The following is a 123,286-nucleotide window of genomic DNA, read 5'->3' as shown; positions in this document are numbered from 1 at the left end:
CGGCCGGCGGAGCTCACGGGCACGTCACTGCAACTCCCCCTGGCTTCTGCTCCGCGGCTGCTGAGTGAACCCTCATCTGGGACTCTCCTCAGCTCTTACTGGAACAGTGGCGCGGCTGCCCCTCTGTGGGTCTTCCATGGTCTCTTGTGTTCTGGGGGCCTCTGGATGTCTGGAGTTTTGATCTCCTCCATACCTGCTTCACACCCTGGAGGACGGGGCTGTGGCCCCCCCACACTCCCTAGCAGATCGTTACATGGAGAAACCTTTGGAATACAAGCGCGCTGATCCACACAGGTATGCACACGGGTGTTCACTGCTCGTAGACCCAAATTACACCTTTCTTGGCTGCTACTTCGAAGCACATCTGTCCTGCGTGCTGCACAACAACATTGAATATTTAGTATTTACTGCTGTTTACACTTAGCTAGATTAATGCGATGGTGTTGTGTTTAGTATGTTGCTTTGTTTTGTTTTTTTGTCTTTTTTTGCTTGTTTTCTATTCTTCTCTCAACAGGTGATCCAGGAGATTTTTAATTTTTTTCTCCCCTTTCTTTCTCCCTTTCCTATCTCTCACTCATGTCTGTCCCGTCTGTAACATCTGAAAATAAAATATAATAAATAATAAAAACAAAGATCGACCAAATGGACCAATACGGCAATGCCACAATGATCCATTTGGCAAAGTAAATCCATTGGGTATCCTTGTTGGTCTTCAGACAACAATTCTGATGGCTAAAGAACCAAATGGGACAGGCGAGAAAAAAAAAAAAAAAAAAAAAAGGAATTGGACAACAGAAGATTGGAAAAATGTTGCTTGATCTTAAGAGTCTCAAGAATTTATTCCAAAACAGATAAAAGCATGGTTCCATCCTGCCTTGTATCAACAGTTCAGGCTGGTGGAGAGGGATGGGACAGCGTTTATGTGAGGGACTAGCATGGTGAACCTACTTTACCTAATTACCTAAAATAACTGTCAGGGTCCTGGGACTGGGCGACCCAGGATCCCTGAGCAGTTATGTATTATTATTATTATTATTATTATTATTATTATATGTATTTTGGTGTTGCTGCTGCTCTTCTCCATGCTTGTAGATGTGTGTGTGTGTGTGTGTGTGTGTGTGTGTGTGTGTGTGTGTGTGTGTGTGTGTGTGTGTGTGTGTACGTCTGCGGGTATGCTTGGAGGATGGAGCTCAGCCACCTGCAGGCCTGAGGGGTGTGGTCCTGTGGAAGGACTGGCCACACCCGAAGCCACACACCTGCCGCTGATCAGGGCTCGTCAGGGGAGCTACTTAGGAGAGTCTTGGAGCTCCCACCGACGCGGGATCATTGCATGAGACTCCACGTTAGTCGTCCTGTTATTGAGTTAGTGTGTGTGCATGCCCGCAGTTGTATGTGTCCTGACGGCTGCGTCTTTTGTTTCCCGCAGGAGCAGCGTGGAAGACACGAGAGCAGCGAGCACCGGGGGGTGCTGACACGGGAGCGGAGAGAGCACAGAAACACGGACTATTCACGGGGAGACACGACACGGGAGTCTGGGAGAACACGGGGATTTATTGTTACGTTGTTTCACTTTGTAAATAAACACTGTCCATACATAGAGCACCACGCCTGGGTCCTCCTTCCCCACTCCTTCCATGGTGTGCCATGCCATACCGTGACAATAACTGACAGATAACTGCCAAGTCAGGCTTATGTGCTTTTATAATTAGCAGCAAGTGACCAAGTATGCATGATTTCATCGTTCAACTAGAACTATCTTTCAATTAGAACACGTAATTCTTACTGAGAAGTGTCATTTTTGAAAGTTTATGTACTCTTGACAACAAATACTTCTACACTTTAGCAAAGTTTTGAATGTGCGAAAGGAAAAACGCCCTAATACATCCTGTGTTGCCTATATTTTATTGACACGAAACTCCCATCATCTCAAACGGGCTTCTTGAACATCACAGAGAGTCCTCCGTACCCCAATGGCCTCTACAGTCACCAGACCTCATGCTGTGTCAGTGAAGCTGCTGATGGTTTGGTACAAATCTTACCCCTTGACGATTCAAATTCTTTTTAGCGCACTAATTAATCTATTTCCCCGGGTATGTTGCATATATTTAGACTTGATGCATCATCCTTTTGATGCATAAGGGGTGAAAACAAAAAAAGAAGAAGAAATAGTTTTCATTTCTTGGGATAAACATTTCATGCAACACCCCGCTTCTCATATCACTGTTCAGCCTGTAAGAAGAAATTATTATTATTATAATGAAGATACAAATATAGAATGTACCAGCGTGCGCTGCGCCGAGCACACGCGCCTTTGAGTGTGTGTGCGTTTGAGTTTGTGTGTGTGTGTGCACTTGTGTGTTACATTAGAGATAGCAGGGTGTCATGCTGTGTCACACCCCATGATTAGTGGCATCAACCGTCGGAGAGGCCCCACTCTTTTTCACTCTGACAGCCAGCAGCCTACTGTATAATTAACATCTCTTTTGTCTCTCTTTCTGCCACTGTCTCCTTTTTTTTTCTGAGTGAGGTGTTTTCAGCAGTCACAGGATTTTTGCAGTTGGGTTTACCTCCTCTGACCTGGCAACTTTCTAAATTCTTGTTGTGACTTTGAAATAGGGCTGTTTGAAGAAACGTGTCTGACATCTCAGTATGATTTTCTGCGCCACGGGCCTGAACTAACCACCTGTATTCACTAGGTCTGATATGTGACTGTTAATGTCTAATAGGCATAAAGAGTCTGACAGCTCAAATTAACTTTATCTAAGGAGAATGAAATCATATCCCTAGGTTTCAAGAGCCCAAACAGTCAGACTTTATCTAAAATTAAATCTGGAGGTGCCACCTGTCCTGGATATTGGAGGACGGGTAAATAACATAATTTAGGCTGTCCTGTAAAGCTTCACTTTACTTTCTTCATGAGTGCACTATAAAAAAAAATGCCCTTCAACATCAAATTAATGAAGTTCTCAGAGAAAACTTGCAGATAAAAGAAAGCAGTCGTATTATGTACGGGTAAAGAAAAAAGTTTGATAAGAAAGAAGTAGGCATTCGAACGTAGGGGGCAGGGAGAATATCTTGTTCCAGCCTGGAGAGTCATTGAAAGTGAATGCTAGCTAATTGTGTCCAGGTGTAGATTCCCCACACTTTCTATCCCTCATTAGAGAACTGTTGATGAGCAGCAGCTGAATCAAACATACACAAGTGGACACACACGCACGCATACTCACACTAATAAGCATATTCACAGATTTTCTAATAGGGATGGTTGATTAGCAGTGGGGCCATTTGCCAAGAGACCAAGGCAAACACAGATGTGGACACACAAACACAGGCTCGCGAAATAGTTCAGCTTTGTAGATGAATGTGTCTGACACGTCACTCAAAGTATTTTTTTTCCTTGTAAGAGAATATTTACAGAAGCACTCAAATGCCTGAGGTTACTTTTTTAAAGAAATGTCCCAGGTTAAAAAGGACCAAAAAACTGAGGATATAGTACAGCAGGGTGTACAACTCTCAAATAAAAGGCACAAGCTGGTTGGAAAAGCACAAAGAAGTAGTTCACAAGGGATCAGAGGACAAAGTCTCTAGTTTGAGAAACAGATGCTTCAAAGATCCTCAGGTACCAGTAACAGCCTGATGTTCTGGTTTGTTAAGGGAGTAGTAAGCCTGCACATTACTGCTTTTTAAATGCACGTGTGTTAAACATAAGGCCTGGGAGGCCAGGATCGAGCCAGAAAAGACTCCAATCCAGCCCTCTGGATGGCTCTGGAAAACGTGAAAGAGTGCCCAGGTCTTGAACTTTTAACAGTGTAGTCATTAGTTTTACAGCTGATGATAAAGAATCCCTCCTCAATAGCTGTTCAGACTAGATCAAAGTAATGAAGTAATAAACAATTAAATGTCAGAATTTCACTACTATATTCATTTGATTTTTACTGTGGGTTTACAGAAAAAGGATTTTATTTTTTTATAACTTAAGTTATAAAAGTAACCTGTATGTGGCCCATGTTGTAAAATGAGTTTGACATCCCTGCTTTAGGACTGCATCCTTCAGTCCTTTACCTTACACTTCCCTGAAGTCCAGTCTTGGTGGCAGCAGACTAAGCAGTGTACTCCAAATGTCCTTCTTCCCAGCAACACTTTCTAGTTCCTTTTGGGGAATCCTGAGATGCTGCCAGGCAAGATGAGATATATACTGTAATCTCTCCAGCAGGTTTTTCTTTCTTCTTCAGTGTGTCATGATTTATGAGACGAATCATCATCAATTTGCAAAATCTAAATGCATTTTAATGACCAACTAAATCACTGTGGGTTTTAATTTCCACAATAATTAGTGAACACAACAAAGCACACATTTCAGCTTCTGTATTTTGAGACCAGGTTTTTGGAGACCTGGAATGTAATTGCACGTGTGTCTAAGGCGCTTCTGTTGTGTAATTGTGCTATTGGCTATAAATAAAATAGACCTCATAGTCAGCACAACACATGGTGCATGTTTGAGGTATATTCTCATGGTTCCTGGTTCCTCTGGATTGTTTGTCATTGTTTCTCCTTCGCTCCTCACCTGTGCACCCTACTCACCTGCCACTTATCACGAATTATTACTTACCCGCCATCCATCATCAGTGACTGCTCCCATGCTACTTAAGACCTCAGTGGAGGCTGATTACTCACTGGAAATCACCTAGCGATTTCCTTGTGTTCTCCTAGTGCTCCTCACCAATGTTCCCTCTAAGCTGCGCGCGAGCGCAATCGCGCACTGCTGGCACGGTCTCTGCGCAGAAAGAATCTGTGTTGCACACAAAAAAGAAAAATCTAACCTGAATTGAAATTTAAATAAATACGTTAACAATTCTGTTTTGCAGTGTGAGTCAGTAAGTGACTGGCTGCTCCAGCCAATGATGCGATTCACATTCGTATATACGCAGCTAATCAACGTCGTTGACAGGCTATGATGTGGAGTGAAGCCACGTTAATGACAACGTGTACAACCACTGGAGATGTGAGGACAGACGGAACAATTGACGGAAAAAGTGTGGACTTTGTACCAGTTTTTAAATTGTGTTGATCGGCCACATAAAACCAGAGGTATGATAAAAAATATATGCAGTGTTTGTTTTTTCTGAATACTATCGTTGTTTATATTTACTGCTGAAAGAAACGGTAAAAAACAGTGTTTTATAAGGAAAGGGCTCGAAAGCACTCTCCGCCTGTGAGCAAAACCAAAACCAAAAAACCCTACTGTTTCCTATTGGTGGAAAAATCTACCATGTCGACCAATCAAAAAATGATATGGCAACATGGCATTTAGTTGTTTAGGAAGGGGGGAAGTTTTAGCAGTGACGGTGGTGTTTTGAGATGTGAGAGATTTGCAACATTTAGCGTGTTTGGAGTCTAAAGTTAGTGCGTTGCCTTGTGTTGTTAGTGTGTAATGTAGTCAATAGTTTTGTTGTGTGTGTCAGAACAGTGAGGCGAATACTGAATGTTACAGGTGTTACAGGAGCAGTGTTGGTCAAGTTACTTGAAAAAAGTAATCAGTAACTAATTACTGATTACTTCCCCCAAAAAGTAATCCCGTTACTTTACTGATTACTTATTTTCAAAAGTAATTAATTACTTAGTTACTTAGTTACTTTTTAAAAACACGATTTACAACCTGAAGAGGTGATAAAGCGATAGATCTTTCAGCCCAATTCTACTTTTTCTGCATAATCCATCATAAAAAATGTAATCAAATGGAAAAGTCTCTTTTTAAAACTTGTTTTGTTAGTTTTAATCTTTTAACTTTATGCATCAAGCAAAAATGTAATTATATGCAACATTCTCTGACTTGAATAAATTAGTTTAACATTTAAACCTATTTTCTACACATTCCAGCACATAAAATATTTTTTTTGTGTGTTTACACTCACTCTTTCAAATAGATGCAAGTAAAACACAGCAGAAAATAAATAAAATCAAAGACTCAGCGGTCCTGTTGCTCTGTTTTCACCTGTAAAGCAGGACTGGGGTAGGTGGAGGTTTACCCTGGTGCAGGTGTACCGCAGCGGTCAGTGGAAGAATCCGCGAGTTTCTCTGTGAATTTCCCATTACGTGGTAGCGCTCTCGGTGCTTGCTTGGAAGTTTAGGGGGTTTTTTTCGCTGTAAAAAGAAGTTTTCTTCCCACGTACAACGGACACTAATGTTTTTGTCACTTTTTATGGAATCAAACTCAAAGTAAGGTCAGTACTTCCACGCTTTAAACGCTGCACGCTCATACTCTCTCCCACAATCGATATGTGATCCATTGTTGATCTGCACACAGCTGTTGCCACGAACATCGCACTTGCTTACGTCACTGTCATGAGACATTCTTGCAAAACAAAATCACGGTTTTAGTAACGCAGTAACGCAGCGTTCCTACGGGAAAGTAACGGTAATCTAATTACCGTTTTGCAACAGTAATCACTTACTTTACTTGTTACTTGAAAAAAGTAATCAAATTACAGTAACGCGTTACTGCCCATCTCTGTACAGGAGTGATACATCTTCTGCTGTCGGGCCTGCAGGTATCAGGCTGTTGTTCTCCTTTATCTCATAGTGGACAGAAATTATTTTTTTGGAGTGGCACAAATAATTTGTGTGGCATCAAATTTGATGCAGAACAGCTGATTGTTCTGTTAATAGTTTGAAATATTTATTTTAAAAAACGCAACGCCTAAGCTGCATTTTTAGGTAAACAGCTGCAAAAAACTTTGTTTGCAAAACTCAGTTACTTTTTTGAAGAAGTAACTATATAATTAATTGCCCAACACTGGTCATTACATACTATATTTTGCAGACAGAGAGTTACAGGACTCTCCCCCAGACCAAAGACTCATACTCATAATACAAGTCAGAGCTTTATAAAAAAAAAAAAAGAAAAGAAAAGAAGTTGTGTTTTCAAAATTGGAGTTCAAGTTATTTTTACTTTTACAAGATTTTTTTAAATTTCCCTTGTAAGTGGGCTAAAGCACTTAATTAAAAGTAGTCTAACATAAATGCTGTAATTTGATTATTTTAATAAACCATGTAACTTGGATGGATTCGATGCTGGCGTGACCGCAGTGCACATGTCTAATATTGCTCACAGAGGTCCAAGGGACCGCTCAGGGAGTTTGTGCGTTTGCTCAGACACACGAAAAATTAGAGGGAACATTGCTCCTCACTAATGTCAGCCTCTCTTCTTGTGTATAGATTTCCCTGGACCCTGGCCTATTTCCCTTCCCCGTGAATCCCGAGTGCATGAGCATGTGTGAGAGCGAGTTTGGACTGGATTAGTGTGCGGATTGTCGTGAGTCACAAACTGTGTGAAGAGGAGTTTGGACCTTCCTTTGTCACCTTGTGACACTTGTGTAAATAAACCACCTTTTGACTCTTCATTCAGTGTGATTCCTGCGTTTGAGTCCAGCACTCGTAATCATGACATACTTTTTTCATCTCTAAAATAAATAATGTATTTACCACAGTTCTATGGTCTACATAGTAAACTTGGAGGATAGAAGCAAAGTATCAGTCCAATACCAGCGTTGGTATCAATACTATCAAGTACTTGTTCTTGGAAAACCTCCAAAGAGAAGTGCCCAGAAGGAATTCTAACCAGATGCCTGAAACACCTCAATTGGCTCCTTTTGATATAAAAGAGCAGCAGGTCTAGTCTAAGAACTCCAAAACTCTCTAAAACTCCTTTTAGCTGCTTCTATTTGTGACCTTACTTTTTTGCTAATTATCCAGACTTCAGACTAAAAGTGAAGATTGGAATATAGGTGGGTTCATGAGTTCAATACCTGTGATAGTAAATATCAAATCCACTGACTTTTGCTCTTAGATTTATGGTTTTTGGAATTGTGCCGTTCCATTCTTCCAGGATATAGACACATCAAAATAGCTGTATAATAACTGTTTGGGGTACGGATTTAGCAAAGGGCCAATCAAATATTTTCTGTTTTATTTGTCAAAATCATTTGGGGGATTTGATTAAAAATACACAGGTGGGCTTGTGTCTTGTATATGGCCTAAAAATAATAGACTGTACAGCTACAATGACCGTAAAGGCATCAACATTTCAATAACCACCCTCTATACTCCTAGTAGATGCTACCTGTTCTTCTGCTCATGAGAATATTTTTAATTCAATCATAACTTATGTTGGTTGAATGTGCTGCATTTGTGTGTAACGTTGATACTGTGTGTGTTTTGTTTAAATCGGGTTTTATTCGGGCGTCTTCTCCTGCCGTGTGAGCCATGTTTTTCCAAATAGAAAAAGAAAGGAAATCAATAGCGGTGAAGACGATGCTGTCAGCCCATGTTGGAGGGACGGAGTAAAGTCTCGCAGCCATCGAGGAGGCAACGCTTGTTCCTCATTGGCGCAGCTTGAATAAACTGACTCTGTCTCTAATAAAAGGGCACCGTCACACACAGCTTCACGCCTGTTGCCTCTTCCACATTATCTTTACCTTTCATGTCACTTGTAATTCACCTGTTTCTCTTGGACCTGTCCATTGTTTCTTCGTGTGTGCTGTTTCTACACCCACAAGCAGCTGCGGGCAGTGACTGCACACATTTCTGTGTGGGAGTTCTCTCTCTCTGCTTTTATCCATGAGCAAAGACACACAGACACGGACACGGGTGCATATAAACCCGAGCAAGCGCACATGCACACACGCTACACCCACAAAGATGCTGCAAGACTGAAGCCCTGTTATAGCATGTAGCACCTCTCGTCTTTCATCCATCTAGCCCTCCGGCCCTTTCTTTCATTTGAGTGACTGACACTTACACCATGACGGAATCTGAAGGAAATCTGAAGAAAACATCTAATAACACGTTGACAATACAAAGAAACAGCCCTCGGGCAGACTTAGTTCTCCCTTGATTAACACGAACGTATAACGCATAAAAACGTGCATGCTTTCTTTTTATCGTTGCAATCACACATGCAATATTTTAGCCATTTTGGATCCTTTTTCTGATTAAATCCTTCAGTGGTTAGGTACACTTTACTTTTCACTTGCATCAGAAGAAGCTGCAAAATTTCAATGATTTCAGCTACTGCACAGATTTAGAAGACCATTATCTGCATGCCTAGGCAAGGCAAGGCAAGGCAAGTTTATTTGTATAGCACAATTCAACAACAAGGTGATTCAAAGTGCTTTACAGAGACATTAGAAACAAGAACAAATAAAAAGCATGATTTAAAATTGATTAAAACAAGCAAATAAACTAACTAACTAATTAACAAACAAACAAACAAACAAACAACAGTATATAAAATCAAAACAGATAAAATCAGAACAGATAAAATCAGTAGTTAAATGTAAGTTTTGAAATTTAAGCTTAAAGTGTGGATTTGGTGCTTTATTCAAATGCAGCTGAGAACAGGTGAGTCTTCAACCTGGATTTAAATAAACTGAGTGTTTCAGCTGATCTGAGGCTTTCTGGGAGTTTGTTCCAGATATAAGGAGCATAAAAGCTGAATGCAGCTTCTCCGTGTCTGGTTCTGACTCTGGGAACTGATAAAAGACCGGATCCAGATGACCTGAGGGATCTGGATGGTTCATACTGGGTCAGGAGGTCATTGATGTATTTTGGTCCTAAACTGAGATAATGTCTCAAAATCAAAGACTGTGCCAGTAATTGATTGATTGATCATTACAATTTCTGCAGCCACCAAAGTGGTGAATGTTTTTATATCTTTTGTGGAGGAAGACAGATTAATCAAAAAGCATGGAACATTAAGTAAGGAAATAGTTGATTTGGGTCCGCAGTAAGATTCTTGCTGCATTCATTAGATACAGTTTCAGCAATCTCAATTTAAGGAAGCAGGAAAAAAAGAAAAAATAGATACAGATAGATAGCTCTGTATATGTGTATAAAAATTTCCCTCTCACCCCTGCAGGTGGTCTATCCTTCAAGCTCGGGTCCTCTAGCAGAGGCCTATATATATATATATATATACATACATATATATAATTTTATATATAGAGAGAAGTCTTTTTTTAATTATCTAGCATACCTTATACACACAAACTCTCACACACACTACTATATGATGAAGAAAGTCTGAACCAGCAGTTTAAGATGATAAATCATACAGTGGGTATTCTTTGGCAGACTTACTGATAGCAATAATTTCACTCTTATTAAGATTCAAGTCATATCCAGAAATCTTGCAGAAATATTCAACAGACTCCGTGAAAGAGATGAGCTGGAGATAAGAAGGGTCACATACAAAAGGACTGCAAAAAAAGTCAAAAGAAAAAGATGGGTGTTCCATCAGAGTGGCAAATAGAATAGTTATTGTCGTTATACAAAGAAAATGTAGGTGCTCCACACCAACTGTGCCGGAATAAAATAACCCTGGACTCACGGGACATCCTTGTCTAGCCGAATGATGAAAGTGGAAACGATCTACAAGTATGCTGTTGGCCCTAACAAAGGCTAATTATTTCTTGGAATAAAGTCGTTTATTCCAAGAAATATTTTTCCCCCAAAGCCAAATTTCTCTAGAGTGAAGAAAAGATTTTCCACTCTATCAAATGCTTCGTCAGAGTCTAAAGATATCAAAGCCTCAGGAAATGTTGATGGGAGCTGTAAATGATGTTAAATACTCGCCTGAGATTTAAAAAAAAAAAAAAAAGTGCCTGCTATGAATAAACCCCATTTGATCCAGGGACATAACAGATAGAAGGATGATTTCAGGACTCTTGGCTAGTAGCTTCAACAATAATTTAAAATCAACATTTAAGAGGATTATAGGACGATATGAACCACACAGCAGGGGATCTTTGCCTTTCTTCAAAAGCAAAGAATTTGACATCTTGGCCAAAATCATAGGCATGAACAAATCCATCTGCCAATAACAGACAAACCGTTTTTCTTAAAGGTGCCAAACTTTTTACACTCTGTTGAGCTCAAGCTGCTGCTTTAAGTTCTGCAGCTATGATTGGATGCCCTAATTTCCTACCAGCATTTTGCTCGGTAATCAAATGATTGGTTATTAAGGTTTTCCACATCAGTTTTATTGGAAAAACATTCAGACCAAATTTAGCACTTATCTCCTAAAAGAATGTAGAGGGGTTGTAATGACCTGATTTAAGGCAATGATGTATATATGAGTCTTACATATTTAAGATGTGTTAACTTAAGATGTGCACACTTACTTTATAAGAAAACTACAATAAAGAAAGAAAGGACTCCAAGTAAAAGAATAAGGCCAAAACTTTAGAGCCAGGAAAACAGCAACAACAAAGGGAGTGGGTTTTTTTTATGGCAACATATGAGCAAACAAATGTGCTGGCCTGAGGGAGGATACCGTTAAATATTACTTAAGCACTTCAGTGGTCAGTACGCACATCAAGGCTAACAGTCTGAAGCTCCACTTATCCCATTAGCCTTTGATTTATTACTGGTAATGTGGTTATATTGCTCTGCAAATGAAAACGTATGAGGTTATGATGAGTTATTATCCAGTTGGAGTTTTATTGGTCCTCTCACATCTCTGTGGTGTTGAGGGTCACTCAGGGACTGGCTGCAAGGGACAGTCAATCACAACAGAGCCTGTTAGTCTGATGCTCTTAAGATTAACTGTCCCTGTTCGAGTCGTCTCTCATTGTTGTCGGAACAGGAAAGTTGCTCTGCTGCCGGACCCACTGAAGTTAGGAGGAAACTGACACCCTGGACCTTGTTTCTTGTACTGCCTTTCCCAACTGTCCATTTTTAACGGACAAAAGTAGACACTGGCCTTGTGGGGAAGATGGATGGCCGTAGTAAACAGGCACTGGAGATGGAAGGAACAGGAGTGCAAAGGGGAGGGAGTGAGGGAGAGATGTATGGTAGCCCACATCGCCTCAGACAGAATGACAGATGATAGGATTATGGAGCATGGCTACTTTCCACAGTGATCAAAGTTAGGTGGCCTCCCTTTACAACCAGGTATAGTCCGAGCCAATCGCTTTGGTGGATAGGGTCAAAAAAGAAGAGAAGCAGGAAATAACCCTCCCATTTCAATGTAATATTTCACTCCATAGTGCAAAATTCCCTGCTTAAGTCCCTGCACTGCAAAGCAACACTTCGATTGCTGTTTCCATTATTTGCAAAAGAACTGCTCTCCTGAAATACCAGGTATTTTTCATTCTCCCAGTCAGTGCATGGTGTAGCTGCTTGCTTCGAGTTGCAAGTGGGCAATCTCTTTCTCTTTTCATTCTCAATGTTAAAGTTCACTCTAAAGACACTCTTATAAACATTGCTAACTCTAAATTACAGTCTCCCCCCACCCCCGTCTTCCAAGCCCAATGCATATTTAGCAGGAGCACAAATGAAATTTTACCATAACAGTCACATTATCTAAAAAGCATTACTGTGGTAATGGCAAATTTCTTCTCATGCACTTATTTAAATAACTGCTTATATGAAACAGCTGCAGAGAGCATGTGTGTATACACGTATAGCCCACATATGTGAGTGCGTGTGCAGGTTAGCGCACATTGGCGTGTGAAGCAGGTGGGATTGTAATTTTGGTAAACACATGGTGTGAAGTAAAGCCTGAATAATGGATTCAGCCACGGTAAGAGTAATCAGTGAACCCTGAGCTCAGCCTATTGAAGTTTAATAACATTCTGAATGTCAGAACACATGACAGCAGAGAAACATAATCCCCTCTCCCTGTAGAGAGAGGCCCAAACGAACTCTACCTCTCTCTCTCTCTCTCTTTCTATCCCCTTCCCTACTCTCTCTCTCTTTCTGTCACACACCGCACACACACACACACACAAACACACACACACACACACACACACACCAAGGTTGGTAAAGCCTTTTCAGATTAGCTGGTGTGATTTAAACAGCATTTAAAGAGAAGTAAATAAGGGGAGAGTTCCAGTTCACCAGAGTTCACATATCCCCATCCCCGCAGAGTTCTGTCACCTTATCACACTCAGGTTCTCTCTGTTTGATCATTAGAATTAAAGTTACACAGTGCCCCGCATGGCTTCTTTTCTGTTTCCAGCTCATGTGACCCATTCTGTTTGCGGGGCTTTTCTGCTGTGAAATCACCACTTGTTGATACAGTAGCTGATACTTTGAAATGCTTCTCAGATTTTCATTAAGATCTCGAGTTAAGCGAAAAGAAAAGGGCTTTAGGCTTATTAGCTGGCCAGAAACAATGCCTAATGAATGATAATGCTACTCTGTCTGCTGGATGTGTAAATAAGCATCTATTTCCTTAAGTGTGCTTGACTTGAAGTCTATAGGATAATGATGTGCTTCCAGTTCCCTTTCCACTGGCCCAAGTTAGTGCTGTGCGATACTGTAAATTTTGGTATCGATCCTATGCCAATACTTTTAGTCAGGTTATGTAGAGCAGCGGTCCCCAACCTTTTTTGTGCCACGGTCTGGTTTATGCCTGACAATATTTTCACGGACCAGCCTTCAAGGTGTCGCGGATAAATACAACAAAATAAAACTAGTACCGGTACCGAAAAAAAGAAGATTTATTCATAAAACACGTGAAAAGACCCAGGAAAACCGAGTCAATGATAAAAACGATAACAAAATAACGCTGAAAACCGATAAAAACCCTGAAAACCATACATTTCACACCTGAGCCTCAACTCTCATGGCCCAGTACCAAACGACTCACGGACCGGTACCGGTCCGAGGCCCGGGGGTTGGGGACCACTGATGTAGAGGACAGCAGTGTGTCATGCTTTATGAGTTGAAGCATCATCAATTTTGAAATTCTGAACAAATTTTAATGACCACTAAATCAGTGTCATTTTTTTTTTACATAATAGTTAATAATAATTAGTTAATACATAAAAGCACACCTTTCAACTTTTCATGTATTTTGAAACTGTTTGGGGGGGGGGGGGGGGGTGTTGGCGACCTGGAATGTAAATGTGCCTGTCTTTAAAGGACATATTTATTTTGTTAAATGTGCTTTAAAAAAAATAGACATGACAGTCAACACATTTATAGTGCATGTCTGCGGTCTATGTTTTCATTTCCAAAAAAATTTTATCAATATTTAACACAATTCAGTGGGCTACATATTCAAGTTAATAGAAACAAAGTATCGATTCTATCGGGCTATTGGTCCAATACTAACACCAGCGTTCGTATCGTTACTGGATACTTGGATCGATCCAGCCACTTCTAGCCCAAGTGGCTGAAAAAACAAACCACTTAATGCGATTGTTCAGCAAGTGGATGTACAAACCTAAATGTCGCATTAACATACAGCAATTTTTAGGAAACCTAAATCAAAGGTTTTATGATATTTACCCCACCCACACTGCTGTTTTCTATAATGAAACTCAAGGCCAGTTGCTGATTGTCGATGTTAAATAGGGAGCATGCAAATAAAGTGTACACGGGAAGAAAGGGATTGTGAAATCATGATAGCTAATGATGTTGCTTGTATCTGAATGCCTCATTATCATTCATTAGCATGAATTCAGTACTTGAATGCCTCTTTATCTCTCTCCATTGCTCCCTCTGCCTCTCTCCATCCATCTCTTCCCTGTGCCCTCTCACTCTCTCTCTGGCATCTATCACATCGTCTCTCCACACAGTCCCCCCCCCACCCCAACCCCATCGTCACATTTTCTCACTGTCCCTCTGTAATCTGTAAAACCGCACATTTGGCTCGGTACAGAGAGCGATGAGAGGAAATGTCACATTCCAGCGCAAAGCAGCGGACCATCACGCTGGAATGTCAATTGGCCAAGTGGTGTTGGAGGTGGAGGGAAGAGGTGGTAGCGGTGGTGGGGGGACGGCTGGATGAATGGGCGGAGGAGTGGAGGATGACAGGAGCAGCCCCATTCTATTGTGCGTTTTTTAAAGACATGGCGGTTTTTTAATGATTATTCTAATCCCACCGAGGACCTCTCAGCCAGAACTGGGTGTCTTATCTGCCCTCCACAGTCATTCTCTCATTAAAACACAATCACAGGCCACCAACTCTAATAAACCTTCAACTTCCTCTTTGAAAGAGGGAAGGGTGGGGTGGTGGGGGGTGCAGATTACAGTAGGTCTGTCTGCCAGCGCCTCTGTACGTGACACGTGGAACAGGAATCCTGCTTCCAATCACTTCTTGTGCAAAAAAGGCTATTTTAAAAAAAATCATTGGATTTGGTGATATTTTTTTTTTATATCCACAATGAGAAAGGTCACTCTTTAATAAAGACTATAAGGATTATGGAGTGCCAAGTGGGATTTGGCTGGCGTGTACCTCGATTGTTTTTGATTGCCTTAGAGAAGTGACTTGGTGCACACTTTTCAAGTCACTGTTCTCTTGGAGTTGTCCAAAGTTAAAATCAAGCCAAACACTTCCAGGCATTGATGCTGCAGCCCACAATCCATTTTGACTACCATATCCCCCCTTTCACTCTCTCTCTCTCTTTTTCTCTCTCTGTGACAAACACACATGCACAAACACACACTCCAGACAGGGTTTTAAACCCTCTTTAATCATCAGCTCAAGTGAATATATCAACCTCTGCAGCTTGGCTTTAATTCAGACATGATGCAGTGAAGTGGGCCAGTTTTGTCAGCTGCTTAACAGCTTCAGTATTTAAGTATATATATAAAAATATGTGTGTGTAGGACTGGATAATAAATCAGATTTACTGACAATAAGAATCTCTAACCGATCTAAATGTACTTTTACAGTTTTCAGTAAAACTAAAGGCTTTTAACTGGCAATATAGCAAACACATTCAGATAAACAAAAGTAAGCCATATTTCATTTGTGTGACTCTATAAACTGTGCAAAGCTTTCAGGAACTTCAGATATTTGGCTTTATTGCCGTCATGGAGGGAGGCATTACCTGGCAAACAAAGGCCAATTCTTGGCACTATATTGAGAAGTGGTCTCATTTTATCTTTACTGTGCACTGTTGTAACTGCAACAATGTAAACCCTGGAAAAAATGAGGCACATGAAAGGATAGAAAAACTTTTGCTTAGCTTAGCATCTCCTAGTAAAGGACTGCTGCTGGCTTAATGATGACAGGATGAAGAAAAGAATGGGCATTGTTTCCCACTAGTGATGATTAAGCAAATGGAAATAATGATCCAGCATGAGAACAGAAAAAAAGATATTTTTTTCTCAATGACTGTGAAAAGGAAGACGCCACAGTAGCTGGGATAATATCTTCTCTATTAAAGGTTATATGCACAGCTGCTCCTATCTGACTCGTCCTGGACCTCTGCAATGCACCACCTTTTTGTTTCTGTTTCCTTCCTTCTCCCCTCCAACCCTTTCCGCTAAACCTTCCCTCTGAAACATTCTGATCACCACTAGCTATATCTGAGTGGAAAACAGAAAGAGACTGTCTGCCACTCTCAACAGAGTATTAGTGATCTAAGTCCGATTCTTCTGTAATGTTCCACTTTCATCTACATGAACACTGCTATGATATTTATTTCCAGTCCACCTCCCTCCCACGTCTTCCTGATACATTTTGACAAAAGGTAAACCGCTATGGAGTTTAAGTGCTTCAAGAAATCTTAAGGCCACTGCTTCCTTCGAATTCCAAGTACTTTGCTGACTTGTCCCTCAGGCCATAGCCCCTGCTTGCATGTCAGATTCGGCATTATGTCCTTTGCATCTGGACACAGCTTAGAGATGTAAGGGGAAGAATTTATGGAAATAATATGCATTAAAAAAGATGAGAGAGGAGCTAAAGTCAGAGCAGGCACCTGTCATTGGTAGTGATTCAGAGGTCTATGAGGCCTCTCACTTTGCTCCTAAATTATTCATGCAATCTGTCAATGCTGCTGTCTAGGCAGACTCCTCTCCTCATGTGTTCAATGATGACAGAAATCCTGCGCTATGTTCACTGCTATCTTCTGCAAATCCCTCACCGTAGACATCCACACTCGCAAAACTTCAGCACATGCTTTCGTGTGTATGCGCGTCTGCGTGTTTTGATGAGGGTGCATGTGCACATGTAGATATTAGTGGGCTCCCACTTGGTACTGATAAATATGGCTACACGTGTGCTTGGGTGTCTCCTCTTGAGAATTTCAGTAACTTTAGAATCATTTTTCATCTTTGTGCTCTTTGTGAATGTTGCCTTGTGTCTCTGTAATGATGCATTATGCATATTAGATGCAAAACGCACTGTGGAATATGAATCCAGGCACAAATGTGCACATGCAAGCGTCACAAACACATATGAAGAAGGAGCTCCTTTGTTCTTTCCCATCTTGGTGAGAAGTAGCTCTGCAGCACTTTACATCCCTTTGTGGGAGACTAAGAAAAAAAAGACAAACATCCCTCAGATCTTGCAAAGAGTATATTGTGGAAACACAAGCATCCCCAACATGGTAAAAGTCTTAATATCAAAAACAAAGGGTGCAGGATGCACCAATGATGAGCCTTGAATGATCTTTCACACTGCACTGCAGTTTTCTCTTTAAATTGTATGATCTTGTGAGCAAATGAAATAGAGCTTTAACGTGTTGCCAGTTTTTTTTAATCTGTCTTGGTTTCAACAGTGTGGCCCACACTGTTAAAACCAAGACAGACGCAGCCGTAGATCGTAGTGGTCCAGGCTACTGTCCCTCAGCATTAAGATGGATCATGTCTCATCTTTAAGGCATTACTACTTAGACTGATGACACTTTGGTTTTTAAAGCAGTCTTGGTGTCACATTGGACCTTTTTCTTTCATATTCTATTAAAGAAACTGCTTCTGTGTTCTTACACTATGTTTTGCCAGAAGCCTCAGAGATGATATAAGCAGCTGAATAAACAGACTAATAGAAGGATGCAGAGTTAGAGACACTAATATATTTGTATGAACACACTTTAAATATTGTGCCTGAATACACAGGATGTTTGCTTCCAGCAGTGATTTCTAATTAAGAAATACTCACTGAGAATATTATCAGTGTAACACAAACCATGGTTAACAGCTTTACCTCCATGGCAACTAAACATAAAATTCTCAGAAACTCCCTGCCTAACTGTCTGAGCAGTTAGCCATTGTTTCATGGTAACCTGTAGGTGCCAACTCTTTACTAAAACACTACTGTTTTTCCCCTTCATTTCCATTTCATCACATCTGACGTTTCACCTCGTTGTGCTGTTGCATATTGTCACAAGACTTGTTACGGGACTTACTGATAAGATAAGACCTGAAGGCTCAACAGTAAATACGTTCACATCGACTGAGGGCTTTGCCTTTTGCCATTCCTGTTTAGACGTTCCTTTATCTCCCAGAGACATCTCTCCTTTGCAACAAGCTTAACTTCCAAATTCTGCGGGGGTTGGGAATGCTTTCCTGTGATCACGTCATGGCGTCTTGTAGCTGGTTAAATTATGACCACGAGGTGATGGGATCAAATAGAATAATCAAATTGATCATGCGTGTATTTTTTGATAATATAAACCAATGTCTGTATCTGTTATATCAAAGTGGTTGCCAAATCACTTTTTCCCCCCACGGCTGTCTTTTCTAAGTCAGAAGTATAGCAACTTCTTTCTTCCTTTCCTCATCTTTATGGTGATCATTATCCCCTCCATTGTCTTGGACCTTGTTGTAGATATGATCTGTCACACTGTTTTTCATTATTCAGATGGTCGTTAGTCAAACGTTATCTCTCCCATAAGTCTCCTACCATCCTGACACTTCTTTAAGCAGAAATATCTGTCTTTTGCCTTCACTGAAAGCTAAGCCTTGTGATCCCAGTCTGACTTTTGTTCTGCTTCATAGTGCCTTTGGAACTTGTTTCTCAGAGGATTGTTTTTTAAATACGGTTTAAGTGCTGTTAATGCATGGGCTGTTATGGCGGAGACGCCGGAGGGAGAGGGTAGACCCAAAATGCAGAGTTAACGTGGCTTGGACATGAAAACTTTATTACACAGAACTCAATACTCAGTGATACTAAATATAACGAGAAAGCCGTGATTGGAATCCGGTGCTTGCAACTAAGAACAGATAAACAGGCAATGGGTCGTGGTTCCGGGAACAGAGACTGGAGAGCAATGAACCTAAGCTTCTCCTAATCCTACATTAGCAACCAGAACAACCAGAACACTGTCGAGCTTTCAGGACAGGAGAAAATATTGCTGTCTGGAACATGCAAGTCTGTCAGCAGATATCCTCATAGTAGGTGTCATATTTCACTTCTCTGAAGTCAAAATCCAAACAGATGAGATGGAGGATATGGATTCAAACGGTGAACGCTCCACATAAAGCTGAATCCATCAAAGATGAATAATAACTCCCTCATTTACCAGAATGTGAGATGCTACGTAAAGCTTTTAGCTCAGTTGTTAGCACTAGGTTAGCAGCAAAGAAGGACAGCTGAAAGCTGAATGTTAATTATAATGTAATGTAATATGAGAGCCGATATATGAATAAAAGGCAGCGGTGTAGCAGACTGGACTGCTTTAACTAAGCTGGAAAACTGGATAATTTAGCTTAAGTTTCCAATAGCTTAAAACCCAGTACTAATATTTAGCTGTCACCTGAGCACATATCAGAATTATGATTAAAAACCTCACACAAATGTTAAATAGAATAAAATATAAACAGAATGAAATAAATTTCACAAATAAATTTGGAACAGAAATTAAAGAAATTTGTGTTTGGTTGATTCTTTCTTTAAATGATGTCACATTTAAAGGGAAATACATTTATCAGTTGGGCAGCAGAGTTTAGTATGCGAGTTGTACCCATGAAAAACTTGCCAAATCTTCTCTCCCAATGCCAAACAGCTTGTTTTGCTATTGACTCTTGTTTGTTGTCATGTATTGGATTGAATCATTGAAGTCTGAAGAAACAATATACAGATATACTGGTAATTTAACAGTTTATTAATGTAACAAACTGGGGTCTCAGTAACATGTGGAAGAATCATACACATTCACAACAGCCAGGCATCTCCTCCTCATGCTGGTCACCACCTTGGTCACACACTGCCGGGCGATGGCATCCCATTCTTGAACCAGCGTTTGTCGCAAGACAGCCAGTGTGGTTATGTTGGTCACTCTGGAATGAACAGCACGACCAAGCTGATCTCACAAGTGTTCAGTGGGGTTTAGTTCAGGACTACAGGTAGGCCATTCTATCCTCTCAAGTCCCAAATTCTGGAAGTAGTGTCTGAGTTTTTTCCCCTCACTGTGGAGATATGGGATTGGTTGCAGAATCTCAGCTCAATATCTGCCAGCACTGAGATTGCCTCCAGTGATGACAAGTCTTGTTTTTCCAGTGAGAGCTATGCCATCCCACACCATCATACTGCCTCCAACAAAGGCTATTACCCTATCAGTACAGCAATCAGCATAGTGTTCTCCGCGTCTTCTCCACACTTTGACCCTACACTCATATTGCTGTAGGCAAAATCAGGACTACTTTATGAACATAAAGTTACCCCACACATTCAGCTTCCAGTGTGCATGAAGCACAATCAGTTCTGATGATAAAGGAAGTCATGGCAGGCCTCTTGGCAGTCATATGAAACCAGAGATTCGCTGTGTGCAGTCAATCTGGATTGTCTGTGTAGAGAGCCGTCGGCCATATCATGCCGCAAACCTTGACTTAGAAATCTGTAGAAGACTACCTACGCTTTACATGTGCTGGTAGGGTAAGGAAACAGTCTTTTGCTGGTGTCATCTTCTTGAGATCCCCACTTCGTAGCCTGTTTCTGATTTGCACCGTTATATGGAACTTGGCACTCCAACTTGGAGACTGTACTAGGCCTCACCCCAAATAAGTAGTGAAGTTGCTCTATGGCATGGGCACTATCCAGATCAATCAAACGTGTCATGCTTGGAGCAGACACCGACTGACCGCTGCAGCAGGGTCCATGCTCACAGGTGCAGCTAATCAAAATCCAATTGGGCACCTGATTATCAGCACCTGGTGTACCAGAAGCTCACAATAAGATTCAAGAACAGACTAAGCTGTTTGGCACTGGCAGAGAAGATCTGGCAAGTTTTTCATGGGTACAACTCACACACTAAACTCTGCTGTTCAACCCACAAATGTATTTTCCTTATAGATCTGACACCATTTAAGGGGACATAAAAGGGATTTCCAACTGTGTAAGATTTATTGCCAAGAAGCATTGTTGCAACAAAGAAATAATCGACCAAACACAAATGTCTTTACTGTACTATAATCAAGGTAGGGATATATCCAACTTCAATCTGTTTGAACTGAACACAGCCTTGAGTGCATGCCAGACTGAGATCATTGAAGTGGCTGAAACTTTGCATGTTCAGCACACACTTATTTAGTGACACTTGGATGTCCATCTATTACATTCCTTCAAAGTCCTCACAATAAACAATTTTGATATAATGCACATGGCTGTTTTGTGTATTTTAGGTTAACCAGATAATGGAAGAAAATATAAATATAAGCATGGAGTTCTTCAATCAAATAGGAATATTATGTTTCTTATGAATCATTTTTAAATCCAATCGTCATTCTATTGTATATATTAATCGCCATCTGTGGGTGGACAGCAAAGAAAGAATTTCATTGCACAGAGAAATGCCTTTTTCTCTTGTGACACATGAATCTCGAATCTGTTCCTATATTATTCTTTAATCTAATCTATAATATAAAGTAATGAGGGTTTGAACAGTGTCTGGCTATACATCGAAAGTTTGTACAGGCAAGGTTCAACTCTTTACCCCTTGAAAGCTGACCAAGAGTCACCACTGCAGCTCTTTTCTCTGCGGTTTTTGTCATATTTCAGGCCTGCTTATTAAATAAAATGACTGGATGTGCATCAGTTAGCGAGGGTGGTCTGTGCCTCTTTAAACTATTCTAATGGTCATCAAAAAAGAGGTTTATTGATATATACTTGGGTGTCAAAATTAATATTTAAATGTTAGTGGCCAGTTCATCAAATGCATTCTTTAAAGAGTCCAGGAATTTTAAACATCCACACAGCAGAGTAGTCAAGCTGGGCTGAACTTCCTCTGACATGCTCATGCTGGTATAGTAAAAACACAGTGTAGCCCAGCTTCCCAGTAGCTTCCACAAAAACAGTCATTAACCTTATCTTGGAGCAAGCAGCTGGCCTTTGACCCTCAAATACAATTCTGAACATCTATTCACATAATGCCGGTGGAAACTCAACCACGGACACATTCATATTCCTACTAATTCCTAGAACAACCTCTTGTTATTATATTCAGCTCTCCCTTTTCTTTGTTCTCGTACACCAGCAACGCGCCGTGCATGCAGACCATACAAAAGCAGCCCCACAGCCAGGTGTGTGACTCTGTGGGCATTAGCTCTACAAATCAGTGAGCCAGTTCCATGACATCACATCTCCTGTGGTGCCCCAACCATTTCCTGTTTCTCCTGTCCTTCATCTGCCAGCAGGTGATCCCAATCTGCTTCATTTGGATTGTATATTTTTTTCCCTGTGCAGTATGTAAAGAACACGTAACAATAAAACCAACTCAATCTGAGCCAGTGTTTCCTTAGAGATGTAGTGGCACCGAGGGGTACCTAATCCATCTTTATTTTTTTGACATGTTAGCATCCACACATACAACATCCAAAGTCAAATTCTCTCGTTCTTATCACAAATCACAAGTTTAGGCCTTGACTCATAAGGTGTCGTAGAAAGCAGAGTGTGGCTGGTTAACCTTATGACGTGATGCTCCTTTCCAGGCTGTCTCTCGCTTGTTCTTTTATTTTTTAAATCTTGTGTTTCTCTCCACCAAAGTATTTAATATGTGCCTTGGGGGAGGGTGGTAGCCAATATGTTTACCTTGGCTCTCGCAGCCACTGACACACAACAGCGTACTCATGGGTTTGTCATCGTGTAGACACTCAAGAGGATTATACAAAGACAGAAACAAGCTAGGTTTATCAGCTTCAGCCCGACAAGAGAGCATGAGTACACACACACACACACACTAAAAAAACTAATCTTACAGCAAGAAAACACAAACACACACAAATTTGAGCTCTTTTTCCTCTATCTCCCACTCCCCTTCAAGCTGCTTCAATTCACTGCACTTATATCTGAAGGAATTAGCTCCCTGCGTGTTGTCTTTCATGCTGTGTAAGGTACACAAAAATGCTTTTCTCTTCAAAGAGAAAGTTTCTTTACTTCCTAATTGATAATCCTGCTCTTGACATGTTGGTTTTCCAGGCTGGGTTTTGTTCCCAGGACAACAAAAGCATGCATGCGTTCTCTGATGCTCTTTTTCTGCTCTTGTTCCATATTGTCTGGCTATGTCTATTTTAGTAGAAGCCCCTGCGGGTTGTTCCACAATCATGGGGGCTAATTATTAAGTAATCGTGCGCATACAAACTTGTTTGTATCAATATTGTTTCTCGGGGCCTTAACTTTACCTCTATCTGTCGCCTTGCACCGAGACCCTTACCTAACAGAAAATTCCAACTTTTATATATTATAATTTAACCAAAATATCCAGGGGATTCTCTTTTCCCCGTCAAGAAATGTTGGTTCTCTTAACAGCAGAAATACTAGCACGCACAGAGTCACAGCGAGTTCTCCCCTTTGCGATAACTCCTACAAAACGCCTGTCATCCTTACTCAGTCATACACAAGCGGGGAGTCAGCGCAAGCCGATGGATCAATTTAGTAGAGAAAAGCTGTGGCATTCTTCAAATGTAATGGGCTTTGATGTCGACGCTGAGCTGCATTACAGAACCTCACTGAAGCCAGTGAAACCTCTTTTTATCTGTCTGTTTCCTATGCAGAGGACGTCGGCAGGAAATATACCTCACTTCTGCTGCACAGATGCTTTTTTCCCCCTTATTATTGTTCAAAGACATCTACATTCATCTTCTTGTATTAACGCCTCTGTATTGGAGAATCTCACGCTGACCCTATTTTCGTGGACGTGATCAGTTTGGGACTGAGATTATAATGAGAAAAATAAAATATAATAACAGTCTTGTGAAGCCTTCCTCGTTTATGAAGTGCCATGCCTTAGTCTTTAGCGGGTATAGACTGCCCCCTGGTGGAACCTTGATTCATTACGTATATGTAGGCTATTGCAGGTTTAGAGTTTATGTAAAACAACAACAACAAAAACATGTATTAACATATTTTTGATTGTGCTGCTGCAGTCACTTCCTCCAATTTAACACATAAGGTCTGGGTTGGATTAAAAATAACCAACTTTGAATTATGCACCATTAATAAAAGAAATGCCTGAAGGTTGTGAGTCATCATAACCCCTGCAATTTCTTTAGAGCTGGTGTAGTTAATCTAGAAATAGCTTCCAATTGGATATTCACAGGGAATACCCATTCAACCTCTTCTAATTTAAATTTCTATCCACAAGAGGAAATCATGGACTCCTTTCTCACTGCCGCAGCTGCAGCACTTCACAGTTCTCTCAGTAATTATAACAGTTTCCCTGCCAAAGTGTGTTATTATCAGTATGTGAGGCATGTTTCGCTCCCATCAATTCTTCCTATGTGTCGGTTTCTGTCATGCTGTGAATTGTAATAGACCCTGGCTCTCCCATTTGGCGTGAAATGTAGCCAGAAAAACTGGCAGCGTGACATTCAAATCACTCAGACACAAAATTAAAGGAAGATCACGCAGAATGTGAGAATTTTTTTTATTTATAACAACATTTAAAAAGTTCAATCTGGGAGGGAGGGGGTGGGGTGGGCAAGCAGGTAAGAAATATTCAGATCAAGATCATTCGCTGCTCTTGGCTTGAAGGGTGGGGGGATTTAAAAGCAAATCCGTCATCTGGCGCACATTGTTCTCGCTTTCGGCAGATTTGCATGCACCCATTGCTGACAGAGTGGTACTAAAACAGGCATGTCTTCAGTTCACACGCAGCCCACAGACCACTGACCGTCCAACCACAGCGGCCAACGTTTCCTGTAAGATCTGCAGCACATAGCAGGAACAAGTCGCCATGGTGCTTTTCACAGCCTTTTTATTTTTTCCTGAGCAGACAACTGTGCGGCTCATTCTCATGGGCAATCGCTGCCAAGAACAGGTTGCTGATTATGCCTCGTGTTCAGCATCGGAGACGGTGTGGATTCAGTGAAAACTGGTTTAACTGTGCTCGTGGGCATTTTTTTGACAGTCCGGTAGCACCGATGTCAATGAACAGCTGCCAGGGTGTAAAGGGGGGGGGCATGCATTAGCAGACGTTTGAACCTACACAATGAATGGACACCAGCTAAACACTAAGATGACAAAGAGTTAGACTGGGATGAGTTGTTCTGTAAAAAAAAACAAAAGCATTGTGAATTGTAATCTCACAGCGGCGCAGGGTAAACTAACGTGACATAGCTGACTATGATCGACACAGATCATTATTCTATTCATGGAAATCTCTTCAAACAATAACACTGACAAACGGAAACATGCAAGAGGTGTGAGGGACTGTAGGTGAGCATCAGAAAACAAAGCCCCACCAAAATGATTTTACTGTGCAAAAGTATTTGTCTTAGAAATTGAGTCAGAGAGGTGAAAAAAATCGCCTCTGTGGACATGGAATTAAATCCCTTTTCTGATTTGAGTTAGCTTTATTGTCTGGAAGCAGGAAACTGACTTTCGTGTTTTATTTTTGTAGCACATTCATTGTCATCTCTGATTCTACCCTCATCTTCAGATTACCTCAAATCTCTCAACCGTGCATGTGAAATTTTTCTTTTGAGCGTAAGCTATATCTAAGCGGTCTCTGTAGCAGGGTGTTGACTCGCTGTCATACAAACTGTATCTGTTAAGTGTGTTGCTGGTCTAATTCTTATTATTTAAAGTGATATGTTGGCCAAGAAATGTTAAAAAAAAAAAAAAAGTTTGCTGCCCACCATACAAAAGGCATAAAAGGAATCAAGGCTAGCTTCAGCATCCATGATATAGACAGACATAAACACAGTGACAAGTTGGCCAGCTATTTATATAAAGCAATTAATATAGAAATATCAATGGCACATGTATCAATTATTCTTTTTTAAAATCACCCAGTTAAGCCTATAGTGTTTAGTAAATTAGTTCTATGTTACTTTACAGCTTCAACATTCCACGGAATGTAGCACTATATCCACAAAAGATCACCCAGTTCATCATCAACGCCATGTAAAAACTAAGACTTGCAGGTCTGCTGGTGGGTCAGCCCAGGCACTCAAAGGCACCACGACTTTGGTGGTAGATGGGCCAGAGTTAGGTGTCACCACCTACACAGACTCAAACTTTACAGTAACTGTTATCAGTGCAGACAACACACCATATCTACTTTTGAAAAAAAAAAAGAAAAGAAAAAAGAAAGAAGTGGAAAAAATGGTTTGTGTCAAGAGTGACTTGTTATTTTACACCTGACACACGTACATGCAGTGCTGTGCTGCTACTTGACCATCAGCATGCATAATCGCAGGTTTGTAGCATAATGCAAACCTGCTGCTATCTCAATGCCATCATTTCACTGAAAAAGAAAAAAAACAGCAGCTTTTACTCTTTAAAAAGTGATACTCAAGTTGCTGCCATGTGATAGTATAAATTACTGGATTATTTGCCAGTGCTAAATAGGGATCTTAGAATATTCTTTAATAGTACAAACTTAGTCATAGTCAATAGCGTAGATGCAGTTAACATGCAGGCATTACAAATAGTGTTGTGCAGCACAAGACAATCACTGTGAATTTTCCCCAAAAAATATTTTGGCACATGAACTTTCACCCTCTGGAGGTTCATAGTCTTGCAAAAATATCTCTACAAATTAAGTGCCGATTGCTGTTTATGCTTATTTCAGCTCTCTTCCTTCTGAATGCAACAAGTGCAGCTGAAGTAGATCATATATGCACGTTTAACAGTTGGGCTGATGCTATTGCATGATTTTCTAAATGTAACAACTGGAGTAAAACAGTGACACCCAGTGTTAGTTTTCTGCAATGTTATCGATTTCCCCACAATTCATGATCAATCTTTGGTCAACCCTGTAGTTCTCACTGGTACAGCATGTACAGTGTGTGTGCGCAGAAGAATATTCTGGTGTAAGAAATACATAAAGCACTCAAAAGAGCAAAAACCTGACTCTGACCAACTGGATTGTGTGATAAAAATCACAAGCTTTTAGCTAGCAGCCAGGTGATCTGGCTTTCAGTTGTGACTCGAGCACAGTCCATAGAAACGATACAGGATAGTTACAAACCCAACCCTGAAACTCAAAATGTGTTGTGTGCGCATTTGTTTGATTTCACTTCTTTTTTAAATGTGCTGTGCATAATATTGGTGTCAGTTAGCCGTGGTCTCAGTACCACTGTGCTGGAGGGTTTAGCTCTGAGAGAAGTACTCAAGGACAAGGCGGAGGTGTCCCAGGCGATCTTTGAGAGAGTTCAGGGACAGGACGGTGGTCTGATAGGCGGGGTCCAGCTGGAGGACAGACAGCAGCCACCAGCACCATCCTGGACCATTAGGCGAAGCCTAAAAGAGAAAGTTTAGCCTCTGTAATCATGAAAATACATTAAGTGCCAAACCAGTCCAATAACCCTGTGATGGTAATGAAAACTTAAATTCTCTCAACCAACCAACAATCGTCAATCCAATAATTGAGGATGGGCGATACATTTGCGCCTGTGCAGACTTTTTGACAGGCGCAGCAATGTAATCAGGCACAGACGGATTTGCGCGTCTACAACTCAGAAGTCCAAACATGAACGAACTAATTTCCCCAAAAAATTAGGGCTGTCGGCGTTAATGCGGTCATCACAATTAACTCATTTGGAGCGCAGAATGAACAAACTTTGGACAAACTGCCCGAAATCCAGACATTTCAGGGATTTTGAGTCAGTCTGTGCTCCAGATGGGTTAATTGTTAATCATGTTAGTCGTGATGACGGCGCGTTAACGCTGACAGCCCATTTGGGACGAAAAAGGGTAAACCTAAGGATGTAACCAAAGCGGTGTGTGACTTGTGCAGACGTATAGTACGAGCAAAGTACTCAAACACGACTTGTACGTGTCCGCCATCCGGCTGAGTATGCTAGGCTAGGCTATCACCAGCTTCTGCAGCTCCATCAACAAGCATTTGGGCGCACTCTGAGGAGGGTGCATTTGCTCGCAGATGAAACAAGGTGCTGTTAAAACAACGCTATTACTTTTTTTTTCTGTTGACTTTTCTATTAGCTGCATCATTATTAGCAAACGTACCCACTGGCAAATAAATGAATAAATCGCCCTTGTAAAAACGATCGATATATTCGTCCAATCGCCCAAACCTAAGTGTAACTGAATAATACTCTGGATAATTCTCTGTTCCACTACCACAAAATCATTTAAAGAGACTGAAAGATAAAAGAAAAGCCATTCTTTAAAGAAACACTACTCAAAACCAACATCTGAATATAAAATTTGGACGTAGCTGCAATTACATAATCTCACTGGTCAATGACGTGCTGAGGCAAAACCTCAGTGTTTTTGCTATTGCTATTATAACTTAAACATTACTATTACATACTAATACGACGCATGAAAACATTGATCAGAATACTTAAGAAAAAAAATTAATCTTTTAGATTTTTTTTGCACTCATGATAACACTGGTCACTATTTGACATTTAAAAGGGTAAAAGCAGTGGCTACTGAGCAGAGTGAGGGAAATGAGTTTTACAAAGGTTATCAGAGCAAACGTCACACTTAAAGCACAAACCTGAATGTTGTCCTCCTTATCCGGCATAGCACCATACTGTCTGTTGATCTGTTCGCGGATGCGGCTGCCGAGTCGCTGGTACCAGTCCTGGGCCTGCTGGTACACGCTGTCGTGCAGACGCTGCAGAAGCTCCAACTCACTGCCATCAACCTAAGAGGACGCAACGATATTAACAATCACAAAGAGAGAGACAGAGAGAGAAATGCTGCTGTTTGTAATCTCAGAAACCCTCACCTTGATGTCCTCTAGGTACTCTATATCAGCGGTGTGGTAACCATCCCTTTGGCCTCTTTTCAGTACCTTGAATCTGCTCCCACCAATTGTTTCCACATAAGAACGTCCATCAGGCAAGAGCTCCAGATCGAGAATCTCCAGCATACAGCCATAGTCTGCGAATCTGACGCACAAGAGATAAAAAGCAGTCTTTAGGTTCAACATATTAAAATACATCTTAATGCAATAATTAGAAAATTATGCAGGAAGAATATGAGGGGGTTGGAGTAAAGCTTATTTTGCGATAGTAATGAATATAAACTAGTTTTGTTCTGTGCGTTTTCAAGGCATTATTAGCTTGAAGGAACACAAGAACGTAACTGGAAACCATGTCAACCTGTGACACAAAGATGAGGATAACTTAAAAATGATTAAGGTCATCAAAGTCCCACCATGACTGCTGTCTCCCTACAAGAACATGGTATACCCAGCACAGACTGTATATATACACATATCAGATGGATGAGATTAGTTAGATTAGATTAGTTTCTGGACCACATTTTAGAGCCTCAACATTAGTGTCTATGGTCTCTGGATACTGACTTGCTTTTTGGGGCCAAGAGTCCAGTGGCCACTCAAGGAACTACAGTTTTTTTTTTTTCCAGTCTGTGCTGGCTTTATTTTTCAGCCCTGGAGGTTGTAGTGTGATCTTTAAAGGCACGCTATTCAGAAGCAGATGAAAATGCACAGCAGATCTCATGGCAAACCTGTGACCATGTTGTTATTTTCCCATCCCCTCAGGGTCACAGATCAGTGATTTAAACTTTGCCCCTGCGCTGTCTACTTGCGGTGCCCTGCTGACATTCCCATCAGGTTCCACCTAGCCTGTTGTGAGCTTCACAGTCGGGAAAATGTCAAACCCAAAATCTCTCTACACACACAGACAGCCTAGAGAAAGTTATTTTAAATTTCTATACACATGCAATCATATAGGCCACTGTTCTCATCCCAACATCATCATCATAATTTGATGTACAGTATGCTACGTGTGGAAATAGGTAGAAGATTCTGTTGCATACCCTCTGCCATGCTCGTAGCTGCACATGCCAAACTTCTTGGTGCCGGTTTCCATGCAGCGGCGCATCATCAGCCGATAGCGAGGCTCAAACACATGCAGTGGACAGGGCACTCCAGGGTAGGCCACGGTGCAGATAAATATAGGGATGTCCTTAGTGAGACTAGAAGAAAGAGAAAAGACCACAACTGTAAGGACAACGGGCTATTTTGTGACAAAACAATCTATTAAAGTCGCGACAATAATTAGGTGTAGACTGTGTCGGTGAAGCGCCTACTTTGACAGTTCAGCCATCTCAGCATCGTGGACCTGTTTCCTCTCAGCCAACTGGGGGGCAAAAAGTCGGGTCATGATGTCCTGGAGCAGAACTGTGGGGTTGTACTTCCTGTTTCTGAAGTACTGGAAATGAGAAGAAAGAAAAGATACTACAGTACTGCAAAAAATAAACAAAAAAAAAACCCTGCAACCATTAAACAAAATTATACTTTGCACTGTTGTGCTCCATCATTAATGTGAGTGTCAGGGTGCTCATAGATATACATTTGTCTGTGACTGATTTGTCTGTGTTTGATTACGGATACTCCAGTGGCAGTAGTCCAGCAATGGAAGCATGAAATGCAGTGGTGCAAGTATGCATATAATATGCAAATACGCAAATTAGCAGCACAAGTAATTTCTACTGAAGCCACCCTTAAAATATTGATTTTTTTTTTTTAAATATAGTACATTTTTAAAGTCTTGTCTCAGCTGTATATACAGCTACTGTCGAAAAATATAACTGTGCTGATATAACTGTGTGATTACTTCATTTTGGCTATTTTACATGTCCTATAGGTATCATCCCATCATCCCATTCACTAAAATCAACTTGAATCCGTGCTGGATGTCTTCAGTTTCAGTGTTATTCCTCTGTAGTCCCGCATATAGCGACTGATATGAGTGTTGTTCAAAAATTCCCTGAAGTTTTTCATCTTGGGCTAACAGACCAGCTGCGCCATATCCTCTAAGTGTCTTATTCTTATGGTCTGTTAGTATTTTTTATGCTAAAACGTTCCTTTTTTTCTTCAGCCACAGTTAGCTTTATTAGGTTAAAATATATTCAGCAAAGCTGCTATTTATTTCAGCCCACTTTTAAAGCATGATCACCCCTGTGGAAAAACTTTGGAAAGTGTGCCTTTTCTTCCTTCCTCTTCAGATACTATTGTTTCAGTGTCTTCAGCCAGACCTTCTCTTTCCTTTGTTTGAATGGTACAGATTTAAATGTGTTTCCTTATAAACAGTGAAATGGGGATAAAAGAGTGTGATAGCATGTTGTATGTTGCAGATTGCAGGTAGCAAGCCAGAGCCCACTGGTTTAAAATGATTCAGATTGACTGACACACAGACAGTATTAAGAATTAAATTGGCCAACATAAATCCAACATTGATTTTGAGTGTGCTTAGTAACATTTCTATTAGAAAATGAGGCCCAGTATCTTTGCACACATTGTCACAAAAGTAGAGCATTGAAAAGATTCATGTCAGAGTGCCTGAGCTAAATCTGGCGCCTGAAGACCGCAATGTGGTAGCATTAACAAAGCTTATATAATAAAAAAAGTACTTTTTTATTTAAAGTGGAGCTGTTTGGCCTTCTTCCCATTGGGTTTAAATGCACTCAGTCTAGTTACCTCTTGCAGCGGCTGTTTGCAGAGTGGACAGCGGAGGTTGTGGTCTAGGCTCCTCTCGATGCAGTTTTTGCAGAATGTGTGCCCACAAGGAGTTGTGACTGGCTCAAAAAATAACCTTTAGAGGACAGACATAACACATTAGGCTGTTTATGCTATGTATGATTTAGCTGTTAAATCTGGTGAGTGCTGGCATGTGTGCTAAACACTAACCAGACAAAGCAAGGAAAGCGAGACCAGCCAGATATATGACCCCGTTACAAACAGCGGTGCATTATTGATTGCAGCGAGCAGTCCAACACACTCACCTAATGCAGAGAGGGCACTCAAAGTCTGACACGGTGAGAATAACCATGCCGTTCTCTCTCTCGTGATAACTTTCACCTAAGACTGAAAGAGAAAAGACACAAAAACAGATTCCCTTGAAACGTTTGCAGTGAGTTTGACCTTTTCGGAAAACAAGTCCCGATCATCGTGTAGTTTCAAACCATCTGCTGGGTGGCGGGGGTGGAGAAAGCTGTTTGCAGTTGCAAAAGACAAAAATGACTCCTACTGGGTACGCCGATGTTAAAGATGAGAGTCAAATCATAATGAATGCGAGCACCGATATATTGACTTACACTTGCCGTGCAAGTCTTCTTTCCTCGTCATCATCTCTTCATCCTCATCAGCAGCGGGGAGGAAGGAAACCGCTTGGCAGAGGCTGAGGCAGCATTCAGTACCCGTGTCATGCTTCACCTTGGAGAAAGCAGATATTAGGTTTTATCTGTTAAGATTTATTTTTAAGTGCATAAGCTTCCCCACACTCACCTCATGGGAGGACCTTAAAACAGAGGAAATTCCAGGACTACGGCCATCTATTTGCAAATTCTGACACGCCTCATGTTTGTTTTTTTCCTGTTTTTCTTAATCTTTAAAACTCATTTTCTAACTACATATGAAATGTTTACCTGATGTGTATCTCTCCTCCCTTTTCCTTCTCCCTTATCTCCATGAGGATGTTTGAAGCCTTCAGCATGAACCGGCCCCTGCGAGCTGCCGAGGGTTGTGATGGGACAGGGCTCTTTTAGGTACTCGGACACTGCCTGCAAAATGCAGGGCATCTCCTCTGGCACTTCCACTCCCTCTGCCTCCAGGATCTGCCATTGTAAGAATAAAATCAATATAAAAAGAAAATGTGCCATGATACCTCACTGTCATCACAGTGAAGTTAGGTTTTAGTGCAAGAAGACTGAACTAAGTGAAGAAATGCAAATAAAGCTAAAATGGGGGTGTGAACATTAATTTTAAGTATTAATTTTAATATTTTATGGTAGGTACACTAGAATAAAGGGGTAAAAAGGCTTTTTTTCAAAGAAATAATAACTCTTTAAGTAAATTTAAGTACTTCACCTGCACCATAATACAGCCCGTACAAGTGCCATATTCCTTACATTTCACAAAGTTTCTATGAAATGATGCCCAGCTTAACATGTATTTACAATATAATTATTTCTTTTTTTCTTGTAAAAAAATGACTACAAACTTATTCTATCGTGCATAACTTTAAGTATTTGTAGGTAAATACAACCATATTGTAATTTCAAATAAAAAATATTAAAGTTCCATTTAATTACAAGGGAATTATGCCTGTAATCATGGGTTATATTATACAGTGATATCATGTATATTTATATTTATTTATTTATTTATCTATTCATTCATTCAGTTGTTTGATTTAAACACACACACACACAGAGAGAAACAAACTAAATCTAAACTGATTTGGAAGTTCAAACTTTAAAATTAGCTCTCTAATAACTGATTGCATCTGTTATTAGAGGTATGTTTGCCTTCTGAACATATGACCCATGGTGTGACCTATAATTAAAAAAAAAAATCATACATTCACACATATCAAAAATTCAGGTCAGATCCTAAAACATCTCTTAAGATCACCTGTTCTTTAAATGATTTGCGCAACTCTGCGCAGAATGCTATTGCAGGTGCTGCTTTAACCTTCTATGACTCCAGCCTTTCATTTAGCAGTGTCTATGTCTGTGCTACATCCTGTTATACATAAGGAATCGCATGTGCTCTTCAACTTGAATTACATTACATTTCTCACTGATGAGTTCTTGGGAGGTTTAACAGACCTTCTTAATCTGGCTCTTTGCGGGAACAAAATCAGCTTGAAGTTTTAGGCAACGGTGGAAGTGGATGAGGGCTTCTTTCTGCTGACCCATTTCCAACAGTACATTCCCTTTATGAAAGGAGCCCTGCACAAACAGAATGATGCAATCAGCACATTGGTGTCTGTTTAAGCAAAGACCTCCAGAGCATTTAAACAAAAACTCTACATGAAGTATGTTGCAAAATTACAGATTTTTTTTTCTGCACTAGAGGCAGAGTCAGTCAAACTGTAAAATGATGGTGTTATGGAACATTTCCTGTAAAATAACATCTCTGGATATTCAGTTCAATTCAGTTTTAACTATATAAATATAACTATCACAATGACAAGGTGCTTTCTATTGTAAGGTAACGACCCTAATATTAGAAAGAAACGCCAGCAATAAGACAAGCACCAGCTTAGGCCTATTACAGGGTCAGCTGATCCAGCCCTAACTATATGCTTTATCAAAAAGGAAAGTTCTATGCCTAATGTGAAAAGCAGAGACCATGTATGTCTCTCAAATCCAAACTGGGAGCTGGTTCTACAGAAGATGGGTCTAAAAGCTGAAGGCTCTGCCTCCCAGTAATCCTAGGAAGTACAAGAAAGCCAGCAGTCTGAGAGCAAAGAGCTCTAATGGGTTGATATGGTACTAGGAGGTCGTTAAGATAAGATGGGACCTAATTATTCAACGTTTTGTAAGTGAGGAGAAGGATTTAATTAATTATATTTAATTATGAATTAACATTGATGCAATGAAAAGAACCTAATATGGGAGAAATATGCTCTCTTTCTAGTCCCCGTCAGTACTCAGAATTTTGAATCAACTGAAAACTTTTCAGGGAATTTTTAGAACAACCTGATACTAATAATGAATAGTGCAGCCTAGAAGTAATAAATGCATGAACTAGTTTTTCAGCAGAGGTGAGATAGGATGTTTCTAATTTTAGAGATATCGTGCAAATGAATGAAGACAGTCCTTGTTTAGTATGTGTGCTGAAGGACATATCCTGGTCATAAACAATTCCAAGGTTCCTCATGGTGCTACTAAAGGCCAAAGGTGATGCCACCCAGAGTAAGCATCTTGTTAGAAACCATGTTCCTAGGATTTCTAGGGCCGAGTACAATAACCTCCGCTTTGTCTAAATTTAGATATAAAAACAGAAACAATGCAATAATGGACTCTGTACAGTATGTTTTTCTGCATTAGCAGTGAGTCACCCACTGGCATGGAGTGATTAAATGACATTATGACATAAGTAGCTGTTTGCATAACATTGTGAATGACATAACATCAATAAAAGCAGGGGAATTGCTTCAAATGTATCAGGTCGACATGGTAAGGCAAATTATGAAATGAGGTAACACCTTCTTCCTGCAGTTACGGTTGTGCCGTAGCATGCATGTTACAAAACCAAGCCGACAGTGGGAGGGTGTGCAGGTTCAGATTCGGCTTTCCCACACCAGAGTGCAGTGAAATGCTATAAATGTGGCACTGTTAATGTTCCCTACAACAGATCAGCTTTTGTTGTCCGGACAAAAGAACCACACAGACAGCAAAGGCACACTGCGTCTGGCTGGCTCCGCTCCGTTCTCACCTCCGTCCAGCTGGGGCGAAGGCAGCAGAGGTAGTCGATGTCCGTCAGAGCGTCGGAGAAACGCCTCAGGCCCAAGTTCGCTTCGGCCCTGAACACCTTCAAACTCTGGTCGTCTGGGACTAGAGGAAGTGAGAAAAGGTGAGATAGGTGAGGGATGATGGTGTGTGGAGCTTTTGAGGAGAAGTGGCCAAAATTAAAACAATCCAAACATTCAAATGAGGAAACACGCATCAGGTAGTAACAGGCCCACATAACAAGTAATTCTGCTTTCTGGAGCATGGAGGAAATCGATCCAAGAACTTATGATGCGCCGTCTTAAGGAAATAATTGCTTTTGGCACCACTACTGACCATATAAAACAAAAAATGCAATTAAATGCCACTCCTCAATCACTGACATAACACACACATGGGCACGCTATATAAAGATAATTAATATTTGATCGAGCCCCTCCACCCCCCTGGCGCCGACAGCATCTGCACCTTCTGCTTCACATATGTGCACAGTCATCTCCTATTCCAGTCCATTCAAGACTTTCTAGCTTCAGCTGACACACTAGTGTGCATTCTAGGTTCCTGGTGACATTGTTACCTAAAGCTGCTTGACTAGTCATTACAAAAGAACCTGCAAGGTTATGCACATAAGCATTTGCAAACACAAAGTCAGTTCTTGGTAATGATCCTCTGAAACAACAAGTGAAAGTGAACAGGTGCCATGAGAAATCATCAAAAGAAAAGACAAAGAAGAAGAAGGGGAAAAAACTAGTTCACAAATCTGCAGGGAGCTCGTTACACAAGAGCCCGCAATGCTGGAGCAAGGTAGGTAGAAGTATTTAACTGGATTGGCAGAGGAGGCGAACATGAAGGTTAATTCAACTGATTCCCCATAGCACTAACACTCTCATGATCCCCTGGGCGCCTGCTGACTTGATCGACACATCTAAGGCAGGAGCAGACCCTTTTACTTCCTTGTGGCTGCATGAACCAAAAAAGAAAATAAAAAGAAAAAAAATCAACCGCACATGCAAAAGACGCCGAAGGTAAGCAGTTGCACAGATAACAGCTTGCAAGGCTGCAGTTGTTTAGTTTTTAAAATATTACAAAACATCTTTAAATTCCCCTCCTCCTGCAGAGGTGCATAAAAGAAGCACACACACCGACCGAGTCTGTGCCAGATACGTTTATCCAATCGACATCTCACCTTATGTCATAATGCTTAACTGCGTAATACAGCTGAATGAGACAGATGTTTCTTCCACTGCATCTTGCTTATTCAGCACAAATCACAAATTACTTTGTTGTTTCAATCAAATGGTTTAATATGTTTGATCATTTTGCATTCTCTATTAACCTTCTTAATAACCCGGGTACTTGGCTTTTAGGGGGGCTGCATCCATCACTGGACACCAGCAAAGAGTATGTGCAGTGCGTAAAAGTGGAAGAAAAGGAGGAAAAAAGTAATTTGATTCCACGGAAAATAATAATAGTATTTATAAATCAAACAAACACTTAAAAAGAAAGAAAGAAAACACACACGCACACTTATGTGTGCCTGCACTTGTCAAGACCTCTCACGTGTGTCACTTACCTAAGTTCAGCCCCTCGTTCGCTAAGCGTAACGCTTCCGCGAACTCGGTGGCTTTGAGTTTCTCCTGAATTTGGCACTTCATCCCCTTCTCTTCGGGCCAGCACTTTTCCACGACGCCGATGAGCAAGACGTTGTTCCTCGTGTTTTTCACCTCCTTTTGTTTTAGCCTCTCTTTGCACAGCGGACATTTGGAAGGCAGGTAGCCCCCGACGCACCTCCGGCAGAACGTGTGGCCGCACGACACGGTCACCGGCTCGCACATCAGACAGAGGCAAAGGGGGCACTCCAGCATTTCCATTGTATTTTATTTTTTTTTTACTGGTTATGTCACTAGTACAGTGTCCCACGGGAAGAACTGTCGCTTTGTTCGTCAAAGCACTGCAGATAGACGGTTTGGCGGTATTGTTACTGCAAGGACCCTTTAAATTACATGCTGGCAGCTGGCGATGCACTAATAATAGTGTCACACATCTGCCTAAAGCACACCGCTTTCCGTCCGGCTGCAAAACTGAGTCCTCATACGCTCACCTGGCAAATTTTCTTTTCGTGTTCAAAACATTCAGTGACATTGTTCGTTTTCAGCCCTAACTTAGTCTTTGTATTGGGACAAATGCCATGTTCCCTTTTCAAAAAAGACTCTCGGCTCCCAGTCCAATGCGCCGGTTTCCTCGACGCTCCAAAAATCCAAACACGCCGCACGATCGAGGTCGGTAAATCCGCACATTAATGTTATTTCTCTTTAGTAATCCGAGTCCGCTATTAACCCCTGTAGCCTACTTCTCCGCGGCCACGAAGCTAGGTGACTGTGTAACACCATTGCGTTACATAAATAAAGGTCACGTGACGCAGCAGCGAGCAACCCGATTGGGTGAAGTGAATGGCTTTCCACCCTGTTGTGAAACCCAACGATGCCGAGTTTCATAACATAATTCCTTCGACTACGCTTCCTATTATTTTCATCTGTACATTTAAACTACCCCAGGGCACGAGTTGATGGTATAGCGTGAGTAGGGGAAAAATGGTGGATATGATAAATCCAAGGGTGGAGAAAATTATGGAAACTACCTTGCCTCAAAGCAGGGAATTCCAGCTAAGGGTAATAACTTCCGAGGGGGTGCGGTGAAAGGATCAGTGCATATTACCTGGTTCTGTCCATCCTGTTTGTCGTTTAAAACAAAAGGTCAACACAAACACAGCTTAACGTCTATGCACAGCTAAAAATGTGCATACAGTTTGTGCCATTACATCATTACATAAAATGCAGTGTGCTGCAGAGCATTTACTCTAGGTCAATGAAATAAAGCTGGAATTTGCAACTGGCCAAATACACATACTCTTTATGTCTCAGAGCGACACACATCATGACTCCTGCCTGCTTCAAAAACAGCACACTTTTTGCACAGACATTAGAACAGAAATCCTTGATGAATTCTCAGAGAAACAACCTTGGGTTGTCTTTTCAAATAAAAGAAAAATTGGGCCAAAACACATCTTGTGTATCACGCACTGATTTATTGAACTTATGCAAGTTACATAGACACCTCAGCTAACATCACAGAAACGCAAGTAGTGAAATCTGCGCTGCAATCACCAGCCTGAGGTGTATTTTCAGTTTCAACAACCAAACATGTGCACTTGAATTGCTTTACAAGCAACCAGTTGAAAGGCTCACATTTCTTTCCCTGAACAGTTGTGTAAGAGCAATCTGCTGCAAGGCAACACAAAATTGGTTATACTGTTAGGTATGCTTATGAAAACCTATAAAAGAGGGAAGGGGGTCAGAATTATTTGACATTTTACATAATATACATGACGACTTTTTTGTGACGACTCTCCATGGATTACACAATCTGCAAATCAGTGACAAGAATCATGCATTGCAAACATAAAGGCAGTCCAGCATTTACATGAGTTTTCATGCAACTCTGCTCTGACGGGTCTAATAAAGCCCTCTATGTTTCTGTGAGATGACTGCACTCTGACTGCAAATTTGTTTATTGGGTTTATTACAATTATGCAAACTTAGCACCCCCACCTGATCTATGTTAAAAATTTCTATTCTGGGAATATGTTTTCCGGAATTAGTCAGAATTTCTACATTTTAAATAAAAACAACATTCAATGGGGCCCTTGAAAACACAGCTAGCACCCTCAAATGTCCATTTCTGACATTCACAGCTTCCCGTTAATGTGACAGCATTTATTGTCATAGTTTCAAGTTTCGTGGGTGAACGAGTACACTGGTCACTTCTAAATAAAGGTTTAGGCATCAGCCTTACTGTGTGGTACCTAGTAAAACAACACAAACGTGAATGATAAAGTCACATTAACTGACACACATGGACAAAAGCATGACTGTGCATTTCTCTTGCTGGAGTGCTCATCTTATTAGAGCAGCAGTTCTCACACTACCTGCATGGCGGGAAACACTGGTGCAGTATAATCAACAAGGTGAAGTGAAACTTGAGTGGATTTTTTCTTAATGTGACCTTTAAGTAAAACTTTTTTTCTTAGTGGTTGGATAAAAACTGTGGAGTTTGGGGATTTAAATTAAACGTACTAGAAAAACTTTGAGAACCGATGCAGTTGAGAAAGCCATAAACAGCAAAGATGAAATGAGATAAAATGTTGCGCCCAACATTTTATCTCACCAGCTGTTTCAAGCTAGCAGTAAGAAACATTCGTCGATGATGTGTTTTGAAAGTTCCCAAGTCAGAAGAGAGGTTACCGAGCATCACTGTTGTACAGTGTGGTTACACTTGATTTAATGTTGATAATTCTTGAGGCCCCAGGCACACATTTTTTATGTGTATGGCAAAAACCACAGGTATAACATGTTCACTCTCTAAATCACTCTCGTGCATGAAACCATGAGAACAGAGATGTATTACAACCATATACGTATAACTCAATAGCAGAATGCAGTCATGTTAAAGACTTGTGGAGCAAAGACCAGTGACATAACCAGTTATAAAATAAAAAGAACAAAAATATTCTGTGTATACCATGTACGAAAGTGCCATATTTACACAGAGTTCAGCAAAGAAACGACAAAAAAGAAAGAACATAATATTAAACTATGCTAGTTCATCAATAATGCTGCACATGGCAGCATCCTTGTCCCATTTGTCACTTCTTGAAGTAGGGATGCTCTTCTCCTGCTGACTCGTTGCCATGCAGCTGGCAGCTGCTTCCTCTATATCCATAGGTTCTGTTTTCAGCCTGGTGGCCTGCCCAGATGAACAGCCAACACTAGCTGCAGGAGGCGCACTCTTTGTCCCATCACAAGCACCATCCTGACCTTCCACTTGAGGCAAGTCATCAGGCAGGGAGGCAAGGCACCCCTGGATCATCTCCACCACCCTCTCCAGATGTTTCTGGAACCTCTCTGCTGTCTCTAGCCTCTGTCTTTTCTGGACCTCCATCATCACCCTTAGCGTCTCCCTGGCTTGATGCGGTCTGTACTCATTTATCAGATGGTGCATATGGACAAACAGAAGCTTTATGTCTTCCAGCTTTTCTTCACGCTTTATACTACCAGGGCTCTTGATAAGGATGTCCAGAAGGTCCAAAAAGTTCACAAGAATGGACATGTTCAGTTTCTTGAGCTCCCGTTTGTGGTCAAACTGCATAGGGTGAAGCCTCTCAATGCCTTGGCTTTCGAGAGGCCGGATGATGAGGTCATCACACTGGAAATGGTTGCCAAACATCATGTAATTATCTCTGATGGGTGGAGGTGGCTTAGGGGCCAGACCCTTGCGGATGTTTTCATCTGTGTACTCTTTGATGTACTGCATCGGTGGAGGAGGCAGGGCGCTGACCTGCTGTGGTTCACCCATGATACCGACCTGAAAGCACAAGAATCCGTGTCAATATATATAAAAAGGAAAGCAACATACATTAGGTTTTGCAATTTAGTATCTTAATTAAAAAAAAAGTGTTTACAGTTCACAGTAGTTGAACATAAACACATTAATTTAGGCTATGTGCCTAAATATAACAGAAGTGAAAAGGTGTCTCTCTCACTTCACTATTGGGGGCACAGGTAGACAAGAAGCAGGATGTTTGCCACAAAAAGACGGCATAGCTTTTTAATTGCAGAGACGTTAGCCGTGTCTAAATAGTTTGCTTGCACTAACTCCAAACAAATTCAGTGTTTGAGACCATCGCTTCGAAAGATGTGCTAAGAGGCCTATGCTAACACAAACTGCCCAGCCAGTTGTCTGTACGGTAAATATCTGCATATAACTTATGTTAAACGCTGTCTGCATGGGAATAGAGTTGAGTGAAGACTACCATTTACTGTCGCAAACCTTTGTTTGTTTTATCAACATGTTAGCCCTTTACTCTCCAACTAACTGCAGTCGTTAGCTTACCTGCTGACTGACTAACTGCTAACCTCCGCTAACGAGTTAAATCGCTACACCAAATATAATGCTAACCCACAATACCGTTAAAAGGGAGAAGACTTATGATATTTATACACACCTTTCAAATAACTCTTTAGTCGCTGAAGATATAAGACGCTAGATATAGACGTCCGTTAGTTCCGACCATTAGCTTGTAGCTAGTTTAGCTCCTTCCATTCCACACTAACAAGATTTTCGTTTCAGTCCCTAAGGCTCGACGTCATTGGTTTTTGTCCCGCGGATTGGACGATAGCAATGGAACAAACTAAACACCGATTGGGTGTGAGGATACCACGCTTGATCTTGTAGTTTTTGATACGAAAGTGCTTAATTTGAAGCTTATTTTGTACAGGACTGATGTCTTTTTACAATAGTGACCATCTCCAGCACCTGTTATCATTTGGTAATGTCAAATATTTTTCTAGTCAAAGCAAACCAGCAGTTTACAACGCCACCAATACTTTTAGAATAGAATAGAAAAGAATAGAATAGAATGCCTTTATTGTCACTATACAGTTGTACAATGAGATACAGAGCACCTCGTACTCAGTGTAAACATGCTCGGGGGGGTACAGTTCTGCAGCGCTATATACATATAGACAGTATTAACATAGGGAAAAAAAAAAAAAAAAAAAAAAAAAAATATATATATATATATATATATATATATATATATATATATATATATATATATATATATATATACATTTTGTACAAACATGTACGTTTTTAAAAAAAAAAGTAATATGTAAAAAATTGGGGGGAGGGGGGGGGCTGTGTTATCGGTGCATGTGTGAGTTCAGGGTGGTTATGGCTTTGGGGAAGAAACTGTATTTGAGTCTGTGGGTTTTTGTGCTGATGCACCTGTAGCGCTTCCCTGAGGGAAGCAGGCTGAACATGTTGAAACCAGGATGGGAGCTGTCCTTGATAATGTTTGCTGCTCTGCTGAGGCAGCGGGAGGAATAAATGTCCATCAGGGAGGGGAGAGGGCAGCCAATGATCTTTTGTGCTGTCTTGACCACACTCTGGAGCCTCACTCTATCCACCTTGGTGCAGCTGCCATACCATACCGTGATGCAGTAGGTTAGCAGGCTCTCAATGGACGAGCGGTAGAAGGTCAGCAGCAGGTAAGAGGTAAATAAAATGTGGAAGAAAATTACAATAGATATAAACTATTACGAATACAAGAGACAAAAGCTTAAAAATTCAAGGATCTATCCTTAACGTTGTGTCAGTATAAGACAATTTTCTAAACTTTCCTTTGTTTTTTTTCTTTTCCCCCAATTTATCACTTATATATGGCTTAAAACAACAAGAAGAATAAAATACAGTTGAATGCTTTTAAACACTATAGTGTATTGAGCATCTTAAGTTCACCCTTCTGATTCTGTCACATCTTTAAAACAAATGAAAACTTTCCACATTTTTAGTTTGGAGCTTTAGATTTAGAAAATAAATTATTTAGTGTCACACGGTCCTTCACATCTACTTTTACACTTATTTTATACTTATTTGCACTTATTTACATACAGCATGACAAATGTTCTCTTTTATTAAATACTCATATGGAACAAAATTGCTGAACATTTCCCATTCAACAGCACGTTAACTCCTAAAAATGTTAAATTCAGGTATTTTCTGGAAATGTTTTTAATTGACAAAAGAAGAAAGAGCCTTGAATTTTGACATTTACACAGTTCAAACTGTATAAAAATATACAGTCAAAGCCGATTTTGTAATTTTGGCTTTTTGGATCTGTTTTGTTGTTGTTGTTTTTTGACAATAATTAAATTAAATTAAATTAAATTAAATTAAATTAAATTAAATTAAATTAAATTAAATTAAATTAAATTAAATTAAATTAAATGGCAATCCCAACTCATTCAATCCACACCAATCTGTTGGAACTCTTTCCTGGTGGTGGTGCTGTAGTATCCTTTAAATCTTTCATTCGGTGTGACTGTAAAAATATTTTCAGATTTTAACTTTAACTACATTTTCTTCCATTGTAAGTTGACAGCACTACCTCAGCAGTTTGAAATTTTTCGGTCACTTTAAAATCATTAATGGAGCCCAACCATATTCTTATTACCATATCATTACTGTTACAATATTATTGTTACTATATTATAACCTGTATTATCATTATTAACCTTCTTTTCCTGCACAACCCCCCCCCCCCAAAACCAAGTAAAATATAAGGGAGAAAAAAGCAGTGATGGAGAAAAAACAGGGCAAATCCTAAAAGACATCATGAACACGTAACACCAAACTCTAAATGTATTAATTATGGCAGGGGAAAAAAACAGATTCTTTTGTGTGTGTGTTTCTTGCAATCTCACAATCTCAGTAAAAACTTTTGTTTTTTCCCCTATTACTTTCTTGTTTCAAGTTAAAATCATTTATGCCATTTTTTGCCCTCTTAGATTGAACCCCCCTTTGCCCAATGCTGACATTATAACCCAACCTCACTGTAGTAGTGGGACACATCCGTGACCTTTGAAGTGAATGTTGATGGAAAGCGTTGAAAAATGTAAAGGTTAACGAGTCATCCTTTTTCTGGGGATCGCACTACTCATAGTGGCTGACTGCAACGTGCACTAAGTGAGTGAAAGTGCCTGCGAGCACCCTGAACGGTGTGTATGTGCGCGCACGCGTGTATTTCGCTTGCACAACGCATTTGTTGCCGTAGGATGTGGTTTACTGTGCAACAACCCTATGCCGGAAACTCTACGACATCTATCAACTTATCATCCTCAATTTTTTTTTCTTGTACACTCACTGCTACTCTGTCTCTGCATGCTGTAGGCAATGCCGCCTCTCTTGGTATGACAAAACAAGGCAGTATTTCTCATTGCGCTTCTCATAGCTGGTAAAATGTTCCCCAGGGTGATTTTGAAGGGAACTCTGATCAAAAAATCTCAACAGAAGAAGCGAGTGTCACCCTGTAACTATAAAGAGCGATTTTTTGTGTTGGATACCCAAGACCTGAAGTATTCTGAACGTCGTCCCGGGGTAAGTACAGTATGTGCGGTTAATCTGTAGAGCTGTTTCAGGAATGCAGACTCTTGGCTGTTTGCTGTAATCTAAGCTGTTTTGTTGCAGAAAAAGCCTTTGCTGAAAGGTTGCATCGAGCTGTCCAGAATTAAATGCGTGGAGATTGTGTGTACTGATGTGCCCATACCATGCAGCTTTAAGTACCCTTTTCAGGTAAGATTCATCATTTCCTAGAGACCAACTCAATTGTCACCGCATTAAAATCTACTAAACACTGCGACATACACCCTATATACAGTGTATGGTGAAGTATGACTGAAAATGACAACGCATATAACCTTTCTTTAAAATCTCAATTCTTCTGCAGGTTTTTCATGAAAGTTATTACCTCTACATATTTGCACCAGACAATGACTGCCGTCAGAAATGGGTCAGAGCTCTTAAAGAGGGTAAGCCATTACCATATATCACCAGTCAAATAATAATAATAGTACTATGACAAGTCGATGATAAACCGCTGATTGTATGAACTGCAAACACATACGGATGGATATTTCAAACAATATTTCCCTTGTTCTGTCTGATGTAGAGACAAAGAATAACAACTTAGTTCCAAAATACCACCCAAACTTCTGGATGGATGGAAAATGGAGATGCTGCCAGCAAACAGAGAAACTGGCGACTGGGTGCAACGTGTACGACCCAGTGGGCTATGGTTTGTAGCATTTCTTTTTCCTTCTCTTCTACTTCGTGAATCCAATGATTTGTGGTAGAGATTCCATTTGAATTAAGATATTTGTATGGCTTTCGCACATATGGTTAGAGTAAACTTGAACTAAATGCTTTCGTTTTGCCTAATCCAGTTCATACCGTTGTTGCTTTGTGAGTTTAGATGGGCCAAATAGCTCTCCAATTTAACATTTCTGTTTCCCCTACAGCCTCTAAAAAGCCGCTTCCCAGCCTCCCGGAGCCAGAGGTACCACCATCTAAAACACAAACGACACAAGCTTTTGAAATGTTATTGTGGTTATTACTGATATTCCAATGAAGCGAGGGAGACCAAATCACTTTTTCAGTTTTAATGCCTGTCATGTTTGTCTGCAATACTTTTAAACACAGTTTCTCTCTACATATTTAATAATTAGGTCATGCATTGGTTTTTAACCACTGTTTCTGTGGTTTGATTTTGTGTGTTCAGGCAGCAGCTCTGTAGTTGTTTCAGCGCACATGTGTTTGAGTGTTTACTTAAATAGATAGATAGTAGAAGAAATAGAAGTACATTAAAGTTTGTCAAATGAAAATCCTTGTTGATACTTTTTCCTTTGGCACTATGAAAATGTAATTTTATTTGAAACCTCTGGATTTCGTATTTGTGTATGAACTTTTTGGGAAGAGTTCACTCAGACCTCTCAATAATTTGTACCAGGTTATTTCCACCACTTAAAAAACATTTTCCTGATTGGCAGAGCTAAATTCAAAATTTGGGGTTCTTATTGCAAAACTTCAGCTTCATGATTCTAAATCTCGAGTTATTTTCTCATCTCATCTCGGAAGTTTATGATAGTATGTCGAAATTTAGAGGTAATAACCCAAAATTTTGTACATACCTGTACAAATGGTTTTTAAATCAGATTTTTTCCTCCCTTTCCAGATGGAGCTGGAAGATTCGGGGCAACAGAAGGTCATCGCTTTGCAAAACTACACGCCACAGGGAGACAATGACTTACCTCTTCAGAAAGATCAGGAGTATCTCCTGGTTAAGAATTCCCATTCCACCTGGTGGCTTGTACAGGATGAGAGAGGGTAAAGCGCATTACAGCCAATGCCAAATTCATTTGAACTGTTTACATTAAAAAATAGCAGTACATTTCAAAAGAAGAACCATTAGCTAAATCCCTTTTCCTGTCACCCATTAGGAACTCGGGTTTTGTGCCCAGTACATACGTAGCTGAAAAATCCATCAACAACTTTGAAAGATTTGAGTGAGTTTGAATTCATTTCTTTTACTCGAGCTTTTAATTTGCAGTCTTTATTGCTGCTAATGAATTACCATGTTTTCCCTCCAAAACTGATTTAATTGTTGTGTTAAATGTTTAATGTGTTCTCAACAGATGGTACAACAAAAACATTAGCAGAGCGCAAGCAGAAGAATTGCTAATGAAAGAGGTAAAAACAAAAACTCAGTTCTGTTTGGCAATAAAATTTCAAATAATGATTTTGATATGATGATGACAGGCAAGATTTAGCCCCTGTATGACACAGTGCATTTTGATGCGACTGTGCCGCCAACAGCAATGTTGCATTTGCAAAATCGCTGCATATGCACCTGCACAACGACAATTCGACTTGACATAGAACATGAAAAAAAAATTTCTCACAACCACAAAGTTTCCTCCAATGTTGAATTTCCTGCTTTGCTAAGTTTTGCAAGCAGGAAGGGAAAATGGTTATCCATCGTCGTCTTTGAATTAAAACGGCCGCCAGACGTGTTACAGAATGCACCGCCGAACGTGGGAAATCTTATGTGATCTCGTTATTCTGTCTTTAGGGTAAGGAAGGTGCATTCATTGTGCGGGACTCAAGACAGGCGGGAGTGTACACAGTGTCTGTTTTCACCAAAGCACCAGGGTAAATGTTATTTATAGTGTTCTTATGAATTTACTTAAAAAATATCTATCAAACAACTCTATAATTAAAACAGTCATATATGGTTACTTATATCATGAAAAAAAATTGATGGCTCATAGGATTTCAATCATTTTAAGTGACCGTTAAAGATGTAACCAATGAGAATTAAGTATAAGATTAGTGTAATCTTGTGATATTTTTCTGATCTTCCAATGTTTATGTGTAATCATCTGCTCAGGCAAACATTTGCTTTAAAAATGTTTGTTAAGTTAAGCATATATTCTCATCAGGTCTAATGGGGAGAAGAATCCGAGAGTGAAGCATTACCAAATCAGACAAACCGAAACGAGCCCAGCTTCTTTTTACCTGGCAGAGAAGTACCTGTTTAGCACCATTCCTGAGCTCATATATTACCACCAGCACAATGCTGCAGGTAAGTGTGCCAGCTTTTCTCATGCAACAGCATTATTTCAAAACGTTCAAAGGATAAATGAAGTTCATCTTATGAAACGGCTAAATTCTTGGTCCTGCTTTTTAAATTTCCCGTTGTCTCTTTCTCTTTGTGCAGGGCTAATAACACGGCTGAGACACCCCGTCTCTCAAGGTCGATGCTGTTCCCAGGATTCTACTGATATCACAAAAGGTTTAAGTCTTTTTGTGATGCCCGAAGTTTGTTGAACTAAAGCTCCAAGCAGTCCTAATTTATTGCTGTGAATCTTGTTTTTGCTGACCTCTGGTGGGTTGCACAGAATTACACTTCAGGGCTGTTAAGTAACTCCACCCTTTTGTCTTTTAATATAAACCAATGTAATACAAATTAATCTTTGCTGAAAAAAAGCAAGTGAAAATGAGAAAAAAAAAGTCCTTTTTTATTTGTGAAACTTGCATGAAGAAGTTTAACTCTATGGTTATATAACTGAGCTATAGTGTGGATGCTTTGGTTCACTGCTGGTTTGCTGGTTAACAGATCAGTGGGAAGTGGACCCTGAGGAGCTGATACTGGGTCAGGAGATAGGCAGCGGCCAGTTTGGACTGGTGCTGGAAGGCAGCTGGAGGGATCTCAAGGTAGCGGTGAAGATGGTAAGAGAAGAGTGCATGTCAGACGACGAATTTAAAGAAGAGGCACGGATTATGATGTAAGTACAGTTCACGGTGGAGATCTGTAAAACGAGTTTGAAACCACTCAGTTTATCTGTGCATGTGTGTTTTAACAGGAGACTCTCTCACTCTAAGCTGGTACAGCTGTATGGCGTGTGCACACAACATTCTCCTATCTGCCTCGTGTTTGAGTACATGGAAAACGGCTGCCTGACGGACTACCTGCGAGAAAGGAAAGGCTCGTTGTCTCAGGATATATTGTTGGGGATGTGTCTGGATGTCAGCGAAGGGATGGCTTATCTAGAGATGTCCAACTTCATCCACAGAGATCTGGTAAATAAATAAAGTGCTCTTTCACGATACACTTTCATATCCCTGCTTTGTTAGAGGACTTTATCCTTCCTTTCTTCCTTCCAAAGGCTGCCAGGAACTGTCTCGTCTCAAAGAACAACGAGGTGAAGGTATCGGACTTTGGAATGACCAGGTATGTTCGTGAAGATCAGTTTTTTAAATTATTACATAACATTAATGTCACAGTGAGTCACAGCTTATGGTCTGTGTCCACTCTCCATACCCTAGATTTGTTCTTGATGATCAGTACACGAGCTCACAGTGCTCCAAGTTCCCTGTCAAGTGGTCAGCCCCAGAGGTCATCAGATACTGCAAATTCAGCACCAAGTCTGACGTCTGGTCATTTGGTGAGTTTGGGCGCTTGTCTGCCATTCAGCTGTTTGGTTTGCCTTTCTGATTCACTCGTCTGGCAAGTTTTGCAGGTTGGGTGAGAGCAGATTAAATCATATTTGTTTTCCTGATGGCACATGTGCTCAACTGTAGTTAAATAACACTGCAGTGGTTTAGACGTTATATATTAAACAATTCTTTTTATCCTGTGAAAAAAAAAACTGTGCTCAAACTGGAGCACAGTTTTCTTGGGCAGACTATTACTGCAGTTATCCGTGACAAAGCCATTTTTTTTGGTAAATTTTTATATAAAATAGTCTAAAAGCTAGCCATTTTCATGATTCAGTGACAATTAGTGGATGCACAATAAGCTCAGACAATTGCCGAGGTTTGAAAGGAGATTAAACAGACAGAAAGCTTTTAGCTTGACGTCATCTTTGGGGGAAAAAAAGATTCTGTATTATGAATCTATGATTTTCTTGTGTAAAACGGATGTGCTAAAACTAAGTAAAAATAAAACATATTATAACTTCTACAATAGGGGTTATTATTTCTATTTCTAAACAGATTTGAATTATGACCTATTCTAAAAAGGTCTGGATCCAATTACTGACGTCCCTTAGAAATCGTGAAAAACAAATGAACTGCAGTGACAGTTTAAGCAGGCTATTGCTTTTCATTGGTAACACAAGTGTTTTCAATCATGATTCTATGCATTGAAATGGTAAAAGAGTAATAATTCAGCTGTATAGTATCATTGTTACACTGATGATGGGCAGGAGAAAGAGGGGAAAAGTTTGTCTGAGGCGTCTTTCAAAAGATTCTTTATGTCAAGATTTTTACTTCCTGGTTAAATAACGGTTTAAAACTAAAAGAGACAGTCGGACCATCTACAGGCTGTGTGAAGTTCTTGAGACTGCAGCTGCTAAGAATATTAGGAAACTCTTTCATTGGATTCTTTCATGCCGGCTTCAGTGGATGAGGCTACCAGAGGAACATTAACTCCAGACTAAACAGAGCTGATTTAAAGGATCAAAGTGCAAAAGCGTCTGTCGACACCATACGTTGGTTTCTGAATGAAGGTTGAAAAAAGAGACCCCGCTTTTGAAAGAGGATTATAAAAAAAAACCCTTAAACTTGTGTTTGATAAAATACAAATAGACAAGTCAAAGTGGTTCTTGTTGGATGAAGTTTGGGATTTAAAACTAGTTTCCAAGTTTGCCGAAAAAAAGAAGCTTTTGAAGAAAAGAACGCTGGGGACGACGGATTTCATCAAGATAATCTGGAGTGAAATACATTTATGTACCTGTGCCAGAGCTCTGTGCCAGTCACAGGCCAACGCTGCTTCTTCCAACAGTATAAAGATCTGAAACATACTTCCAACAAGATGGACTGAAACAAAATCATTTGAGCCGAGTGTGGAAAAAGCTGAAACTCACAGTGGGGGGAAAACGTGTTCATCAAACCTGAATGAACCGCAGCGGTTTGAACATGAAGAGTCAAACAACCTACAGAGATGTGTGAGTGTGTGTGTGTAGGTGTGTGTGGGGGTAGGTAAGTGGGTGAAAGGGAGGTGGGCGTCCTCTTGTGAAGAATCACAAAAACTGCTCAGCTGCACAATATTACAATTAAGGATCAAATACTTTAGGCAGACGACTATATTTGTTGTATTGAATGAAAGCGAGATGAATTACTTTTAAAGTAAGAACTTACAGCAGAGCAAATTTTAGGTGTGTGTGTGTCTCATGTGTAGGTGTGTGTATTTTTTTTATTGGGTAGCAACAATTTTGGCCAATTCTGATCTGTAGTAAATTACTCTCAAATGAGGCTAAAAATAAATATGTTTCAGTTATATAAAAAAAATAAATAAATAAAAACACACTGCACTGGACTAGAGTAGCTCACTGTTAAACGAACGATACAATATGGACTAAAATGCTTCCATATTGTTTAACAAGTGCTGTCTCCGTGTCCCTCTTCAGGTGTGCTCATGTGGGAGGTGTACAACGAAGGCCGACTCCCCTATGAGAACCGCACTAATGCAGAAGTGGTGGACTCCCTGAACGCAGGCCTGAGGCTCCTGAAGCCACGCTTGGCCCCGGACTCTGTCCACCTACTCATGGAGTGGTGTTGGAAGGAGGTGAGGACATTACCCTTTTTTCAAGCAGAACTTCTGCTGATCATAAAATGAGCAAACGATTAACTGTCGTTTGTTTTCTGTTCTGTTCCCAGAAACCAGACGATCGCCCAACATTTGGGCTCCTCTTTCACGAGCTGGCCTCCCTTTCAGACGCCTGAACCAACATGTGATTTGTGATTTTTTTTATATATAATATTTATTTTATTTATTTACTGTAACCAGTTGCTTGTCATTTGTAAAGTTAGATTATTCCAAAGCAATTTTATATCCTGGATTTTGCACTTTATCTCTTTCGTAGCTTTGTAAGTATCCCCTGAGAGGGCTCACACAGTCCATTCACACAGCTACTGGTGCTTCCTGCAGAATCATGTAAAGGTCTGAGTAATTCTATAAGCCATATAAAAGTGAGATGTTTGCTTTTCAGTCAGCTGACTGTCATTAAACTGAATGTTTTACATCTTGTCACTTCTCACTGTCTTAGTTTCCTCCACTACAATAATGAAATCTTGGCATAAGAAATATTTTTGTTTCTATATGAAGAAATTATTGAAGTTGCCAGATGTTATATATATTTAGAAATTAGAAAGGCTTTCCTGTTTTATGGAGCTCACTGACATTAGCCACAACAGTCATATTTTTGATGATCATCCATATACTGTATATAAAAGATGGACATAGCTACAACAAAGTCATGAGTCATGTTTTGGTTTTTTTTTATGAATTAATTTTGGAGTCACAGGTGACCACATTTGGTCAAGATAGATTTATTACTCATTGCTCGGATACATCGTAATATGTGGTAAGTAATATGAGTCATTGAAACTGTGCTAAAGGTGGAGCACAGTCTTCTTGATTAGACTATTACTACAATTATCCAGAGATGAAGTCATGTTTTTGTGAAATTATATTTAACAAAAAAATGCTCCATATCGCACCCACACCATGAACAAGGTTGGTCGATTTCAACTGTGTGACTCTAACTTCTACAGCTGTCTATACCAGCAGCCCCCCACCCCCGGGCCACGGACCGGTCATTTGGTACCGGGCCACGAGAGTTGAGCCTCGGGTGTGAAATTTATGGTTTTCAGGGTTTGTATCGTTAACTCGGTTTCCCTGGGTCTTTTCCCGTGTTGTAGTTGCGTGTCTTTTTTTGAAAGAAATATTTACACATTACCATAGCGACCAGAGAGCATTAAGAGGCAGAGAGGAGGATGTTACTCTCAATGTTGTTGGTGCATTTCAGGAGGACGCTGCTAATTAACTTACACAATTACACAGTGAATTCACGTTTATTATTATATTTACAAAATACCACAGTTTTTGTCTTGGTCGTATCTTTTTTTTGTTGTTGTTGTTGTTGTATTTATCCGCAACACCTTAAAGGCTGGTCAGTTAAAATATTGTCTGACATTAAACCGGGTTGTGGCGTAAAAAAGGTTGAGGACCGCTGGTCTATACCCACATCAATTTTTCAGTCAAATAAGCCATACATTATTGGAATGACTCACTTTTGGAGCCAGACTCCAGTGGCCAGTCAAAGAACTGCAGTTTCTGGTACAGGCACAGTAACTTTTTTCCCATATCAAATGATCAATAATTCTCTTGTATCATGTAAGTAAGTAAGTAAGTAAAATTTATTTATATAGTGCTTTTCACAGATAAAAATCACAAAGTGCTTTACAACACAGAAAATGGGAATATAAAAACAATATAACAGTAAATAAAACAATGTAAAACAATAAAACTATAAAAACAGCATAAGAAGAAATTAATCAAATGCTTTTCTAAATAAAAATGTCGTCAGCTGTTTCTTAAAAGAATCAATGGAGTCCGTGCAGCGAAGAGACAGTGGGAGAGAATTCCACAACCGTGGTGCCACAGTCTGAAAGGCCCGATCACCACGAGTTTTAAAACGAGTGCGCGGTGCCACCAGCAGTCTCTGATCTAATGACCTTAAAGCCCGAGAAGATGTATGTGGTTTCAGCAGGTCAGATAAATATTGAGGAGCCTGACCATGTAGGGCCCTAAAGGTTAGAACTAAAATTTTAAAATGAAACCTAAAATTTACAGGCAACCAGTGAAGGGAGGCCAAGACTGGAGTGATATGCGATCTTCTCTTGGTGCCATGTCAGCCAACGCATTCTCTTCTGACAATAGTGGCAAGACGTGGAATTGCAGTTTCCTGCTGGGACATAGAGCAATGTGCAAAAGTCTTGAGCCACCGCTCATTTTTTAATATCCATTATAGGAAAATGGAAAAAAGGTGCAGAGAATGGAAATCCAGTGTAATTTGGCATACCTCAGCCTTTTCTTTCCATTTCCCTTCCCTAAGGATGTCTTCTTGACACCAAAGTAGATGGATCAGCTGAAGGGTCAGGCACATCTCTCAGGTTCTAAAGATACAATTTAAAACTGATTTGTTGCTAAATTGTGTGTTATTTGCAGATAGAATGAATGTTGGTTCATTGTTTGAGTGCCTTGGTGGCTTTTAAATGCTTGAAGTGTTAAAGCAGCCAATGTATAAAGAAAAACTTTGAAAGACCTTCAGAAAGCCTGAAGAACTATCACTCAAGATCACATTAAGAGGTTACAAGAAAGTCAAGAAATCAAGAATGACTAAAGACTCTGCACAGCATTTTTTTTCAAAGAAGGCCTCGCATATTTCATCAAGCCAATACTGAACACAACACAAGGCAACTCAATTACAACATATGGCTACATATGGTAGAGGAGTCCGGGTGCAGAACTGGCCAGTACAGACGTTTCTCCATATGAAAACATCTGGCGTCAAATGAAATGGAAAATACTACAAATCAAACCCAGGAATGTCGAGCAACTACAATCCTGTATCGTTCATTTTTTGTGATTTCTTTGCTTAAAATGAGCAATTTTCTCAAATTAAGCATGTTATATGTTTTCTATGTTGTTGTGTGAATAAAAAATAGGTTTATAAGATCTGCAAGTGAAAATGGGATTTCTGTGGTCTTTAAGCAGTTCACACAACATTCCAAGTTTTCTGGAATCAAGGTTATAGCATGTTGTCATTATAAAGTACTGTATTCAACACATACGTTTGAAATAATAAACGATAATATTTAACTACATGCTACTACATGCAACTTGAATTCATAATTATAAATAGTGGTACAAGGTGGGTGAAGTAGGGCCCTTTACTTTTTTCTATATCCTATTTATCATGTAATTAGAATTCATACAGAGAACTAAGAATTTACCACCGCCTCCTTTAAATGAGGTTACCCTCAGTTTCCCTATACATACAACATATACCCACAGCTTTTGATGTTGTCAATTTAAAAGCCTGAAACGCATTGTGTATTTATCCGTACCCAAAGTATTTTTAAGCAGAAAACTAGCTCAAATGAAGCGAATCAACATGTCGGGGCTCCTCTCATCATCGCCTGTGCTCCACTGTGACTGTCTCTTTAAGAAAATGCACTTGCAGCCATTTTCTGCTCTTTGTGTGGGGTGGATTAGCACCGGGTTGGTACTGGGCGAAACTAGAGCATCAGTCGACATAGAAGACGTGGAAAAAAAGAAAAGAAAAACCTAGGAAACATTGGCTCGCCGTCGCAGACCGCGACACGGTCCGCCCGATTTAGTTTGTCGCCGGACGGACATGCAATTTTCAGGTATGTGGCAAAAAGTAGCGATGGATGCAGACGCAGCGAAGAAGATGAACGGGGCTGGTGATGTGCTTTGGGTAGTGATGATGGCTGGAGACTGGAGTGCTGTTTTTCCCCCCCTTCTTTTTATTTTGCCTCCTTTTCGCATTTCACATCCTTTCCCTTTACTTATCTGTCCGTGCGCAAATGTAACAATAGGGGGATCCTTGTAAATAGGAGGGACTTGATTGGGATCGAGCGCCCCGCTTTATCGTGGATAATTGTGGCACATGAATGGGATCCCCGTTAGCTTACATCGGCATCGTAGCTCACGCTGAGATGGGTGGGGTGAGGAGAGGGTGCCTGTGTGGCAAGTGCACTGATGAATGATGGAGCACGTAAGGCTCCACGGTTTTCTGAGCTGATAACAACCGTTTCGCTGCACAGACATAGAAAGATGTCGAAAAATAACGTTTTGGTGTTTCAGATTGCTCGATTTCACGACGATGCTCTGGCTTTTTAATTTTTTTCCCCCTTAAAGGTCCTCTCCCCTCTTTCCAATCGACTAACAGGCCACAGCACGGCCAGATGCACAGGATTGTTTCACAGCTATCACACCAGCAGGCAGGCAGGGCCGTTACTTGTGCTCAAATGACAGGTTCACCCACTTCCGTCTCAGACAGGCTTAGTCTAAACCCAGATGTTTTTCCTTTCCATTTCTCTCCTACAGACGAACCTGCCAGTTTGGGTAGAAATGTAAGCCTGCCATTGCTGCAGACTCTCTGAGCTGTAAATCTGTATGCCAGACCCTCACCCACAAGCAGTGATGTAATGCTTGAATCTTGATGCTTTGCTTCTGCTAACACTAAGGATTGCAAAATTAAAACCACAATGAAAATGAAACCCGGTGCCATTAATAGTCAGGTAAAATTAGGATTGTTTTTTTTTTTTTTTTTTTTTTTTTAAAAAGAGTCTTCTTTAGGTTTGTGATAGTTTTACGGGAAAACTTCACATTTTTGACTGACTAAAACGAGTGTTTCTTGTTTCTCTGAAAGTGTAATTTGCTAAGATTGATAATAATAATAATTATTGTTGTCAGTAGTAGTAGAAGTAGTAGTATTAATAAGAATAATTTGTTGCAATTCGGGTATTATTGTTAATATTAGCTTGCTAACCTCGCTCATGTGTTAAAACACACACACACATATGTTAATTTATGATGTTTTTTTTTTTTAATTTTCATGATTGCACTGTATTCAGTCAAATGGCAAAAAGTATTGTTCATATACACTAAAATATAAATAGATAAATACATAGGTTTATTGTTTGTCTTCTTTGCAAAATCCATATTCATTGCATAAGATAAAGTAATCAATTACTGGCATTAGTAGCATCACTGCTTGATTGACATTTATTTACAGATATACATTCCAATGAACCCAGAGTACCACGGCACTAAAATCTGTTAAGCAAAATGTGTTTACAAAAACTACAACATGCATGTAACATACACATATGTCAACAACGTACATGTAGTGTACATCTAATGTCAACAACTAACAAGTACACGTAATGTCAGCCACATACACGTAACATACACGAAATGTCAACAACATACATATAATGTTGTTCATTTTTCAGGTCAGGTACTTCACCTACATTTATAATTTGTAAAGATTTGACTGGTATTAAAAAAAGTTCCCAAAAGCTACATAGATGTTAATAATCCTGGTAACATAGACAGTTTACATAGTAAGTTACAGATTCAATTGTGTCTAAGAGGGTTAATACGTACATATGCTACGATCATTATATAAGATAATAATTAGTTGCAACTCAAGTGCTAACATTACTGAAGTGAATTCAAGGTTGGTTTCTACGAAAGTTGGCTTACTGCCACCTGAAGTGAAAAACCATCAAATCATTTACTGTGAAGTCGGTCATGGTCATGTTTGTCATGCTTTAAAATTAGAAGAAAAAACACATCTAAACACCACCACAGCATCCCGCTATTATTGTCACAGAGAGATGTCTGAACTGCTAAGGCTAGTTACCAGCTGTATGCCAGGCTAATGTGGTCTAAACCAGTATACAGCTAGAAATGGAGCTGTCTAAAACATCCCTGTTTGAACCATCTGCTGAATCATGAGTGGTTAAAATTGACTCATAAACTCATCTCATCCCCGTTTCTCCTTTTAAGAGCTATGCTGTGAGTGCAACCAGGCAGTTCCCTTTAACGTAAAAGGGAAGATTGAATTATATCCTTTAGCTTATTATCTATTTTGCTTTTGGGTAGTGAGGGGGGCTGGAGCCTATCCCAGCTGTCATAGGGCAAGAAACAGGTTAAGGCTGATTCTTGACATGAGACACCTACAGTCATTTTAGAATCACCAATTAACCTAAACCCAAGCATGCCTTTGGGTTAGGGTTAGGTAGCTGGAGTAACTGGAGAGAACCAATCAGAAAAGCCCCAGATTGGAGTTCAAACCAGACATTCTGTCAGTGAGGCAATAGTGGAAACCACAATACCAATGTGCTGCTTTCATACCAGTTCCATTCTATTAAATTGGTAAAAAGTAATATTTAAACATCCTTATATCTCCAGAGTTCTTCAGAAAACAGTATATTAAGGAGCAACTGAGTAGTCCGTTGTGAAAGATGTGTTGGAAGCAGGAAACTGGTCAACAGTAAGAACTTGCAAATGCCAAATTGTGATAGCTAGAAGACTAATTAAGGGCACCTCCTAAACAGAGGGCTTTGTGGGGTATTCCTGGTGTGCAGTAGTTAGTGCCAACCAAAAACTTGGTGAAACGGCAGTTTCTTTGTCAGGTAACAAGGCTCGTTAATGCTTTTTTTTGGAAGGAAAGGCTTACTTGTGTGAAGAGCTGAAACACAAATTGCTGGAAACTTAATTCTGGCCATGATGTTGACCCCTGTTTGTGCTCACAGGAAGCATGTGAGCATTAAAGTGGCCAATGGTGGGCTGCTCTGATTAATCATCATGTGGTCGGCTATATGTGTGCAGTGTTTACCTGGGAAAGCTATATAGGTCCATAAGCTAGAATATTGGAATAAGTCAGTGTGATCATCAGGAAAGCATTCTGCTAGGAAACCTCGGGGTCATTATCACTCATGTGAGTTTCATTTTTCCACTTATCACCTACCTAAACATTGTGGCAGACAACAGCATTCAGCACATTTTCTCCTTTAGCAGAACAATTTGCTCTGCAAGAGTCCGATTTGTTGATTAGGCCTTCAGATTTCCGAGATCTAAATCCTGTGGGACGTATCCAAAGAGGAAAAAACAATATGTGCAGGTCCCACCTCACAACTGTTACTTGCCCGAAACAGCTCAGTGATTCAGGGTACAAGTACAACTATTTTGCAGTTGACTGATTTGAGAAACACAGCGAGACAATGAGTCTAGATATAAATAACGAACTAGACAAAGAAAAAGGAAGCAGCGCAAGCTGTTGTGGAACTGTAGCAGTCAGATGAAGTTATTATTATCACCACTTACAAATGTATTTTCATAAAGTTGCCAACATAAATACAACTAGATACACCTGGTTTACTTTTCGTTTGCTGTCTGTACTTTCCAAGCTTGCTGATGGTTATGCGAGGCATGCTCTTGTTCTTTCCCTAGTCTATATTCATCTCTGCAAGCATGACATCACAGAAATCATAAGATGAAAGCAGTTTTTTTTTTTCTTCTTCTTCTTCTTGTGCTGCTTTCAGAAATGACAACCAGCCTGTGAAATACCTCAGCCACACACCGTCCCCTGCACAGGATGCTCTGCACAGACGCTGCTGGGACGCACATTTAGCCGCAGAGTTAGTTGGTGTCGCTGAACGTTTTCTAAATGATCGCATGCGTGACTAAATGCTCGAGATCCGTATTGTGCCTGCCTTCAATGCTGATCACATATGGTCTTATTGCGTGTATTACAAAGCTAGCCTTGGGTGGGAGATCCCATGGAGTGGTGCGAGGCTGGAGTTGACACACTTTCTCTCACTTTGTCTTCCTCTCGGGCAAGATGTATTACACAAAGGCCTAGCAGCGCAGAGTGGTCATATTTTTTTTATTATTTTTTTCTGCCTGTTACATCATGCTCCATGTTCTGACTGCATCTCATTCCTTTCCTCTGCTTTATTCATGATATTCTGGGATCTTCTCACCACCTCATTGTTTAGTGCTGTCACGAAGACATCAGACCAGAGCTCTCCATGTATAGAGGCTGCAGTTATAACGTGAACTCGGCGGGGGGGAGGGAATATTACTGTGTGAGTTTTGTGAAGCGAGTTGTTGTCTCGTTGCCTCATTTGTCCCTCTTTGGTTGTTCTACTAGGTTTCCAAGTGCCCAGAAGGGAATGAAGGGGCCCTTTTTGCTGGGCGAAGATGCACATACACACAGAGACTGACAGATAAACCTACTGTTTAACAGAGCCCTGTATAGGGTGGGAAAGTTTGTTCAGCCAACCCAGGCTTTAGAGCGCGTCTGTATTTGCATGCACAGATGGGAGTTTAGCAGCACTGACCGCGTTTGTCTGCCCGACAAAGCCCCTGTAGCGAGCTGCGTGTTTCATTTTCTGTATGCCGAATGGTTATAAATAACCAGCCAGGTCTTAAAAGAATCAGGCAGTGTGCGCATCCAGGTTGTAAAGCAGCACAGCAGTGTAAAGAATACAGGAAACACTCTGTTCAAGATGACAAAATCCTCAGACGTTTAAAAAAAGGGGTTTCTCACACACACACACACACACACACACACACACACACACACACACACACACACGTGTAGAGTATAAGTTGGTACACAACATCCTTGATACACTGCCGGCTTTTATCTGTTTCACAACCACCGTGTCCACATTAAACGTCATACTTAAAATTATGGAACAGAAACAAAAAGAGCAGTTAAAGGGCGATAGCGCTCAGCAAATGAGTGGTACTCTATACCATAATGGAAAATGATGTCACCGATAATCAACTAAAGAAGCGGTTATTCACACAATAGCAGAAACGGGAAGTGGAACAACCTACATTTAGCATCCAGTAATCATTATACTTATCTGTGTACGTGTTTACGTGTGTTGATCATGGTAAAATCTGATATTGATGAGACCCGCTGTAGCTGGAAGTACTGCAATAGTGACAGAAGGTTGGTAGTTGTTGTTTTTTTTTTTTTTCCTTTTGTGGTGTTGTAACACCACAACATACACTCACGAAACTTTATGGGTCTTTAGTTCAGATCAAAATAAAGGTTGAGTTTTGAAAGCCCGTGTGGTCTGATCCACAAGCGCTAACTAAAGAGGCCAAGTGGCCGTTTACCCACTTGTGCCACATTCTTTTTTTTTTTTTTCTTCTTCTTTATTTTGTGTTGCAGTGTAAACTGTATACAGAGCTGCAGCACCCATATAAAGTATCTTTACTGTGTGTGCATATATTTTGGAAGCTGGGTGAGGTCTGAGAACTCGGTGCTGTTTGACTGGTGGCCTACCATGTGAAAAAAATGTCACAGTCTGATATGACAGGAAACCCCACCCACTTCCTATTCAGATCATTTGTGATCATTGGTTAAGCCTGCATATGCGACCATTACCGATGACCAAGAGCCGGCGAACTCATTATGTAGGCTTCTCGTCACAAAATGACGGTTTTGCAGATTCTGCATTTACTTTAAAGTTGTCCCGTCTTCCCATTTCCCACTGTTGGAGGATTTTATTTTTCAATTTCCCCTCTCTTGTATTTTGGTGTTCACACTTTCCTCTCTGCTTGTGCTGGCTGTGACTGTGTAGTTTTTAACGTTATCCTGCAGTGTGAAATCGTAATCATGCATTCATATATACCACCTGATATTTATTTGAATTGATAAAAAAGTACAAAGCTGCCAGCAATTTGAGAGTTTAACAGGAAAGCAGATTTTGCCAATGCCGCATTTACAAGATAACACGTTTTTGTGTTTGCTGTCGAACTTTCACTGTTTTTCAAAGCGTTTTCTGCTTTTTGCCAGATCAATGGCATTTTCCAGGTCTTGGCATTTCATGAATTATGCTCTTCAGATATTCTTCTAGTCAAGCAAAAAGCCAAAAAGGAAACTGCAAGGGGCCTCTTCCCCTTTCTTCCCCCCAAGTGATACAGGTGCAGGGTGAATGCACACACTTTCTGCACCAAAACAGGGCTTCATGGGAGGAAATGAAGTTGTCTAGACATACTAAGACAGTGTCTGGTGTATGTGTCCTTTAACCCTGCAGTATCTGACTATAGAATGCATTTGAATTGCTAGAGTGTAACCTGCTTATTCATTTTTATCTGTTTATTCAGTAATTTCTTGATCAGTTGTCCCCTGACTTTTCTGTCCGATTGAGACAAGCACCCCAGGTTCATTTTGCTGCACAGTATCACGTGTCAGTTTGGGTTTTTTGTATCGAGGACACCAAATATTGATATTTTATTATTATTATTTGAAAAGAAACACATACATGAAAATACTCTGGAGATACTACTCTACTAACAAGAGGGCTCACCTCCTGATATAATATTACCTTAGCAAAATTACAATAAATCAGGCCAAACAGAAAAGACACATTTAGCTTGACAGAGTGTATAATTGACCCCATGCAACCGTAGACTGATAGCAGACTTGATTCTGTGTTATGGCAGGTTTTACTCACAGTTTAAAAAACGGTTACTCACAAAATATAACTTTAAGGATGTAATTTACAATTGAAAAAGGTAATAAATGGACTGAGAGCTTAAAGTGTTTTATACAACATGCCTCATTCACCCATTTATACAAGCACTTTTTTCTAAGCTCTTTCTATGTAAGTGCTTTGATGCGCCAGAGAGCAACTTGGGGTTAGTATCGTGCCCAAGGATATTTGGCATGCAGACTGGCGGAGCAAAGATCGGAGATCGAACCACCAACCTTCCCATCAGTAGATGAGAGCTACAGCCACCCCAAATTGCAGTAAATGTCAGTGCAATACAGAGCCTATCCGATTGTTAAGTGATGACGTGACGAATCCTACTTCCGGACCTAAAGTAGTCTGCGTTTAATATGGCTTTTGTGTTGTTAACATGTTTAATGTTATGTATTTTCTTCTATTTAATCTCAAAAAGCTCCTAAAACAGTCAGTAATCACTGTTGACCTCCCTCGGCTTTTATTACCACTAATCATTTATTTAAGCTCAGTTTTTAAAACCTTAGGATGTAACTACAGCCCAGCCCATGCAGCAGTATATGAATGACTAACCTCGTATTGTGGATGGATTATCTCAGTTGTTCTCCTGGCTGAAGTTTGGTCCTTTTACAGCATCCTGCCATGCGATTACATTTGTTCCTGACCACCGAGAACACTCACGTTAACTTTTATCGAGTGGAAAAAAAGTTAGCTTGTTTATATTATGCTAACATAGCTGTGTCACTAGCGGTCACGTAGCACATCATTATATACCAGCTAGCCAAACTTCAGTAACCCTACAAACGTCACTGCTGTTTAGTTTTCTGTCTTCATTTATGTTGGAAGTGATAGCAGAGCTGTACGTTTTAATTTGTTTCCAAAACCCCGCAGTCAGGACATGCTATATTGTATTTAGATAGAAGCTAGCGAGCTAACTCCCTGCTAACTTCTAACTCCGTTAAATGTCATAAATTCCGTTTTCATGGATGCCTGGATGTTAAACTCAATTGTTACACCTGGTAGAGCAGAACGCTGATCATTTTATTAAAGATGAAAGACTTTAGACAGTTTTTCAACTCTCAGTAATGCCATAGTGATCGTTTGATATATGGACCTGCAGCGGAGTTTAGGCCCAGACACGGCTAGTGACGTCAGACTTAACGACCGGATTGCAAAAAGTATTGTGTCGTGACTGACCAAGTCATTTTCACCTGTAACTTTTTGACCCGTTTGCCGACATATATGTGTAAAACTGCAGTAGGAAGTACTCGTGTGAGACCTTCTGTTTTGGGAATCACAAAAGCACTTTTCCTCCTTTTTGCGGTGCCTCTTTAACTCCTATCTTTCCTTCTGTTTTCTCTTTCTATGTCAGCCTGGGGCGTTGTTTGAGTGACACCTCGTTACCATGACGACCCACGTGACCCTGGAGGATGCTCTGTCCAACGTGGACCTGCTGGAGGAGCTGCCGCTCCCGGACCAGCAGCCGTGCATTGAACCCCCTCCCTCCTCTATTATGTACCAGGTACGCACTGGTTCACAGTGCCGCCACCGCTGCCACCTACCATCGTCCCCAGCTGATTGGTCCTTTTCAGTGTACAGTCTTTTGACCCCTTTTTGTCTCTCCTTCGGCAGGCAAATTTTGACACCAACTTTGAAGACAGGAATGCTTTTGTGACTGGCATCGCCCGTTACATCGAGCAAGCCACAGTCCACTCCAGCATGGTGAGACCTGCGGCGCTGGTTACTAAAATAAACATCACGGGATTGCTCTCCATTCCACTGTTTTTTTTTCCTTTAATAGCTAACTAGTGAAATTCAGTCTTTTGTGGTCTCAACTCAGTAGTTTTTGTTCCTCTTTCAGTAAAATCAAAGCAGACTGTGGGAAGCAGCCTCGTGCCCTTAAAGAGAGCCTCGTTTCATGTGAATTGATTATCATTTGGCTCGGCCTGTGGCGGGACACACATAAAAATAACGCACGCACACTCTTGCAGACACAAATTCCACTCACACGCTGGTGAATCAGAGAGGCAGCCGAGCACTAAACATCCCTCCCCTGATTGTGAATGAACAGAGAATGTGATGTGACTGTCGAAGAGGGGAAGTGAGAGCTTTATTTAACCGGTTCAACGAGGAAGTCACATTCAGGTTGAGGCCAGGCTATTTGGGGGCACTCGTCCTTTAGCCGCAGGGATGGAGGAATCTGTCTTTCCTATTTCTGAGAGGATGAAATGTTTCCCTGCTAAAATATTTATCAAGTCCTGCAATGTGGGTTTAATCTGAGATGTGTGATGTGTTTAGTAGCTTTGCAGAATGTCTGTTACTAAGATATAGTACCGTGTAAAGGTATTCACCCCCTTCCAGATATCTTTTTAGATATCTTTTATTTTATTTTTTTGCTTATTTGTCACACTTCAAACAGATGTTAATGTTAGACAAAGATAACCTGAGTCAATACCAACTGCAGTTTTTTAGGGAAGAAGAAGCTATCTAAACCTACCTGACCCTTTGTTAGAAGCAGTTCTCCTAAACTTCCCCTAACTGTGCCACAGCAAGAACTGCAATCAAGTGTATGCAATAACTGGCAGTGAATCTTTCACCTCAATGTGGAGGAATTTTAGAGAGCTGTTTTAAATCAGGCACATCAGAGGGTTTTCAAGCATGAACGGCCTGTTTAAGGCCATGCCAGAGCATTTCAATTGGGTTTAAGTGATTAGGCCACTCCAACACCTTTATTTGGTTTTTGGTTTTTTTGAGCCACCCAGAGGTGCTCTTACGGCGTGTTTTGGATCATTGTCCTGCTGTGTATCCCAAATGTGCACAGATTGATGGCTGGACATTCTCCTTCAGGATTTTCTGGTAGAGAGAAGAATTCATGGGTTGAAGTCATCCAGATCCTGAAGAAGAAAGCAGCCTCAGTCCATCACACTACCTCCACCACTGCGTTTGACTGGTGGTGTGATGTTCTTTATATGAAATTCTCTCTTTGATTTTACACCAGATGTAACGGCACTCAAAGATTCCACAAAGTTCAGCTCTCTTCTTGCCAGCCCACAAAAGATTTTCGCCTCGAAAGTCTCGGAGATCATCAATCAGAATCAGAATACATTATTGATCCCTAGGGGAAATGATTTTGGGTACAGTGCTCCAGGCTTTTTTTGGCAAATGTAAGACGAGCCTTTGTGTTCTTTGTGGTCAGCAGTGCTTTTCACCTTGGAACTCTCTCACAGGTGACATTCTTGCCCAGTCTCCTCTTGTTGAATTTTAAATCATGATCACCGACCTTAACCAAGACAAGTGAGGCCTGCAGTTCTTCAGGTGTTGTTCTGGGTTCTTTGGTGACCTCCTAGATGAGTGATCGATGCGCTTTTGGAGTAATTTTGGTTGCCTGGTTTAAAGTTTTGTCTCCATTTGTGGATAATGGCTCTCACTGTGATTCACTGGAGTCCCAAACCTTTACAGATGACGTGGTAACCCGTCCAGACTTCAGTGTTTTACATCTGTTCTTCATTTTATTAGAGATCAAAGCTTGATGAGTTGCTAGATGAGATTTTTGTAGCCTGCTTCAGTTTGTTAGAGAGGTTATAGTTAAGTGTTTTGTTGATTCGAAAGAGCTGGCAGTAATCAGGCCTGGGTGTGGCATGTGAAATTGAATTCACAGTTAATTAATGAGTTAACAGTTAATGGGGGAGGGGAGGTTTTCACAGAGGGCCGGGTACGGTTGGGTCATTTTTATTTTTACTGTTTTAATGAATAAAATCATCATTTAAAAAAATGTATTTTGCATTTACTCAGGTTTTTGTCTAATAAAATAATTAGTTTGATCATCTGAAACAAAAAAAATGTGGCATGTGCAAAAAAGAAGATGGGAAATACTTTTTCACAGCAATGTAGATATAATCTTGAGCTTGTTGAGGTATCTAGTTCTGGCGTGACTTCAGCTGTGCATGAGGAATTAAATGTCTTTGTTCTGTTTATTTCTACAGAATGAGATGCTGGAGGAAGGACATGAATATGCTGTGATGCTTTACACATGGAGAAGCTGTTCCAGAGCCATTCCCCAGGTTAATGATCACTTCCTTCATGTCCTCACATCTTAACCTTTAGATCTAATGCTAAACCATCATAACAGAGTTTTATTCAAGCTGTCACACTGTCTTTTCACTGTAAGGAACAATTACCCAAAAAAGGCCGTATGAAATGCAGATGTTGCCAGGCTTGAGTTGTGGGTTGGTAGTTGGGTTGCCTAACTTTGCACCTTTTAGCCACTGAACCAGAAGCTCAGCTGCAGGCGGTGGTGATTCTACAGAGCAGAAACAACACCGCCTGCAGCTGAGCTTCTGGTTCACTGACAGCTGTATTTTTAGCTATAAATAAAAAGGGGGGGGGAATCAGAAACCACCCTGTTACGTAAAAAATTCAAACCGAATTGGACTGCAAAGCATTTGCCTTAACAAAGGGGTGCAGTCACAAGTTCAACACAGTCAGGCTTTTTTACATTAGCTGGCTCAACGAAACCTTAAACCCCAGTCAGAGGCATTGCAGCGGGTGGTTGTCGGCTTTTTCTGTTTGTTCAGACTTTCTCTGTGCACGCTCACATAAACTGACCCTCAAGTGCTGCCCACTTAACTCCCAGAGGAACATGTGAGAAAAGGAAATATAAAGACTATTAAAAGAAAGTCAAACTTCAAACACTGCAAATAAATCAAGGTGGGAGGATGCTGTAAAAAATCATTCAAATGTAGCGAACTTGTATGTTCATATTGTCCTACTCAGTGTGCCCTCATTGATGCTGTTTATGGCTAAGTCGCTCTCGCTACAGTCGGGACTTACTCTGTCCTGTATTCTGAAGATGTGGAAATTGTGGCCAGATGAGAGTGAAATCAATTTCACACATTGGATATTCTTAAGCATTAAAAGTCTACAAATTGGCCGATCGATTCACTCATCTTTGTCCTGTCAGCTGCTGGACTGAGCAGCAAATTAGGACCACGCAAGCTGGACCTGCTCAGCGTTCAGTGTTAGTTGCCATGGCGATGTAGACGGGTTAAAAAGAGAGAGAGAAAGAACTCTAACTTTAAACTGAGCATACCTCACTAATCTTGTAATCCTAGTACACCCCGCAGGTCTGCAGTGTGACCTTAATGATTTTATTGTTACATGTAACAAAGTTCCCCAAAACTGACGTTTACAGTTTTAAACGAAAATGTTTAGTAATCGCGATTTTTGGGAAAACGGAGCAAAAAGATGGGAGTGGGGTGGGGTCGTGGGGGATCGGAGCAGCTAATATGTTACCTGGGGGAAAGTATATGTGGTGCATTGTTGCTGTGAGATCAGGCTGTGTGATGGCACCATCTTGTGTCTGCTAGGTGAAATGCAACGAGCAGCCCAACCGAGTGGAGATCTACGAGAAAACGGTGGAAGTGCTAGAGCCCGAAGTGACCAAGCTCATGAAGTTCATGTACTTCCAGGTAAGATCCTACTTTAAGATTACATAAACTAGATCAATGAAACTCTATGATAAAGCACTAAACAGACCAACGTATGTTTATGTCTATAGAGACAAAGGAGGGTTTTTAAACATTTTTTATGCATATGTATTCATTATTAATAGAGCTGTTGATAATCAGTTGGTTTTGTGTTTGTTTTTTATCAGAGGAAAGCCATAGAACGCTTCTGCAGCGAAGTGAAGCGTCTGTGCCACGCCGAGAGGAGGAAAGACTTCGTGTCTGAGGCCTATCTGCTCACTCTGGGCAAATTCATCAACATGTTCGCAGTGCTGGACGAACTGAAGAATATGAAGTGTAGCGTCAAAAACGATCACTCTGCCTACAAACGGTAGTGAACCCTAAGTAAAGAGATTCAAATGTACGTTTTTTGTTTTGTTTTTTTCTCACGCTGCAGAGCCAAACTAACTTTCCTCTCCTCTCCTACCTCTAGGGCAGCTCAGTTCTTGAGGAAGATGGCTGATCCCCAGTCCATCCAGGAGTCTCAGAATCTCTCCATGTTTTTAGCGAACCACAACAGGATCACTCAGGTCAGTGCGGGGATTATGCGTGGCTAATAAAAGACTATGACTTAGGTTCCATCTTTCTTTTGTTTTTTTTAGTGCATCTTTGTGAAAATAGACATTTTAATTGGGGGTTTATTGCAAATACAATTAAATATCCTGGTGATAGTACAGCAGGTGACTTGGATTGCTCCAGGATAATGACTTGAGCGAATGAATGACTCACAGCTGTACTCAAGGTGTCACAGAGCTGCTGCCTGAATGTTAGTCAGAGCAGAGGAGCTGTTATGTAATTAGTGTGGCTGTTCTCACCTAAATCAGCCTTTAACTTGCTGAACGCTGACCCGACAGGAAGTTTCTCATTGAAAGTCTGCTTATTAAGATTTAACAGCTGCCGGGGTTACGGCTCAGTGTATTGCTGGTTTTTGGTCCTCTTGAATTGTGTTCGATCTTATTTTATTTGTGTTGTTGTTGATGCTTAATCCCACGTACGCACAGGGTACAGTGAGTCCTCCTTTCTTGTGTTGTCAGTGCATTACTGTTTATCTAAAGGTGACTTGTTGTGTCGCGCTTTTTCCGTGCAGTGCCTGCATCAACAGTTGGAGGTGATTCCCGGCTACGAGGAGCTTTTGGCAGACATTGTCAACATCTGTGTAGACTATTATGAGAACAAAATGTATTTGACGCCTAGCGAGAAACACATGCTGCTTAAGGTAAGCGCGCGTTTGACATCGTTATCTGCCGCCAGCTCGCAACATTTCGAAACTATCTCTTTCTGGCGTCTTTTTGCCAATTTGTCTTTTCCCCTTCCGTTTCTTTTTGACAGGTTATGGGCTTTGGTCTGTACCTGATGGATGGGAATGTGAGTAATATCTATAAACTAGATGCCAAAAAGAGGATCAACCTGAGCAAGATCGACAAGTTCTTCAAAGTAAGGGCTTTTAAGCGTTTTCTTTTTCCCATTACACGCTTTGTTGTGTTTATCCCACGAAGTGAGGCATTCACTCTTGTTTCTCAGCTGCAAGTGGTGCCGCTGTTTGGAGACATGCAGATCGAGTTGTCACGCTACATTGAGACGAGCGCACACTATGAAGAAAACAAGTCCAAGTGAGCAAACCCATCCACCGGTGTAATTTACAGAAATCTGGATGTTACTCTTCTTTTTTTTTTCCACCACTACAACTACAGGCCGAAGTAAAATTCCTTGATGACCAAACTCCCACACACTCCCTCCCAACCCTCTTTTCCCATCTGTGCCCAGGTGGACGTGCACTCAGAGCAGCATCTCTCCGCAGTACAACCTGTGCGAGCAGATGGTGCAGATCAGGGATGACCACATCCGTTTCATCTCCGAGCTAGCGCGCTACAGCAACAGCGAAGTGGTGACCGGCTCAGGCCTGGACAGCCAGAAGTCAGACGAGGAGTACAGGGAGCTGTTCGACCTGGCTCTGAGGGGTCTGCAGCTGCTGTCTAAGTGGAGCACGCATGTCATGGAAGTTGTGAGTAAAGCGTGGGATTGATTGCATCCCTGTGTGGGTAGGGAAAATGCTTTGTGGGGCCGTCAGTGTGAATATGAGTGGGTTTTGGACGTATGATGTGGGTTGTTTTTTTGCTATTTATTGTTCTGGCTTTGATCTAATTATAGCTCTCCTTTGTTTCAGTACTCATGGAAACTGGTACATCCCACGGATAAATTCTGTAATAAGGACTGTCCAGGCACGGCGGAGGAGTATGAGCGAGCCACACGTTACAACTACACCAGTGAAGAGAAGTTTGCCCTGGTGGAGGTCATTGCCATGATCAAAGGGCTGCAGGTAAAAGATTATTGAAATATGAGTAGCACTCTCACTGATGTTCACTATCTGGATATTTTTTTGCACTTCAGCTGAGTGCATGGTTTGACACAAGCATAGTTTTCACTAGTTTATTTCCAAAAATGCAACTTGCACAATTGACATTAAAGCGGCATTAAAATTAGGTGATGCAATAAACGATGTTATGTGTCCCAAAGGTTCTGATGGGCCGAATGGAGTCTGTGTTTAACCAGGCCATTAGGAATACCATCTACGCAGCTCTGCAGGATTTTGCCCAAATGACCCTTAGAGAACCTCTGCGCCAGGCTGTACGCAAAAAGAAGAACGTTCTCATCAGGTACAAAAATGATGCAATCACAAATGCATCCGTTTCTTTTGTTTCAGACTAAACAACAGACGAAGTATTTTTACATTTTTCTGCAGCGTTCTCCAGGCCATTCGAAAAACTGTCTGTGACTGGGAAGGAGCCAGGGAACCTCCAAATGACCCCTGTCTGAGGGGTGAGAAGGACCCGAAAGGCGGTTTTGATATCAAGGTGCCTCGTAGAGCCGTCGGACCCTCCAGCACACAGGTGAGACGTGAAACGGACCAGGGTGCTTAAAGAATGGTGTTCAGTCTGTAGTGAAAGCATTTAGATCTGCATGTATTATCTTTGAAACTACTGAGATTTTTAAAGTAGCTTAACTTCCTATTAGCAGTTGCAAAACCTGAAAATGTACATGTGGTGTGAGAGTTGCGTGAGTTATGCTGCACGGTGTTCCCATTTAAAAGAAACTGACACTGTTTGGAGTCTGATACATTTTCATGAAGGTTATGACTTTTTAAAATACATAGATTTGGGGTGTGGGTTTGAGTAAAGGTGTTATCTTTAAATTAGAAATGAAGCTTTCTCTCAAGTTACAGTGGTCCCTCGCTATAACGAGGTTCACCTTTCGCGGCCTTGCTGTTTCGGGAATTTCTTTGTGCAATTTTGCATGCTTTTTTTTTTTTTTAACAGTGCATTGTGTTCTGTTTCCCGATTGGCTCTAGACTACTGTCAATCAGTCTCCTCCGTGCCGTCTCTCCTGTACAGTACAGAATGCGTTCAGCTTGTCAAATTTACATAAATCTTTGATCGCTAGCAGTGTGACTCTGAAGTGCTGCACTGTATGTTTGTAAGTTTATCCCCAACAAACGCAAAAATGTTGACAAACCATTTTGCAACGTCAAAGGCAGTGGAAGATGCTAACCATCGCACAAAACGTTATACTTCTGGACATGCTAAAGGAAGGTAGAAGTAACTGTATTTTTTGGATTATAAGGCGCATTAAGTGAAACAAGACAGTCAGATAAGTCAAACTTTACTCAACTCATTCTTCTTGCTTCCTCTACTTCCGTACCATTGATTCATTAATATTGAATTCTCTTGCAGCTGACAGTCGTGTTTCATAAAGGTTTCAAATGAGTAATAATGGTCTGTCACATGAGCTTTTGTCCACTCATATTCGTCTGATGCAATGAGTGTAAAAGTTATATACACTACTGTTTAAGCATATCAGTTGTTTAAATGGAAACATTTTATTATTTCATAAAAAAATTTAGCATATTTTGAATGTGATGCCATCACCAGTCTCAAAAATGGCAGACCATCTGCTCTTGGGTGCCCATGATCTTTGGGCCCCTGAGTGGCACTGCATTAAAAACAGGAATGATTCTGTCATGGAAATCACCGTATGGGCCCAGGAACACTTCCAGAAATGACTGTCTGTGAGCACAGTTACTATCTGCAACCTGCTATCTGCAGGTTAGAGTGCAATCATGCAAAAAAGAGCACGATCCAGAAGCATGTTCTCTAGGCCAAAAGTCATTCATAATCACCGAATAAAGGTTTTGTGGTCAGATTAATCGAAGTTTTTAATTCTTTTTGGAAAACACGCACACCGCGTCCTCCAGACTAAAGAGGAGAGACACCATCTGGCTTGTTATCAGCGCTCGGCTCTAAAGCCTGCATCTCTGTTTCATCTGTTTGTACATTAGTGCCTGTGGAAGTGGCTCCTTTTTACACTTCTATACTGGCTTCATTTTTCACCCAGGTTGCTGCTTGGTAAAAAGGAGGTTTCCACTTTTTTATATTTTAACCTTTGTCTCTCTCCTCCACAGCTGTACATGGTACGCACCATGCTGGAATCCCTAATAGCAGACAAGAGTGGATCCAAGAAGACTCTGCGGAGCAGCCTTGATGGACCCATAGTCACAGCCATAGAAGACTTCCACAAGCAGTCCTTCTTCTTCACACATTTGCTCAACTTTAGTGGTAAGCTGGAATTCTGAAAGTTCAAACAGACCAAGTTGTCAAAGGAAAAACCAGAAGAGAAGTGAATGAATACTCCACAGCATCAGCTAACATTATTAACAGCTTTTACTCTTGCTTCCTTTGTGAGGCAGAGGAAGAGCAATGAGAGCAAACATTGCTAATGCTTGCCAATCTTTTCTGCCATTTCTTTCCTTCTTCCTGCCACTGTCCTGTCACACAGAGGCCCTGCAGCAGTGCTGTGACTTGTCCCAGCTCTGGTTCAGAGAATTCTTCCTGGAGCTCACCATGGGCCGCAGAATCCAGTTCCCCATTGAGATGTCCATGCCGTGGATCCTCACTGACCACATCCTGGAGACCAAGGAGCCTTCCATGATGGAGTAAGAAGTAGATCAGTTAAACACTCATTGATTATGACTTTAAAAAAGAGCAGTATTTTAACTCCCACTATCTCTTCTCAGGTATGTGCTGTACCCTCTAGATTTGTATAATGACAGTGGCTACTACGCTCTCACCAAGTTCAAGAAACAGTTCCTTTATGATGAAATCGAGGCTGAGGTAAGTTCTAATAGCCACCATTAGGAGTATTCCCATGGAAATTTAAAGGGATAAATCTAATCTAATAATCCTCAAAGACCCCACACACCCCCAACACGGACTGTTCACACTTCTGCCCTCTGGGCGGAGGTTCAGAAATGTGAAATCCAGAACATCCAGACTCAACAACTCCTTCCCCACTGCCATCAGACTCTTGAACTGCTGACCCATTTTTGAACAGTAATAATATATATATTTTTTTGCACATCAGGCCATCTTGCATATTAAGCTATAGCTCTTTTGCACACATCTCTGTTTCAAATCTCCATATTCTGTCTCCTTTTCTGTCTTCATTTATTTGTATTATTTGTATTTATATGTTCTATTTCTATCGTATATATTTATCAGCATCTGTGGGTGTTCATTGCACAGAGAAATGCCTTTTTCTCTCGTGACACATGACAATAAATACTTTGAATTGAATCTAATAACCATTTTCTTTGCTTTGTTCTCAGGTAAACCTCTGCTTTGATCAGTTTGTCTACAAGCTAGCAGATCAGATATTTGCCTACTACAAAGCAATGGCTGGAAGGTAAAAAAAGAAAATGTGACTTTAAAAAAAAAAGTATTTTAGAGTTATTGGCAGATATTGAAGCGCTCTTTGCAGACTTTACAAACTCATATGCCATGTGTTCTTCAGTGTCCTCCTAGACAAGCGCTTCAGAGCTGAGTGTAAAAATTACGGCGTAATCATCCCGTATCCTCCATCAAACCGCTACGAGACGCTGCTCAAACAGAGACACGTGCAGGTAGCAGAAACATGAAAACACATCTGCTGTATCTGTATTTATTTAACCACCAGTCTGACTTTCACACTGTATTTTTCATCAATCCCTGTTGTCTCACGCAGCTGTTGGGTCGCTCGATTGACCTGAACCGTCTGATTACCCAGAGGATCTCTGCAGCAATGTACAAGTCCCTGGACCACGCCATCAGCCGCTTTGAGAGCGAGGATCTTACCTCTATAGTGGTGAGCTCAAACATCAGGGAAACTAGTGAAAATCGTCAATCTATTTTTGTGTCCTGTGCGCATCATCCTTCTCACACTGCATGTCTGGACAGGAGTTGGAATGGCTGCTGGAGGTTAACAGGCTAACCCACCGCCTCCTGTCCAAGCACATGACGCTGGACAGCTTTGACGCCATGTTCCGCGAGGCTAACCACAATGTCTCCGCCCCCTATGGACGAATCACTCTCCACGTCTTCTGGGAACTCAACTTTGATTTCCTCCCCAACTACTGCTACAACGGGTCCACGAACCGGTCAGTTTCACGCTGTTGTTTTGCAGGAATATATTTTATTTGCTTTTACCTTTTGTGTTTTTTCTTTACCTTTTTTTCGCCTCCCTCTGTTCAGCTTTGTACGGACGGCTATTCCCTTCACCCAGGAGCCTCAAAGAGACAAGCCAGCCAACGTACAGCCTTACTACCTGTATGGGTCTAAGGTGCGGTACCATCTGTGATATTATAGTAAAGACTTGTAATTTTTTGTGTAAAGCAAACTTCCTCTTGCTTCAGAATAACATTGTGTCTGTTTCTTCTTTCCCTCTCAGCCTCTCAACATTGCATACTCCCACATATACAGCTCCTACAGAAACTTTGTTGGCCCGCCTCACTTCAAGACCATCTGCCACCTCCTTGGTTACCAAGGCATCGCTGTGGTGATGGAGGAGCTGCTTAAGATTGTCAAGAGCCTGGTATTTATCTTCATTTTCCATCCTGAAAAGCATGCTGTCCTCCCCCTCAGTGTGCTGGATCCTCACAGTTATTATTCTCCTTCCTTTTTGTGCCCTCTCTTCCCCTCGCCTGCTGTGAACTATCCATCTTCTCTGTCACTTTACAGTTACAGGGCACCATACTGCAGTATGTAAAAACCCTGATAGAAGTCATGCCCAAGATCTGCCGCCTACCGCGCCACGAGTACGGCTCCCCAGGTGAGTTTATAATCCCCAAAATTACAATGAATGGAGCACATTTTGTTGCGTTAACATTTCCACATGAGCTGTCTTTGTTCGCTTTGCTTAAATATGATTCTTTATTTGACTTCAGGTAAGTCAAATTAAGCCGTTTTTGAATAAGGGGGCAATCAGAGAAAAAGAAACTAAATGGTCTGCATATTGGTTGGTGCTTTGACCGACATAAACTTGAAATTTGAGCAATACCTGATTGATTGCTGTGAAATTTTGTACCACCAGCATACCACAATTTTAGTTGAAATATATCTGCAAAATTAATGCCATTCTCATCAAGCTGTGTACCAAGCACGAGTTTATATGTCAAGTATGATAAACGGGCTGCGGATTAGCACATTCAATATGAGATTTTTATCATCGCAGATCATTTAGCCTGAAAACCACAGCGTCAGAATAACTTCACACTACTTTAATGCACTTACAGTACTGTGCAAAAGCCCCTTATTTTAAAAAAAATGCTTTGCTTTACTTTCTTGAGCAATTGTTCTGCACGCTTTTTGAGGATGCATCAGAGTTTTGCTTTGAACGTTGGACATGTTTTGTTTGTTTTTTGAGCCACTTTCAACAATATAAAAGGTGCAAAACAGAGAACTTAGCAGAGAACCAATTTTAAACTGTATCTTTAGGTGCTTTGTTACCTGCCTGTCACAAAAAGGCAAAAAGACACTTTCATAGCTGAGTCTGTGAAAGTTGCCAAAGAGAACACAGTTTGACAGGCATAAAATAGTGTTTTTTGCACAAATTAACTGATTTCCAAAGAGCTCTTATCCAAAAACTTGTTATATCTTAACATGGTGTGTGGTTAAAAAAATGAGGAAACTAGAAAAGTGGAGAAAAATCCAGCAACCAGACCTGACACTGCAGCTGAGAGCATGCGTCTGGCCTTTCAGTTGAGTCATCTACTGTTGAAGAAGGTGGTCAAACCAAAAATTGGCTTTCAAGCTTGTTAGAGTTCTATACACTGTGTTTTTGCCTCACATAGTAAATTTTCATTTATGTTTTTACATGTTTCAGTTAATCACTGCACTTATTTTCCTATTTTTCGAGCAAAATATAAATAAACAATGCATGGCTCAAGGCTTTTGCACAGTATTCTTTACATAATGAAGAAATATGAAACAAAAGTGCTGTAACAAATGTGCACTAACTATTTATAGCTGGTTATAGGTACAGATATTTTATTTATTTGATGCATAGCACAGCAGTTTAAGTCACATTTTCCTCCAGGTTCAGATATCGCCGCTCACTATTGGAGAAAGTCCTGCACAGACTGCCTCTCTGGCTTCAGTCAGATCTTGGAAACATTCAACAGTACTGGAATAAGATTCAGCCATAACTTGGAGAAAGCAGTACAATTCTAGATAACAACATATGAACCACTACAAAATACAGTTAGGAACACGACTGTTCTCAGCCATTTGGGTTGTGCACAATGTCCAATTAAACCACAAAAAATCCTCTACCTGCCTAATTCTTTTACATCTTTGTGCACTCCGTGACCTGCCTTAATGCAGGTGTGGTTGCAGATTAGAGGCAGTCAGATGGAATATCCCTAAGAGGAGGGCTTGGTAATCTGTAGATTACTGATGTTCTGTACCCTGAGGTCTGTACCTGGCTTACTGCCTGTGATCTCACTGACAGCAGTTAATGATCCTCTTGTCCTCTGCTGCGAGGCTCCGATGCTCAGACCAAATGTGGGTCAGAGAGGCCGCGTGGACCCGCTGACATCACCGCATTTCATCCCGCTAGCAAGAGATTATCAATGACATAACGAGATATTAGCAGGCGCTTGCTTCCTAGACTGTAGGAGAGTATAGATGTTATCAGCGTATCTTTAAAAATGCAGATGGAGCGCCGTATCACACCTGTCTTTTTCTCCATCTGCCATTCCAGGCATCCTGGAGTTCTTCCACCACCAGCTTAAGGATATCATTGAGTATGCTGAGCTAAAGACGGATGTCTTCCAGAGCTTAAGGGAGGTGGGAAACGCCATCCTCTTCTGCCTGCTCATCGAGCAAGCTCTGGTAGGACTTTTCTCTTTACAAGTGTCAAAATCCCATAATGCTTTAATGTGATTATTGCACACCCCCCCCTCTCTCTCTTTATTTATTTATTTTTGTTACTACTGCTTTCTCAAAGATTCCTCTGATAGCTCTGTCTGTGGTCTCCGAGCACGCTCAGTAAACAGGACCACTGAAATGAAGTTCTCTTGACTGCCTTGTTTTAATGTGGGTGACCAACAAACCTGGGTGCCTGAAGGTTTCCACCCAATTTGTGGTGTTGATTCACTCGCTAAATCAAACACCACGGTCAGAAGCCATCAGGCTCCCAGTCCACACGCCCCAAAGTGTTTAATCTCTGATTGTGTGTGAGGGTTTTTTACGTTTCTGAAATACAATTCTGTTTTTCATTACACGCTGGCAACTACCACAGGTGGTAAGGATTCAGGTCTTCCTATTGGCTACCAGAAAATGACAGCATGACCAAATATGTTTGCTCTTTTATCTCTTGTTGGTTTGGGCTGCTGTTTTCTGTTGTTTCTCTTTTTTTCCGTGTTAGTTTGACACACACGCAGTTTACCTTCAATTAGCCATGGAAGCAAAAGCACTGAGACATCTTTCATTTTTTTTAAAAAGAATGAGGTGAAACTAAAAGAGTGTTTGAAGAGTGCACCTAAGACGTATGCAACAATTTGTTGCTTCTGCTTCACCTCTCCGACACGTTTCACGATATTCACATTGCAAGCTTTCAGTAATCTTGCAGGAAATCAGTGAGACAGACAATCAAGCTGCATTTGTCACAGGAAATGTTTTTTACATTGAATCATAACTATTTTAGAAGGTGATCGCACATTCTTGTGCTAAACTCTGCACTTTTGCCTCCATGACTGTCTTTTACTTCTGGGCACTTGTAATGCCTGTACGCTGCCCAGATCTCACTCTTTTCTTTTTTTTTCTTCTTTTTTTTTTTTACCATTTCTGTCTGGCTGCACTTGCTTGTGCGTCTACTAAAAGCCTAGTTGTGTGTTGTTTGTCTCTTAAGTGTGCGTTCATTCGAGTGCGTGTTGCATGGCTTTTTCTTCTAGCCGGTCCCTTTTCTTTCTTTTGTTTTTTTTAGCCGAGGTCTCGAGGTGCTGCTCCTCTGCTCTTTCTTTGATTTGTACCTTGTCGTCTTGACAAACAGTCACCACCACGATCGCTCTGACCGCTTGAAATTGCTCCTTAGTCTCTAATGGCAAAAAAACAAACAAAAAACCACGCACTGAGCCACGTGACATTTTCGATTCATTAAGATGTTTGTAAACTTGACCTCGAGCCGCTAAACCCGACTAGATGGGATTTTGTGCTTAAAGTGTTACAAATTATAATCCTTTTAAAATTGGCCTGTCATCATTGCTTGATAATCGTAGCATCATTATCCACACAGCCAAACTCTAATTCAGTTATCTTATCTCCCCACTCTCCCTAAGCCTGACATTGTGTTGACTAATCTGTCAGCACACACCTGTGGTTCGGAGCTCGTGTTAGGCATTCAAAAATATGTCTTTAAAACACTTAAATTAAGAAGTTCAGCAAAAAGCCGCCTCATGGCTGTCTGCATGCTTTGTCAGGGCATCCGTAGAGAATAACAGCGGGCGACTTCCTGGATTAAAATGAGCTGTTTGTCTGTGTTGTGCTTAAATCTCAGTCCCAGGAGGAAGTGTGTGACCTGCTTCACGCCGCTCCCTTCCAGAACATTCTTCCCAGAGTCTACATCAAAGGTATACAACAAGTTTGGAAGCGGTGAATTAAAAAGCAGACGGGTGCAAATTACATTACTCACAGTTTGAAGTTTGGGATGATCTGAGAAGCATTTTTCTTTTGAAATACGTCCGCAACTGTTGGTATTTGTGTGCCGCACAGAGGGAGAGCGTCTGGAGGTGAGGATGAAGCGGCTGGAGGCGAAGTACGCCCCTCTCCACCTCGTGCCTCTAATTGAGAGGCTGGGAACCCCGCAAGTGAGTTCAACATCCGCTCTGATGGGCATGAAAGCAGACCTGAAAGGACATATTTATAGTCTTGCAGCTTAATCATGCGACCCCTTCCTCCTGCTTTTCTCAGGCGTGTTTCATTGTTAACTATTTATTGATTATAAATAAATAATTCAAGGGAATTTGCACAATTTTCATAGCTGGTCTTCAAAAAATTTTCTCTTTAAGCTGCCAATCTTTCCCACAATTTTCTAAATTCTCTAAAGACTTTTTAGACTTTTGGAGGGAAAGTTTCTCTTCTCTCTCCTAGCATTATCCTTTAAGCTGACTGACTTACACTAGAAGCCTGCGGATTTTCAGAGGAGGAAAGAAAAAGCTGAGTAATCAGCTTTAAGTTTCTAGCAGCAAGCGACAGAGGAGGATAGCAGTGGCAAAAATCCCCTGGCAAATTCTCTAGGAAGTGAATGGTCTGATTTCTCTTTTAGATTTTCATCCTTGAGCATTCTGCCTGTTTTCTTTTTTACCAGCAAATTGCCATTGCGCGGGAGGGAGACCTGCTGACCAAAGAGCGCCTGTGCTGTGGCCTTTCCATGTTCGAGGTCATCCTAACGCGAATCCGCAGCTTCCTGCAGGATCCGGTGTGGCGCGGTCCTCCGCCCACCAACGGTGTGATGCATGTCGACGAATGTATGGAGTTCCACCGCCTGTGGAGCGCCATGCAGTTCGTCTACTGCATCCCCGTGGGCACGCACGAGTTCACGGCAGAGTAAGTGACACCTGGCAAAGAAAGTCATTACTTGCAAAGCACAGCAGCAAGCGACAGTAGAAAAGTCATTCAAGGGAAGTCTGCAGTTATCAGCAAACTAATGGTAGATTCCAAGAGTGTCTGTTGACCTCGGCTGCTTTATGGTGAAAATTAAATTTCCCACAGCCATGTGTTGATGGCTTCTGATGGCTGTTGATGTATTTTCCTTTTTTAAGCTAAATTTGACCTGCTTTGTTTTATTCTTTGGGTCCATTTTGGTGCAGATGTTGATATGACAGGTCCAGCAGTATTTTTCTCTTCTGATAAAAAGGTTAAAGTTGGCAAATCAGAAGAGAAGTTAAAGGGGTGGAAAAGTTTTGGGAGAAACTTTTTCAATACACACTATGTGACTTCTTTAGTTTCTTCCCCTTAATTAATTTTTTTTTCTATCACTGTGCTACACACCCTTTACATCACCCTCCTTGAATAAGATTGCTGAAAATAAGTTGAAAGGGGCGGGCTGTGTATATGTGACAGCAGTTTGGACCCAGACAGAGGGAGGATTTTTCCATGGCGCGTTGCTCCCTTGTGTCGCCAGAGCAGCTGGAAACATTAGAGCGTTGTTGCATCAGAGTTGCATCATTGTTTTGCAGACTTGTCACATCTCGAGTTGTGCATCACATAATGAAAGCGCACCCCTCCGCCCCCTCCCCGTGTTGTTTGTGCTCGTCCTTACAGGCAGTGCTTTGGGGATGGGCTGAACTGGGCCGGCTGTGCCATCATCGTGCTGCTGGGACAGCAGCGTCGCTTTGACCTCTTCGACTTCTGCTACCACCTGCTCAAAGTCCAAAGGCAGGATGGCAAGGACGAGATCATCAAAAATGTGGTGGGTACACGTTATCTGCTGCGTATCCTCAATTTTGCCTTGTTGCTGAAGACTTGCAATTATAAGTCCAAAAAATACATCCCTTCTTTTCTTCCGTAGCCGCTGAAGAAGATGGCAGATCGCATCAGGAAGTACCAGATCCTCAACAATGAGATATTTGCCATCCTGAACAAGTACATGAAGGCAGTGGAGACGGACAGTTCCACTGTGGAGCATGTTCGCTGTTTCCAGCCTCCTATACACCAATCCCTGGCTACCACTTGCTGAAAAGACCTTTGAAAATTGTACACACACACACAAGTGAAGACACATTCCCCTTAGCTGTGATGCTAATTTCTGCCTCTTACTGCTCTTTGTGAGGTGTAAGGTACCACAATAGCTCCCCATTGGCTGTAAGAATCCAAAGACACGTCTCCTCAAACTGTTCCTCTATTTAATACAAATGAGTGTCTTTGGGTTCTTACGAGAAGCGGAGCACCCCAGAGGTAGAAGTGTATAGTCACGTCTCTTCTTTTTATTTCCTCGTTTGTGTGGCTTCCACTCAAGACTCGTGCATGCCTTCTCTTACTCCTTCAGTTGCTTACCTGTTCGCTGGACCACTGATACAAATGCCAAAAGAGACAAAAATTAGACTATCTGATTTTAAAAAATGTGATATGAAACGGCGCAACAAATAACAAATTTTCCAAATTATATAGATATAGATATATATAAATATATTTAAGTCCAACATGGTGCTCTTACGTGATCCGACGTCTCCCAACAGTACTCGCACAGGCACCAGTACACCTGTGCGATCTCTACGCGTGTCCTCTATTAAGACCCAAACTTGTTTATCGTGATGCATCTGTATAATAATCTACCCACTGTCCATGATACAAGGCGTCTGTCATGACGCGTTTATATACTTTTCATTACTCTCACACACGGCCTGCTTTTCAGAGGAGCGGAGGTACACTGCATCTTTGATTTGCCTTCAGTTTACCTGGTTTTTCGTCGGCCTCCTGACACGCTTTTACTCGGTAACCAGTTCCACTGTAAATTTCACCGTTGAACAAAGTGAAGTGTTGAGTGTCGTAATTGTTCTTTGTTTTTAATTATTAATATTTTAATTTAACCATCCTTTGCATACTTGCCTCTCTTCTATTGACTGGAAAACCTCATCGGTAGTTTTTTTTTTATTTATTTATTTTTTATTTTGTTTTGTCCCCTCCTCCTCTTTTGTCTGTTGGAAAGATTTTTATATTCTGTATATGAATACAGTGATATTATTTACAGTTTGCAAAAAGACACACAGTCATCTGAGTAAATGTGTTTGCTTTTTCAAGAGTTAAAAAGGAACAAAAAGATTAGAAAATACCTCTAGGTTGTATAAAGACAGTGCTGTACTAGATTAACCTGTTTTGAGTATGAATGGGTGAAGATGAAATATTCTCCTCATACAGCGAAGGAACAAATAATTAAAAAAAGAAGAAGTAATAAACTAAAATGTCAGTTATGATTAAAGGGCAGTTTCCTAAATATAGTCAGTATTTACTATTGTGGGACTCTTTGCTTTAGATTTAGCAGTGTTATCAAAATATGCAAAAACTTTGTCCCTATTTTTTTCTTATGAAGAAAGACAAATGAAGTAACCCTCTTCAAAGCAGCCTTCTTTTTTCTGCTCCGTTTTGAATGAAGAAAGTTTCTTTTGTAACTCCGGTGTCTTTTTAGCGTATTTATTCAAGTCTGACTTGCGGTTCATTTAAAGGTTGATCTCGTCAAAATGAAGGGTACCGGCGTGTCATCTCGAAACCTTAGCATGGCAAATGTAATTTATTGTCATCAATGGCTCCATTTGTGACATGAGGCTTTGTTTATGATATTGTTGTACAAGTGACCATGTTTTGAAGTACAAAAAAAAAAAGTGGAGAAAAAGAATATAAAATGTACAACAATGTTCCTGCAAAGGATTTGAAATTATGTTGTATTTCCATGAAATAAAAAATGTTTAACTGAAAAAAAAGAAGTTGTATTTAGCATGTTTGCTTTTCAATGGGTTCTACCATTTACTTGCAGCATGCCGTATTACACCTGAACCTACACCTGAGGATGTTTTCAGGTTTTAGTTTTCCAAATTTGTTTGTTTTGAGAATCTTGTAGAATGAAGCTTGTGTACATACTACATCTGTTACATATGCCAGGTGGCCTATAGGAAGGGTCTCTCATATCCTCGTGTTGGTGTTGTACCTGGATCAATGTAGCCTCTCAATCATGTTGTTATATCATACCTTTGCGACTTGAAAAATTAAATGTGCTGCACTGCCTTAGCCAGAATTTATCCTAATGTATCTTGGAAAAAAATGAAACAAAAATTGTCTTTGCACCCATTCTTCTCATCCAACCCTATCTGGGTTGGATTCTGTCAAGAATGGTAGAAAATTAAAAAAATAATATGTTGTCAATATTGTAGGACCATAACCTATAAGGGGTCTTGAACTCCAGGCCTCGAGGGCCGCTGTCCTGCAGGTTTTAGATGTGTCCTTGATCCAACACAGCTGATTTAAATGGCTAAGTTACCTCCTCAACATGACTTGAAGTTCTCCAGAGGCCTGCTAATGAACTAATCATTTGATTCAGGTGTGTTGACCCAGGGTGAGATCTAAAACCTGCAGGACACCGGCCCTGGATGCCTGGCGTTCGAGACCCCTGCATAAGACAAGACGATTGAACAAAATATTAAGTAAATGGTTCTGAATACTTATGTAATAATGACCTTAGTGAACTGCTGTCTGTGATCTGTGTTGATTTTGACTGTGTAATTATTGCTGGGGATTTTAACATTCATGTGGACAACCCTCAGGACAAAGGGACTAAAGACCTGAGTAACACTCTGGGCAACTTTGGGCTGACTCAGCATGTAACAGAGGCCACACATAATAGAGGACACACTCTTGACCTACTGATCTCCAAAGGCCTGAGCATTTCAAAGGTTACTGTGTCTGATGTGGGCCTGTCTGATCATTATTGTGTTTTCTTTGAAAGTAAAATCTCAGCCCACACAAATATATCAACAACAGTGATCACAAAACGGTGTATAACTGAACACAGTAGTGCAATTTTTAACCAGGTCTTCCCATTAACACCTGACCTGCCCAGAGGGTCAGTCAATGAGCTCGTCAATAGCTTCAATGCTAACATGTTAAATGTAATGGACACTATTGCTCCCATTAAGGTGAAGGTTATCTCTGGAAGGAAAAAGTCTCCATGGAGAAACTCCACACTGGTGAAAAATGAAAAAAGAGAGTGTAGGAAAGCTGAGCGCAGATGGAGAAAAACAAACCTCCAGGTTCATTATGACATTTATAAAGAGAAACTTCACAATTATAATTTACAACTGAGGAATGCAAGGAGTTCCTACTTCTCTGACATCATCACTAAAAACAGCCATAATGCTCGGGTCTTATTTTCTACAGTTGACAGGCTAACAAACCCTCCTGTGTCAGTGGCAGCTGAACTTCATTCGACCATGGCCTGCAATGACTTTGCCAAATTCTTCACTGAAAAAATCCAAAAGATTAGACAAGCAATTGGTACATCAACAGCAGATCCAGGATATGTACTGTGTCCACCAAAAAACTGTTTAAACACCATGAAACAGTTTCAACCTATTAACAGCAAAGACCTGGAGGACATCTTAGGTCAACTGAACCCCTCCTCCTGCTGTTTAGATGTCCTGCCAACAAGTTTTTTCAAAAAGGTCTCAAAGACTTTAGAGTCAGACCTGTTACAGATCGTCAACTTTTCTTTATTATCAGGTGTGTTTCCAGAATCACTAAAAACTGCTGTAATCAAACCTATACTGAAAAAGGACAATCTTGACAAGACACAAATGAACAACTACAGGCCGATCTCAAATCTCCCGTTTTTAAGTAAGATCATTGAAAAAGCAGTTTCTCAACAGCTCAGTTACTTCTTAAAACAGAATAATTGCTACGATGCCTTCCAGTCAGGTTTTAGACAGAACCACAGCACTGAAACCGCTCTGACCAAAGTGTTTAATGACATATGTCTGAATACAGACAGTGGAAAAATGTCAGTCTTAGTTTTACTGGATCTCAGTGCAGCATTTGATACAGTTGACCACAACATATTACTCAAACGACTGGAGAACTGGACAGGTCTTTCAGGAACTGTACTAAACTGGTTCAAAACATACGTAGAAAACAGGAAATACTTTGTATCAATAGGTAACTTCACATCTGAGCAGACAAGTATCACATGTGGAGTTCCCCAAGGTTCCATCTTGGGACCCCTTCTGTTTAACATCTACATGCTCCCACTGGCACAGATTATAAACAACAACAAAATAAACTATCACAGCTATGCAGATGACACACAAATATATATCACAATGTCACCAGGAGACCGAGGCCCTGTACAGGCTCTTGGTAAATGCATTGAGGAAATCAATGACTGGTTGTGCCACAATTTTCTCCAGCTAAACAAAAACAAAACTGAGGTAATAGTCTTTGGCGCCAAAGAAAAACGATTACAGGTCACCAGAGAACTTCAATCTATACATCTAAAAACCACAAACCAGGCGAGAAATTTGGGTGTAGTGATGGATGCAGACCTAAACTTAGAAAAACACATTAAGACAATAACAAAGTCAGCTTACTATCACCTCAAGAATATATCAAGGATAAAAGATCTGATGTCTCAACAGGACCTGGAAAAACTAGTCCATGCATTCATCTTTAGTAGGCTTGATTACTGTAACAGCATCTTTACAGGTCTACCTAAAAAATCAGTCAGACAACTACAGCTCATTCAGAACTCTGCTGCTCGAGTCCTCACTAAGACCAAAAAAGTGGACCACATCAGTCCAGCTCTGAGGTCCTTACACTGGCTGCCTGTCCGTCAGAGGATAGACTTTAAAGTTCTGATGCTGGCCTATAAAGCTCTGAATGGTTTAGGACCAAAATACATCAATGACCTCCTGACCCAGTATGAACCATCCAGATCCCTCAGGTCATCTGGATCCGGTCTTTTATCAGTTCCCAGAGTCAGAACCAGACACGGAGAAGCTGCATTCAGCTTTTATGCTCCTTATATCTGGAACAAACTCCCAGAAAGCCTCAGATCAGCTGAAACACTCAGTTTATTTAAATCCAGGTTGAAGACTCACCTGTTCTCAGCTGCATTTGAATAAAGCACCAAATCCACACTTTAAGCTTAAATTTCAAAACTTACATTTAACTACTGATTTTATCTACTGTTCTGATTTTATCTGTTTTGATTTTATATACTGTTGTTTGTTGTTTGTTTGTTAATTAGTTAGTTAGTTTATTTGCTTGTTTTAATCAATTTTAAATCATGCTTTTTATTTGTTCTTGTTTCTAATGTCTCTGTAAAGCACTTTGAATCACCTTGTTGTTGAATTGTGCTATACAAATAAACTTGCCTTGCCTTGCCTAATACTATTATCATATTGCAGAACTATAGTAAAAATAGATACCAAGCATTTAAAAAAAATTTTGTCTCACTGTGGAGCACATCTGTACATATTAAAGGGAAAAAATCATTTTGAGATAAACTGCAATATAACAAAGGTTGGAATGCTTTCTGAATGCATTGTATTTAAAAATTAACTGGGTTAGCGACCAAAGACCAAACTGGACTTTGTAGACTTTTGCTATTCTATTAAACAGAATTATTTTACTTAGCAATTTATGCCAATTAAACTGTTTTTAATTATTTTTGGATTTTTAGTTATTTAAAAAAATCGAGCTATGGATGGTATTTTATTTTTCAATGGGAGAAAGCGTCCATGGTAAGCCATTTAAAAAGACCTGGGGAAGCCCCTCCCCCAAAAAACAAATCAAATCGAAAACGAGTATGTTAAGTCTGTACAGGTGTACATCAATGGGTGTATAAAATAAGTAAAATATATAATTTCTACAGTTACGGATTTAAACAAAATCCGAAACTACACTTTCTAAGTAAACTTGAGGGCTATTTGAATTTGTTGTGAAAAGAAGACGCTCGCGATATCCGGAACTGCGTCATGGGGACTGGATTCCTATTGGCTACGGGCAGATAAATCTACGCATGACGTTATTTTGAAATTTCAGTGGCGAAGCGTTGCTTGTCAGTGAGAGTTGCACTACAGCCTTTGCGACACTTCTAGAAATTCAAAGTTAGTCACATACAGTGGGATAAAATGTCTTTTTCACGAGCTCCTTTGAGGAGATTCAACGAACACGTAGGTAAGTAAAAGCTAACGGCTGTAGCATGCTGCCAAATTCAACCACTTAACGTTAAATGGCTTATGTTCGCTGGCTAAAGCTAAGCAAGCGTTAAGGCACATTTGGTTAGCGGGGTTTCTTGTTTAACGTATATAAATTAATAAAACATAGCCACGGGTGGTTATTTGTTTACATAACAAAGGCCTGATGGTGTTTATGATACCACTGTTGATTGCGGTGATCGACATTACAGCTAACGTCTTCTTGTTGTTCGAAGGTTGCGCCCCTCCTCCGGGGTCCTATGAGGTTAAACCTGGGGACCTGAGAGGAGTGGCATCCTTTGACAAATCTGATCGATTCAAACCTCCTAAAGCGGGTGAGTGGCTCTGCTACATGTAATGCTACAGGAAATGGTGTAACTGGTAACACAACGTTAGTACCACTGTTTTTCTTTTGTGTCTTCAGCTGATGGAGCTGCTATGCTGCCGCCACCACCATCGCCTTCCAGAAATGCCTTAGTTTCTCCTGTCCGCAGGACTCTGTCGCTTGATGTCCTTGTGAGTTTAATGTTATTGTTAACGCCACTCTGCAGAGCCTGCTGATCATAGAGTTGCTTGAGATATACAATATTTGTTTCCTTTGTCTTTCCCTTGTCAAAAACTAGCCTGAAGGGTCAAGTGCAAAGAAAGACAGGAATGGCATGACTGCGGAGAGGAAGCAGCAGAAACTACTGGAGAAGGAGGTACACCTCAAAGATTGATAGTCCTCTGTAATCAGTAGCTTGTGTCCTTAGTTATTACTGTGGAACTGGTGCACCAGTAAGTGTTCAAGCTGCTGTTCATCCTGTTGGTGCCTGTACCAGAAAGATAGTTTGAGCTTTGATTCTTCCCAGATCCGGTCCCTGGTGCAACAGCGTGGGGAGCAGGATCGTCGGGTACTCGCCCTGGAAGAAGAGCTAAAGAAGGTAGAGGCCAAGCTGTTGGCTGCAATCAGGGAAAGGACCGGGCTCACTGCCAGTGTTACCACACTTGAGAGACAGCGAGCTGAACTCAAGAAAGTCAACGAGTTCCTAAAAAACAAGGTATGCTGATATCTAGGCTCTACTTGTATTTAGAAATACCGTCATGAGTGTGTTTGGACTTGAATGGTGGGTGTTTTTTATTTTTTATTTTTTTTCAAGGTGTCTGCTGATACAACAAAAAAGAGAATCAATTCCCTTACCATGGAGTTGATGGAAGCTAGGAACACTTTGGATGTGAAAAACCAGGTATGATTCATTCAGTTTGTTAAATCCTACCTTAATATTAACCCATGTGCAGTAATAAATTGTCTTTTTTTTTTTTTATTCAGGAATTTAGTGTACTTCAGATTAACACTGAAGGCCAAATAAAAGTTTTAGAAACTGACCTACAAGCTGCAAGGGCTACACTCGCAGCTTTAAAGGACAGGAATAAAGACTTGGGTAAGATTTAAGACTATATATCTATCTATTACATATGCAGAATGTGTAGGTGAACTAATTAGGGATGCTATCTTTCTCTAGAGGACCTCCATCAGGTGACAAAAAGTCAGAATGAAGATCTGGAAAACGAAAATGCTCGATTACATGGTGAGTTTTCTTTTGGATTTTTCACAAAGTCTGTTGAGTTGAACTGGAAGGCAAATGAACATTTTCACCATCTTTGACTTGGGAATAACATTAGTAAGCAAGTAGCATCACCTTTACTGTGTTTCTTTTTAATGGTTGCATTCTCTGCCAGCTGTGATACGGGAGCTCAGGGAGGAGATCCGTGTAGTGCAGGGATACCTGGATGCAACCAATGATGAAAACCAGGTATAAACTAGATTTACATTACCACATGCTGCAAATATGTATTTATTAATTTGTCTTCCCCCATCTTTTATTCATAAATTGTGAAAGTCATGTTTAATCCATCTTTGTGGCCATAGGAGCTCCGCTTGAAGATTCAAGAGAAGACACAGAACACTGTTGCTGGTTCCCAAGTGGAGAAACTAAAGTGAGCAAACGCTTAATGTATATCTAATTAAATTTATCCTTCCTGCGTGTCTTATATGTTCATTTGTCATTTTTCCACAGGCAGCTGGAGTCCGAACTAGAGCGGTGTGTTTCTGAGCTTGAAACCACTCAAGATGCGCTGCGGCAAAAAGAGGAGGTGGTACGCAAACTCCAGCAAGAGCTGCAGTCAACAAAGGATGCTTTATGGGAAATGGAAAAGAAGTTGGAGGAACAAGAGCAGGAGCTGAAGTCTTCTATGAGTGCCATGGAGGAACAAATAAAGTTAGCCAACCAAGATGTTCAAGAATCTCAAGTGACAGTAGGCCAGCAGGAAGCAGAGCTTTCTAGACTGAGGGAGGTGCTCCGGAGAACGGAGAAGGAGCTGGATGAGCGAGTGGCGCATCTTGAACAGAGGTGTCTGTTTTCCGAGGAAGAGAGAAGTATGTTCATCCTGAGCCAGTGGCTTTGGCTATTCAAGGTACAGAAAATAATTCCAGGTTTGTGAAGTTCTTGTTTTTATATATCTTAGGCAAGACTCAGGAGGAGGGACTAAGGAGGGTGGAAGAGTTGAAGAAGGAGCTGGGCTTGCTAAAGGAGGCTAAAAAAGAGGAGACAAAGAGATGCACTGAGCTCCAGGAAGAACATGCCAAGCTTACTGAGGAACTGGCAAAGGAAAGGGTGAGACAAACTTTTTCTTGTCTGTTGGGTTTGCTGTTGTTTTTTGTTAACCAAAACTCAGTGCAATAACTTTTAAGCTGTAACTTATTGTTTCTTTTTTTTTGTCTTTTCACCTCTCCCTGCAGTCATTAGTGGACTCCCTATCTGTGCTAGTGGAGCAGGTGCAAGAGGATTCTGAGAATCGGTTCAGACAGCTAAAGGAAGAGATGGAGGAGGTCCTGGGAGAGCTTGCCCTTATGGAAGAACAGGAGCAGAATAATCAGGAAATGACAGAGAGTCGGGAGACCCTCCAAAGGCAGCTGGAGAGACAGCTGAGTGATACAGAAGCACTTTTGGAGAGGTGAGCAACCAAAGGGCAAGCAAACTGATGGGTGTCACTGCCCATGTGTTACTATTTTTGACCCACTAGACTGGCAGCATGTCCTGGCATGCACTGTAAATAAAGCGGGGAGAAAATAATTGCTGTGCATCAGTCCATCACAAGCATGACGGAGTCAGTGGGTCACTGTCTCTGTTTTAGACCAATTTAAAGTTTCCAAATGTACTGACTTCATCCTTGGTGTATAAAGAAAGGAGGGCACTTGGTGACCATGTTTTCTTTCTTTTCTCTTTTTGAGAGTCTGGTAAATGTAAGAGGTTTGGAGGGCCACGTCACTTTAATATTGATGATGTGCACCTTGTAGCTAGGGCTGCAAGCGAAGATTTTATTACGACTCAAGGTTATTCCATACCATAGACTAATTCTCTTATGGTTTGTTCGCACCAAACACAAATAAAAGTTTGGCAACACGAGAATATTCGCTGCAGCCGACAAGGTAATTGGAATGAAATTAAGGGAGCAGTTTCATGAGAAAACAGAAAGTCCTATTATTCCACTTACATTTGTACAAGTTCACTCCGTTAACACTACATAAAAGTGAAGTTAAACCATAGAGCTCCAGTTTTCTTCAAATAGCATCAGTAAGCTCTTCCTCCAGTTGTGATAGTCAGTGGCATCAGGAGGAAATCCCAGTGGCCGGGTTTTCACAAGGCAACATGAAGCGAATAGTTTATGAAAGTTGAAGTATTCACCCCAGATCACCTCGTTACGTAGACCGTAGATGTGTGCTCGCAACAACCCCTGCTGTTGTTGCGAGCACAGTTATTCCACTATATCTTCCAATATTATTATTTATTTATTTATGTGTTTTTAAAAAAAATCCAAACCCAAAGATGCAGTAATTTATTAATGTTTTTAGGAAGTTGAGGAAGAAAAAGTTTGAAAAACTGTCTCATCTGTTTTTCTAAATGCAGTGTTACTTGATGCATTATGTGACCACTGCTATTTGATTTTGTATATTTTTTGATACTTCTGTCAATTGTTATAGTGAATTGGGTGTTTTAGGAACGTAAACTGACAATGTGTCTTATTATTATTATTATTATTATTATTTATTTATTTTTTTTAAGTAAAAGCAATGACATGGCAGCTGTGAAAGAGGAGCATTTAGCTGCTGTGAGAGTGCTTGAAGAGGCGCACACAAAGTCCCTGAGCAAGATGGCAGAAACTGTCACGGAGCTGGAAAGGTGAGCGCTCAAGCGTCTGTAGTTCTTGGATGTGTCTCTTGAAAAGCCAGTTTGATTTGTGCTTGCTTTAAATGTGGATTTCTGCCAGAGCGTGGGCTTCACGGGATGCTCGTTTTAATTTTCAGTACCAGAGAGGCTTTAAAGGAAGCAAAGGAAAGGCAGAGAGAGCTAGAACTTGAAATTAAGGAGGTGATCCTCACAGGGTTTCAACAGAAGGAGGAGGAGATCAAGAGAGTCAGGGAATGGTTAAAAGAGCAGCAGGCGATACAGTTAGCTGGAGTGAAAGCCAGCGAGCAGATTTTGAGGTATCCTAAAAAAAAATTTTTTTTATTTTTTTTTTTTAAAACAAAATTTCTACCTTTGCTAAAGTTGTCACTTTTCTACCTTTCTCTTTGACTTTGTAGAATGTTGCTGGAGGTGCAGGCTTGCCTTGCACAAAAAGATGATGAGATGAAGGCCGCGGAGGCGAGCCACGCTGTTCAGATCAGTCAGCTACAGCAGGAGGTACAGCTGCAGAAAAAGGAGAAAGAAGACGCACTGGGACAACTGGGGGAAGAGAGAGGTCAGAGTGTAGCTCAGTTCCAAAAAGAGAGGGAAAAAGCCCAGAAACTGCTGGAGGAAATCAGTGGGGAAAAGGAGGAAATGACGACACAGCTCAAACAAGAAAGAGAGGAGAAGGTTAAAATTCAGATCGCCCTTCAGGAGGAGAAGGAAGCATGTGAGGTTGAAAGGAAAGACCACCAGCAGCTAAGGTCAGAGGTGATCATACTACAGACTGAGCTCGAGAGATTAAAGGAGGAAAGGAAAGGTCTACTGTCTCAGGTAGAGCTCAGAGACCAATCTAAGGTGGATCTTGAAAATCAACTTAGCACGGCCGAGCAGGCCAGAAATCTGCTTCAGTCTCACCTGGATGAGGTTGAACAAGAAACCGAGAGCTTCCGGGCCCAATTAGGCCTCGCAGAAGAGAAAACACAAGCTCTGCAGCTCGTGTTGGATGAGGTGCGACAAGACGGACGAGCTATAAGAGAGCAGGTAAAAGTACTGACTCAGGAGAAGGTTACGCTGCAGTGGGAGTTGGAGGAGCAGCGGCAGGAACTGCAAAGACAAATAACTGAAGCACAAGAGAAGAGGTGAGAGAGGTTGATCTTTGTGTGTCCTCCGGAGGTTTTTGCTGTTACAATTTGTGCATTTTTTAACTCATCATATACTTTCTTTTAAGTTCTTCAAGTTCAGAGACCGAGCACTGGAAGAAACAATATGAGGAGCTGTTTGCCAAAGTCAAGCCCTTCCAGGTCTGTGATTTATTTTTATGACAACTCATAGAAACCCACACACGTTTTCATTAAAGTTGGACTAATTAGTATTTTTAGATTAATAACAGCAAAACCCCTCCTTGTTTAATTGGTTTAGTTGACAGGGTGCATGCATTTTATGTTTATCTTACCAGCAAAATAAAACTGCCACATATGAACCCGCAGATATTTCTCACCCACCTCTGCTGTTCAGGCTGTCTTTTAGTTGTCTTCAGCTCAATTAACAGCTTCAGTACTTCTACACACTCTCTTTGGAGCTCCAGAGTTCTAATAATCCCAATTTACTCTATTCACCCAGCATCAAATGGCTCACAGACACAGTTGGTGGAGGTTTTTAGAAGTGAATGGAGCAGTACTTGCACAGTACTTTTCTAGTCTTACCGATTGAAGTGCTTTTAAGCAACTAAAAGGCAAGACTTTTTTTTTTTTTTCCCTGAAGATTTGAAGAGTGGAGATGTGTATTCATCAAGTGGTCAAATCAAAATGAATGTTGATGTCATAACATTTCTGTGAACACACAGTTATCAGAATAATAGTGAAAACTAATTAATGTGTGTCTGCAGGAACAGCTCAATGCCTTTGCAGCAGAGCGAAATGCACTACTTAATGAGAACGGGGCAAACCAGGAGGAATTAAACAAACTGGCTGACGCTTACGCTCGCCTCTTGGGACACCAGAACCAGAAGCAGAAGATCAAACACGTGGTGAAGCTGAAGGATGAGAACATCTCTCTGAAACAGGTAAAACGTGATGCAGAATTGCCTGCCTTCCAAAACGCAGACATCATTTCAAGCTAACATGCCTCTACACTACACCCTCCCCACCTTCTTTTTATTTATTTATTTTCCCTTTTTTTTCGTGTGTGTGTAGGAGGTGTCTAAGCTTCGCTCTCAGGTGAGCTGGCTAAAGACTGATCTGGAGCAAGTGAAGTCAAAGCTCCCCGGTGCGCCTCGCCGCAGGTTTGACCCCAGCAAAGCTTTCCAACAAGATAAGGAGAACAGGCAAACTGAAACGTCTGAGCCGCTTAAAGACGGTAAGCACGTTCATCTGGCCAGAACCTTGAAGGAATGATGAGATGAACTATGACATTTTTTTTGTGGATGAGTCTCATTTTTATGTAACTCCTAAAGTGTTTTTAAAACTCTGATTCTCTGTTTGTTTTGTTAGGAAACCATTATGGGCTTTAGGACTCTGCTAGCAGTGCTGCCAAGAGACTTTTCTGAGATCTAGTATCTGTGGGTTATGAGAGTGTAAACTGAGGTTTTACAGCCTTTTGTTTTAGTGTGTACATTTTGTTTGGATTTTTTTTTTTTTTTTTTTTTTTAACAAAAACTGTTTAAACTTAATGAGGTAAAAGATGGAATAAAGTCTTAGATGCTAACAATTGGAGATCAAAAGTATAACTGGCTAAAAATCCAAGGTGCATTTTGCTAACTGAATTTTAATCTTTTTCATTAATCTTAGGGTTGTAGTAATTATCTCATGGGGAAAAGCTCTGTCTTATTCTGTAAATAAAGACAAATTTTAATACTCTTCTTGTGCCCAATCGTTCTTGAGACCTATTCACATGCTAGGTGTAGAAATGCTTTATAAGGAGCTTTTTTCTTTTCTCTCATTTGGATCATTTTGGCCATGTCTATCCTTAGCCAGAAGAGAGCACTCTAGGACTGCAGCCACAGGTTGGAGTACAGCAAAAGGCTACCACAGCCCATGTTTCAGCTGCACTATATATGAGCGACAAAAAAAACACAAATTCACATCTTTGCAGAGAAGAGCCTTGGGTTATGGGTCAGGAAGCTTTATTTCCTTCAGTTGATAAGACATAGCCAGCAAGTATCAGGCCAGAAATTGACTTCGGGACCTTTTTACAGGCTATGAGTGGTGCTCCTGAAGTGGCGAGTCAGTCGCAGTAGCCCTCCAGGTGGTAAATGCTGCACGGCTTGTGGCAGCACTGTTCCACGATCCCTCTCTTCACTTTGGGCTCGTCGCGGCCCGACAAAGCCCTCCACAGTCGCTGGTCCTGTCTGGCCCTTTTAGACAGGAACCCTTTGAAGTGGAGAAAGTTTCCACAGCCCTGTGTTAAGTCCTGATGCTGCTGTGCAAATCTCCAGTTCCGCAAAATACCATTTACTGTTCACACTTTAATGGAGACTTAATGGCTAGTTAATCTGATCTCCCCAATCCATTTAGTCTTGTTAGTCTGTAGGAGATATGATGGAGCGCTAACGGAGGCATATCATAGCTTACACCCCTAATGTTAACGTCGAAACATCAATAGAGCGTTTGATGCGGAAGATCCAAAAAAGTTTCTAGAAATAACATAATGAATAATTTAGCGATTTCACAATTTTGATCAACTGGTTTTGTCACAGCATAGATGTTGAAAGCTACAAACCACAAGCCTGGCTACACCACTGAACTCAGAGGAGCCTGGAGTTAGGCTTTGCACACTAATGATGACTCAATACATTGATATAGTTCTGTAAAGTTTTCAGCATGTTGTCCCTAAACATTTTTCTTCCAGCTAGCATCCAATTTGGCATTTTCATTAGACTGAGTCTGAACTTTGAACACTGTGTTCAGAGACTAGACACACAAAGCACCACTGGGGTCTTGGGGTGATGTCATGCTGTTCCTTTCTGAACTCCCACCATCAAGGGGACAATTAGAGCTTATTTTACACAAGTCAAAAAAAAAGAGAAGCAGAACGGTGGTCTTACCGAGCAGATGTTCCACATCACGCTTGTGGGTCCGGCTCGGATTGTAGAAAAAGCCCCTTTCTCCACACACAAAGTAGAGGGCGTCCACCAGGTGGGAACCACACAGATGCTTGAGGGGGACCGAAGACCCCCCTGGAGAGCAGAGCATCAGCAGTAACAGCATGGACACTGCCCATGATACCCTGGCCATACGAGGGAGACCGCTTGAACAAAGGACAAAAAAGAGGACTTCATACACAAACATTTGAAAGCTATTCAGATTTTTATTGTGTTGGGTTTCAAAGAAAAGTGTAAAAGTGAATTCAGTTATTAATACATAATGCCTGAAGGTTTGGAGGAGTGAAAGAGCATGAAGTGATGCCGAATGATGACTTTTCCTGGCATTTTCTGTTAATAACTTCTTGTGAGATTCTACCTAATAGCTGCAAAGATGAGGCACGTGGCAATACCCCAACTCAAAATTTAGAAAGGAGGGAGAGGGGGGGAAAAGCTAATACTGCATTCTTTGATGGAAATGCCATTTGAAAAACAAGATCTGTGGAAGAGTTGTCGTATTCTCCAAATTTTCAGTGTTTGAGAAAAGAGGATCATTTGAAATGTTACATCTTGATGACGCACTTGGTCTTCACTCTGTTTTTCACAAGGCTAATGCAACATATAGTGATAATCTTTTTCTAAATAGAAAATCATCCCCAAAAATGTAATATTTTTGTAATGTTCTAAGTTTCATAGGTATATATTTTTTTCCTTTTTAGTTTTTTTTAGATTTCAGTCACCCAAAGTTGAGCCTAATGTTATTTCTGCACAGCCTCTGTTGAAGTAGATTGAAAATTGATTTTGTTCTCAGTCCGTTTGCTTTACTTTTATCCCCAGTTGAGCCAGATTTTATGATGGCCCCATCAAAGCTAGAAAGAATATGCCCCAGAATCACCAATGTGGATACTGTCAGTGTATCCTCAAGGTCAGCCCACACCTTGCTGTCCAGCTTAGCAGTTACAGTGCTCAAGAGTGGAGATGATTTGTCCAGTATTACAGAAGTGATATTAGTTAAATCCTATTTGTGATGCATATTCTTGCACGTTTGAAGTTCAGCTTCTGTTTCAAGGTGAAAAACATATTTAGCAGTCATTTAGAAACTATATAGACCTTTTGTGGACATCATATAATGTACTGCAGATTATTGGATTGAAAATAAATCATTTTAACAGTGTCTTTAACAATGCACCTGTGCCAGACATTACAGCATTGGCAGAACACTCTATCGGGTCCGCCACTCCTCTATCCCTCTCGGCCTTGTGCCAGGCTCCTTGGCACAGTAGATGGGTTGAATTATAGATTCTGCCCACACTTTATTTTCATCCTGGTTATTATACACATAAATTTTAACAGTGAAAATCTTGAGGGAATACAGAGAAACTTCCTTACCTGTGTTTGAGGCCTGAGTGCAGCAGAGCAGCTGGTGGTTAAAGATGAAAAGGGCCTAGGCATATAGGGCTATACTGGTAGAGAACATCTCTACTTGGCTACCTTTGCCCCTTAATAACTCTCCACCTGGCTTTTGTCAGCCTCAGCGGAAAACCCTAAGGTCCTCTCATTAAAACCCTGATCTAAGCATGCTGATCTGCTCTTCAGTCGCACTACGTCATTTAACGGAGTGTGGACCTGCAATAACGGGATGTAGTTGAGAAGGCAGACATCCAGCGATGCCCAACTCAACCCCTGCTGTGTGTTGTCCTGACTTGCTCTGGTAACAGGATGACTGACAAACACCATATGCCATGTTCTGATCACAAGCGCCATGGACTTCCAAGTTTGCCAGTGACCACTGCTGGTGTTTTTAGGTACTGTCACATAGGACTCATGTGAATAATGTTTGCGTCATTCAAGTCCAAGTTACAGATGTACATATGCAAGTTCACATGGGCGTTTTTATTTAGTCGAGAAAAAAGTTATATTGTATTATATTCGTGCCTTTATCCCCATATCACAATGCAAAAGACACACACACGCACAAATAATATAGAAATCTCTTAAAAACTAAAAATGACTGAATTCTATGTGTATATATATATATATATATATATATATATATATATATATATATATATATATATATATATATATGCATATACATGTGTATATACACTGACTACAAATATAAATGTATGACATTTATAATAATATATATATATATACTCTAAATGATAAAATACTCCTATCAAATTTTGTACAAATTTATTTTTTGAAACTAATTATGAATTAGAAATGTAGTCACATTTCTAGATGTTGTGGACATGTGGATTAATAGCTTGCTGACATTTTCTTAAACAACTTACACTCAGCAAATGCTGTAGATGATGTGGACTCAGAAAATGTATTTTTAAAAGGACACTAGAAAAACTTGCAAAGAGATGCAGATGTTAATAAGATGACTGCTAAAAGCATGAACCTGGTTATTATAGTACCTGCTATGGTTACGGTTTCTAGGTTGAGGAGGGAATTTGGCACAATGTCACAAACTTTTATCTTTCCAGGTCTTTGCAGTGTTGTTGCGCTTTTATTGAAGAATAATAATGATAACACAAAATGAACAAATTACATTTGTGTTACTACAGCTTTACTGCTTGGACCCATAAAAAGACAAATAATTCTCATAATGTAAAATGTTGACCATTCACTGCATGCAACCAGTAAATATATTCATCATTAGTTCTGTTAATCTATTTACAATTTACAATTCATGGTAGTTACATTCTTTTATAGCTTTTCTGCTATCATATGAACTCTTCTATGTGCGATGTGAAATGTAAATCTTTTCTTTTTTTTTATTACATTACTTATCTTGCAGTTAACCTAACATTTAAAATACAGTTTTCCGATTCTATTCAAGAATTAGCATTATTTGAGCATTAACCTTCAGAAATTATTCTGTGCAGCCGAGGAATCTGCCAGCTTCAAAGCTTCGTGTGTTTTTTGAACTTGACGAAACAATTGCGTAAGCAGTGGGGGACTTTAACAAGCATCTGGAAATGGAGGAATCTAAAAATGGGGTCTCCCATTCTTCAACAATGTAGTTTCATATTTTTATCTAACACTTTTAAATAGAAAAGGAGGTTATACAAAAAAATTGAGTCAATATTTAGTATGACCACCCTTATTCTTCAACACAGCCGGAACACTCTTAGGGAAACATTATAATTTCTTTAATTAGTCTTTGGGAATAGTTCTCCAGGCTTCTTGAAGGACATTCAAAGCTCTTCTTTGGATGTTGGCTGTCTTTTGTTCCGTTTTCTGTCAAGAGGAACCCACACTGCTTCAATTATGTTGATGTCCAGGTTCTGGGGCAGCCAATCCATGACTGAGAGTGTTGGCATTGCCGAGTTTTAGGAATCACTTTGCCTGCTTTACGCGATACCTTTTTTATTTTAAAGAAATGGGAACAATTTATGTATTTTTGTGATAGGCTGCTAGGAACAAAGTGCCTAAATGTACAATGTAAAATGGGATTTATGAATAAAAGATACCTGGTAGCACTTCCGACACTGTTTCATTCACGTCTTGTCTTGTTAAAATAAATAAATATTCTTAACAGCAATATCTGTACAATTTTTCTTTGTAACATTGTTACTTATTTAAGCCTTTTGTAACTATTCTTTTTCAGTTCCAAAGACAGATTTATAGACTATGTTTCCAGCTCTAATGGGCCATGGGCATTTATGCTTATGTTATTAATGCTATAGTCCAAAAGCATACACAAACACAACAAATACAACAGTGACAACCGAAGCAGAATTTGTCCTCTATTAATGTTTCTCCATAGATCAATCCTGCAAAAGATGCTTAATCATGTTATTTAATGTGCAGTGATTTCTCATTCCACTCAAGAGAGCATCCATAAGTCTTAGTATTTCTTCTCTGTGTATATCTAATTGATTCATGTTAGGTAAATCTGATGCTGGTAATTAGTTTTTATCCTGAAAGCACACGTGTTCAATCAAAGATTTCGTTTTTGCTTTGGTTATTTTTATTTAAAGGAGTTCTGTGCTGCTTTTCCCTTATGAATAGCAGAAGGAGCGGGAGCTCCTTAAGGAAATTATAAAAACAGGAATGATCTCTTATTAGCTATTGTACTGTCAAACAAGGGAAAAGCAAGATTAAGAACTGTTTGCGCGGTAGAAATGTTATAATTTAATTTACACTGCACAAACACAGGTTATGCTCACATTTGACCGCTGATTCATATGGCCTATACTTGTTTTAATAGAAACAAGCAAGACAGCTACAGCCTTGAAATTCTTCTACATGTTTTTCACCAACTGCCAGAGACTAATTAACCCAAAGTTCAACTTGTTGTTCATTTATTTTCCACAAGGGGAATGAAAGCTGTTTCTAATGAGTAGACAGAAAAAATCTTGTCGGTTTTTACCATTTTGAATATGTAATTAATTGTTTTTTCATGGCTGACATGATCTAATATTCTTTTAATCAGTAAAATAACCTCACATTAAGGGCTCTGTGTGCTAACATGGCTTTTAGGGACCTCAGAAATAATTTGAAACAGATTTTGACAAAAGAGACGTTATAACTAAATGACAAGGGAGGGTCTTTTGAGGAATCCTTAAACAGTGGGTAAGCACCTTAGCTCTGCGAATCGAGAAGGTGTTAAATGCAGAACCAGGAAAGGTCCAACTTTGCCATGCTTTGAAACTCGTTCCTTGAGGGATCAGAGCAAAGCGGCAAGAGCTGCGAACAACAGACACATCCTTTCCTCCCCGATCGCATGGCTGCTTCAAACATGCACATCAAACAGCTTAGAACTAGCAGATGCCCTAGACATGCAGAAACAGACAAAAGTTGGGTGGAAAGTCGGCTGGGTCCCTAAGGTGGGAATTACGTAACTCCTCTTCTCTTCTACTGTGTTTGAGGAGATAAAAGGGAGTGAGGAGTTCAGGCTAGTGAGATGTTGTTAATCTGCTCTGATAGGGAGCCTTTTTACTCCCATAATTATCCCAGACTTTCTGAGGATGGAAACTGAAGAGACTTAGAACATTAAAAAATCGTTGACTGACACAGCAGACAACAGAAACAGCTCGGATCATTATATTTTTATGTGAGATTTTGAACCATATAAGGCAGAAGTAATGAGAGAGATTTCCATAAGTCAACCCTGAGAAGCAGATACTGATGCAAAGCCTTTCGCGAGGATTCATCTGTGCTTTAATGGAGCAAATCTTTGAATATTGAGCAACTTCTATTTAAAACGACTCCAGGCCAAATAAGGAAAACATCAAATAAGTGTCCAAAAAAAAAAATTTTGGCAAGGGCAAAGAGTTTGGATTCTGGCAGGTCAAAAGCCCCCGTCATATCCAAACACTGTGTCATGCATGTGTGTGCAGACACACAAAAGACAGACTGGACACGTCCTCCTGTTCCAGACACTGCCCTCCATGTGTGTCACGGCCTGCTGGCTCAGATCCATGACAGAACGCCACAGAGTTTCAAAAATCCTTGGTTAGAGTGTGTGTGTGTGTGTGTCTATACTGTGAGTGAGAGGGTGAGGGCTGCCCTGGTGTCTGAACTCTCATGTCGTGCCGGTGACAGTTGCTAATGCAGTACTAACCTCTGTCATGACCTACTTTGCTATGCCACCTTTGTCCAGATCCTTATATTACACACATTTAAGTGCACACACTCACACGGAATATTAAAAAATTTAAAAAAGAAATGAATCCCCTTCCAATTCCAAAGACATTTCTCAAAAACTATACTTGTGCGCACACAGACGTTTGAGTTGATTAGATTTAGGAGCTGACAGCATGGGTTGGGGGACCGAGCTTGGTAAGAGCATGGTTTGACAGCTGAGAAAATGGCTACATGTTATAAATGTGACAAGCCCCCAAGAGATAGGTGATGCAGGACAGAATGATGGCCAGTTTGATTTTCAGCCCAGAAAATAGATATCTATTTAAACCCTCATGTGACTGGCCTTTTCAAGTTGAGCTCAGCGCAAGACAAGAGAATTTCATTTAGGAGTGCCATTTTACTACTTTTTGGTTTGATGGATTGATATGGGAGCTTCTGCTTCTTCTCTGAAGGGATTTTTTCTCCCCTCATCCAATCTGAAGGGAAAAGGATGTTGTGACTTTTTGAATTGTGACCCTCCCAAACGGGTATTATACCCTTCAATGCCCCAATAAGAGGTAGCATCAGCTTGAAATGTGTTTGATCTCTCACATTTCTCAACAAAACAGGGGGGTCACTTCAGCTAGGGATTGGCGGGGTGCAGTTTCTATGTTTTTGGTGCTTACAGCATTCGGAACCAGTTTTGAGGTCGCATCTGTCTTATGTTTACGGCCATGTTAGTGTGAGGCTAGTGACATTAGCATATGTCTGTCTTTTGCAGTTTAGCTTGCTGATTAGCCCCATATAATGCCCATTATCTAGTGTCATTACAACCAATATCAAAAAGACAGGGAACATCCTGTAAGGTGGCTCCTCTTGTTTGTGCTACCCTTTAGCTTAGCGATCCCATAAAGCCTTCACAGAACGTCTGTCAGGATCAAACATAAAAGTCTGCATCAGATTTCATGGTGTTCCATTAAACAGCTGTTTTGAGAGTTGTTTTGAAGCAAAGCCACAAGTTTGAAGTAAAAAGATCAACAAAAGTCAGTAGAGTCCATCATGTGGGACTCCACTTTTAACCACATTTTAACTAAAATTCATTGGAGTCTGTTGAATCTTTACAATGACCAAGTTTAGAACTAGTATGTAGCTGAGAGTAATATCACTATGCGGAGTAGACTAGATGGAGGAATAGCTTTTTGATTATAGCCATGTTGTGCACAGATTCTAAAAAAATGTTTAAGAGTGTGTATGTGTGTCTGCACGTTTGCACAAATCGATACGGTTGGTATCACCCCCCTGAGTCTGTCTCCCCCTGCTCTTAAAGATAAAGCAGAGAGAGCAGACCTCCAGCCAGACGTATGAGTGGGATTAACAACAGGCGCTTATTTGGGAGAAGAAAAGAGGCAAAAGCTAAAGATATAAGGATTTCAACACTTTTCATTATTTTGTAGAGAATGTGTACAGCAGGTACTGTCAAGGAAAAGGTCAAAATCAATCAATCCAATGTTCTCTGTCAACCTGCCTCAAATTGCATATTGACCCATTGTAACAGTCTCCAAACTGGTGGATTAGTATGTGTTGACAACTTTAATGCTGGAGTGGAGCTTTTCTGCAAGAGTATCTATGTGCCGTTATTGGGTATCTCGTGGAGTTTGAGTTGACATTACTAAGCCAGAGTTGTTCGTTTCACTCCTTTCTCTATCTCTTCCTTTAAAACCTTCTCTCACATATGTGGCTGAGAGAGATAGGAAGAAAGAGAGGGAGAAAGAGATAGAGAGGTGGTTGCTTACATAGCAGAATGCCAAACATGTCCACGTTTGTGTGTATGTGCATGTATATCTGACACTTGAGAGTTATCTCGATCTGTTACTGTCCGCTTTTGCAGGAGCTGTCAGTGCAACACACACATATATATTATATATATATAAAATGATGTGTAGCTACGTTGACTCGTTGGCATCCACTGGGTTCGCATATAGCATGTTGAACAGGAAGTACGAGCTTTGATATGTTGATGAGAACCTTTTATGTTCTGTGTTTGTGTCTCAGAGAGAATGTGTGTGTGTGTGTGTGTCTGTGCATGTGTTTTACTCTTTTGCTCAAGAGCAGGAGGGAGATGCTTCAGATGTGTTGTACTTTCATTCCGGAGTCCTCCTTTGAGGTAAGAGGATCCCATGGAAACTTAACATTTCATTGTGGCTTGCCGCTGATAAAGATTGAATTATCTGTGTTCTCCTTAAATCCCCATTCAATTTTTTTTTTTAACAGGGATGAAAGATTTTGTCTGCGGTGCCCTGGGAGCTGTGTACCCTGCTGTTTGGTAATATCTGAAATTAATTCCTCCACCAGTCCCAGTTGTGCCTAAACAATTCAAGGGCAGTGTTAGATCCTCAAATTGAGAATTTACTGAAAGGCCTTTGTACCACCGCCAGTGATAGCGTTTTTGTTAAGGATAATTCCATTTATCATTACTGTGTCCTACCACAAACTGGTTTGTATTACCCAAACAACAAATTATATGTGACGCTCAATCACAAGGGTTGTTACTCATTAATGGAAGTTGTTTTTTTTCCCCTTCTTAAAGCCAGGGTTAAAGAAGAAGAAAGAAAACAGATAATTCTTTGAAGTGGAAGCAGAGGTCTCCACAAAGAAGAATTTCAAGAAACAGAAGGCAGGGTGGGAATGGAGAAAGGTGAAGCAGAAGACTCTGTTTTTAGTTTTGTTGAAAGCACACAAGCATACTTAATTTTATCCAGGCAGGGGTTGCTCATAAATTCAACACTATCTGGACCTTAGTTTCTCATCCACTCAATATTTCCACTATACACACACGCACAAGCATGATCACCTTTCTTGGCCTTTGCCCTGGCTCAGAAGATGGTTGCCTCGAGATGTGAGCCGTTCTGAATGCAGATTCTGCATGCTGGACCGCAAATATAATAAAATATAGACATTGCTAATAGAGTCTGGCAGTTATGCCTTTGGATGAGGTTAAAGGGCTTCCTTTTTAACTCAGCGCTACATTTGAAGGGTCTCTGGTGATTAAACCAAGAGTTAATTGTACGAATTTCAAGAAGCAGAACTTTTCAGCCAGTGCGAAAATGAAATGATCATTTTACCTATTGTTACATTTACAAAAACAAGAACCAAAACCAAAAACATGCAAACAGAAAGATCTTCAAAGAGTGTTTGATCTCCAGTTGAGCTGTAGAGCAGTTTTAGTCTCAAATATTTACTTTGTGTTTCTTTTTTTGTCTTATGCATGCACATAAATATACAGTGGAATTCTGATGAAAAGTACACCAAGTGGTTTCACACTATTGCACAGCAGCTGCACAGTAATGTGAAAACCAAGCCAAAGAGCAAAGTGATAAAGAAAAAAAAGTGGGATTCAACTTTAAGAGAAATTAGCTTTGGAAATGTTTCACGAGGAAAGAAATGCACTGAGTGCTACACACAATCAAAACAGCTTTTATCTACAGAAAAACTTCACAGAACACCTTAAATGCTGACACTTTATTTTTTATTGATGTAATTTTAAACACATTTTGTGGCTATGTGATTAAAAGATAAAAACCGGTGTAAAATAACAAAAAACCAATGATATAGCAGGCCCGTTTTTCTGTTTTGTTTTTTAAGGTCCTCTATCGCCTAAAATGTATGGTTCTTTAATTGCAGCTTTTTATTGGGTGAACATAAATACATGGTGTAATATATGAGCTAATTAAGTAACTTGCTTCGTTGGTGAGGTGTCAGCAGTGATGTGGGTGTTGTAGCCTCGATTGCAAAGTGGCTGAGATGACTTTCTTCCACAGAGATAGGGTGACATCTGGAGAGAGCTGGGAGTAGACCTGCTGCTCCTTTGTGTTGAAAGGAGCCAGTTGAGGCGTTTCGGGCATCTGGATAAGATGCCTCCTGGGCGCTTCCCTATGGAGGTTTACCAGGCAAGTCCAACTTGGAAGAGACCTCCGGGTATCTCCAGAAGCTACTGGAGAGATTATATATCTTATCTGGTTTGGGCATGCCTTGGGCTTCTTCCAGGAGCAGCTGGAAATTGCTGCTGGGGAGGAGGACATCTGGAGTGCCCTGCTTAGCCTACTGCCACTGGAAGACAATTTTGGATAAGCAGAAGATAATGGATGATTGATGGCTGCGTAATTAGCTAGCGACAGGTCTGTAAACTGATTGGTTAACTTCAAAGAAATGTGCTACTTTGTAGAAATAATTCAACAATGCAATGTTACATACACTATCAGAGAATTCCCTCTGTGTGATTGACAAGATCAAAAACCAATTACTGAACCTTAGGGCCCCCACTCTGCACTTCTTTAAAGCAGCCAAGATTGTCTAGTAAAAGTAAAGAGAGTTCCAGAAACACTTCTGAAAGTCTTTGTGAGTGAACAGCAAAAAAACCCAAAAAAAACAACAACCCACCTACATGTTCACTACTTGTTATTTTTGTCAGAGTTGTTATTTTAACAGTAAGTGGGTGGAGAGACATCTACTCCTTTTGTTTGTACTTTTAGACATTTGGATTGTAGGGGGCAGTTACTTGAGGTAATGCATTTATAGAGGGAACTTTCATTCAGGTGCACCACGGGGAAAGCAACAGTTTTTCACAGTATTCTCTGTAGCACGTAAACCACCACTGAAATATAAAGTTAGGCTGCATAACTAATGCTCTTCTAGCTGTTCCCAGAGAGCTGATTGGAATTAAATTCTTGTGCCTTTGATTTCACTAAATCCCAAATCACTTTGATTTAAGCCCAGACATGGCCAGTCTATCAGTTCTAGTACTCCACATTCCCTTTTCTCGGTCAAACAGTCTCTGCACCGCGTTGAAATTTGCTTGGGGTCATTGTCTTGTTAAACCCACAATTAATCAGTTTTACTTCAGAATGTTCATAGTTTTTATGGACAGAGTTTCTAGGTGTAGCCAAGTGGTAGAGGCTTGCACTTCGGTAGTCTCAGAATCTCATGTCTGCTTTTCGCAAATGATGTGGTTCAGTTGGCTTCATTAAACGATGGCCTCCAGTTTGTACTGGAGCGGTTTGCAGGTGAGTGGGAAGTGACAGGAATGAGAATCAGCACCTCCAAGTCTGAGGCCATGGTTCGCAGCTGAAAAGGGTGAAGTGAAGAAAGAACAAGATTGCAGATACAAGTGACGGAAAGGAGCTTCCTCAAGGCAAGGCAAGGCAAGGCAAGGCAAAGCAAGGCAAGGCAAGGCAAGGCAAGGCAAGTTTATTTGTATAGCACAATTCAACAACAAGGTGATTCAAAGTGCTTTACAGAGACATTAGAAACAAGAACAAATAAAAAGCATGATTTAAAATTGATTAAATCAAGCAAACAAACAAACAAACAAACAAACAAACAAACAAACAAACAACAGTATATAAAATCAAAACAGATAAAATCAGAACAGTAGATAAAATCAGTAGTTAAATGTAAGTTTTGAAATTTAAGCTTAAAGTGTGGATTTGGTGCTTTATTCAAATGCAGCTGAGAACAGGTGAGTCTTCAACCTGGATTTAAATAAACTGAGTGTTTCAGCTGATCTGAGGCTTTCTGGGAGTTTGTTCCAGATATAAGGAGCATAAAAGCTGAATGCAGCTTCTCCGTGTCTGGTTCTGACTCTGGGAACTGATAAAAGACCGGATCCAGATGACCTGAGGGATCTGGATGGTTCATACTGGGTCAGGAGGTCATTGATGTATTTTGGTCCTAAACCATTCAGAGCTTTATAGGCCAGCATCAGAACTTTAAAGTCTATCCTCTGACGGACAGGCAGCCAGTGTAAGGACCTCAGAGCTGGACTGATGTGGTCCACTTTTTTGGTCTTAGTGAGGACTCGAGCAGCAGAGTTCTGAATGAGCTGTAGTTGTCTGACTGATTTTTTAGGTAGACCTGTAAAGATGCTGTTACAGTAATCAAGCCTACTAAAGATGAATGCATGGACTAGTTTTTCCAGGTCCTGTTGAGACATCAGATCTTTTATCCTTGATATATTCTTGAGGTGATAGTAAGCTGACTTTGTTATTGTCTTAATGTGTTTTTCTAAGTTTAGGTCTGCATCCATCACTACACCCAAATTTCTCGCCTGGTTTGTGGTTTTTAGATGTATAGATTGAAGTTCTCTGGTGACCTGTAATCGTTTTTCTTTGGCGCCAAAGACTATTACCTCAGTTTTGTTTTTGTTTAGCTGGAGAAAATTGTGGCACAACCAGTCATTGATTTCCTCAATGCATTTACCAAGAGCCTGTACAGGGCCTCGGTCTCCTGGTGACATTGTGATATATATTTGTGATTCATCTGCATAGCTGTGATAGTTTATTTTGTTGTTGTTTATAATCTGTGCCAGTGGGAGCATGTAGATGTTAAACAGAATGGGTCCCAAGATGGAACCTTGGGGAACTCCACATGTGATACTTGTCTGCTCAGATGTGAAGTTACCTATTGATACAAAGTATTTCCTGTTTTCTACGTATGTTTTGAACCAGTTTAGTACAGTTCCTGAAAGACCTGTCCAGTTCTCCAGTCGTTTGAGTAATATGTTGTGGTCAACTGTATCAAATGCTGCACTGAGATCCAGTAAAACTAAGACTGACATTTTTCCACTGTCTGTATTCAGACATATGTCATTGAACACTTTGGTCAGAGCGGTTTCAGTGCAAGAGGATAGCTGGCCGCTTCCTTTGAGATAGGGTGAGGAGTTCATGAAGGGCTCCGAGTAGGGCCGCTACTTGTCCATGCACCTCCTGGGTGAGGTGTTCTGGGCATATCCCACTGGACGGAGACCCCGGGCAGACCCAGGACAAGCTGGAGAAATTACATATCTTTGTTGCCCTGTGAATGCTTCGGTGTTCCCCCAGAAAAGGTGGCTAGAGAGGTCCCTAGCCACTTGGGCTTCTCTACTAAGGCTGACCCGGCCCCGGATAAGTGGAAGAAGATGGATGGATGGATGGAGGGGTCGGATGGGTGGTTCAAGAGGGATTCCAAGTTTTGGTGGATCCAAGATGTTGTAGTAGACCTTCTTCTTCACTAATGTGTCCATGCTGCTTCTATAATAACTATACCATAATGGAATCTTGCCCCTTTTTCACTGTCTTTGCAATCCATCTAACATTCTCCAGCTTTTCTGTGGACATAACACAATATTGCTGACTGAAGAGTTGAAATCTGTACTTGTCTGCCCAGAGTACCGTCTTCCAGTTATCTACAGCTCAGTGTTTGTGATCAGCTTTCATATTCTGCCTCTTCCTTGGCACTTTTTATAAGTACCAGTCTCAGCAATTGACTCCAAAGCATGACCACACTGTGAGAACACTTTTAGTCTTGCCCAGATTGTCTCAAAGATCATCCATCATCACAAAGTGCTTTATTGCAGACTCTTTCCTTTTCACTGAGTTCTCTACATTTCACATGGAGTGACGCAGTCCACATATTTATACCTAGAGTTTGAGCCAGCACACTGGACTTCCCTGAGAAGTCAGAAGTGTAATAAGTGTAATTTTAAAGTCCTTTATGATTTGTTTCTAAATATCAGAAATAATGTACTTTAGCATTAAAAATAATTTCAGTTAAAGAGCGTAAACATACTGATGGATTAACCATTAGAGAAACTGATTCAGAAATAGATTCTGGTAATTACTCGTGCTAATTTAGTGCAGCTTACAGTGGGTGGTGGTCTAATGAATGCGTTATGCACTGTAGTTATATATGGATTTAAAATGATGAACTGGGAAGTATTCTTTGATAAGGACATAGTCATTACATGTATTGTTATGTAAAAAAAAATTAATTAAAGCAGCTTTTAAAATTTCCTAATTTGATCCAAAATTTAATGGAAGATTCAGAAATTTGCCAAAAGTTTGTAGTAAAAAAAATATCACATAACATGTTTTTTTTTTTATTTTTTTTTTTACATGATTAAAATTTCAGTGTAATTCAGATTTAACATCTTTTGCTTCATTGGATGTAAAGAAAAAGGTTTCTTATGCAAGCAAAAAATCTGAAAGTTGAGAGAGGTAAAAAACACTAAATACAGTATTAGTCCTCAGACTAACAACTGAAGGCCGGAAAGAGATTTAAATAGAAAGTTACACTTTTCCGATTTAGGCATTATAACATGCAAAAATAATAACGCAAACAGCACTGATGATTTAATATGGCAACCTGACTTGCCACAGAAGCAATCCTTCTAATAGAACCACTATGATTTATTGCTGAAACTCTCCACAATAGAGACTGTAATGGGCTTTATTCATATTTTTATTTTATGAAACACGATGAAAGGGGTCATGGTGGCCATTAAGCGGATTAATGGTATGTGTTGGGTAAAGAAGATGCTATAAAGCCTTAAAAGTTAATGCTGTCATCTGCAGACTGCTGTCTTGATGGAGTGGGAGGGGCTACATGCAGCTAATAGACATAATTCAGCCAGGTAATGTTGGATCACTGGGGGACAAGATGGATATCACTTGGCAATGTTATAGGGTGTGTCGTAGTGTGCCGGCACATTTACGCAGGTTATTTATGCTCCATAATGAAGAGCATAATGAAAATTGGACACAACTATAAATATGAGTAGGGAAAGCGTAAATGTGGAGGGATAATCATTGATGCAATTAAGATGTCGTACACATGCAGTGTGAGCCTGGCCTCCCCTGACGTTCTCCTCTTCCTTTCACCAAGGCTGTATTTTACCCTGAAACATCACATTTAATCCGACTGGGGATGTCAGCATAAATCCACTGGACTCACACAAGGCGGCTGGCATTTTAAATATGTTAATGCAAAAGCAATAAAGTCCTTGCTTAATCTATTGCTGAGGTTATTGACAACTATTATTAGATTGTTAGTGGTATTTCTTTGTCTTAATTGGTGTGTGGATATGCCTTTGTGGACACTGTGCTTGCTGTGTGTTAAGTCCCAACCAGTCCACTAACGCCTTCAATTGTACATTCATTTTGAAATGAAATAATGGATATTGCATTAAAGTGCCAAGTCACAGCTTTAATTTAGTAAGCTTGCATCAATATTGAAATACTGTGTGTGAAATAAAGACCTTTTTACTCATGTAGACCTGACTGCAATTGTTCAAAAGTAAGTAGACAGAGTATATGTCAATTTTATCCTGCAGGTTAAAGCACTGGCACGTTCCTGCTCAGGGGTTTTGCAATCTGGCTGGTATTTCTTAAGATGTAACTGTTTTTGTTTTGCAATTTGTCAGTTAAATGTCAGGTTCCAAAACACAATTAAGCCCCATAACTTTAGATACAGAGAAGGAAAGATACATTAACTTTCATAAATGGAGAAAAGGAAACTGATATAGTTTAGGGATCCAGTTCCATTGACTGCATACCATACTTGGCACTTTAATGCAGTTTTGTGTTTTATTTAGGACTGAATGTACTGAGACAGACTCTGAACAACAGAATGTGAAACTGTGCAAAAACTTACAGTCTGGGTTGTATATGTGGGTGTATGAAAGGGAAAAAACTGCTTGCACATTTTGGTTTTCTGTCAGAACTGTCAGTTTAAGACAGAGGAAGTGAGGGAGGAAGCGTGGAAGGAGGGGGAAGCAGAGTGAGAAGATGCAGGAGGAGAGCAATGGAGACAGATGAGAATTGGAGCCCAGGAGCTGAAGTGACCCCGCTGACCAGATGCTGATAAACTGCCATTACTGAGCACTCTGTCAGCTCTGCCTCTCATATGTCACTGTCATCCTGCTGCACTTCACCTTTTCCCTCTCTTCTTATTTGTCTTTCTCTGCTTGTCTCCTTTTTGTGAACCCTTATTACTTATTCACGACTACATATTTATGTTGGGAAGCATCATTCGTCTCTTCAAGTCTTTTTACCCCTTTTTAAAATCCCAGTGAAGAGATATTTACTTACCTTTGGTTCTGTTCTTCAGATGCATTGCCTTACATTCAATGTGTCACAGCAGGCATGTTCAGCTTGTGGGAAATGACTCAGCTCTAGCCATTATTTTGACTGACTCAGACAGGCAGTAGAAAGAAGCAGAGGCTTATCTCTGAATGAATATCTCCTCTTTTTTCTTTTAAGAACCAGAGTGGTTGCTATGTGCCAACCAATACTTTCTTCTGTGTTCATATAAGAAACGAGTTTTACTGGATTTTTAGCTTTGTGATTACGGGTGGTTGTTGTTAAGATATCCAGAAATAGGTGCTGTGTATGAGATGTTCTTTAAATCTTACCCATGACTCTACTTCTGGCATTAGAATAGTGGCTGGCCTAGGTTGTCCTACATATACAGTGCTTTTTAACTGTGAGTCAGATCCCTTAATGCAGCACAGCCTTGCTATTATACAGTTCTTCGTTTTTTCTAACACTGGTAGGTAACACTTCATAGGCACCTAACTCAAGGAATGAACCCATGTGCTGTCCAAACAGCTTTATTTGTTCCCATCTCTTGAGCTTAATCTACAAAAAGTGCCAAAGATAACACAGTTTGACAGGCACAAAATAGTATTTTTGCACCAACAAGGTGATTCCCAAAGACCTATAAGTAAAACACAAACAGATACACGCACACATGCTTAATGTGTAGTGTGTCCTTCAAAAGTGAAGGACAAAAGCAGGAAAAGGTACAAGAAAGAATCTGTAAAACAGGGATCTTGTCAAAATTTATTAAATTATGATTGCAAGACAAGCGCCATCAGATTTTGAGCCACCATGCAATGTCATCTGAAAAGCGTCTGATTGGCAACGTCTTTCATTTTTCAGCATGAAAACGATCCCAAACACATTACCAATGCAGTTAAAGCTTACCTGGATAGAAAAACACACAATGGAGCACTTTCAGTCATGGATCAGCCTCCCCGGAGCCTGGACCTCAACATTATTAGGGCACTTTGAATTCATATTGATAACTAACCAACAATCTAACTATCGCAGCAAACTCAACACAAAACTTAACATATTTCGTAAAACACAGATTCTACCACACGTATTAACTGCAAAACAAACGACTTGCTAGCAGTTAGTTATGTTGTGTTGAATTAATGCAATGCTTGCCAACAGACTGAGGGAGTATTCCCAATCCCCAGATGTGGGAGACACTTATGACCTTATTGGCATTCCCAGTATTTTGGACTGTAGCCAAATAGCTCCAGCAGCAGAAGAAATAAACAATATAAAAAAGTATCTAAAATTAATAATAGTGCACGTGAAATGGTATCAGCAGGTGTCCAAAAACAAAGACAATTTAAATGTGTTTGTTCATGAGGTTACTGACTTCTACAGTCATCTAATGTTTAATGTAATGTGTGACTTCAAATATAAGAAAAAAATTAAACTATTGTGAAAAAACTTTTCATCTTTTTTCTTTTGTTCGTGGTAAAAATAGCTATTGTGACCAAAGGTGATGACACTAAACTGCCACTGTGCCATTAAAAAGCTTGAAAAAGCTTTGTCCTTGCCTGGTAGTAGAGGCTGGTCAGAACTCATCTTAGGTTAATCTGTCTAATAGCAGCCATTCTCACTGTCACAACCGGGTAAAATAGTCACTTTCCTGGTTCAGATGACTTGACTGTCTGAGTGAAGACCAGTTTGACTTTTAAAGTATGCGATGTTTTGTCCTTCACCCCGCCCTGCCTTTGGTCACAGATCTTTTATGCATCAGGTTTGGCTTAGACTTGAAATGGTGTTCTACATTTCGTTGTAATATATAAGAAAAAAGTGCTACAAGGGTCCTCACAAAGATAGAAGTAGAGCGATTTGTGTGTGCGATGAAAATTGAGCCACACAGACATTGATTTGTGTTTGGTGGAACAGATCAAATTGTCCCCTCATGCCTTCACCTACTTTCCCATGCCGGATGGTGTATGTGTGTGTTTTGAGGATTATGCGTGTAAGTGAGCGAGTGCGCAAGCAACATGGCATCCCGATTCCTGGGCCAAAACCTGTCATTTTGTGCCTGTCACATTGTGTTAAGTGTAGCTCATACTGCTTCCTTAATTCCCCGCATTCCCTTGTCGCCGCCAACACTCATAAACAGCATCTCTCAAAATGGCATCCGATTTATTACACCCCACCCCACACAAAGACGAGAGAATACAAACCCACACACATACAGCAGTTTCTGGTACATTACCAAATCTGAAGCTTAATTTCCTTTCCAACCAGCCTGACTTTTAATGTTTCATTTTTGCTGCTACGTACCCAGGCTGCAGCATATTCTATTTGGTGGATGCTTACAGAAAACACTTTAAAATATTAAAGTGCACATATTTCTTCTGCTCACAATCCTATTTAAGTTTATTAACTTGATAGTATTACTATTCAATGATATTGAGCTATAGTACATGGAGTTTACCCTATACAGGGAAGAGCAATCAGGAACAAAGGCAATTCATTGAAACTTCATGGATTCTTTCAGATGCTGCTATAACTAAGAGTCCAGACAAGTCAGCTCATCTAACTGAAGTCTATTTCAGCCAAAACAGGGCGAAACTGGAGGTCGGCTTTATGTTCTTCGGCTACAGCCGCTCGGGGCTTTTCAGTTTGAACAACATACATGTAACCATTGTATTTCTGCCACATTTACAAATGCTGAGTCCTCATGATTTGTGTATTCCAACTTTTTGTTTTCTTCTATACAGCACAAGTAAAACTACTAACAGAAACATACACCACTTTCTCTTCTGTCCACCAGTTTTATTTTAGGAAAAGAGACATTCTGTAAGATGCCAACGGACATATTTTCTGGGTCTCAAGACTCAGAAAAGAGAGAAGGCACACAACTGAGAAATGAGAAAAGCCCAACCTGTGACATCAGATAAATGGATAAGTAAACTGGCTGGAAATCAACGTGCCTTTACCTTTAGTAGGTCTGTATAACCTGAGATTATTTGTTATTTGGTTCCTCCTGTTGCAGTTGTGCTCATGAGTAAAATTGATCATAAATCCCGGAACTCAACAGATAAAGACTAAAAACAGATGTTAACTGGTCATTCGAAGTAAAGTTCTTGTTAGCATTTGTTTCAGTACTGTTCAGTGAAAAAGACAAACCCTCTCTACCAAGAGTGTTACTTACTGGGAGTGGGGCCTAGAGGGGACTGAATAGTGGGCAAGCAGGTAGGTGCTTGGTCATGATGCGGCTCTTTAGTCCACAATGACGAACGTAAGGAAGAATGAAAGATGTGGAGGGAGATTTAAAATACACGGAGTGAAGGCGGATTGGCCTGAAGAAGCTGATTGGACTAGACGCATGATGTCACAATCAGCTTGACAGCGTGGGAAAGTGGAAGTGATGTAACGCTTAGATTATCCGCCAACACCTGGGAAGTACGCAGATGAGTAACTACAGATCTTCCTTTTTAAACTTACACAGAAGCTTCATTTATTTTTCACTTCAACAGGTCCAGTGATGGTGGAAAATGGTTTGAATTCCACTGACAGGATATAAAAAGAACCTGCCCTGTGCAAATAAAGAATTCCTATGAAATGTGCTTGAAGTTGTGGGAAGCCTTACTTTAAACACTCCATAGAAAGTAAAATAAAAGTGTCAAAGTGTGTACCACGTGTGCAGTGTAGTATTGCCTAAGCAATGCCTAAGATCAAATAATAGAATAATAGAAAATGGATGGGGCAGAAGTGTATAACTTCTCATCTGTGTAAAAATGCAGTGATGAACCTTCCCAGGAGTGGTCAACTGACAAAAATGACCCCAAGAGCACAGCGACGACTTATCCAAAAGACCCCAGAACAACATCCAAAGAACTGCAGGCCTCCCTTGCCTCAGTTAAGGTCAGTGTTCATGACTCCACCATAAGAGAAACTGGGCAAAAATGGGTTGCATGGCAGAGTTCCAAGATGAAAACCACTGCTGAGCAAAAGGAACATAAAATCTCATCTCAGTTTTGCCAGAACACATCTTGATGATTCCCCAAGACTTTTGGGAAAATACTCTGTGGACTGACGAGACAAAAGTTGAACTTTTTGGAACATGTGTGTCCCATTATATCTGGCATAAAAGTAACACAGAAATATCATACTAACAGTAAAATATGGTGGTAGTAGTGTGATCATTTGGGGCTGTTTTTCAGGACCTGGAAGACTTGCTGTGGTCAATAGAACCATGAATTCTGCTGTCTGCCAAAATGTGCTGAAGGAGAAGGTCCAGCCATCTATTAGTGATCCCAAGCTGGGACAGCAGGACAATGATCCAAAACACGCCAGCAAGTCCACCTCAATATAGCTTAAGAAAAACAAAATTAAGACTTTAGAGTGGCCTAGTCAAAGTCCTGACCTGAATCTGATTGCGATGCTGTGATATGACCTTAGAAAGGCTGTTCATGCTCAAAAATCCTCCAATGTGGCTGAATTTAAACAATTCTGAAAAGATGAATGGGCCAGAATTCCTCCACATTGCTGTAAAAGACTCATTGCCATTTAAAGCTTGATTGCAGTTGATGCTGCTAAGGGTGGCCCAACCATTTATTAGGTTTAGGGGGCAATCACTTTGTCACTCAGACCCATGTAGGCTTGAATTTTGTGTTATCTTTGTCTAATATTTAAACTTGTTTGATGATCTGAAATGTCTGAAAAGTAGGCATGGGATTTAAAGCAACTTTACATCCTCCTTTGAGGAGCTGCTTCACAGTTAACAGATGTGTAAGACTGGTGCAAACTGCAATAATTTATTTCCTTAAGCTTAGATGAAGTAAAAAAAAAAAAAGTCTTGAGCCACACCTTATTTGTTTATGTCTTGCTAGGAAAATGTGAAATAGGCGAAGAGATTTTTAAAAAACTTGCAAACATGCATGGAAAGCTGAGTTTGTACACCTCTAATGAATGGAAAATGGACTGGTTCTTATACAGCACTTTATACAACTTGCCTCATTCACACAAGCACTTTTTTCAATTCTTTTTCTACTAAAGTGCTTTCTGTTGAACATTCACACATATTTGCTCTCCAATGGATACATCAGAGGGTATCTTTTCCCAAGGATATTTAGCATGCAGAATGGCTTCAGGGACTGAACCATCAGCCTTCTCATTATTAGATCACCTGCTCTCACACTGCTTCAATAATATTGATGTCAGAGCTCTGCGGAGGCCAATCCATGACTTATAGTGTTATATTGTGTTTGTTTTTTCTATTGGGGTGTGCTTTTACTGCATTGACTGAAAAAATAAACTGTTGCCAGTCAGATGCTTCCCAGATACTACTTCATGGTGGATCAGAGTCTTCTGGTACTATTTTTGCATTCATAGTTCCACCACTTTTGTCAGAATCCCCAACATTGCTGTCTGAAATGGAACTCCAAACCATGCAGATGATTTTTCTCAATAAAATTTCAGTTTTGGATTTGCACTTAATAAGACCAGTTGCCATCAAATTTCAGTCTTGTTCTCGTTTAATTTGACATATCATATCAGCCTTTTCTCCCCTGATTCCTTTCCCTGATCCCCAAGAATGAGACCATTTCTGTAGTTTAGCAAGTGCTTAGTCTCTTTAAATATTCAGCTGTTTAATTTGTGTTCTTTCGTTCATTTAAGCTGGCACAACAAAGCTCCACCAAGAACTCGTTAATATCTTACTTTCCTTTTTATGATAACACTCTCCACTGGTTTTGAAAATAATGATTAAAAACTCATTAATCACTCTTATGCAAAGCTAGCAAAGTGAGGTGTCTATTAACCAATTAACCCTTGTTGACACATAATAAATACTAAGCCACTTCCCGTGCACACGTCTCCACAGCCATTGGAAAACAAAAAGCAGAGCATTTAAGACACAGTGAGCATTTCAGTATCTTCAGTTTTCTGCCGGGCAAAGTTATTAGACAGGACATTTATACACCACTTATAGACTAGTGCCTCAAGCCAGAGGAAATGAACGGGGTAGACTGGGCCACGGGGATCTGTCTGGAATCATTCTGTGTGGTTTCTTTCTCACCTACGGGGGATTGTAACAATGATATCTATAAAACAAAGCCATTACTGTACTATAAGAAAAATGTGCCAGAAGAAGTTCCAGAGTTGCTCTTATGCCAGGAAGTGTGGCAGTTATTGTAGCCCAGCCAGTCGTGAATTGGGTTGCACCGGCTTCTTATAAATCCACAGTGGATTATGTGTGCGAAGTCTTTAAGTATATACCAGCTTCAGACAAGTTGATTTATTGAATCAGGGATGAACTATTAAAACTCACAGAAAGTCTTAAGTAATAAGGGGAAGTCACACTAAGTATGCTTTCTCGCAGTAAGCAGCGACCTTGTTAAATGTCATTCTTTTCTAAATCTAGATGTGAAACACATCTTTGGTATATACACTTAATGCACACGGAGATACATTTGTATTTAAGAGACCATAATGTGAAAAACAGCAGATGCAACAGGCTCCAGGATCAGCATGTGGCCAGATCCCCGAACTAGTGCAGTCTACAAATAATGAATACCAATGTACCTTTTAAAGGTGGGCATTATAAGGTGTGCTAAAGAAGTAATTCACTTTCAGTGCATGCATAATAACAGGTTTGGAATAAAGCAAAGCCAGAACCTGGAATAAACAGCTTTATCACCATTTAGCATGAGCGACAGTGGCTGTGTGGGCAAGTGTGGCATATGGAAATGCAAAGTAACTTTACAACCTGAACTTATAGTTTATAAGACATCTTTAATCTACACATAAATATGTAAACTTAAGTGACCTTTAATTTAGAGCGATTTACCGTTTAATCACTGCTGGATGCTCTAGGACATAAACTCCTTCCAATGGCCTGGGTGGTATGATAGAGATACGTGAACCTTTGCCAGGACTGAGGATAAGCTGAACATATTTTATTGGTTTGTTAGTATTATGATGACACACCGCTGTAAACATCAACAAATGCTTTGAGGATTTGGGGGTAATCATATCATTATTGTTGATAAAGATGTGTGACATTTTACTGAAGTTCCCTCGAGCCTCGAGAGGCACATGAAGTACACATAAAGTTCCCACTGATCTTTAATCAATTTATCCTGCAATAAGGCGCAGAAATAGGTGGAGGATGGCGCTGCATTATAATTCACTTTCATTTCACTTCAAAAGAAGCTTTTAATGTCTGACATATTTACCTTTGGAGATGGACCTCTTTGAATGATTCCTTCATTGGGATTTCCTGGCGTATAGTCTCTGAAATATGTCGGGGAATACTGAGTAGTTACCACATTGTTAAAAGCGAGCTTTTGTTTGATAATGGTGGAACTCGGTTTTAATTTGATCAAGACGAGGACTGAATAAAACTTTAATGGAATGCTTCAGTAAAAAGAAAACTTTTCTTTAAAGTTCAGCCCTTTTTATTCTAGGTGCGGTGCACCGGGAGCCCAACCAGGGCAAATGGAAAATATTCAGAAACTGCTTCAGCAGATTAGAAAAGCACCTCAAAATAATGGCAGCTTAATAGAAATTACATAGAGAAAACAACACAATGAGATCTTTTAAAAATTGTACCTGAAAACTGACTAATGAGCTCCGTCCAATATGTTGCATATCCATATGTTTAAATTGGCTTAATGTCTTTTTTTTCCCCTGGGAAAAATAATATGTCTAACTCTTGTAGTAATTCTACTAACAGATTGCTGCAAAGGCTGCTGGCAATTGATTCCAGCCTTACCGTCCACAGGACTTAATCCATGCATTCCTGCATAAATCATGCTCTAACCTTGAATGTTGCTCGAGCCAAACATTTCATCTCTATTAAATCTGTAAATTATAATTAACATTGCCGACAAGTCCTGTATTCGTTAATACGGCCATATGCTCATCTCCCTAGGCTTCACAGCAGCTGAATCAGTGGTCGTCTCTTTTAACCAGAAAACACAATATGACAGTATTTGGCAAAGCCCGCGTCCTCATCTTAATGCCACTGTGGGTGCCAGAGATCTCATACTTCTTTTTTTTTTTGATAAACTGGAGCAGAGCCACAGTAGGTGGCAGTGTTGCTCTTCTGCAGTTCTCCTGTGGGTTTCCTGGCCTCTGCCGAGGCCCAACGTTGATTAATTAGTTTATAAAATGTTGTGTAGACTTTGGTGTATTGGCTCTCGTCCGTTTTGGCTCGCCACCTCTGGTCGCAGACAGATTAACAGATAAATGGATCACCATAGAGTACTCCAATGATGCAGCGGGGATCAATATCTATTGTCCAGTAATGGCTGCAGAAAAGAGACAAGAATCTCTCTCTTTCCCTTTATTTCAAACCCTCCAACCTCAAAACCTCAAGCTATCATACTCTGACACAACAAGCAATGGATCATTTCTAGGACAAAGCATGTTTATTCACTTGCATATCTAAAATAATAAGGTTCTGTGTACTGAAACACCCCACAATCAAATGCAGGCTTCTTCGCTGGCTGCATTAATCAAGGAATATACACCTCAGTGTGAATAAGTCCATTGTGTCAAAATATTCATACATAAGGTGATGGAAAATCTTTCAAGCTTTGCTAAATTGCCATTGGTTAAGCATATTGTTAATTTCAATGAAAATTAATTTCCTTTCATTTCAATTTCGTAAGGTCAGCTAACTTTGAATAGCTTAGCCAGAGTCCACCATTATCATTAAATGTGTCCTGATTGGGATTGGCCTCGACTGAACAGTTTATATGCTTGAAATGAAACAGGAAATTGCGTGTGCAAACCTTCTGGGAAAATGATAAGGAGAATCCTCTCTTTTTAATGAATCAATTGTGTTTCCAGCAAAAGAAATTAATTACATACCTAAATATCGCTTATTGAAATAGACAAAGAAGTTAAAGACTTGGCAATCAGTCCAGACAGAAAGACACTTCATTTGTCATATAAATGAAATGCTGAATGAAACATCATTAATTAGCAAGAACAATAGGAGCAGTTGTCTGAAGGATACAGTGAAGGGTAAAGGCATATGCTTGTGATCAAAGCTTTTGAGCTGAGCAAAACTTTGGTCTTTCAGATCAAACGAGAGCACTTAAATTAACAGCGCCATCAATAATGGATAAAAATTGTACAATTAGGCCCATTCATATGTTCTTGTGCAGCTGTCTGAAAGACATGGCCTCACAGATAGGTGCACTGTGCTCATGTGGTTGTAAATGCTAATCAGCCTGTCATATAATTTCTTCATCACTTTACCGGATGTTAGGAGTCGCGCCGTATCCGAGTCTGTTTCTGTATGAAAAGAGTGTCTCTTTCCTCCCCGTCAGAGCAGGCTGATATGAAGATGTTAAGATTCCGTGAGTAACATGGACTGCTGAGTGTATCCTTCCAATGCTAAGGAGGAAAAAAAAAATATTATGACAGACACTGTGACCGTGTTCTCCCTCTTTGCCAACAACACACATTTTTACACATAAAAAAATCCCACGCTCCAATGTAACAGCAGGACCGGCCAGTCTGCAGATTGTTCAGATTTAGCTGGACGAGTGAAACACAGCTAACAGTAACAGTATAGGGTTGGCATTTGATAGACTTTTACACAGACAGGGTAGCTGCAAATGCAACAGTCAGCACCCTGACCAACCAACAAAACCTTCCCAAGAATGAAAAGAAAGCCGTGACGTGTTTAACACCACTCGTGTGTGAATCTAGTCACGCCCAGTTCTCTTTGAAACCCTGGAAACTAGTAATTAATTTTTCATTGTCTGAATTACGATCCTAATTTGGAAAAGTGACATCAAAAGAAACTATTTTAATGGGAGGCTAGTAGTGGTAATCCTTAGTGACCAAAGACAAGAGGCTGTGGTGTTCAAGATATTCCCAGTGGCAGCTTTACGCCAAAATGTGATTTACTGCTTTTTGCTAAATCACATTAGTAAACCTAGTACCTATTAAACCACAGCAACACTCCTGAATGAGTCATGCTCATGTTTTTCCTTTTATACTTATTTTTAGAAAGTCGTGCTCTTTTAAATAGCATCTAGTCTGCTTTCCCAGTAATGTCTCTGTGCCAACTGTATAGCCATAGGTTGTACGGTGCATGTTTGACAAGCAGCTAACTGAGTTTCACACATATTCAATACATAAAATAGAAGCAATTGCATCAGGTCAGTATCACTTCTGCAAGCTGAATGGAAAGGTCGCTGAGGTTGTGAATCACAGAGGAATCCTGATCAGACTATGTTGCAGCTCTAATTAATTACAGCCCAGAGGGCAACAGATCATACAGAGACCTGCAAGTGTACACACTCGCAAAACACACGTGCACAAAGGGAAATTGTATCCTTGGATTACCTTTGGGGGTGTCAAAATGGTGCAGCGGCTAGCACTGTTGCCTCACACCAAGATGGCAGTGGGCCAGCACGACGGGTCTGCTGTGGCCTTTCTGTGTGATTTGGTTGGGTTTTCTGCAGGTGATGTGCATGACCTTTGGACAGAGCCTGGACAGTTTCTTCATTTTTGATTTTATATATCATATAACGAGATATATACACTGAACAAAAATATAAACGCAACACTTTTGTTTTTGCTCCCATTCCCCATGGGATGGACGTAGAGACCTAAAATTCATTCCAGATACACAATATAACCATCCCTCCCAAACAGTGGTCACAAATCAGTCCAAATGTGTGGTAGTGGGCACATCTGCTATATTGAGATAATCCATCCCACCTCACAGGTGTGCCACATCAGGATGCTGATCTGACATCATGAGTAGTGCACAGGTGTACCTCAGACTGCCCACAACAAAAGGCCACCCTGGAATGTGCAGTTTTGTCTCACAGCAAAATGCCACAGATGCCACAAGCAATGAGGGAGCGTGCAATTGGCATGCTGACAGCAGGAATGTCAACCAGATCTGTCGCCCGTGCATTGAATGTTCATTTCTCAACCATAAGCCGTCTCCACAGGCGTTTCAGAGAATATGGCAGCACATCCAACCGGCCTCACAACCGCAGACCTCGTGTAACCACACCAGCCCAGGACCTCCACATCCAGCAGGTTCACCTCCAAGATCGTCTGAGACCAGCCACCCAGACAGCTGCTGGAACAATTGGTTTGCACAACCAAACAATTTCTGCACAAACTGTCAGAAACCGTCTCAGGGATGCTCAACTGCATGCCCGTCGTCCTCATCGGGGTCTTGACCTGACTCCAGCTCTTCGCCGTAACAGACTTGTGTGGGAAAATGCTCACATTTGATGGCGTCTGGCACGTTGGAGAGGTGTGCGCTTCACGGATGAATCATGGTTCACATTGTTCAGGGCAGATGGCAGCTGAGAATGTCCCAGTTCTTGCATGGCCAGCATACTCACCGGACATGTCACCCATTGAGCATGTTCGGGATGTGCTTGACCGGCGTATACGACAGCGTGTACCAGTTCCCACGAATATCCAACAACCTCGCACAGACATTGAAGTGGAGTGGACCAACATTCCAAAGGCCACAATTGACAATCTGATAGACTCCATGCGACGATGTGTTGCACTGCATGAGGCAAATGGTGGTCACACCAGATACTGACCGGTTCTGGGTCCCCAGATCCCCAATAGCGCAAAAAACTGCACATTCCAGGGTGGCCTTTTGTTGTGGGCAGTCTGAGGTACACCTGTGCACTACTCATGATGTCAGATCAGCATCCTGATGTGGCACACCTGTGAGGTGGGATGGATTATCTCAATATAGCAGATGTGCCCACTACCACACATTTGGACTGATTTGTGACCACTGTTTGGGAGGGATGGTTATATTGTGTATCTGGAATGAATTTTAGGTCTCTACGTCCATCCCATGGGGAATGGGAGCAAAAACAAAAGTGTTGCGTTTATATTTTTGTTCAGTGTAAATATATCTCGTTAAAATGACATTAACACCATAACGCGGCAAATCTCCGTTAACGAGTTACCGCAAATCGCCCTGTGCGTGGGGCTGGACAGCGTCAACACGTTAACGAGCAAACTGCGCTAACACACTAGTTCCCAACAATTGAGCATTGCGTGGCACATCCGACATACTGTTTTACTTTTGTCCATGACGCACTTATCATCAGGGTCATGCTTCACATGAAAACCAAGATAGTTCCAAACACCAGATCTGAATGAGGGTTGCCATGTTGCAATGAGCTTAGCTTCTGTCTTGCTAGCTTGCGCTGCGCTCAGTGGATCTGCGCTCGACAGTGCAGCCTAGTCGGAGTAGTCGAACGCAGATCCACTGAGTGCTCAACACAGACAGCATCGTCAGAAGAAAAGCTGATAAAATAAATAAAAAAATTTGTATTGTTCAATACATATGTGTACCAAACCGAAAGCACTGTATTGAACGGTTCAATACCGATACGAGTATCGTTGCACCCCTAATATATATGTACACATGGTGGTTTATGTCTTCTAGACAAAATAAGAAGAAAAACCCCCACTATTCCTTTACTCTATGAGGCACACATATTCCAGCACTGATTAAAACAGCCATCTATGCAATATGAAATGACGGGACATGGCACAACTGACCAAAAACAACAACAAACAAAAGCTTTTTGGAAAGGTTGTTGTCTGTTTTAATACCGGATACTGCACTCGTGTTTGCAGCAGCTGCAGAATTAGAGAGGCCAGTATGTGGGAGCTCTGATTAGCAGTGGAGAGGCCAGCCAGAGGCTTCTAGGGCAGCTCTGTTTGCAAACACTGAGAGAAGCAAGGGCAATCCAAAGCAGGAGATCACAGGGTTGAGTGTGTCTGTGAACGGGTGCGTGCGCATGCATAATGACATCAATCTAAATTAGACAGTGATGAGTGAAACTTTGCTGACTCAAAGTCACTCTTGGATTATCATTTGGTGTAAAATATCATGATCTTTGATGGACCTCAAGTCAGAATAGACTGATCAAAAAAATAAAAAATAAAAAATTAAGGTGATAAATCATTGACTAAGTAAAAGGATCGCCTATATGAATATGTTAACCTTGAGTTTAGCGTTTTTGCTAATGTGCCGAGTAGGTGAAAAACACTGCTGTCAAGTTCTCAAACTCATACTGATGCAGAGTACATATTTTCCTAATCGATTTGGGAGAAAATCCTCCACTGAAGGCAAACAGGACTTTAGTATTCATGGGGGCTCGTGTGTCTCTCTCTATGTTAATAATGCTGTCCTCAGACAGGCTCGGGCTATAATGAGGATTTGTGAATTCAAATCACAGTCTGCTACATATGTCGGTGCCTTCAGTATCTCACAGCTGGAGCTCTACAGTTTCCTCTTCCATTTCTGACACAGGCCGACTTCTTGACCCTCCTCACCCCAACAAGGAAGCAGTAAGGAAGTTATCGTTGCTCCCATCAGATAATGACAAGATGATGACTGGCCTCTGGCCCTGGCTTGACAATGCCATAGTTTACAGGAGAGCTGTTGGCAAGCAAAGGGCATAAAAAGGAAGTGTCAGTTTTGGCCGGCGGTCATAGGTTCTGTCCAATAATATGACGCGAGACTGGAGTAAAAGACATCCATGGTTTGGCACTTTATTAAAGAAGGAGCATGATAACAGCAAAACACTAACCACAACTAAACAAAATGGCTTCCTTTTATGCTCTACCTTTTCCAGGTGAGCATCCGGAATAGCCCAAGTATGGGGGTTAACTAATCAAAATGAACACATAACCCTCCACACAAACAAACATACAATAACATTAAAGCACATCACAAACATATACATATTTCCAACACATACTATAAACAAACCAA

The 123,286-nt window shown here is 40.6% G+C and overlaps 6 protein-coding genes across 9 annotated transcripts; 3 read left to right on the top strand and 3 right to left on the bottom strand.

Annotated features, from left to right (window-relative positions):
* Nucleotides 1-25,510: 25,510 nt before the first annotated feature.
* lonrf4 (LON peptidase N-terminal domain and ring finger 4) lies at nt 25,511-37,767 on the bottom strand. Its single transcript, XM_085289712.1, has 12 exons — nt 36,939-37,767; nt 35,352-35,470; nt 33,737-33,859; nt 32,552-32,740; nt 32,222-32,339; nt 31,910-31,991; nt 31,605-31,719; nt 30,215-30,336; nt 29,942-30,100; nt 28,884-29,046; nt 28,650-28,799; nt 25,511-27,424 (listed from the first exon to the last, which is right to left on the bottom strand). The coding sequence occupies exons 1-12, from the start codon at nt 37,234-37,236 to the stop codon at nt 27,275-27,277; spliced, it is 1,788 nt and encodes a 595-aa protein (XP_085145838.1). The 5' UTR covers nt 37,237-37,767; the 3' UTR covers nt 25,511-27,274.
* Nucleotides 37,768-38,430: 663 nt separating this feature from the next.
* Nucleotides 38,431-41,583, bottom strand: med7 (mediator complex subunit 7). Its single transcript, XM_085289699.1, has 2 exons — nt 41,427-41,583; nt 38,431-40,786 (listed from the first exon to the last, which is right to left on the bottom strand). Exon 2 carries the CDS (start codon nt 40,775-40,777, stop codon nt 40,016-40,018), a length of 762 nt encoding a protein of 253 aa, XP_085145825.1. The 5' UTR covers nt 40,778-40,786; nt 41,427-41,583; the 3' UTR covers nt 38,431-40,015.
* Nucleotides 41,584-43,887: 2,304 nt separating this feature from the next.
* Nucleotides 43,888-51,351, top strand: itk (IL2 inducible T cell kinase). Its single transcript, XM_085289686.1, has 17 exons — nt 43,888-44,362; nt 44,453-44,557; nt 44,712-44,793; nt 44,934-45,059; nt 45,283-45,320; nt 45,996-46,147; nt 46,261-46,326; nt 46,456-46,510; nt 46,893-46,972; nt 47,263-47,405; nt 47,541-47,615; nt 47,940-48,108; nt 48,187-48,403; nt 48,490-48,554; nt 48,650-48,768; nt 50,734-50,891; nt 50,984-51,351. The coding sequence occupies exons 1-17, from the start codon at nt 44,225-44,227 to the stop codon at nt 51,047-51,049; spliced, it is 1,854 nt and encodes a 617-aa protein (XP_085145812.1). The 5' UTR covers nt 43,888-44,224; the 3' UTR covers nt 51,050-51,351.
* Nucleotides 51,352-54,337: 2,986 nt separating this feature from the next.
* On the top strand, nt 54,338-81,487 carry cyfip2 (cytoplasmic FMR1 interacting protein 2). 2 transcript variants are annotated; one of them, XM_085289666.1, is made up of 30 exons: nt 54,339-54,541; nt 62,571-62,720; nt 62,831-62,920; nt 65,182-65,259; nt 66,565-66,666; nt 66,852-67,033; nt 67,136-67,232; nt 67,790-67,918; nt 68,032-68,136; nt 68,224-68,312; nt 68,467-68,704; nt 68,867-69,019; nt 69,217-69,356; nt 69,443-69,590; nt 71,159-71,312; nt 71,533-71,689; nt 71,771-71,867; nt 72,362-72,438; nt 72,547-72,655; nt 72,757-72,876; nt 72,969-73,168; nt 73,263-73,350; nt 73,459-73,602; nt 73,749-73,839; nt 75,772-75,902; nt 77,566-77,638; nt 77,781-77,875; nt 78,376-78,614; nt 79,332-79,479; nt 79,579-81,487. In XM_085289666.1, the coding sequence occupies exons 2-30, from the start codon at nt 62,604-62,606 to the stop codon at nt 79,744-79,746; spliced, it is 3,759 nt and encodes a 1,252-aa protein (XP_085145792.1). In that variant the 5' UTR covers nt 54,339-54,541; nt 62,571-62,603; the 3' UTR covers nt 79,747-81,487. The 2 variants fall into 2 exon arrangements, with proteins under 2 accessions (XP_085145800.1, XP_085145792.1); XM_085289674.1 differs by lacking the exons at nt 77,781-77,875; nt 78,376-78,614; nt 79,332-79,479; nt 79,579-81,487 and having other exon boundaries at nt 54,338-54,541; nt 76,312-77,632.
* Nucleotides 81,488-85,436: 3,949 nt separating this feature from the next.
* On the top strand, nt 85,437-92,604 carry hmmr (hyaluronan-mediated motility receptor (RHAMM)). Of its 3 annotated transcripts, XM_085289631.1 has the most exons (20): nt 85,448-85,730; nt 85,987-86,085; nt 86,175-86,266; nt 86,374-86,451; nt 86,602-86,790; nt 86,890-86,976; nt 87,060-87,171; nt 87,253-87,318; nt 87,470-87,543; nt 87,660-87,727; nt 87,808-88,166; nt 88,256-88,404; nt 88,530-88,744; nt 89,854-89,970; nt 90,096-90,275; nt 90,375-91,100; nt 91,190-91,262; nt 91,847-92,023; nt 92,154-92,316; nt 92,451-92,604. In XM_085289631.1, the coding sequence occupies exons 1-20, from the start codon at nt 85,685-85,687 to the stop codon at nt 92,468-92,470; spliced, it is 3,090 nt and encodes a 1,029-aa protein (XP_085145757.1). In that variant the 5' UTR covers nt 85,448-85,684; the 3' UTR covers nt 92,471-92,604. The 3 variants fall into 3 exon arrangements, with proteins under 3 accessions (XP_085145747.1, XP_085145757.1, XP_085145765.1); XM_085289621.1 differs by lacking the exon at nt 92,451-92,604 and having other exon boundaries at nt 85,437-85,730; nt 92,154-92,369; XM_085289639.1 differs by lacking the exon at nt 90,096-90,275 and having other exon boundaries at nt 85,450-85,730.
* A 320-nt stretch (nt 92,605-92,924) lies between these two features.
* On the bottom strand, nt 92,925-95,736 carry LOC146582002 (insulin-like). The gene is made up of 3 exons (XM_085289653.1): nt 95,429-95,736; nt 94,004-94,206; nt 92,925-93,329 (listed from the first exon to the last, which is right to left on the bottom strand). The coding sequence occupies exons 2-3, from the start codon at nt 94,191-94,193 to the stop codon at nt 93,184-93,186; spliced, it is 336 nt and encodes a 111-aa protein (XP_085145779.1). The 5' UTR covers nt 94,194-94,206; nt 95,429-95,736; the 3' UTR covers nt 92,925-93,183.
* Nucleotides 95,737-123,286: the final 27,550 nt, after the last annotated feature.

The sequence above is a fragment of the Mchenga conophoros genome, linkage group LG2 (assembly GCF_057382185.1).
Source record: "Mchenga conophoros isolate Kocher_MC1m ecotype Shallow Benthic linkage group LG2, M_conophoros_male_GT1.1, whole genome shotgun sequence".
NCBI classification, from domain to species: domain Eukaryota; kingdom Metazoa; phylum Chordata; class Actinopteri; order Cichliformes; family Cichlidae; genus Mchenga; species Mchenga conophoros.
This window is presented reverse-complemented; position numbering and strand designations above follow the sequence as displayed.

Excerpts from the sequence above, each read along its gene's own strand:
- lonrf4 (XM_085289712.1), bottom strand. The coding sequence starts at position 37,236 with ATGGAAATGCTGGAGTGCCCCCTTTGCCTCTGTCTGATGTGCGAGCCG. Across the intron at positions 33,860-35,351 it reads TTCGCCCCAGCTGGACGGAG|GGCTCCTTTCATAAAGGGAA; the intron begins GTGAGAACGGAG and ends CTGTTTGTGCAG. Across the intron at positions 32,340-32,551 it reads GGAGGAGAGATACACATCAG|GTGAAGCATGACACGGGTAC; the intron begins GTAAACATTTCA and ends GCTTTCTCCAAG.
- med7 (XM_085289699.1), bottom strand. The coding sequence starts at position 40,777 with ATGGGTGAACCACAGCAGGTCAGCGCCCTGCCTCCTCCACCGATGCAG.
- itk (XM_085289686.1), top strand. The coding sequence starts at position 44,225 with ATGTTCCCCAGGGTGATTTTGAAGGGAACTCTGATCAAAAAATCTCAA. Across the intron at positions 44,363-44,452 it reads ATTCTGAACGTCGTCCCGGG|AAAAAGCCTTTGCTGAAAGG; the intron begins GTAAGTACAGTA and ends GTTTTGTTGCAG. Across the intron at positions 44,794-44,933 it reads GGTCAGAGCTCTTAAAGAGG|AGACAAAGAATAACAACTTA; the intron begins GTAAGCCATTAC and ends TGTCTGATGTAG.
- cyfip2 (XM_085289666.1), top strand. The coding sequence starts at position 62,604 with ATGACGACCCACGTGACCCTGGAGGATGCTCTGTCCAACGTGGACCTG. Across the intron at positions 67,233-67,789 it reads ACCACAACAGGATCACTCAG|TGCCTGCATCAACAGTTGGA; the intron begins GTCAGTGCGGGG and ends TTTTCCGTGCAG. Across the intron at positions 72,877-72,968 it reads AGGATCTTACCTCTATAGTG|GAGTTGGAATGGCTGCTGGA; the intron begins GTGAGCTCAAAC and ends ATGTCTGGACAG.
- hmmr (XM_085289621.1), top strand. The coding sequence starts at position 85,685 with ATGTCTTTTTCACGAGCTCCTTTGAGGAGATTCAACGAACACGTAG. Across the intron at positions 86,452-86,601 it reads AGAAACTACTGGAGAAGGAG|ATCCGGTCCCTGGTGCAACA; the intron begins GTACACCTCAAA and ends GATTCTTCCCAG. Across the intron at positions 88,405-88,529 it reads AGGAACTGGCAAAGGAAAGG|TCATTAGTGGACTCCCTATC; the intron begins GTGAGACAAACT and ends CTCTCCCTGCAG.
- LOC146582002 (XM_085289653.1), bottom strand. The coding sequence starts at position 94,193 with ATGGCCAGGGTATCATGGGCAGTGTCCATGCTGTTACTGCTGATGCTC. Across the intron at positions 93,330-94,003 it reads TGATGTGGAACATCTGCTCG|GGTTCCTGTCTAAAAGGGCC; the intron begins GTAAGACCACCG and ends TCCACTTCAAAG.